At 40.4% G+C, this 122,869-nt stretch overlaps 4 protein-coding genes and 1 long non-coding RNA gene across 8 annotated transcripts; 1 reads left to right on the top strand and 4 right to left on the bottom strand.

The window, feature by feature from the left end:
- Nucleotides 1-10,945: 10,945 nt before the first annotated feature.
- On the bottom strand, nucleotides 10,946-52,341 carry PPEF2 (protein phosphatase with EF-hand domain 2). Of its 2 annotated transcripts, XM_006176321.3 has the most exons (19): nucleotides 52,206-52,341; nucleotides 44,891-45,013; nucleotides 42,624-42,888; nucleotides 41,179-41,316; nucleotides 36,953-37,080; nucleotides 36,741-36,798; nucleotides 35,717-35,892; nucleotides 34,287-34,401; nucleotides 33,065-33,111; nucleotides 32,095-32,261; nucleotides 31,603-31,639; nucleotides 31,360-31,509; nucleotides 22,488-22,862; nucleotides 20,632-20,817; nucleotides 19,378-19,520; nucleotides 16,548-16,654; nucleotides 15,446-15,609; nucleotides 14,608-14,695; nucleotides 10,946-11,554 (listed from the first exon to the last, which is right to left on the bottom strand). In XM_006176321.3, exons 4-19 carry the CDS (start codon nucleotides 41,231-41,233, stop codon nucleotides 11,301-11,303), a joined length of 2,250 nt encoding a protein of 749 aa, XP_006176383.1. In that variant the 5' UTR covers nucleotides 41,234-41,316; nucleotides 42,624-42,888; nucleotides 44,891-45,013; nucleotides 52,206-52,341; the 3' UTR covers nucleotides 10,946-11,300. The 2 variants fall into 2 exon arrangements, with proteins under 2 accessions (XP_006176383.1, XP_032313721.1); XM_032457830.1 differs by lacking the exons at nucleotides 44,891-45,013; nucleotides 52,206-52,341 and having other exon boundaries at nucleotides 42,624-43,574.
- On the bottom strand, nucleotides 50,357-72,445 carry NAAA (N-acylethanolamine acid amidase). Of its 2 annotated transcripts, none has more exons than XM_032457842.1 (11): nucleotides 72,172-72,443; nucleotides 71,378-71,542; nucleotides 68,597-68,723; nucleotides 65,177-65,267; nucleotides 64,451-64,530; nucleotides 58,688-58,860; nucleotides 58,481-58,543; nucleotides 57,635-57,701; nucleotides 56,605-56,633; nucleotides 53,387-53,496; nucleotides 50,357-52,364 (listed from the first exon to the last, which is right to left on the bottom strand). In XM_032457842.1, exons 1-10 carry the CDS (start codon nucleotides 72,372-72,374, stop codon nucleotides 53,421-53,423), a joined length of 1,074 nt encoding a protein of 357 aa, XP_032313733.1. In that variant the 5' UTR covers nucleotides 72,375-72,443; the 3' UTR covers nucleotides 50,357-52,364; nucleotides 53,387-53,420. The 2 variants fall into 2 exon arrangements, with proteins under 2 accessions (XP_032313733.1, XP_006176382.2); XM_006176320.3 differs by having other exon boundaries at nucleotides 52,296-52,364; nucleotides 64,451-64,527; nucleotides 72,172-72,445.
- LOC116656848 lies at nucleotides 57,153-58,474 on the top strand. The gene is made up of 3 exons (XR_004311846.1): nucleotides 57,153-57,512; nucleotides 57,821-57,970; nucleotides 58,171-58,474. It is a non-coding gene; the product is annotated as an uncharacterized LOC116656848 (long non-coding RNA).
- A 6,911-nt stretch (nucleotides 72,446-79,356) lies between the features above and the next one.
- SDAD1 (SDA1 domain containing 1) lies at nucleotides 79,357-106,293 on the bottom strand. Of its 2 annotated transcripts, none has more exons than XM_006176318.3 (22): nucleotides 106,058-106,293; nucleotides 104,504-104,608; nucleotides 103,940-104,038; nucleotides 101,317-101,427; nucleotides 99,350-99,421; nucleotides 99,172-99,272; nucleotides 98,160-98,217; nucleotides 97,539-97,613; nucleotides 96,253-96,354; nucleotides 95,468-95,537; nucleotides 94,364-94,467; nucleotides 92,575-92,632; nucleotides 91,609-91,667; nucleotides 90,910-90,986; nucleotides 89,547-89,644; nucleotides 89,364-89,440; nucleotides 88,661-88,790; nucleotides 87,084-87,178; nucleotides 86,799-86,989; nucleotides 86,607-86,691; nucleotides 85,572-85,733; nucleotides 79,357-82,765 (listed from the first exon to the last, which is right to left on the bottom strand). In XM_006176318.3, exons 1-22 carry the CDS (start codon nucleotides 106,145-106,147, stop codon nucleotides 82,718-82,720), a joined length of 2,067 nt encoding a protein of 688 aa, XP_006176380.1. In that variant the 5' UTR covers nucleotides 106,148-106,293; the 3' UTR covers nucleotides 79,357-82,717. The 2 variants fall into 2 exon arrangements, with proteins under 2 accessions (XP_006176380.1, XP_032313710.1); XM_032457819.1 differs by having other exon boundaries at nucleotides 103,940-104,111; nucleotides 106,058-106,075.
- A 9,761-nt stretch (nucleotides 106,294-116,054) lies between these two features.
- On the bottom strand, nucleotides 116,055-122,091 carry CXCL9 (C-X-C motif chemokine ligand 9). The gene is made up of 4 exons (XM_006176317.3): nucleotides 121,964-122,091; nucleotides 120,743-120,869; nucleotides 119,389-119,473; nucleotides 116,055-118,261 (listed from the first exon to the last, which is right to left on the bottom strand). Exons 1-4 carry the CDS (start codon nucleotides 122,025-122,027, stop codon nucleotides 118,157-118,159), a joined length of 381 nt encoding a protein of 126 aa, XP_006176379.1. The 5' UTR covers nucleotides 122,028-122,091; the 3' UTR covers nucleotides 116,055-118,156.
- Nucleotides 122,092-122,869: the final 778 nt, after the last annotated feature.

Below are 122,869 nucleotides of genomic sequence, written 5' to 3'. Positions count from 1 at the left end.
GATTCAATTGATCCGGAATGGAGCCCAGGCATCAATTTTTTTTTAAAACAAAAAAATGTTTTTGAGGGGGTGCATAGAGGGGGAGGGTATAGCACATGCTTAGCATCCACGAGGTCCTGAGTTCAATCCCCAGTATCTTCATTAAAAGGAAGAAAAAAGTTTTTTTTTTAATTGTAGTAAAATGTACATAACCTAAAATTTGACATTTTAACCACTTCTAAAAGTACAGTTTTGGGGAAGGTATAGCTCAGTGGTAGAGCACATGCTTAGCATGCTTAGGTCCTGGGTTCAATCCTCAGTACCTCCATTAAAAAAACAAATTACAGTTCAGTGGCATTAAGTATATTCACATTGTTATGCAACCTTACCATCCATCTCCAGAACTTTTTCAGCTTCCTAAATGGAAACTCGTACCCTGAATGTGCTTTTGAATACGGTCTCCAGGTGATTCCTAAGTACATAAAGTTTAAGAAGCACTGGTCTGAGGGGTTTCTGGCAGTAGATCTCCTGTGTTAAACTTAATCATCACTTACTAGGCAGTGGGCGCTGTGTTAAGCATTGTATATCTTATTTAATCTCATTTATGGTTTATCTCATGTAATCCTCCCAGAAACCGTATGAAGTAAGTATTATCACGAACCCCTCTTTACAGATAGGGAAGCATTTAAGCATTTTACCCAAGGTTGCACAGCAGGTTAGGGTTGGAGCTGGGGTCACATCTGTGATTCCAGAGCACATGCTCTCCTCCCTCTGGACTTCCTCTGTGCCCAGAAAGATCCCACCCAGCTGCTCAAATCTGAGGACATGTGTTAAGAAAGAAAGATGCCTGGATATGTAGAGGGAAGAAGTTAAAATCTGATCCCACCACAAGTAAATCTTTATTTCTACGGTTTTATACAACTCCTGCATCTAGTAGAGACACTCGGAGAATCTGGGACTCTGCTTTGAGAGTATTATTTTATTTTATTTCTCCAGAAACTTGCCTTTCAACCAAGATTTCCTTTTCTTTCTTAAGCGTTCCAACCGATCCTCTTTCTCTGTTCAGAACCTTCTGGAATAAACAGGAAGTTCACACAGGAAGTGTCTGCGGGGAATTCTGTGCTGAGTAGGATGGTGTGGCCAGGCTCCTGCTCTCCTCTCTCACACCCTGTGGTTTCAGGGCTCACCGTGACTCAGGGGTGGAGCCTCTGGAAGGTCTGACTGGGAATGTGACTCAGGAACCCTGACTAGGCTCCTTTGTTCACTTCTGAGACTGGGATGTTTACAAAACCAAAAACCTTTTCTAATCAGAAAAGATAAATCCCCTGTAAGGAAGAAAAACACAAAGGAAAATTCCATGGGAAATGCCTGAAATTGACTGATTCTTTTGTCAACAACTGGGAAGTCAGGTGTGGCCAGATGGCCACAGTGATGTGCACAGCTGGACCAGTCCTTGTCCTTCCACAGAGTGAACACCTAGAGGGTACCTCTAGTCATTAAAAGTTGCTTGAAAACTTCATAAATCAAGACACAGTCTTCTTAATAGATTGCTCAGAACTACTCATTGATCAAAGATCAGTTAAATGAATGGTCTCAACCCTGGCCTCACAGTGTAATTAATCAATTGTGAAACTTCTTAGAACAAAATGCCTATGCCCAGACCCACACCTAGAGATTCTAACTTAACTGGTCTGGGGTGATGCCTAGGCACTGGTATTTTTAATGTGTATCCAGAGGTGAGAAACACTGAATTAGACAAAGCGAGGCTAATGTCCCATCATTGTTGTATTCACAGTGCCTCACATGGGCATCTGGCACTTTGTAATGTTTATGGCATACATTTGTGAATCAATGAACCAGTGTTACCACATAAACTACTGTTAGCACTCAGGTAGTTAAGTCATGGCTTTCAAAATACTTTTACATTCCTCTCTCATTTAAGTCTCATGAATCCTTTGGAACATACTGATATGTGATACCCATTTACAGATGAGGAAACTGAGGCTTAATGAGATTAGATGATTTCCCTCCCAAATCCCACAAAACTGATAAATGAAAAGTGTTTATTTTACTCTAGTCTACTTGAAGTTTGATGACAGCTATGGTTCTCACCCAACTCCAGTTGTGCCCTGAGAAAGTTTGATTGTTTGCTTTAGCAAATATGTCATTTATTTCTCCCACCTTAATGCTGATATCTAATTTTAAACAATGCTTATAGTAAAACTCAAACAAAAAAGTAAAAGAGAATAGTATAATTACCTCATGTAATCATCACCCAGCTTCAATAATGATCAACTCAGGGCCAGCATGATTCCATCTGCACCCCCACACACTGCCCCTTATTTTGAAACAAATCCCAGGAAATATTTCAGTATGTTTCTCTAAGGACTTAAAATAACCTCAGTGTCATTATAATACCTAAAAATTAACAGTAATTCCTTAATATCATCAAATACCCAGTCAGTATTCACACATCTCTGATTGTCTTTTTTTTGTTTGTTTTAAGTTTCTTTGATTAGGAAATCCAAATAACTTCTACTTTTTAATTTAACTTGATTTTTGGGTAACAATTATATTTATTTTTTAAATTGAAATGTAGTCAGTTTACAATGTTAGATTCTGGTGTACAGCATAGTGGTTCAGTTATACATATAGATACATATTCCTTTTCATATTCTTTTTCATTGTAGGCTATTACAAGGTATTGGATATAGTGCCCTGTGCTATACAGTAGGACCTTGTTGTTTATCTATTTTATATATAGTAGTTAGTATCTGCAAATCCCAAACTCTCAATTTATCCCTCCACCCCACCCTTAATCCCTGGTAACCATAAATTTGTTTTTTATGTCTGTGAGTCTGTTTCGGTTTTGGAAATAAGTTCATTTGTGTCGTTTTGTTTTTTTTGTTTTTTTTTTTTAGATTCCACATGTAAGTGATATTATATGGTATTTTTCTTTCTCTTTCTGGCTTACTTCACTTATTATGATGATCTCCAGGTCCCTCCATGTTGCTGCAAATGGCATTATTTCATTCACTTTTATGGCTGAGTAGTATTCCATTGTATACATATACCACAATTTGTTTACCCAGTCATCTGTTGATGGGCATTTAGGTTGCTTCCGTGTCTTGGCTATTGAAATAATGCTGCTATGAGCATTGGGGTGGATGTATCTTTTTTTTTTTTTTTTTTTTTTTAAGTTTCCTCTGGATATATATCCAGGAGTAGGATTGCTGGATCATATGGTAAGTCTAGTTTTAGTTTTTGCTGAATCTCAATACTGTGTTCCGTAATGGCTGCACCAAACTACATTCCCACCAGCAGTGTAGGTGGGTTCCCTTTTCTCCACAGCCCCTCCAGCATTTATCATTTGTGGAGTTTGGAATGATGGCCATGGTGTAAGGTGATACCTCAATGTAGTTTTGATTTGCATTTCTCTGATAATTAGACATATTGAGCATTTTTTCATGTGCCTATTGGCCATTTGTGTCTCTTCACTGGAGAATTGCTTATTTAGGTCTTCTGCCCATTTTTGGACTGGGTTGTTTGTTTGTTTATTAAGTTGTATTGAGCTGCTTATATATTCTGGAAATTAAGCCCTTGTCAGTCTTATCTCTTGCAAATATTTTCTCCCATTTGGTAGGTTGTCATTTTGTTTTGCTTATGGCTTCCTTTGCTGTGCAAAAGCTTACAAGGTTGATTAGGTCCCATTTATTTATTTGTGCTTTTATTTCCATTACATGGCTAGACTGCCCTAGGAGAACATTGCTAAGATTTATGTCAGAGAATGTTTTGCCTATGTTTTCTTCTAGGAGATTTATAGTGTCTTACGTTTGATCTTACGTTCAAGTCTTTAAGCCGTTCTGAGTTTGTTTTTGTGTGTGGTGAAGGGAGTGTTCCAACTTCATTGATTTGTATGCAGCTGTTCAGCTTTCCCAACACCACTTGCTGGAGAGACTATCCTTTCTCCATTGCATATTTTTGCCTCCCTTGTCAAAAATTAACTGTAGGTGTGTGAGTGTATTTCTGGGCTCTCTATTCTGATCCATTGAGGGATCAAATAATTTCTATATGTTGTAATTTCTTGATATGGCTCTTAAGCCTCTTTTAGTCTGAGGTTTCCTCTTCATCTCTTTTTGTCTCCTTGTATTTATTTGTTGAAGAAACTAGGTCATTTGTCATGTAGAGTCCCGAGTCTGGGTTTTGTTAACTGTAATCTGTTGTCATTTAACACATTCCTCTGAGCTGTGGCACATGTAATTTAGTAGGTAGATCCAGAAGTTTGATCAGATTTGGGTTGGATACCCTCCACCCCCAAAACTCCTTCCTTGGTGCTGGAAAAGTTTCCCTTGATGGTAGATATTTCGGGAGCAAAATCAACTGTCAAAGCCGGACATCCAATACACAAATTCACGGCCCAGGAGTAGGGAGGGACCTGCATGGCTGTGGCCACGGTGTGCCCGGTTGCTGCTGGGAGGCTCCCTCCCCAACTCTGGGTCCAGGGTTAGCCGTGCCTCCCTCAGACGTCCTGGCTGCACCTCCCTGAGTTTGTGCCTCTCCTTTTCTGATTTGTTCCGCTTGGCACAGTGTGCAGGGCCAGCAGGGGTTCTGCGGGGACTCTTCCCCAGAAGTCCGCTTTTCCCTGGGACCAGACTCACATCTCTTGCTAGCTGGTAGGTAATGAGGAATCAGCATTTTCTAGCACCTACAGTTATGGCACAGCATTTGCTCAGAGTGACATCTAGTGGCTTTAAAAATGGATAGGGCCCCTTTTTTAAAGGAATGCCAAACTGTAGTTTGGTTTTTAAATTTGTATTTTTGAATTACAAAAGTATCTCATGATTGTAAGAAAACCTTACAGGAAACTGAATGATAATAGCCTTGGCAACTAGGTTTGTTTCCAGAATTTCACTCAGAATTTTCCTGGTGCACCATGTGAGTAGACAGTGAAAGTCCCCCGTAAACTCACGCCCCAGGAGTGACCACAGCTAATGGTGGACAGTTCTCTTTAATGGCTGCTTAGTGTTTCATAGAAATGGGAAGGGCACTTTTTTTAAACTCCATCCTTCATTAATGGGCTTTAGGACAGGATCTAATTTTTTGGCTATTACAAACAGTGCTGCCAAGAACATCTCTATACATGTGGTTTTCGTACTCTTGAGAATGTTTCTGAAAATAGTCATGTGGAAGAGGAGTTATTGGGTCAAAGAAGATGAGCATTTTTGGTACCAATTTACACCTCTACCAACAATGGATGAGGGTACCTGTTTCCCCACGTGTTCACAACACAAGCATATTATCATTTAAATAAAAATCTGTGCAACTTGTTTTTTTTCTTTCTGTTTATTAAAAGAAATGACCTTTTTGGTTTGTTTCCATGACTAGGTTGGGTCCTGTGTGGTAGTTTTTTCTGACTGTTAATCTTCCTAGAGATATTTGATGCTGACTTTATAAACTAGTGGATTCTAACCTAGAAACAAGGAAAAATGTTTGACCTTTATGAATATTCATTAACTCAAATTACATTTGTGGAGTGCCTGTTGTGTGCCTGGCCGGTTGCTTGAGTCACAATGGTGAAGAGGACATAAAACCTGCCTGTGTTATTAGGGAGCCCATGGGGCTGGCATGTAAGCCAGTCACCATGAGTGTGTGAGTCAGGCTCCAGTGGAAAGAACCCAAGGCAGATTGGTGGCCCAAAGAAGGGGTTGAGGAGGGGATGGGTCGCTGGAAGGCTGCACAGAGAAGGCACTTGAGCTTGATCTTGAAGAATGAGGCTAGGCCAAAGGTGGAGAGGGGTAGGTGGTGTGTGTGCAATTCAAGATCAGGAAACTATGTGAAAGTGTTGCTGGAGAATAGGTTCTTGTCTCGCACAGGAAGGAATTCAAGATCGAGCCATAGTAAAATGAAAGCAAATTTATTCAGGGAGATACACACTCCGTAGGCAGAGTATGGGCTGTCTCAGAGGGCAAGAGGGGTGGCCCCAGAGCATAGGGTTACATCTTTGAAAGTGAGGCTGGCCACGAGGTGTGGGGGTGGTTAGTTTTCAAGGGTGGGTAATTTCATATCTAATAAGTAGGAAGACTATTCCAACTGTGTTGGGGAAAGAGTGGGGATTTCCAGGAATTGGGCCACCACCCACTTTTTGGCCTTTTATGGCCAGCCTTTGAACTGTCTCAGTGCCTGAGGGTGTGCTGTGAGGCTCAAGGTCCATTGGAAGTCAAATCCTCTCCCATCTTTGGCTGAGTTGGTTCTAACCAGTGTATGTCATATCTTCAATTGCTGTGTCTTTCTTTTAATGGTTGTGCCCTGCCCTCTTCCCTTTTGTCTCAAAAGGTAGGGTATATCTGGGGGACCACAGGAAGATCCAAGTAGCTAGAGAGAGTTTGAGAAGAAGCTCAGATTTGAGACTGCAGAGGTGGGTACAGATTGGACTGTCTGTGAGGCCAATGTTTCTCAAACTCTGGATGCTTTTATTTTAAAAGAAAACATTACCTCAATGCTGTAATTGGAAAATCAATATCCTTTGCCATAAATACATATCATAAAAACAATTTTAGTAAAAAAGAAAAAACCCAATTGAGTACACTTTAAACAGTTTAAAATTAAAAAAAATAATAATAACAAATCGAATCTGTTTACCAAAAATGCACTCCTAAAATTATCTTCATCTGGGATAAAAATTACATGGTTTGTAATCTGTCAGTAATAGAGAGACTTGGCTCTGCTTCCTTTAGTTTCAGACTAAGATGAGGATTCTGTCAAGAAAATACTGTGTTTCTGTTTTTTGGGTTAATTAGCCCCAGATTCTCAACACACCTACAAGGGAAAACTTTCTAACATGTATTTCTCTCTGAAAATGAACCAGGCTGCCTCCAGGAACAGTGACCCCCAGCCTGGAGCATTCTAGCAGATGCCTGCCTGTGAAGCGGCTTTGAGGTTTACTTAGTGTCTAATGTCTGTGATTGGGAAATATTTCAAAACACTAACCCGGAGATTAAGAAATGTATGCCTTTATTTTAATCATTAAAATACAGATAAAAGGTTTTGAGTTCTACAGAAATAATTTAAAGCAATAATTGTTAGAGATTTATGGAGTCCTAATTACACCTGCACATGAGTTCTATGTCCAGCAGCAGTAGTAATTGTTTTAAAAAAACAAACAACTTCCCCCACAAAATACTTGTATATATCTTGAAGACATGTCAAAAATCCCCAAACAGAAAAGGACTGTTAGTATATTCTTAGAAAACAGTGCTCCTGGGAAGCGTGAGCCCTTCCTGAAACTATCCTTTGTTAATTAACACAGCTAAACTCGAACTCCTCGGATTGTCAGTGTCTTGGGTTATCTATTGCTGGATAACCAATTATCCCAAAAGTTAATGTTTTAAAACAACAATACTTACTATATTTTGCAATTCTGTGGGTTAACTGGGCTCAGCTGAGTGATTCTTCTGTTCCATGTGTTATCAGGCGCAGTTGCCATTGGCTGGGCTGGAACATTCAGCAAACCTAGCTTTGTTCAGTTATAGGTGTGTTCCTCGTGGTCTTTGTCAGTATGGTATTGAGAGCATGAAAAGTTTATTGATTTGGTTTCAATTTCCCTATTTCTACTAACCTTTAAGAATTACCATTTATCAAGTTTGGGTATACTATATCAAAGAAGAATATCCACAATTATCTGAAAAGGCTATTAAAATACATTCTTTTCCAACTACATGAGGCTGGACTTTTTTATATACTTTAGCCAACAAACCATCATAGCAGATTGACTGCAGAAGCAGATATGAGAATTCAGCTGTCTTTTATTGAGTCAGAAATTAAAGAGATTTGCAAATATGTAAAACAATGCCACTCTTCACTAATTTTTGTTTGGGGATATATAGTTAATCTTTAAAATATGTCATTATCATTTTGGTTTTGATGACGTACTGTGGTTAAGTAAGATGTCACCACTGGGGACGCTGGATGATGGAAACATGGGGTCTCTCTGGATTATTTTCAACTTCTTGTGAGTCTACAATTATTGCAAAATAAAAAGTTTAAAAATATTTGTTAACATAATAAGTATAGTTTTTATTTTAAAGTGATTAATAAATATCTGAAATATATCCCAGTTTCAATTTCTAATACAGTAAACATCAATGGAGATAGCCCACATAAGCAAAAGCTCTTTGAGATCTTCAGTAATTTTTAACAGTGTAAAAGAGTCCTGTGATTGAAAACTTTGAGAATCACTGCAATATAAGTAAAGGTGAGAAATAACATGGCTTAGACTAGGGAGGTAGCAATGCAGGAGTAAGAAGGGGTCCAATTCTGGATGTGTTTTGAAGGTAGAGTCAAGATATGTTGAAGAATCGGATGTAGAAAACAAGAAAAAGAAGTTTGTTTTGTTTTGTTTTGTGTTTTGCATAAGGAAACTGGTAGGATGAAACTGATATGTAATCAGATAGGAAGGCTCACAAGAGGACTAGATTCGGGGTGGGGGGAATATAAGGAGTTTATCTTGGAAATGTTAAGTTTTGAGATGCCCATTAAATATCCAAGTGGAGAAGTATGTGTGTTTAATCTGATTACATCAGGCTTTCTTGTGTCTGTTAACACTAAAATTTGGGGGTATTTGGCAATGTCCTCATCTAAATCTAAAAGTGTGAGGTTTCTGAATTGGCCTCTCATATTTACAGTTATCCCAGTGCAAATAGCAGTTAATGTCTTACCAAATAACCCCCCTTCGCTATTGCAGGGTAAACCAACTAGATAAGCAGTCCTGGAGCCTGGCTGCACTTTAGAATCACCTGGGGCACACTTAAAACGCTCCAATAGCATGGCCTCTTACTCAGAGATTTTGATTTAATTGGTCTGGAATGGGGCCACAGACATCCTGTTTTCAAATATCCCAGATGATTTTAATGAGCAGTTAAGGCTAAATCACTGGATTAGACGCATGATTTTGCTGTTTCTTTCTAGACCAATTAAAAAACTCTTTTTAAATTAAAACCCCCTTGAAGCCAATCCCTATGGTAATTGATAAAGGAAATTTTCTCAAAGTCTTGAGTGTATACATAGGAGTCGCCTACTGCAGGACACAGAGCCTAAAGGGTGTATAACAGCAAACGGCGAGGGCCCAGAAGAAATAAGAGCCAAAGCAACTACTTCCCAGAAAACTGGTTAAAGCAAGCAGAAGAATGGCCTGATGTGAATCTGTGGCTGTGCCATCTAGACTCAAGAAAGGAACTCGGAGTTTAGCCATTGACCCACCAAGCTCCACGACAGCCATCCAATCCTGAATTGACAAGCCAAGGACTTTTGTAGTTTTTGTGTTTCAAGAGTCTGGGCACAGCTTTACAGGAGCCTCAGCTCAGGGTCTCACAAGCCTGCAGTCAAGGTGTTGGCCAGGCTGCATTCTCATCTGGAGGCTCCACTACATCTGGAAGAATCTGCTTCCAAGCTTATTCAGAATGTCGGCAAAATTTATTTCCTCGTATGATTGGAGGCTTTGGATTTTTGTAGCCATCAGTTGGAAGCCATCTGCAGATCCTACAGGCCACCCAAAGTTCCTTGTCATGTGGGTTCCCTCAATGTGGCTGCATGTTTCCACAAGCCAACAAGGAGAATCTCCTGCTCCAGTCTACTAACGTGGAATTTTATATAGCATCATATAGTTACAGGACAAACACCCCATCACCTTTGCCATATTCTGTTGATCAAAAGCAAGTCACAGGTCCTGCCAGCACTTGTGGAGACGGGAATCAGGCAAAGGCGGGAACACCAGGAGGTGAGACATCACTGGGGTAGGGGTCACCTTAGGGTCTGTTTCCCAAACAAATGACGGCATATAAACCAGGGATTGTTTATAATCAAACCAAACAGATAATATTGTCCTGGAAAACTGGAAAGGACACTGGATGGAGCCAGGGATCAGGGGTTCTGGTCTTGGCCATGGCATTAACTAGGTCACATATCCAGCTGGACTTCAATTTCCTGTACAAATAAAATGAGGTAGGGGAGATACCAACCAAAGAAATGCATATAAAATAGCATGGAGGCACTATCATTCACTGTTAGCAAAACTTAGAAATGACTGCACTCTGAGCTCATGAGTTTATGGGGAAACTAGTGTGCTCAGTCCTGAAAAGCAACCTGTCAGACGTTCACATCTGTGGCGATTAATGTTACACATCCACTCGGCCGTGGGGTGCCAAGATATTTGGTAAAACATTATTTCTGGGTGTGTCTGTGAGGGTGTTTGTGGATGAGATTAACACTGCAATCAGCAGACTGAGTAAAGCAGATGGCCCTCCCCAGTGTGGGTGGGCCTCACCCAATTCACTGAAGTCCTGAAAAGAATAAAATGCTGAGTAAGGAAAAGACTCCTTATCTTTGCTTGAGCGCCTTTAAGCTGGGACATCTGTCTTCTCTCACCTTCAGACTCTGACTGACCAGAATCAACCGTCAGCTCTCCTGGGTTTCCAACCTGCTGACTGCAGATCGTGGAACTTCTCAGCCTCTGCAACCACGTGAGCCAATTCCTTACAGTAAACCTTTTTATGGACTAATAAGACTCCCTTTGACAAAGTAATCCCAGTCTTGGGGCTCTAGCCTGTGAAAATGTATAAATTCAAATGATTTTTAGGAAACAGGCTATCTGCACAAAGCTATTAACCACAGTGTTGAATATAATATAATATATATATGATATATATATATATAATAATGAAAAACCGGAAACAAGACACATGTTTAACACTAGGAGAATGGCTGCATAGATTATACTGCATCCATTTGAAATTACGCAGCCTTTAAATGCATAATCATGAAGACTATGTAGCAACACAGATGTGAACTTATAAAATAAAAGCAGAACATTAGATTACATAAGCATTATAGTTACAACAAGAAAAAGTAAATAATGAGAAGAATCCATACGTTTGGGTCATGGGGTTACACAAATAATTTTTCATAACTTTCTTTTGCCAATAAGACATTGCATATCTTTTATTTATTGTTTTTATAATGAAAACAATGAAGGAGTTGAATTATCAGTGGTTCTTAACTGGGATAGACTTGAGAATTTAAAAATACTTACATCTCGGTCCTACCTTGTGAAAATTCTGAAATGGGGCTAGGGCACCTACATATTTAAAATACATACACACACACTCTAACTTCACCCTCCACCCCAAGAATACAGGTGATTCTGATGCATGTTGGTAGGCAAAGCCACAGCATAAAGTTCCACAGTTTCTGGAGAATAAGAGAACTGTTCTAGCAACGAGCTCAGCACTGCTCATGAGGCACCTCGGGCGATGGAGACCAGGCTGGCCTTAGTGTGCGCCTGGGCTGCTGCAGGCACTGCTGTTGGTGTTTGTGGTTCGTGGGCAGTCTGAGGCATCGCCCTCTGAACAGGACTGCTCCACAAGGCGGAAGGCCTCCAGGAACTCATTGATGTCAATGTGGCCATCCTTGTTGAAGTCAATGCTCCGGGCAAGGTCGCAGATGCAGTCATCTGTGATGTCAATGTTCATATGAGAGCTGAACAGCTTCCAAGTCTGCCTGAACTCGTCCAGTGAGATGAACCCTTACCAGAGAGAGCAAGTCACTTAGTCTAGTTTTCAGTGCTCGTTTCCTCTGACATTCTTGCAAGGACACCTGGTTGCAAACAAAGACACCCAGGGCCTAGTATCCACTTTAAACTCCCAAGAGGATCGTGCAAAATCACTACATCACCAGTGGTCCTCAGCTGGGAGCAAGTTTGCTCTTCTAGGGACGTTTGTAAATGTTTCGAGACATTTTTGATTGTCATGGGGGAGGGGGGAGGGTGTTACTGGCATCTAGTAGGTAAAGGGCAGGGATGCTACTAAACATCCTAAAATGTACGGGATGGGCCCCCAAACAAAGAATTGCTCAAGCCAAAATGTCAGCAGTGCCACTGCTGAGAAGCCCTGCATTAAATCATCCCAAACATATGCTAATTTATTCTGCTTATAAAAAGCCTTTGACCTATATGTCTATGGTCAATTGACTTTTCACAAGGGTTCCAAGACCATTCAATGGAAAGAATAATATTTTTCAACAGATGGTAGGGGACAACTGGATATCTACATGCTAAAGAATGATGCTACACCCCTACCTTGCACTACAAATAAAAATTAACTCAAAATGGATTAAAGATCCAACTGTAAGAGCCAAAACTGTAAAACAATTAGAATACATAGGTATAAATCTTTGTGACCTTCAGTTACGTAACATTTTCTTAGATATGACAACAGAAGCACAAACAACAAAAGAAAAAAAATTGGACTTTTTTAAAATTAAGAACTTTTTTGTATCAGACGACACTACCAACAAAGTGAAAAGATGACCCATAAAATCAGAGAAAATATTTGCAAATCATATATCTGATAATGGCTTAATATCTAGAATATATCTTAAAAAACAACTCAACAATAAAAAGACAACCCAATTAAAAGATGGATAAAGGATTTGAATAGACATTTCTCCAAGGAAGATACGCAAAGTTCAATAAGCACAAGAAAAGATGCTCAACATCATTAGTTTCTAAGGAAATGCAAAGCAAAACTATTAAAAGATATTTCACACCCAGTAGAATGGCTATAAAAGTTTTTTTAATGGAAAATAACAAATGTTGGTGAGGATGTGGAGAAGTTGGAACCCTCATACATTGTTAGTAGGAATGTAAAATGATATAGCCACTGTGGAAAACAGTTTGGCAGCCCCCCTAAAAGTTAAACTTAATTTTACCATGTGGTCTAGCAGTTGCACTCCTGGGAATACATCCAAGAGAACTGAAAACATATGTTTACACACAAAGTTGTATATGAATGTTCATAGTGACATTATTCATTATAGCCAAAAAGTGGAAATAATCCAAATGTCTATCAACTGATGAATGGATAAACAAAATGTGATATATCCATATAATGGAATATTATCCAGCTATAAAAAGAAATTTTGAAAACTGACACATGCTGTAACATGGATGAACCTTGAAAACATACTAAATGAAAGAATCTGGATCCCAAAAGCCATGTATCAAACTATTTGTATGAAATGTCCAGAATAGGCAAATTCGTAGAAACAGAAAGCAAATTAATGGTTGCCAGGGATTGACAGAGAAGGAAATGAGAAGGGGGAGTGACTGCTAATGGGTATGGGTTTCTTTTTAGGGTGATGAAAATGTTCTAAAATTAGATGACGATAACAGTTACACAGGCTTGTGAATATACTATAAAAGCACAGAGCAGCACATTTTAAATGGGTAAATTATATGGTATGTGAATTATATCTCAAAAAAAGTAATAATATTTGAAAAGGCCTCTGGACCACTAAAGAAATAGGGTGAGGGTATACAGGACCTCCTTGTACATTTTTTGGTAACTCTTTGTGAATCTATAATTATTTAAAAATTAAAAAAAAATTTATTGAAGTATAGTTGGTTTACAATGTGTTGGTTTCTTGTGTACAGCATAGTGTACAGTTCATTATATATATATACATATATATTTTCTTTCATATTCTTTTTCATTATACATTATTGCAAGATATTGAATATAGTTCCCTGTGCTATACAGTAGGATCTTGTTGTTTATCTATTTTATATATAGCACCTAGTATCAGCAAATTCCAAACTCCTAATTTATTCCTCCCCCTCCTTTCCCCTTTGGTAACCACAAGTTTGTTTTCTATGTCTATGAGTCTGTTTTATAAATAAGTTCATTTGTGTCATTTTTTTTTTTGGATTCCACAAATAAGTGATATCATCTATTTGTCTTTCTCTGACTTACTTTACTTAGGTCCATCCATATTGCTGCAAATGGCATTATTTAATTATTTTTTATGGCTGAGTAGTATTCCATTATATATATATCTCACATCTTCTTCATCCAGTAATTCATCAGTGGACATTTCCATGTCTTGGCTATTGTAAATAGTGCTGCTATGAGCATTGGGGTATATGTATCTTTTTGAATTAGAGTTCCCTCTGTATGTATGCCCAGGACTGGGATTACTGGATCATACAATAACTCTATTTTTCAGTTTAAAAAAAAATCTCCATACTGTTTTCCATAGTGGCTGCACCAATTTATATTCCCACCAACAGTGTAGGAGGGTCCCTTTTTTTCCACATCCTCTCCAGCATTTATTATTTGAGGACTTTTAATGATGGCCATTCTGGTGTGAAGTGATATTTTGACTTACATTTCTCTGATAATTAGCAATCTTTTCTCTGATAACTAAGCATCTTTTCATGTGCCTATAAAATTTTTTAAAATAATACTTTGGGAATGAGAATTGCAAAAGCCTTCCTGTTCTGGACACTCTTCATTACTTTGTGGCTATCTTTGATAGAACTGTAAGGGATAGCACATCTAATAGTTCTTCCTGTAAGAAGTTTATCTTCCTCATTCAGTTGGTCTTCAGTCTTCTCTGCCAACCCCTTTCTATACGAAAAATTCATGTTGCTCAAGTAATTTTCTAGTTTCTGCCATTTATGAGCATTGCCAATAATTTTGCTTGAGTAGAGAGCAAAATAATAAGGGAGGAGACCAAAGGGTGGGAAGTAAAATACTTGCTATGTGTCAGAAGTGACAGGATAAGGAGTGCCTTTACCTGAATGATCACTGTCTATGATCCTAAAAATGGTCTCCAGGTTGGATCGGTTTCGATACAGTGTTTCCAGCAAACTTGACTGTATGTTCTGCAAGAAAAAATTCTTATTCCTTCTTTTATGTTTAGGCTTCTCAATATATAATTAACATAAAATCAACCCTGACAATAAGACTCCTGAAAGAACCTGAAGATGTTTTATGATCCCTCACCCCAACTCCCTCCAGCCTACTAAATAATCTAGCAGTTTAAGAAGCACCTACCCCATGATGAAACGTTCTAAAATTGACCATGGTGGTGGTTACACATATCTGCAAATATACTAAAAACCATCAAACTTTACACTTTAAATGGATGAGTTGCATGATATATATGAATTATATTGCAATAAAGCAGTTTGTTGTTTTTTTTTTTTAAAGTACATAACCCAAGTTCTCACATACATTACACATAAGTATTTTTGAACAAATACCTTTTTGAATGGGGGAAGCAGCACTGCATCAAAGAAGTCAGACAGACCTGGGTTTGAGTCCTAGGTTCTATAATTTAGAAACTCTATTATCCTAGGCAGGTTACTTAACCCCTGTGAGCAGTGTTCTCACAGGTATACTGGTGCTGATTACAACCTACCTCTTTGGGTGGTTTTGTGGGTCAACAGAGGCAACATATGTAAATCACTTAACACAAAATTTGATACGTAGAAATTCAACAAACAGTTGTTCCCTTTTCTCATTTATCTCCCCTTTGGGATTCTCAATATTTGGCTGTTTCTGATTCGAAGTTCTCATAAGGGGCTTGAAGGCCCATAATATGCTCTCGACCACCATTTTCATACCATTACCTCATGGCTCAATTTTTCTTTGGCCAAGTTCTCCAGCCAGGACTTGTACTCCAGCATGTTATCTGTTTGGCTGTTCACCAGCTGCGGCCGCAGCATCCGCCATGGCAGTCCCAGATGCAACACAGACTCCACAGCTGCTGCCCAGTCACTCAAGGTGACTAAACCTGCAGGAAAGAGCTCACTTGTTGACTTGTCATGTATAAATTTGGTTTCGTGCCCAAGAACGCATTCCTTTTTATCCTGACATTCTTCTTACTATCTGTAGGTGACAGAAATAATGGGCACTGTCATTATTTTTGTTGCTCATGGTAGGGTTGTTTGGAAAATTGGATTGCCAGATAAAATACAGGATGCCCAGTAGGTCTGAATTTCAGACAGACCACAAAAGTATAAGTGTGTCCCAAATATTGCATGGGACATACTTATATTTAGAAACTATTTGTTGCCTATCTATAATTCAAATTTAATTAGGCATCCTGTTTTTGTTTGCTAAATCTGGTAATACTATTGGAAGTCACAGAAGACTCTTGTAAACAATATCATAAAACATTATATAATATAGCTCTATATTGATACAGAGATATATAGCATTGGTTGTTTATGTGTATGAAAAGATATTGCTATGACTTTATGACTGTTCCTGCTATTTTTCAATAGGGCTACATTGTAGTCAATGTCCATTAGACATTCCATTGAGTTGAGAAAAGACAAAATTTTCAGCTCAGATAATAGAACGCAGAACAGATAAGTACACGCGTAACAACAAGAAACCAAATCATTGATCTTTTGTTAGTCTTGGATCCACTCTTGTAACTTGTCCCCCCATTGCTTTTTGCTTAGTTCTGGCCTTGTCACCTTTCCCTTGACTCCATTTTTTTCACTATTTTCATTTATATTTAGCCAAGTTCACATTCTGTTAAAAGCTTAGAATTTAAAAATTTAGAAACGACAACTAGGATGTTAAGTTGAATAAAATGGAGGAAGTAGTCAAAGAAGTCTTCTGGTCATTTGGTCCTTAAATATTTATTTGCTAACAAATGCAAGACAGAGATTTTTTGGCCAGCTTCCTTCCTCTATGAATATTTTACTTGATTAGTCTTACCAGTTTTATCTTTGTCATGCTTCTTAAATTCAATGAGAAGATCTGAGGAATGGGCAAATAACTTTTCCCGCAGGGCTCTCAGAGCTGACGCCTCCACTCTGCTAATCCTGGGACAGGAGACAAAAAGGAGCATTTAAAAAAATTAGTGTAAAAGAAAGTCATGGGTTTTCACCAGATTTTGCCTATCTCTTTCTTAATGTCTCAGCTTCCCAAGAGCTCTCAGGTTTTGAGGGAGGAGCTCCATCTCTTACATTCCCCCAGTGCTCGCCTGCATTTCCCTGTTGTGCACAAAGAGGGCCGGTCTGGGGATGCTGCTGTCCTTCCCAGGGCAGGATAGTGGTTAGAGCAGAAGTTCTAGAGAAACACCACTTTTGTGGTCGTTACCTAATTACGCTGTACTTCATTTTCTCTGTCTGCAAAATAGGGATAAACATGGTACCTCACCCATAGGATTATTGTGAAGATTGAATAAGTAAATTCATATAAAGTACTCAGAAGAACACCTGGGACATAAGAAAGCACTCGACAAATGGTATTAGCAAAATCATATGCTTTTCTTGTAATTTATTATTTTGTTAAAAAGTCACAAGGCAGGATTTATGAATAACAAAATAACACTAGTTTAGTTTTCTTATTCTTACTGAGTCAACAGAGTAATGAGGGGCACAGTACTTGACCCCAAATAAGTGTTCAGTAAATATCTGTAGTTGAATGAACAAGAAGATAAAAAGAGATAAAAGGTAAATATATACTTTGTCCGTTCTCATAGAGGAAGCAGCCTTCTATAAATGATAACCAGATAGCCTATCTTTTCCAGTGCTAAGAGTTTTAAAAAAACAACCCAACCAACAAAAACACCCCAGTTCAGTCATGTTTGATGAAAGTTTCCCTTGAAGTTTAAGGTACTTAGCATAATATTCTCCATAGACATCCCCCCTACCCCCCGGAAAAGTGTGAGCTGCACAAAGCTCATCTCAAATTTTATGGGTATGGGAATGTTTCTGATTTTTCTGGAGAGTTTGTTGTTTTATCAGAGGCTAAAAGAAGTATGGGACTCTCCCCCCCCAAAAAAGGTTAAGTCCCACTGGTTTGGCAAAGCATTTAAACCATTTCTGGTAAATTGTAGTCACTGATGTTTATCACGCAGGGATGTAGTACAGCAGTGCCCTTGGGAGCCATCTGGACGCACAGGGCTCTCTGTGCCTACGTCAGGCAGCACGTGTTGAGCACTTACTGGAATTGCAGAGCTCTGCATGGATCATCTGACTAATCCTCCAACACCACCGAGGTAGGTATGACTGCTGTGCCTCGTACAGGGTAACTGACTAGCCCAATGTCACATAGCTAATAAGGGGTGAGGCCAGGAATCAATCTTGACAGGTAGACTCCAGGATGGCTACACTGTTATCCTGAGATGTGGATTTAAACCATAAGTAAATGGATTCTGAATGAGGGTTCCTCTAGGAAAAACATGTGATCTTGAGTTTGTGGCCATTGAGACCTCAGTTGTTGTTGGTCAGAGACATTTCCCCGCTTGTTTCTAAGTTCTCTGTTGTGGTCCAGATAGTTGAAGCTGTTGGACAAGTGAGTTCTGGGTAAATCAGAAGATGTTGTAGTTGCTTTAAGTGAATTTCAAAAAACTGAGTGCTCTTTAATTATGTTATTTAAACATGTTATTTATAGGATTCTCTAGAGTGACTCCTTTTGTAGTGACAATACCTAAGTCACATGGAATAATGGCATTCCAGGTGCCTGGGGCCCACTCCTGAAGATTTTAACTCTAATTTGCTGGGATGAGGCTCAGATGGCTGATTTTTTTATAAAGTGCCAGAGATGATTCTGCTGCATAGTAGGTTTGACTATCATTTGATGAGTTTAAATTTTCACATAATACTTCTTTTTGAGTGATGCTAGCCTTGATTGTGTATTAACTTGAGTGTTTAATAACTTGAGTGATTTAAAATAATGCACTCTTACAGCACTCACACAAGACAGATGCTAAATACTTTTTCCACTAGATTTATGCTAACTTTGTTTTGATTTCTAATTGCGTTTGATAATTAAAGGAGTTTGTTCAGCAGCACAACAACTGTATCTTTTAGCAGTTTATATACTCTGGGGCCACCTTCTCAGTGGGAGGCAGTACTGCAGAGTTGCTAAGTATGTGAGTTCTGAAATAAGACTGCCTGGGTCAAGGCTCACATTCACAGCTTATTAGCTGTGTGACCAGTGGCCAGTGGATTTAACCTTTGCTCCTTAATGATCTCATCTGTAAAACTTATTTAGTAACACTGTGTATTTCATAAATTCAAGTGAAACAATATATAAATTCTTTATAGTAACACTTTGTGTGTGGTAAACTCTCAAGGAAAGTTAGAGCTCATAATCATCTCAACAGAAGCCATTTAGTAATAGTATATGCTTCCTTCCCAGAAAGAAAGGAGCATTGTTAACAAATGTATGCACTGAAATCCATCTGCCAAGTCCCCAGATAGTGAAAAAAGCCTTGTCTGTCTGATGAGAGAAAACAGAAGAGTGACCCTGAAAAGACTCAGTAGCCTGTTATGTGGACTTTACCCAAGACATACCCTCTGCTAATAATTTCTGTCACTTCCATTGAGGATGGATGGGTAGAGATTTGAGAGCGTACGGAGAAGAAAGAGGAGCCCCTGTTATAATGTCTATTCTAGATCCTACTGCTGACATAGCTAAGTTTTGAATACTGACTTAGAATCTGGATAAATGTAATGACATTTGAGCTTCAAATCTTCCACCAACACTATAATTCTGTTTTTTTTTTTCCTGAAAATCATTCATTGAAAAGTCTTGCCTCTGCCTCATGGTGAGCTTGTGAGTCGCCTTGTTAGCTTGAAACTGCACGATGTGTGGGGTCAAAGCTGGCCCCAGTTTGACATAGGCTCCTCTGTTACTGCCAACTTCATAGTAGTTGGAGGCAGAAAAGATGGTTAACACCTAAACCAAAACAGAAGAGAGACAGGCATTCAGGTTCAGTGAAGAACTCTTCATCCTCAATCCAGTAGGGCCCAACCCAGTTTTGGGGGTGGCTGTTCCTTCTTGACCTCATCTATGTTTGTTTGTTTATTTAGTCATTAATGCTAGTAGGGCAGGAATTGTGACTCAAGTAGTAAAACCTTGAATTAGGACATCCACAACACGTTTTCTTCACATCTTTATCGCCAGGAAAAATAGCAGGGAGTGATAGAAAACTCTTCATTTGGTTCAACTCAGAAGCAAGCTGGGTCTGATACACTGGGATGGTCATTACAACTAGCAGGCAGATCAATTATTAAAGCTGGGGTGAAGCCTCCAGGCAGAGTTCCTACGGAGTGTTGTGCCTCCTCAGATGCTCCATGATAAAGTTTCCATTGTCCATACAATTGGGAAAAGCTGGACACTGTGTCTCTTCTTGGAGATTTACAGTGAATACAGGAAATTAAAGGTTCTCAGAAGCCCTGCAGTAAAGAAACTTATACAACTGTTTAACATTCCTGTTAAACATTTCTTGCACTGGTTGATCTCAAGCTTTTTTCCCTGCATGGAGACCTGTAATTCTCCTGTAGAGTTAGTATTCTTGGGAATACTTTCATCCTAGAGGCATTAGGCTAAACAAACAGTGTAGGGTTTGGAGATGCCCAAAGACTTAGTCAGGATGTTAACTGGGCTCCTGAGAAGACAAGTGATCTGAGTCCCTGCCTGGGGCAGAGTGCAGAGATCCTGTGATCCTGCAGTGTAGTTTGAGACACGTGACAGTAAGCAATGTGACAAAGAATAGACATGTGGCTGGGAAAACACAGGGCTGTGTCCATCCATGAAGCGGGACCCTATCTGCCCCTTACTTTCCTCTCAGGGTATTGGTAAACGGTGGCCTCAATCAAATTTTAAGTTTTAAAGAGGCTACCAAAGTCAAGGATAAATGACTGGAAAGGGTCTAGTTGCTTTGAGCAAGTGGGTTAGGAAACACAAGGCACAGCTGATCGTGAGGAGCCGAGAGCCTTAGCTCATCCGTCCACACCTGGGAGGGGCTGTTGGGACCGCACTTGTGCTGCGGCCGGCATCCACCCACCTTGCGGTTGTGGCAGAATTCGTAGCCTTCGGGTTTGCACTCGTGTGAGCGGATCAGGAATTGCAGACTGTATTTCTGTAGCAGCCGTTCTGTCACGTTAGGCCCAAAATAACAGCCTCCCCCTCGGACAGTGTTGGCTTTGCAGCCCTCCTGAGCCATGGGGTCACTCCACAGTATATCCACCACCTGTAGAGACCAAGACAGGGTTCCTTCCTAGAAACTAGACAGACAGTCAGAGTGACTCTTATGGAAAGAGGAAAAAGAGGAGAAGAGGAAACTATTTGAATAAAAATAAGTGAATAACTTTCCATGCCATCAATATTTGACATACATTTATATTTTGGAACCCTGAGGTTCTAGGCTCTTTTATTACAAAGTGAGTGTCTGTGCACATTGTTTGACAAATATGTGCCACTGCCTTGAAAATAAATCATTTGTGAAGGCTCAACACATAAAACAGACAAAAAGGGAGCAGCTCTGGTAGAAGCTTTGATCACAGCCAGTAACCTTCAGTCAGCCTGTGCTCCAGGCTCCTGGACATTTGCCCCAAAGAGAAGGCAGAAGTCCTGGGGCTGGCAAAACAGTCTCTCATGCAGCATCACAAGGTCCCAGATGTGGTCCTGGGAAAGTGCATCTGAGTATTTTATTTCTTAAAATAATTTCCAAAAATTTTAAAGAATTTGCAGAAGAGCTGAGCCATTTTCCTAGCAAAGCAGATTCTACCCTATTGTTACAACACTGACAGCCAGTCTTGTTCAACACACATAAAATAATTGGATGTATTTGTTTAAGAAAACAACTACATTTGATTTATAAATACCAGCACATTATTATTGAGTCATAGTTTGCAAAAGGAGAGACTTGCATTGTAAAATTTCAATTCTCAGTTGATGTTGAAGTCCAGATGGATAATTCAGGGAGCATGTAACCTAACTCACCATCTCTCTTGACGGAGGTTTCTACCCTCAGTCAGCTGTGACTCGTCCTTCCTCACCACCCTCCCCATCCAATCAGTGAGTTCTGCTAATTTTAGCTCTTAAATAATTCTGAACTCTCTTCTCTTTATTGAATGAAGCTTTAGTTGCCATTTTTATAGGTCAAAGTGGTTGAACACCACCACCAAGTTCACGTAGTTTTGTTAACACTACTACACAAGATCACCGGCATCATCTCCCATCTGGACCACAGCAGTCTCCCTGCCAGTCTTGCCCCAGTGAAATGTGCCCTCCATTTGGCCGCCAGAGTCATCGATTTGGGCCAGTACTGTGCGTGCCTACTGAATATCCATTCTTCTTTCTCTTCCTTGCTAACAGAACACTTACTGGGGTATTTGGCATGGCAGTGTGCCTGGCTAAATACTTGCTTTCCCACTCTCCCTTGCAGCTAGGGGGTGCCATGTGATGCAGCTCCGAAGATTTTGGGAAAGCCTTTAGTTGCCTGAAAACAGAATAGAATCTGCTGAAGCCCTTTTGACCTTGAGCCACAGTGGCCATCTTTCTGACATATATATGTCAAATATATATTATATATATTAGCAGAAATATATATATATTAGCATCCAATAAAGGGTGGCTTACCTTCTTACCCAATAATGCTAGCTCACTAAACCAAGTCTACTCAGGCAATAGAGCCCACCTGCTTCATCTTCCCATCCTTTATAAAACTCTAAAGTCTATGAGTCATTAGGCAAAGACCAGTTTCCTTCTGGGGTGTTCTAACCTGAGGGAAAGAGAGAAAGAGGGGCGGGGAAGAAAACACTGAATTTACATGCAAGGAGGAAATTGTTCGCTTTTGGAAATCCTTGGTCCCTCCCGACGGCGGCCGAATTGCCGGGAGCAGCGCCTGGCCGCACGCACCTGCCTCCACTCCTCCTGCGTGGGCTCCAGCTGCTCCTCCGCTTCCGATGCCGAGGGCACGGGCTCCTCCTTCTCCTCGATCGCTGGGAAGCCCGCTTGCTGCCGGCACCTCTCCAGCTCCAGGTCCACGGAGCGCCGCACCTGCCGGGAGAGCTCCTTGGGGTCCGGGGCGACGCTGCAGGGGACGCTGGAGGAGCGCCCAGCTCTGGCGGCCTTGTGGGCGCTGGGGTGGAGAGGCGAGGAGGGGAGAGAGCGACTTTGGGGGAGAAACCACGGGGAGGGTCTCCCGGCAGAGCTCATCTGGTTGTTTTTCCCCTTCTCCTCCGCCGGTTTCTTATTCTCCTTTCTCGTTTTGCATCTCAAGGTGGAAACGATCTGAAAATGTCCAGAAGAGATACAGATGTTGGAATAAAACCGTTGCTCCTTTCTGAGCAGCATTTTGGCATCAAGTCAGCGCTCCTCACTCTGGGCTCCATGGTTTGTCCGGGCCCATGGCAAGGGCAGCACAGAACTGGGTGTAAGCCTTTGGAAGCTTTTGTAGCAATTTGATATTGCCGACATTCAAGCGCAAGGTCAGTGGGCTTATATTTTTCGTTTGTATTTCATTTTTCTAGTAGCTCACTTTTATTGTATTTTACAAAAGCATTGATCTGTGACAAATTAGAAATTTATGAAACCTGATCTTCTACCACAGATAATTGGAGAAATGCTAACCTAGGTCATTGTTTCTAGGAACCTAGTGATTTTTAGATAAGGGTGAGAAGGGGCACCTGTCTCATCAAGGAGAGCCCGTATTGACTTTCCTGTTGTTCCACAGGTATGAAAGCAAAGCAAAGAAATGCAGCTTGTGGTTGAGAAATGTTGGGATGGGAAAAATTTGATGCTTGCTGGGGGATAGGCAGCACTTAATGGCAGTTTACAGGAGGTGCTATCTTACCTGCGGAGGAAGCCTGGCCCTAACTTGGAAGATACTCTTCTTGCCAAAGGGACTGAATGTGGTCCCTCTCTCTGACTCAGAATCATGGTAGTGGGACTAGACAGAGAATGGAGACACAAATGGAAAGAATTTTGACAGCAGGAGAGGGTCAGGTCACAGAGCAGAGCTGTGGCATCCAGCAAAAGGAGAGAGCAGCCGTCCCAGCGTGCCTGAGGGCCACAGGATCCACAGGGATATCAAGGTAAAGGTCTGATTCACAAAGGGAACTCTGTGCAAGTACGTAATCAAGGGGTGAGAACTTTCTGCAAATAGATCCAAGGACGGTGGTACAAGAAAGCCACGTCCCAGTGTGGACTGCCTACGGGCAGGAACAAAGACGGACACTCAGAGTGGCTCAGCAGTGCCTTACTGATGTTTGAAGAGGGTTCCAGATGGAAGAGAATAGAACAGAGGTTATTCTCTGACGTTGGACAAGTACTAATTACTTCCTAGGCAGTTCAGCTCTGCGCACAGAGTGTGAAAGTCCTCAAGATGTGAACGGACTCAACCACCTCCTTCTCTCCTCGTTGCTAAGTCACAGCAGGGGCCAGTCCATCGGTCTCACCCCACCAGGTAACTTCATTTTAAGGATGTACCTGCCTCAAGAGGCATCCCTGACTTTGGTTCTTTAGGAGAATTGTGTTGATATGTATAGAGAATAATGGTGTTAATATGTATTGAGCCTTTTCCAAAAAGGTGCCGTCTGGGCCCTTTATATGAATTCGTTGATTAGCCCTCACACCCCTGTGAGATGGCATCTTCATTTATAGCTTCACATGAATTAACTGCCCAGCCCTCACACCCCTAGGAGGCAGCATCCTCACCTATAATACAGGTAGGAAAACTGAGGCACAGAGATACTAAGACTGCACCAGGACGGAATCTGGATACCTGACTACGCAGCCCCTGCTTCTCTGAGTTTCTGAAACTGTGGGTGACATTAGTGAAATCCATTTCACCTGTAACCTGCCTTCACTAATCAAGGTCATTTTAATTGTTGCTGCAGACTTGCATGTCCTCCAAGCAGCACGGAGCCTAAACAATATGTTTGCCTGAGCTGTTTTTCAGGAACTTGGAGTCAGCTGCATCTCGTCTGAGCTGAACTAGTTAAGAGTGAATGGGACCACCCACCCTCCAACTGAGTATGTGCGCATCCACTTGGCGACCTTCTGAACGTGCCTGTAGCCTAGTTACGCCTGCGCAAAACCACGATTACTGCACCTTTTTCCAATCACCTTTCCCCACGCTCCCCACGCCTCAGACCGCCCTGCTTCTTTGTTACCCCATAAATACCCTAAGCCCCTTGCCTTCGGGGAGGCTGAGCTGAGATTTGTTCTCTGTCCCTCTCTTTGCTGCAGACCTTGGTGTCTCAGCCTCATAGCTTGCTATGCATCAGGCAAATGGAACCTGGTTCAGTAACAAATCTGCCAGCCAGGAGGGAAGTCCAGGTGAAGCTTTTGCCCCAGGTTCTCGGCCCCTTGCTGGTATTGAGAGCCTGTGGACAAGTCCAAGCAGCTGCCTGGTCCCTCTATCACAGGGACCGTTCCCCTGGACTTCCCTGCAAGATGCCGCCGACTTTCAGTGCTTAGTTTCATTCTGCAGCGAAGAGACAGCTTTGGGGTTGCAATATGTCTTTTGGGTGAGAAACCTTGTTAAAGCAACACCCCTGTGCCTAGACCATTTGGCAGTCCTGAAAGGACTTTCTGTCTACTCCGCCTTAATAGTTAAGAACTGGCAGTTGGGGACTCGGCCTCCCGGCGACTGCAGCAAGGACCCTCGCGAAGGTTCTGTTGCGGTGACCACTGGAAGCAAAGCCCGTTCGAAATGGCAAATGTTAATTCCGTCCCCGTTTGTAGCCCTCTGGCTGCATTTCCAAAACTGAGAAGACTTTCAGTTATGAATCCATGGAGAAGAGATCTTTTTTGGCAGCACTGCATGGCCACAATATCCTTTAGATTTTTGCAGCTATATTTATTTTGTAAATGGGAAGAAAAATGGGATGAAATACCTTACGTACAGTCTTTTATTATTGTATCAGTATAAACCTGTGCAAAGAAAATGTAAGATTATGATCCAATAGGAAGGGAAGGCAAAGAAACCTGTTTTGCTTGATTTTAATGAAAAGGAGGATGCCTTGCTGTTAGTTCGGTCAGACACCCCAACTGCTCCTCCTCCCCCTTACGGGACGGTGTTGCTCTTCCATTGCCAGCACGTGAGCCTCAGGCTTGGGCCCCTCACCTTGATCTCTAAGGATCCAGAAATAGGGATGGTCTCCAACATACCCAGCAGGGTACTCGATTTGGCCAAGGATCTACCCAAACTCATAAGGGGCAATATCTGTTCAGGTAAGTTCCCACTGAGGGTGTGAATTCTGAGTTGGGCAGCCAATGGGATTGACCTGGTTCCACTCTCCTTTTCCTACTTCGCATTTATTTAATTGGAAGAACAAAACACGAACCTACAGAGATGATCCAAAGAGAATGGAAAATCTTTTTTTCATTGACTTTTGCAACCTATAACCCAGCCTGAGCAGATGTTTTTAATCGATGTTTTGCAACCTGGGTAAATGTATTAAACACCCTCCTCACTTCAGAAGAATGTAGAATGATGCTGGATGAAGCTGGGGAGGAGATAGATCGGCTTCATACAGAAACCCCTCCCTGGCCACCCAGTGTGGGCTGCAGCAAGCATAGCTGGACTAACAGCAGATACTAACTGGGATGTGGATGCTGAGGATAGGTCAAAACTTGAACATTATCGAGATTGCCTTCTTGCTAGATTGAAAAGAAGGGGACAAAACAAGCCTTTAATAAAGTACAGGAGGTAAAACAGAAACTGAATGAGGATCCTTCAGAATTTCTAGAAAGGTCTTTAAAGCCTAAAGGCAGTATACAGTTACAGAGCCTGAGGCCCCAGAGAATTTAAACATGGTTAATATGTCACTTACTGGTCAGCGCACCCCCCGCCCCCATACACAGAAGAAACTGAAAAAGGTGGAAAGGGCTGTAAGGATGCCTATGTCTCAACTGGATGAAATGCCATTAAAGTTTTTAATGGCAGAGACCAGGTTCAGGAGAAAAGGGAACAGTGAAGAAGGAAACAGGCCACTCTGCTTGTGGCTGCCTTAACACAGGGAGGAGCCCCATGAGGGACTCAGCAAAAGTTAGGAAGCCCCAAGCTTCCACTCAAGTGTGGCACCTGATAGTGAGACCCACCAGTGTGTATACTGTAAACAGGAGCGACAGCAGAAAAGAGAGTCCCATCCTAAACAGAACTCTCAGAAAAGGTAAACAACAGGTGGCATGCCAGGTGCCCAAGCTGAGAATGGCAGTGATCAAGAATGACGGGTCCCAGGGGTTCCTTTCAATCCCAGCGAGCCCATCAGCATCTCCCCTGCAGACCCCTGGGTAACTACGACAGTGGGAAGTCAACTTTTGGATTTTCTGATCCATATGGGGCCACTTAGTTTTAAATACCTGGCTTTCTGAACTTTCTTCTGAGACTATGTTAGTAACTGGGGTATCTGGGAAACCTTGAAAAAGACTTCTGCTGCTAGACCATCCGTTGGGAAAAACCCATTTGAAGGGTAGCTTTTCCCATTCCCCTTCTGGGACGAGATTTACTAAGTAAATTTAATGCCAAGGTTACCTTTGTACCTGGATGAATAGACGTTAAAGTACCACCAGAGAAGGCATGCACATTGCAGGCTCTATTGAGCCAACCCAAAGAGAACACCGGCAACCATTCTGGATGAAATACTGCAGAAGGTGAGTCTGGAGGTTTGGGCGTATGGGAGGCTGGGGAGAGCCAAGATGGCTAAACCCATACAGGTTAGGATTTGCCCTGGGGCAAAAATCCAAATTTAAAGCAGTACCTGTTGAAGGAATAGGCAAAGCATGGAGTTCAACCGCTGCTAAACACCTTCCTCAAATATGATTTAATACGCCCCTGCCAGTCACCTTACAATGCTCCAGTTTTACGAGTCCAGAAACCAGGCACAGATGATTATCAGTTTGTTCATGACTTAAGAAATTGTAAGATATCAAATTGTAGAAGATATTGATTGAGTAGTCCCTAACCCATCCACTCTGCTCACTGCTTGTCCTGAGACTTTTGTTGGTTTACCATGCTGGAGTTAAAGGATGCCTGTTTTGGTATCTGCTTGGGTTTTGAATCCCAAGAATTGTTTGCTTTCAAATGGGAATATCTAGATACAAAAGTGAAAGCACTGCTGGGCAGTACTTCCTTGGGGATTTAAAAATTTCCCCACAATATTTGGAGAAATTCTGGCAAAAGCTTTGAGGGACACTTAACTAAATGAGGGAGCCCTGATCCAGTATGTGGATGATATTCTGATTGTTTGTAAGACCAAAGACACTGCCGACCAAAATATGGTTTTGACTTTGAACTCTTTTGGTTGAATGAGGCTGTAAGGTGTCCAAGAAGAAGGCACAAGTTTCTTAGTCCTCTGTTAAGTGTTTGAGTTTTGAACTCTCACAAGGACAGAGAGACTTGCTCCCTGCCAGAGAGAATCTCTAGCCAGGGCCACAGTTCCCACTGCTAAGTGGCAACTGCAGGGATTCCTGGGAAAAACTGGATTCTGCTGCATTTGGATCCCCAACTTTGGACTCATAGCAAAACCCTTTTAGGAAGCTCTTAAAGGAAGAGACAGTAAACCTTTAGATTGGACTGGGGAATGCCATAAGGCACTCCTGGCTATCAAAGAAAAACTGCTAACTGCCTCTGCTGTAGGTCTTCAAATACCACAAAGCCCCTGGACTTACTTGTTCATGAGAGATAACGAATCAGCCTTGGAGTCCTGATGGAACCTGGGCAGCATAAGGATGCCTGCTGCATATTTCTCAAAGCAATTAGATACTGTCACTAAGGAATGGGCAGTTTGCCTTCGAGCGATGGCAGCTACCTGTGATATTTTACAAGCAGAGAAATTTACACTAGGACAGCCTACCACACTGTCTACCTCTCCTCGTAGAACAGAAGGGAGGACACTGGTTAGCTTCAGGAAGATTAAGAAAATATCAGACTATTATTATTGGATAATCCTACTGTTACTCTGAAAGCAGTCTCCACCATGAATCCTGCCACTTTGCTCTGAATACTGAAGACTCTGTGCATAACGGATGTTCAGCTAATTGAACAGGTCTGTTCCAGTGGTCTCAACCTGCTGGACCAGCCATTGGAGAGCCAACACGTTGAGATGTTCACAGATGGGAGGAGCTTCACAGACCAGGAACAATGCAGAGCCAGGTGTGGGTTGACTCATGAAAAGATACTGGAAGCAGAAGCCCTTCTCTCAGGTACCTCCGCGCAAAAGGCAGAACCTACACCCCTGATGAGAGCCCTCCATCTCTCTCGGTAAGGATAAGAGAGTAACTATTTTCACTGATTATAAAATATGCTTTCTTGGTGTCCATGCCCATGAGGCCATTTGGAGACAGACAGGACTGTTACTACAGGGAAGAAGGGAATTAAACATGCCAAGGAAGTTTTAACCTTATTAGAAGCTGTCATGGAGTCAAAAGAATTAGCTCTTGTCTACTGTCCAGGACATCAGAGATCAGACTGTCTGACTGCTCAAGGGAATAATCTAGTGGGTCAAGTAGCAAAGCTAGCAGCCAGGACTAAAACACCTAGATTCGCAATATTGGCCCCGATCCCCAATGTGGATCTGACAATATGCTATCCAATGTATTCTCCTGCAGGCTTGGAAAGGGCCAATGAGTGGGGATCTGACTGGGGTCCTGGCCATTCTCAGGATGCTGAGTATAAGAATGGTGGGTTTATAATAGACAAGGCAAGGTCCTTGGATCTGAACACCTGATGGAAGAGGTTATAAGTTATATACACCAGAGTACCCATGATGGGAGAGACGCCACCCTCCAGTGGATTCAGACATTCATTATAGGATCAAACATGCAAAGGACAATTCAAATGGTGACACAGAAATGCACGATCTGTGCTAAAAGTAATCCTAAAACTGGGCCACTGCCGTTAACCAGCAGAGCCACTGGAAACCTTAGGTACTTGGTAGTACTTGTGGACACTTCTACCAGTTGGGTAGAAGCATTTCCTTGCCAGTGAAAATGCTTCTGACATTGTTTGAGTCCTACTAAAAGAAATAATTCCTAAGTGTGGGCTACCTATGTCCATTTGGAGTGTCAGTGGAGGGGACTTTATAGCAGGAATAACTGAAGAAGTATCTGGAGCCTTAAACCTTCCTTGGAAATGACAAGCTTCTTGGCGACCCCAATCTACTGGCAAGATGGAAAAGATGAATTTTACTCTCAAAAAGACTCTAGCTAAAATTTGTCAGGAGATTAACTTAACCTGGGATGAAGCCTCATCAGTTGCCTGGCTTTAAGTGAAGGTAGCCCCTAAAAGCAAACTCCAATTGCGCCCCTATGAAACATTGTGTGAGAGAGACTTCCTATGTTCCAGACATGGTTTGAGATCCAGAAGGAACTCAAATTAAGGAACTTAGATACTGTCAGGTATGTAGAATCACTAGAAGCCACTCTGCTATACATCAGTTTGCTTCTAGCAAGTTAATGTTTCCCACAGATGTTCCCTGCACCACTTCTGTCCTAGAGACCAAGTCCTGTGGAAATCTTGGAAGAATAAACATCTAGAAGACCAGCTGCATCCTCACTGAGCCAGACCTCATGAGATGCTACACATGACTCATTCCTTGGTGAAGCTGAAGGGAATTAAGCCATGGATCCATCACACGTGAGTTAAGAACCACCACGTCCTGTCTACAGGAATGGACTACAGTCTGACCAGCGGGACGAGAGCAGAAGAGAAGCATGCAGCTTCTTCATTGTGTCTTTAAAGGGCAGGAATAGTCTCCCTTCCCTTCCTCTGTCATATTGCTTGAAACACAGATGTGGTGGCAAGCCACTTTGAGCTGTGCAGATGAGGGCATGGGAATGACAGGCACCCTAAGGATGGCAGAGTAACAAGACTTAAGGAGCCTTGGCCCTGGACAACATGTTCCAAGAAGTACATGTTCCAAGATTCAAACCCAGGTCTGTTAGACTCTAAAGCCATACTCTCATTTATGTCTCAGATAGCTTAGAATTTTATGTCAATTAGAGTTGCCCAAAGTAGCCTGGCTTGTGTAATGAGTTCTGTCTTTGGAATTGCTCAGGCTAACTGCTGGGATTCCTGTGCGGATGGGCAGTTAGAGGAGAGAGGCTGTAAGATACCATTCAAGTGTGAGAGCCTGTGATGAAAAGAAAATAGAAATCTTTGCTTTCTAGTTTCCCACCTCCAAAATGAGACAGAAAATAGAGACCTCTTAGTAGAGACCTATCAGTATGGGGCTACCACATATTCTGGCTTTCACTCTCCCCTGCCCCTTGCTGGTTATTGCACGTTTGTTTAGGGCAAGCACCATCTCTGGGTATTTTTGTATCTTGGCTAGCACTTCCCTTGCACCTGGTAAGCACTTAAAACATAGTTGTTGAGTTTAACTGCAGGTGATCTCATCTTTGTATCTGCCAATAGCATCCTCCATGCATGAGGCAGATAAACTCAATACACATTTGAGTTTAATTGAAGATGTGAATTATTTAGGAACTGGAGGCACGTCAGGTGGCAGTGATCAGAACTGCCCATATCAAGGATGGCCAACAGATGGCACTAGCTGCCACTCCCCACTGTCATGTCCATGGCAAACACTAACTGATCACAGCGCACTTGCTCCAGCTGTAGAGTCCCAAGCTTTCTCCTTTCAATGATTTAACGGATTCTCTTAACATCCCTTATTGGTCAACTGGAGTCACCATGGAGTCAGGATGACATTTATTTTATATTGGCAGTGATGCTGGGCATTATGGTGAAATCTGCACTATTTCAGCACTCAGTCAGTACCTTGTGCCTGTCTAGTTTGGCCAAGAGCTCCAAGTCAGTAGTGTCTGACACGCCACCATGAAGAATCAGGACTTTCTCATCAACCAGAGTGGCCAGCGGAAGCAAACAGAACACATCTTGTAGTATTTTAAGTATTTTCTTGCCATGTATCTGAAAAATGATATCAACAAGGTATTATTAAGTGTCAAATAATTCACTCAACTTATCTGAACTAAGAAACTTTTGCTTTTAAAGGCAATGTACCTTATATTTTTGCATCACTTCCTTGGTGAAGCCGTATCTACAGTTAGAAGGAAAAATAGATATTTTGTGACAATAGTTACAGCACAATTGCACTTTTATAAAAAATGTATGTTCAATATGCATCTACTCACACATATAGAAAAGAGACTGAGAAATAGTTGCCAAAATGTTTACAGCTGTAACATTATCTCTGTGTAGAGAAGTTATGGGATATTTTAATTTTCTTTTGCTTATCTGTATTTTCTACTTTTTCCATAGTGTTCTATATTATTGTTTACATGATAAAGTATATGGATATGTGAAAACAAATTTAATCATTAAAATAGTAGGATAAAGTGTAAATTAAAAAAATCTTTCAAAATGGTATATATTGTGCATTCCACTTTATAAAATTGGAAGACTGCTTTAAAAAGGCATCTACCAAATAAGCTCTGGTAAAATACCTATTCACAATCACAAAAAGTAAATCCCCAAGCCTGTTTGGCTTTGTACCGTAAGTTCACCATATGGTCCTCATGGTTTCCTCGGTTAAGATGGAATTCTTTTGGGTAAACCAACATGAAGGCAAAGAGAATCATCAGGATCTCTATGGAATCCTTCCCTCGATCCACAAAGTCGCCGTTGAACACATAGGCCCGCTCTGGTGATGGGAGACCATTCTTCCCAACAAGGAGACAGGTCCAAGAAGAGGCAGCAGAAGAAAGGGAACAGGAAATCAAGTCAAGCCAATGAGCATCTGACAGTCACATCAGGTCTAAAAGCCAGTTCTGTGCTGTCTCTCTTCCAAACATGAAATGTCAGTTAAGAGATGGAAATATTTTCTATTGGTCTCGTAATTACTTTCTAGCCAGGCTGAGGTTATGACATGCTCACCAAAATAGCTGCTTTATCCAAAGCCGTGGTGTTGTCATTTGGTGTGTGCAAAGGACACTGATCTTGTAATTCCAATGCCAGTTTTAAGTTCTGGCCACTCTCTCTTTAGCACTAAAAACAATAGTGGCCATAGATTTCTCAGGATTAAACAAGACAATAGGTCAGAAGTGCAGTGTGTGTGTGAGTGTGTGTGTGTGTGTGTGTGTGTGTGTGTATAGATACAAAGTAATACTACATTTATAGAATATATGCCTTGTTATATACTCTGTACTTGATAATTAAAAATAAACATGAAAATAATTCTCAGTTGCTTTGGTAATAAAGGAAATTGTTTACTTAGTTATGAATTTTCTTTTTTCCAAATAATGATTCTCTTTAACTTGAGATTTTGTATTTTTAAAACAGTTTACAAAAATACACTAGAATATAATGCAATGATGGATTTTACATTATGCATTTCTACATAGTAGCAAATATTAAAATATTTTGAAACCCCAATAATACTTAAGCATTTGTTTACTAGCTACTATACTTGAACTTCTGAAGTAAGCCTCAGAGCAAGACAGGAACTTAATTTGAGCATTCATACCTTATAAAATATAAATATTAAGTCATCCAACTGGCCGTGTAAATCTCCTAACAAAGACAGAAAAAAATGTCAGTTTTGGTTGGTCCTCACCAGTTTCTGGTTTTTACTATAAAAAGGAAAATACCCAGTGTGTGTCAAAAACTATTACAAGGTTATGGTAATTATATCTCAATTTAAATTAGAAGGAAAATATTCAGGAAAACCTGACAAACTTACGGTTACTCGTTTTCCCACATGTAAGATGGGGATAAATAGTAACTTCCCTTACTGATGGGACAGTTAATGTTGAAAGCAGAAAGCACAATATTTCTTCTGTGTGACTATCATAAACAGTAAATGACCTTTATGGGGGGTGGCGACAATTTTTTAAATGAAGGTACTGGGGATTGAACCCAGGACCTCCTGCATGCTAAGCATTCACTGTACTACTGAGCTATACCCTCCCCCCAACAATGACCTATATTTTGACTGAAGCAAAATGGGACCAAATAGTGCAGGGCTGCAAACCAGGATGAGAACTGGAGAGAGTCTTGCCTCATCTAAAGTAGGAAGCTGCTACTCACCTAAGGGCCAGAGTTACAAGATTTTTCAAGAATTTGGAAATCTGGATTTTAGTATGACATCTCCAATTTTCCAATGTTGGAAGTTAACTTTAGAAACTTAAGAACATTTTCAGGCAGATAAGACATATTTCCAGGCTGCATGTGGCCTTAGAAGTGCTGGTTTACAGTCCCTGGTGCATTACAGTCTCCCCTGAGTTCCACTGTGGGGTGTCGGCCTATAACGGGTATTCAAATGTCACTGAAAACACAAGGAGATAGAGAAGACTGACATTCACAGGATTTCTTTCTGGAAGAAAAATACACGTGGATGGAAGGAATAATGCTAGGCATTCAGGCCTGTTCGAATACAATAAATAAATTGTCTTCTAACAAGGGATGGTCTGGTTATTTGCTGAGATTTTGTTCTGAATGGAGAGCATGAGTTTGGGGTCAAATCTGCATCTCTTTGGAAAGTAAGGAGGAGGCTGGGCCATCTCACCCCACAGGTCTGGTCCCACAGGCCACCTCTCCTTTCAATAACTGTGGAGTAAATATGTAAATGTAATCGATGTGGAGATATGAACCTGGCCTGCCCACGTGGCCGTCAGGCCCTCTCCCCCATCACAGGCAGTTTTCTGGTTCGTGTCCAGCACGGAGAGCCGTCTCTGACTGGCTCTTACCACACACTGTGATCTCCTCGCTGTAGCAGGTGGAGAGCCGGCTGATGTTCGGCAGTTGTACCAGATGTCTCCTGGCTTCGTGCAAAAGATTCAGGACGTAGCGAGCATGCAGCCTCTACAAGGAGGATGAGGAAGGAGGGTACAAAGTAACATGCATCGTGAGGGAAGACGGGCCTCAACTTTACTGCTCAATGACCCTGGACCCCAAAAGTGAGCCTAGTCAACTGCTCCTGGGACCCTATGCATAGATCCTTTTTCACCATCTTCTGCCTTGTTTGTGCTTTTCATCATCCCCCAAATACCGAACCGATATCCTTGATCCCGTCTGTGCTGTGTGACCCTTCCATGCCTTCAGCTCTGGAGAAACACATGACTGTCTCAGCCAAGTGTGTATAAGTGTGTGTATGCTGACGGCATGAGTCACCCTGACGTTACTGGGAAAGCCATCCCAACTCCTCCCGCAGTGAGTTATCTTCACATGAACATGGGGAAGGACTGAAATCTGGCATAAAGCCAGAGTCTGACCACTTCTCACCGCCTCCACCCCTGTCACCAGGGTTTTAAGCCACTACCATTTTTTGCCTGGACTATGGCAGTAGTCCCTTAACTGGCCTCCCTGCCTCATTCAGCCTCTGTTCCCTACACTCTATTCAGCAAACAGAATGATTATTTTAAAAAGCAAGCTGGATTATATCATTCCTGTGCTCAATGTCTCCCCATCACTTTCAGAAGAATGGAAGTCCACGCAACCCACCTCTCTGCCTCCAGCTCCTAAGAGCTGTCCCCTGGGTCCCTCCTCTCCAGCCACAAGGACCTTTCTGCCGTTTCTGAGTGGTCCAGGCAAGGTCCTTCCTGCCTCAGGATCTTTCCATTTGTTCCCTCTGCCTGGAAGGCTTTCCCCAGACGCCCACACAGCACACGCTCTCACCACCTTCGACCTCTGCTCAGAAATCACCTTTTCAGTGACGCCTTCCACTTGTAAAACTGGCATCTATCTCTGCCACCTAGAACTGAGCTTATGCTCTGACATAGTTCTTATCACCTAATATATTATGTAATTTACTTATTTGTTACTATTTATGGCCCTTCTCCACCCTAGAATGTCAGCCCCATGAGGGCAGAGATTGTGTCTGTCTTGGTCACCGCTATATCCCCAGTGCCTAGAGCAGTGCCTGCACACAGCCGCACTCAGTAATCACCTGCGGGATAAATGAACAAAGTGATTACATGTTAGGAGGATGGGCTTTCAACACATAAAAACTGGCTGATCAACCACAAGTTCCCGGCTAAGAAAAGGGCAAGTGGAATCTCTCTAATGGACCCGTGACACAAACATCCTACCCTCAGGGCCATTTCTTCGGCATCGAGTCTGCTCTCCTCCTGTGTTACGTGGAATTGGTGGGGATCCGGGTCCCCCGGGGGGAGCTTACTTGTTTCAGTCTGAAAGCTTCCACCAGGGCAGTTGCATGGTCGGGAAGGAGCGGGAAGGACAGGCGAGGCCCCGTGTAACTGTCTGGTACCTCGATGGACTCATAGTCACTGCTCTTCTCCATCTCAGAGTCCTGCGGAGATCTCTCCTCAGTGAACATGCGGTTCAGGAAGTCCCCTAGTCAGGATGGAAAGGGTGGGCCGGCTTATGATCAGACCTGCAGTCACGGGCAATACAGAATCCGTTCCCTGGACTGTGCTTGAAGTGGGACCTGGCCAGTCTGGCATCGGCTCCAACACAGGAGAGGAGAAAGGAAGCGGCGAAGTGATGACAAAGTAGGATGGGTGGGAAAGTGGTTATCTTATGATGTCAGTTCTATTCATTGACTTAGAAAGTTCAGAAATTTAGGGGCCTAGGTTTGTAAGCAGGAGGAAAGGGAAAACCGTGGTGGAAAAAGGGTTCACAGGCAAGTGCAGGTGTCGTGGCAGATGCCTCAGACTTTCAGTGCTGTTCAGGCAGTTAATTTCCAAATGCCTGCCCCTGCATCTCCGCCTGAGGGATTTTTTCCTGGCTCTGAAGAGAGCCCTGCTTGGAGGGCCAGGAAAGTGCGGAGTTAACAACCCTCCCCATTTGCCACTCCCAGCAGCCTCCTACTCTGACTCTCAGGAGCTGACATATAAAGACCCCAGTTCCCTCTGCCTTCAGGTGGGACACCTCCTAGGCCGTGTTCTGCACTATTTCCCAGGCACAGTGGGTTGCAGGTTTAGTAACCTACCCTTTATTGACTGCCTCCCTTTTCTTGAACCCCTTCCCTTCTCCCTCCTCATCCCACCAGTGTTTCTTGTATTTAACAAGTAAACTCCTTGCACTCCAACTCTCGTCTGCAGGTGTCCTTCTGGGAGAACCATTTGTTTGTCAGCCTCCTCGCTCATTCCCTGGCTCAGTCGCTGGATTCACATTGTCACATCGTGTGCATCCGCCTTTGACCGAGACAGGATGACGTGCCGGGGGTGGTTCCTACTCACTCTCGTTGTGACTGCTGGGGGTGAAGTGGTCCACTAGGTAGCTGAAGAAATTGTGGAGCTGCAGAAGAACCCAAGAAGACATGGCTTTACAGACGAATGAAAAGAGAACCCAACAGTGGTCCAGATCAGCTGCACCTCCTGGGCATCTAGGCCTTGCTGCCCGGGGGATGGAAGGCAGAGCTGGAGGTGGCCCATCCCGTATTGCACCATACCTTGACCTGGTCTTGCTGCCCAGCATACTCTATGGACTGGAAGATGCTCCAGGTGCAGTGCCGCCTCATCTCCAGGCGGGCCATGTAGCGCCGGTACCATCTCTGGATCAGGGCCGCTGCCTTGAAGGCTGTGACACAGATGGAGAAGGAAGCCTGTGAGCTGGGGCTCCCTGGGCCTGGCGGGGAGGCTGGGGATGCCTCTCCCACTGTAACGTGGGGACAAGATGGTGGGGAAAGCACTACCCGTTGCCACTAGTAGGAAGTTTGCCCTACTGCTGGTCAGGGTGCTTTTTTCATTCCTGCCCTCACCCCAGCTCCATTCTTACCTATTAGTTACGCTAATGTCACTGGAGGATTATTGGAATTCCCACTTTTTGATGCAAACATTTATATGTGTAGAGATAGAAAAGGTTGGATTCTGAGGAGATGGAAACTGGAGAGGTTGCAAGGATGCAGCATCCTTGAAGAGTGGGATGATGCAGATACCACTCAGCCAAAAAAGAGTGAAAATTTGCCATTTGCAGCAGCATGGATGGATTTCGAAGGCCTCATGCTAAGTGCAATAAGTCAGACAGAGAAAGATAAATATGTGTGACATCACTTACATGTGGAATCTAAAAAATACAACAAACTAGTGAATATAACAAAAGAGAAGCAGGCTCACAGATACAGAGAACAAACTAGTGGTTACCAGTGGGGAGAGGGGTGGGAGGGGCAGTACAGGAGTGGGGGAAGGGGAGGCACAAACTTTTGGGTGTAAGATGGGCTCAAGGATGTATTGTACAACACGGGGAATATAGCCACTATTTTGTAGTGACTGAAAATGGAAAGTAAGCTTTAAAATTGTATAAAAATTAAATAAACATATTCAAACACACACAAAAAAGAGTGGATGATGCAAGGGTGAGAGGGTGGGGAGGACATTTTGATGTTGTATCAGTAGTCTGGTTCTGGGCCTGGAAGTGCCCTGACCAGCTATGTGGCCTCAGCCAAGTCACCTTCCTGGGCTGTAGGTGTCCTTGTCTGAAAAGGAGATGAATGAGATGATGACTGGGCAGAACACACACACGCACACACAAGTTCCCCAAACTATGACGTCAGGTGGTGGTGAGTGCCTGCCGTCCCCGTACCCCTGCAGCTTTCAGTGTCCCCACCACAATACGGCCCTGACTGCACTGACTGTCCAATCGGTGGGCTGTCTTCGGGCGTCTCCTTTTGCCAGGACCTATGCCGGGTGACCCTGTACCACAGGATGGTGTCCTGCAGTCAATTTAGGCCCTGGGCCCCGCCCAGAGAAGAGGGCAGCTGTCCACATGGGTCATTAGATCCTCCTTAAGCTCCTGGCCATGAATGTGCTGCTGGTGATGAATGGAGCCTTTGTGGATAAAGCCGGAATCCAAAGGAAATCCTGCACGCTCACTCAGGTCAACCTCGTGAACAGGAGACAGACTGATTTAATATACTTAGCTTGCATTAGAGAGCTAATGGCATTCTTACTGATTGCCCTAAGAGGGGGCACAATAGCAGAGGGGGAAAGAGAACTTGAGAGGAATGTAATCCAATCAAGGATTTGATTTTCTGTGAGGAAGAAATGTCACCCTATTAAGTAGGTCCCAAAGGCACTCAAAATACAGCAAGGGCTGAGGACGGAATTCTGTGAACTCCCGTTCAGAGTAGGTGCTATTTACCTCAAGTGAGACCCTCTGGGGGCATGGGAAACACACAGACATCTGCCCCTCACCCTAGACCTGCGGCGTCAGAATCCCTACACGGAGCCCAGGAGTCTGCAGGTGTACCGAGCTCCACGCGGGATTCTCACTTGCGCCGAGTATAAGCAACGTGGAGGAACATCACCACCTCAAGTCTCGGCGGAAATGCTGTTTGCTAACCCTTTGCCTCAAGCATTATAAAGCAAGTGCTACCAGCTAGACAGACTTACATCCTCAGTACCGCTTCAGCTACTCAGGGCAGGGAGAATGGGCAGCACCTCTGTTTCTCCCTTTGTCTCTCCCTCCCAGTCCTCTATCTAGAGCCTGTATTACCTTTCACTGAGATGGGCGCTGTGAGGTGTAGGATAGTTTAAGATCCTCTACCGAGCTTCTTTTCTCAACAGTGCAACACAACATGCTCGGGCCACTCTTACGCAGCCTTGTGCAGACTAAATCCCATGGTGAACGTTACAAATACACCTGGCTATTAAAACTCCATGTTAAGGACAAAGAAACCACATGGGGAGACAGAGGTCAAGGGGCACCGAGGCACCAGATGCTGGGTGGAGAGCTGACTTGAAAGCAGAACTTCCCGCCTCAGCTGCCGTGAGGACCACAAGCAAACCATCCAGCTGGGCCCTTTGCAAATTCTGACCCACAAAATCATGAGCAGAATAAAATGGTTGTCTTAAACCATTTAGTTTTGGGACAGTTTGCTGCACAGCACTAGATCATTGGAATGGGAATTGTATAAATGTTTTACAAAATTATAAACCAAATTTAAATCAAAATGGAAAATATCAATCTCTAAAAAATCAAAAGCAAAACAAGTGAATTTAACCCTGCATAAGTAGGTGGCATAACCACACACAAAGGAGTTATTTCAAATGACTTGAAATTTCAGTACTTTGTATATCCCTAGCAGATATACCCAAAGGACAAAAAGAACTACAAAGAAATCTTAAAGAGTTTTCAGTAATCATATTGTTACAAGAGTATTGTTATAACTATTCTGAAATTATTTATGTATTGTAGGACAAAGGAAATAATACCACATAAATATCACTACAGAAAAACATTTTAATAAAGAGAAAGGAGATATGAATATATGAATATCAAGGTTGTTAAGTAAAAATATTGCAATCCTAAATATAAATTGGTTATGAAAATAATACATATTTTCGAGATCTGTTCACTGAAAAGGTGTAGGAAATAATGACCAACCTGGTAGTGAAAATCCCAAACCCTGGAGAAATAGCTATTCTTGGTCTGGAGCCCAAAATATGCAAGGTGAGCCTGGGACTAATTGCCAGACTAGAAAGCAAGGAAGCCAGGAGCTTATTATAAAGATGCTTAGGTTCATATAAACGAGGTCCTGTCACTATTTCCTCTGCTTCCTCCTGCATCTCTGGTTGCCTCTCCTCCGCCTTCCTTACTGGCTCATCCTTTTCCACCTGATGCTTAAGTCCCTGTGGCTGTGTCCTAGGCCCTGGTCTCTGACCTGTCCCCTCTCGCTCTAGGCTACTTCAGTGACCTCTGGCTTCAACAATCACCCATACTCTGATGCCTTCCAAATGTGTGTATCTCCAGCCAACATCTCTTCCAAAATCCTGATCTGAATATGTAACTGCCTACTCAGCACTTCCACCTCCATGTTTCATGGGCACCTCAAACCCAGCGTGTATAAACTCATCATCTCCCTTCTACTCAAACTTGGTTCTTCTCCATTATCTTTAGTCAGTCATTGGCATTATCATCTGCCCAGTTTTGCTACCTAGAAACCTGGAGGTCATTCTTGATGCATCTTTCTCCCCTTACCCCCTTACATGTCATCAGGTGGATCCTGTCAATTCCACTTCCTGAATATTATTGGAATTCACCCTCTTCTCTCCATCTCTACTGCCACCAACTCGGGACCAGGGCATCATCGCCTCTTGCTTAGATGACCCCTTCCCCTAATCTTTTCTTCATGGAAGCCAGGAGGGTCTTTTTCTATGCAAATCTTAAGTCTTTTATATGGGACTACCTATTTTGAATTCTTCCATGATTCTTCATGCCTTTAGGATAAAGTTAAAAATCCTACAAGCTCCTGAGTGGCCTGGGCTCTGCAAACCTCAGCGGCCCCGTGTTATGGCATCCTCCAGCTCATTCACTTCAGACCATTCAGCCCCTTGAATACACCTCTCTTCATGACCTTTGTGGCCTCTACCTGGAGAGCTCTTTCATCCCCTTTTTGCCAATCCTATTTCATTCATTTGTATATGTGTACTTTGGGATAAATCCCAATGGACAACACTGACTCCTTCAGTAAATTTTAATTCTGTTAAATATAGTTCACTCAGTCCTAAGATATTCAGCTGAGCTTTCTGGTGGTCATGTCACAAGGAGGAGAAGCTGATATTCAAGAGTCAGCCTCAGGAGAAATGTAATGATTTCCTGCCTACCCTGAGATGCCCCTCCCTATGCAATGTGGACTTTGGGGTACCCACAGTTAGTCTGGAGGTGGGAAGCACATACCTTTCTCTGCATTCTGGAAAGCAAAATGATGTTGGGTGGAGCTGCCACTTCCCATAGCGTAAGGACGATATTTCTGCAGGACACAGATAGTAGGTCCAAAGGAGAGTGAACTGTTTGCTGACAAAAGGAAGTGGGAGTCTGCAATAGGAGATTTGGGCAGAACATTAGTGCAGGTAGACCAAATTATCTAAGAACCTTGCCTCCCACGTCATTTAAAAAAAATGTAAAGCTGTCATGTGACTGCATCCTCCCCGTCCCTCCCCAGTCTCAGTGCATGAGATGCTCCTCCCTTGAAAAATCCCCTCAAAGTGTCATCTCGTATCTCTCCTGTTTTCAACCTTTCTACTAGCTTTTCCTTTTCAGGCTAAAAACATACTGAAGTCTATTCTCAAAGAAATTCATCATCATCATCATCCTTTGACCTCAAACTATAACCTAACCTCTCTTTTCTTCCCATCCAGATTTCTCTTGAGTAGATCACTTATTTTTCCTTAATTCCTCTTACAATCATGTTTTTCATTCTCACTATTGATCAAAACTTTTCATGCTGATGTCTCCCATGGCTTCAAATTTTCAGTCTTTAAGTTGTCAGATTAGCAAGGCCACCATCTCATAAGTCACACCTTGATTTAAATTCTACTGTTTGGGCTTCCATGATGCGACTCTCTTGTATTTGCTCTTACCTCTTTATTTATTGTCTTTTTCTTAAGCTCATTTTTCTCTATCCATCCCTTAAATGTCGAATTTATTTGTATTCTAGTCTCAAATGTCTGCCCTCCTCACTCCAAATATACTTCCTAGATGACTTAATCAACTCTCACATTTTCAACGATCACTTCCTACCTCTTAAATCTACATCTCCATCCTAGACTATCCCTAAACTTCAGCCCCATATACCCAGCTTCCCATTAAACTTTCAGTGGAGCACCTCAGTCTCCACATAACACAAATAGAACTCAACTTCCCTAAAGCTTACACCTCCAGCCTCATCTCTCTTGCCTCCTTTCTTCAACTCTGAGGCCATATCAAGCTTGAATCAGCACCTCTTGGTAATGACTAACTGCTTCTCTGGCTGGTGATGCCCCAGCTGAGCCATCTTCCCAGGTTAACTGGCATATCTCCACCACATGGAAGAGAGTCCTTGTCCTTCCAGGATTTGACTTAGTATTAGCTGTACCTGACATTATCTTTTTTTTTTTTAATGTAGGTAATTATGTGCCCACTAAGTGAATCCAAGAAATGGAAGATTCATCATCCAGGACTTGAAGACTTCAAAACATACACAGCAAAGACCCTCCCTGGGTGAGTGGATGAGCTAACAAAGAGGCTTTCTGTGACCTCTGTCCTCAAGCCAAACCTGTATCTATTTCCCATGTGAAACATGAATTTGTTGTCCTCATGGTCTGACTCAATTCTGTATGCTAGGCTGTAAAGAAAGCTCTTACCTTCTTTGGAATTTTTCACTATGAGCCACAACGAGGCAGAAACGTCTTTAACACACAGGTGTGATCCTCATCGTGTCTTCAGAGTTGGCTGAGCAATCCCAGGATGATCTGATTTCTTCCAGGTCTGGAGTCTGATAGATAAGGTGCAGGCCTAGTCCTGCACACCTCCTCACAGCAGCGGTGGTGATATCCCCAGCCCTGGCCAAGCCTTCAGGGCTCCCCGCCTCCTGGCAGTAGGCAGCCCTTGACCTCAGTCAGATCAGGCCTGGGATGAGGATTTGAAGGGGGAGATTGCTCAGTTGGGTGTCTCCCTCACGCCCACGCCCAAGCCCTAAAGACTGTCTCTCTGCTGCTCACTCCTGCCCCATCCCCACTTCTAAGTCTTCTTACTCTCCTGGATTATGACATTAGGAGGCTGTGTTTCTCAAGCCACATCTGAGAAGGCTGAGCTCTTTAACCCAGAAACAGAAGAGTGCTGACAAGACAGATGGGCCTGGGGGCCCCAGAGCTCGAGGGGCCCCGCCTGAGCCATGCAGGGGCCGAGGCGTTCTCCCTTGTGGCTGGCTTTTCTCTGTTTGCAACACTTGATTGAAACATCCTGCCTTTTCTTGCTTATTCCAAATATGGACACTTTTTCCTGAGGTTATAACCTAAACCATTAATATTTTAATATATTCCCAGAAAACGTACTTTTTCAATAAATCTAAGATGTTCATGTGTGTGCTGGTAAGTACTAAATATTCTGTGGGGACTTACAAAGAAACTTATAATCTGTTTCCTTACATGTAGTTAGTAGGTCAAGCTTGTTAATTATGTTATTCAAATCCTCTTTATCCTTATTTATTCTTTCTGATCTGCCCATCTATGGAAAAAAAGTATTTTTCAGATTTCTATGATAAGTACAGGTTTGGCAATTTATCCTTGTATTTCTGAATCTTTGCATTATATGTTTTAAAGCTAGGTAACTGAATATTAGATTGAACCATATGACATTGACATTGGTAATATAATTCATGAAGGTTCATGGCTATTTTCTTGGACTTACCAAAGTAAAATACCCCCCTGCTGTTTTAAATCCTTTTTGCCTTGAATTCTCTTTTGTCTGATATTTTCATATTGGCTCACTTTTTGTTAGTGGTTGATACCTAACATTTTCCCCCAAATTGACCAAAAGTTAAAAGACATAAAATCCTGTCTTATTGAGAGTATGAGAAAAAAGGCTCTCTCCATACACTACTGGTGGGAATGTAAATGTTGTTTCACTTTTGTGGAATTAAACTAGATTAAATTTTAACTGAGATTAAATTATGTAATTAATCTATTAAATTACAAATTTGTGATACGTAAACCCTTTGGTCCAGAAATTCCACTTTAAACTATCTTATAAAACTATACACCCACATAAAAAGTGCCAAGGATTTTCACTACCATATTGTTCATGATCATGAAAACCTGGAAAAAACTTAAAAGTTCATAAATTATAGAATGGTTAAATAAGTTGTCATACATTTATACAGAATACTGTGTAGTCACTTTTTAAAATGTAGATCAATAGCCTCTGTCATGAAAAGATGTTCATATCTATGTGAAAAAGGCAACCTGCTGAAATATATATAATCTGAACTCAATTTGGAAGAAAACATTGTATGAGTCACATTTTCTAGTCTCTGTATTGAAGCTTTGGCATCTTGGGGCCTTGCTGGTAAAGAGAAGGATGCCCCTCCCAAGATTCGCTGATTCCTAGAGACAGCATGAGGCTTGTTTGTTTGTTTATTTATTGAAATATAGCTGATTTACAATATTGTGTTAGTTGCAGGTGCACACCAAAGTGATTCAGATTATATATATATATACATATGCACACACAGATTATATATATATGTATATACACACACATATATGAATATACATATATATACACTTTTTTCAGATTCTTTTGCATTATAGTTTATTACAAGATATTGAATATATTTCCCTGTGAGATAGCAAAGGACTCTGAAAACAACTTTCATATGCAAACCAACCAATCCAGAGCCCATACCCCCAACCACCTTCGTTACTGGCTTTTACAGCTCAGGGCCACTATACCCACAGCCCTAATCATGAAGGGCCAGTATCAGACAACTAGGGGCAATGAAATTATTCAAACTAGCCAATCTTAGATCTATTTAGCCTATTTACCCTGTGTCAGCAGATATTCCTTCCCTCAAAGACCACAAAAAGGCTCTTTCACACTTCCCCCATCTCTCTCTCTCCTTGAGACCAACCTCGGTGTTCTCTCCTGTGACTTTGCAGAGTGGCCACAGTGTGCCTCTCGCCTTTTGGGAACTGGAAGTAATAAGCTATCTTTTCAATGGCAATCTTCTCCGGATCTGTTCGCCTCACCATACCTGAATAAAAATAAAATCTACGTGTTAAGACATAAATGCATTAAAGAAGTTGTGGTGAATACAGAGAGCAGTCATCTCTAGGCAGTGCTGCTGGAGAGACTGCTACCTCTGAGTGGGGAGGAGAGGCCACGGATTACACTATGAACTGTTTGGTTTATTTTTATAATAGGCATATGTTACTTGCATGCTTTAAAAGATAGAATATTTTAAAAATCAACTCTCTCCGTCTCCTATACAACCACCGTAGGCCAAGCCGCCATATTTTTTAAAAAACAATTCATTTTTGCTTTTTGTGTGATAAGAACACAGTATGAGCTCTATCCTCTTAAAAAAATTAAGTGTACAATTCAGTATTGTTAACTGTGGCACAAAATTGTACAGCACATCTCTAGAATGTACTCATCTTGCATAACTGAAAGTTTATACCTGTTGGCTAGTGACTTTCCATTTCTCCTTCTCCCTAGTCCCTGGCTGCTATGACTCTGACTATTTTAAATGCCTTATACTAGAGGAAAAAGTTTTCCTCAGCCTTTTTAATGTCCCTGTTTGGGTCTGAAAATTAAACTGAAAGGGATGGAGTAACAGGAGAAAAGCCCACGAATTTATTTAATGTAAGTTTTACATGACGTGCCTGGTTTTTAACTTCTACCCCTATCCCATTAGGCTGAGATTTTTTGACAAATATCATGCAGAAATGCCTTTCTCCTGGAAAAAGGAAATAATTTTAGAATTTGACAATGATAGCCAAAATAGCCAGTCCAACGGGTCAAATGAATCCTCTTTGATATCATTTATTTGCTCTGTCTCTGACAACACAAAAGCAGATGTCAAAGATTCTAACTATTCACCCCTCTTGGGCCAAATGCCATCATCTCTATGGATGAACTCATCAGATATTGACAGAACCCACAGTGCTCCTCCTGTCAAAATCCAGATTGATCAAAGACAAATACTGTATGATATCACTTATATGTGGAATCTAAAAAATAAAACATATTAGAGAACATAACAAAAAAGAAACAGACTCACTGATATAGAGAACAAATAGTGGTTGCCAGTGAGAAGAGGGAAGGGAGGAGGGGCAAGGTAGGGGTAAGGGATTAAGAGGTACAAACTACTATGTATAAAATAAATACACTACAAGGATATACTACACAGCACAGGGAATATAGCCAATATTTTATAATAACTATAAATGGAGTATAAACTTTAAAAATTGTGAATCACTATGTTGTACACCTAAAATTTATATAATATTGTAAGTTAACTATATCTTAATTAAAAAATAAAACAAAGCGATGGCTAAAAAAATCCAAATTGAACCCTCAAAGACTCTCCCCAGAATTAATCAATACCCTATAAAGAGAGCTTACAGGGAATCAGACCAATCACAGAGGATTATAGAGCCCAGGGGTTTACAATCCCTTGTATCAGTCTCTGCAATACTGTCACGCCTTATCAGCTCCCATCTCTACTGAAAGGAAGTTTTTCACTGTGATTGATTTGTGTAGTGCCTTCTTTAGCTTCCCCGGAGACAAGGTCTGTCAATACCTCTTTGCCTTTAGTTGGGAAGGATAACAATACACCTGAACAGTAATGCCCCAGGTTTAGCTAAAAGCCCTTTTTACTTCTCACAAACCCTAGAAGCTTATTTAGATGATGTAAAGTTTCCTGTTACAATATGCAGATGACTTGCTTCTCTGCTCCCCTTCCTAGGCCTCCCCACAGGAAGATGGCATCCCCCTGTTAAAGCTTTTAACCTCCAAGGAAAAGCTACAGTTCCAACTCGCACTTGCCGTTTAGGACACCTGATTTCAGAACAAGGACTACACGTAGATCTAGACAGGCTTCACAGCATCCTGAACTAAATGCCCCAAACTAAATGCCAACTATGCGGCTTTCTTGGCTTAGTTGACTATTGTCATAACTGAGTTCCAAATTTTCCTCTTATGGCTCAGACCCTATATATATCTTGTTGAAAAACATAAGCCTGATCCTATTATTTGGGAAGATCAGGATGATCTAGCTTTTAAAACCCTGAAGGAAAGCTTAATGAATCCCTCTGCCCTTGGACACCCTAATTACCAACTTCCTCATTTCCTCTAAGTCTATGAAAAGCAGTGAAATGCCCTCAGGGTGCTTATTCAAAAGCACAGAGACTGCCATCACCCAAAGGGTACCCCAGCTAGACCCTGCGGCACAAGGATACCCCCTTGCCTCTGAGCCATTCCTGACTCTGCTCTTTTGGTCAAGGCCACCAAAAAACAGTCATGGATTCCTCTCTGACCATCTTTGTTCCTCATGCTGTTGAAAGCCCTTCTGGATTCCTATCATACCCAACACCTTTCAGCAAGACTCCTTACTCCCCATGAAATTCTCTTGTTGACTGCACCCTGCATCACTCTTGCTTGCTGTAATAACCCTAACCTTGCCACCCTTCTTCCTTCTTCTACTGACAAAACTCCTCATGACAGTTTAACTGTGGCTCTTGACTCCCCATTATGATTTGTAAGGAACCCCTTTATCAAATGGTGATATTTCATGGTTTACTGATGGTTCTTTTTTAAAAGATGAAAATGGTAACTACTGTCTTGGGTGTGTAATTGCAACTTCTTTTGAAGTCACCAAGGCAGCAGTATTGCCTTTGGCTGTGTTGGCACAACAAACTGAATTATATGCTCATACTCGAGTCTATATTTCAGCCAAGAGCAAAACAACAAACATGTATACAGATAGTGGATACACCTTCAGAGGAGCCCGTGAGTTTGGAATATTGCAGAAGCAGCGAGGTTTCCTTACATCTAATGGGGATAAAGTTTAAAATGGCCCAGAGAGTCAAGACTTGTTACACGCCATACATCAACTAGCCACTCTGGCTATCATTAAAGTTCTGGGCATCCCAAACTTGACTCCCGGGAAGCTAAAGGGGACCACCCTGCTGATATCGCCATTAAAAATGCTGCTCTCACAGCAACCAACAACCAAACCTCCAATAAGGTGTTCCCCTAAATGATAATCTAGAAAAATTGACTAGAGGTGCCCAACAATTGGCCCTAGAAAAGGAAAAACAATATTGGAAAAAGCTAACCACTATTGGTTCAGTAAAAAGAGAGGGCTCTGGTTTGCACCAAATGATGACCAGTCCTGCCAGTCTCTAAAATTCCCGTTACTGACTACAGTTGACTCTTGAACAACACAGGTTTGAACTGCAGGGGTCCACTTATACATACAGGGTTTTTCTGGATAAATACGTACTACAGCACTACACAATCTGCGGCTGGCGGATGCAGAACCTCAGATACAGAGGGCCGACTAGAAAGTTATATGAAGATTTTCAACGGCACAGAGGGGTTGGTGCCCCTAACCCTCATCACGTTGTTCAACTGTACTGCATGTGCATTGGATCATTGGTCTACTGATAAAAACATAAGCCTTATAAATCAATATTGGTGGGAAAATATTAATAAAGTCATTTAAAGTACCTACTTTGTTTGCCACACCCACTTAAAATACAATCCTGGGAAACCTATCCTCACTAGCTCAGGACACTTTAAATTACCCAATAGACCACTTGAGGTTGGCAAATGGATTTCCTACAGCTTCCCCATCTCACAGATATAAATGTTTTGGTGGTGGTTTGTCTGTTTTCTCACTGAACTGAAGTTTCCCCTCATAGACAGGCGACTGCCTCTTCTGTGGCTAAAATTCTATTAGAAAAGACTATCTCCACCCAGTGAACCCCACCTCGAACTTCATAGTCACTGGGGAACTCACTTCACCAGTTTGGGTGCTTTAACAAGTCTGTGCTGTCTGGCCAGTTTTACAGCACTTTCACTGTACTTACCAGCCAAAATCCTCAGGGCTAGTTGAACTCATGAATAGCAGCATCAAGACTCTACTGGCAACATTTGTAGAGACTCTTCAGATACCCTGGCCAAAGACACTGCCATTGGTCCTTCTCAATCTTAGGTCTATCTACCCTTTTGGCAACTGATAAATTCTCACCCTTTGAGACAGTCACAGGATGCCCAATACACCTAGCTCCTGCTTCTTGTGATCTAGGGCTAATAAAAGGGTATATACTTCAATATTGTAAAGACCTAATTGTTTCTATTGAACATAATTATGATTTAGTACAACAATCTTTTCACAGCATGCTCCCGGGAGACAAAGGCCTTAAGCATCATCCTTTACAACTGAGATATTTTGTCTTTTGGAAGAGACATCTTCAAAAAGATTCTCTCCAACCTTGCTGGAAGGGCCCTTACCAACTGTTGCTAACCAACCAGTGTGCTGCCAAGATCCAGGGAATAGATTCTTGGATCCATGAATCACATCTAAAGAGAGCACCAAACCCTGACTGGATCTGCACACCAACTGGTGACTTAAAAGCAAAGGTTTCCAGGAATTGAAATAGATGACAGCTGAAGGAGACAGCTTTCCCAGGGTGACATTTTCCCCATGTTCCTCACCTTATCTTCTCCTGTCCTTTCTTAGAAAGACAACGCTCTTATGGTTGGGTTTGCCACCAGAAACTCCAATCTGCACACTACAGCGGTGGCTCTCTAGTCCGTACTGTGATGAAAGTTTCATTTGACACTGATGCCACTGCTAACTTCACTCCACTTCACCTCAGCATTAGCTACAGAGTGCAACTTCTGTCAACATCCCTCCCCATGTCCTGTTTCTTCCTGAACACCCCCACCAACTATAGCAACGATAGTCCAGTCCAGATAGACTTAAAATTATGACCCCACTGCAACCACTCCACTCACACCCTTACTTTTATCACCTTTGTCCAAAAAGCAACTTGAGCGCGAGTGCCCTATCACATCAGAGAATGGTCTTTTCTTAGAGGAATCCTCCCAGAATGCTCTCAAACATCACTGACACCTGGTTGACTAATGCCAATAGTTCCATCCCCACAAATACACTAATAAACAGTGACCCTTCAGCTGGAGTCCTTCATGCTCACCTGGCTTCATCTTCGCTTGTGGAGGACGGCATCCTCCCTGGGCTCACAGATGTCTAGATAGCAGGTGAGTGGGAGGACAACACTCATTAGGGTATCCAGTTGTTCCACTGTCCATTCATAACCCATCTGAAACCAACCCTTAAGCCCACATCGAAGAACCTAATGTTAACGACCTGATGGGGCCCATGACTCTGGGTTTGCCTCCTTGGGCAGATCTTGCCCCCTTCCCTGGCTTGGGGTACACACCAGGGAGCACAAGATCAGAAATCCATCTGTTATCCTAGGCAACACAGCTGACTGCGCCACTAAAGCAACAGCTGCCCAATAACAGTCTTAGATTCTGTCAACTTTAGTAACATAACAGTCAGTTACTTTGCCAGCAAAAAAATTTTATTTGAGAATGGCCACAGGAATTACAATTCAGGATATGCGAACTATGGTGGATCATAGGCAAATCCAGAGAACAAGGAAGGTGAGTTTGCTTTTATAGGGAAGAGGTGGCAGGGGGAGTTGGGAGGGATTGTAATAATGAGAGTTCATTGGAGGAAGGTGGGAATCCAAAGTACGGAGGCTTCTCATTGGTCAGGCAGCTACAGTCTGATTGGCTGTGCTGTCATCAGACAGAGAGTTTTCTTCTCCCTGTTGGATAGTAGAGCAGGCAACACCTTCCTGTCTGAGATGTCCGTGTCTGCCGCTTGCTGTTTGGAGTAATTGATGATTGGTGGGGTGGGGGGGTGGGAGCTCCCTTTACAGGCCTGTCTTAGCTCCAATTTTAGCTGAGGTTTCTTTAATTTCATAATTCCTTAGCTAAAGTGGTAATAAATAACCAAATTGCCCTTGGCTAACTCCTAGCAGAACAAGGTAGTATATGCTGGCAGGAAACACTGCTTGTTGCACATGGATAAATTCCCCTGGGGAGGAAGAAACTCAATTACATAAAATCAGGGAACGAGTAGACTGGTTACAAGTTTCATGCAATTGCCCATGGTCCTTCAATCTGTTCAGCTGGCCGTCTTCAAGCCTAGATTCATAGTTCAGGACAGTTACCCAAACTGGATTTGTCATATTACTTTTAATTTTGCTTTGCAAAATCATTTTTAAACTTTGTATCTGTTGCCTGTCAAATATCTCCAGAAATGATGCACCAAACAGAATGATGTGATGTTAGCTCAACGCTTTGAGATGATCTCCAAGGCTTACAACCTTGAGAAGACATGAACCTAAGATTGGGAGATGCCTGAGCCCCCCTCCTATTACCTTCCTTGCTCAAATGTGGCCCCTGTGGTTTCCAAATGCTACTTGCCCTTTCCCCCTCAGCATAACTCTCAGGAAAGCTCCTTCCCAGCCCTGAGGGACACACACAGGCAAAAACATTTCAACCAAAATAAACAACCTGATGCTGCATCAGAGATGTTTTTCGAGAAAGATCTTGAGCAAAACAGAGAAGTGTGAAAATGGATAAAGCAAATCTGATTTTAAATGGAGTTGTGGGGGGAGGGTGTAGGTCAGTGGTAGAGTGTGTACTTAGCGTGCATGATGTCCTGGGTTCCATCCCCAGCACCTCCATTAAAAATAAATAAATAAAAACCTAATTACCCTCCCTCCCCCTGCCAAAAAACAAACAAACAAAAAATGGAGTAGGGAAGCCAAGAAGGGAGTGTTCTTACCCCTGGCCTCAGCTTGTACAGCCAGCAGGAAGAAAGGCTTCCACATTTCCCAGTAACAGCAAACTGACCATCACTTGTAACCGATGTGAAACTGCAACAACCCTGAACTCTTGTTCTCCTCTGATGACCTTTTGTTCAAAACAACGCTCCCCAGTTTCCTCCCAGAGCCTAATAAAAGCCACCCTTCCCTTTGCTCCTCACACTTGCCTACAGCTTGCCACAGTTTGCTTGTCCAGCATTGCAGTTCCTCTGCTATTCCCAAATACACTCATCCTTGCTTAATAATAACTGTTGTTAATTTTGTTTAGGTTGGCAGACTCTTCCAGAAGCACTTCATAATGAACAAAGAGGTCTCACCCGCTCATCTTTCTCAGGTGAGATATGACAACATAGCTACCAGTAACAGCGAGAAGCTGGGAATAAAGCCCGAGGATATGGCTTGCCCCCCGGGACCAGTGATCTTGGAGTTGTTCAAGCCAGGAGAGAAGAAGCTAAGAGAAGTTCAAGGTAAGCCATGAAGGAAAGCAAATGCAAAACGCCTATTACCCACTTCACCAAAACAAGCTCCATCGTGATCCTCCTGCTCCCACTTTACAAGGTTGAAAAGTTTAATGAGAAAGGAGGCAGTTTTGATCACATAATAAAATATAATCTTTTCACTTTATTTTTTTTAAGTGCAGCTCTTCAGAAATTTCAGTTAAAAAATCATCTGTAAGAGAAAAAAAATACACTTAATTCAAACACTGATTTTTAATATTCCCACGATAAATGAATGGCCAAACAGGTTCTAGGTTTAAAAACTCCAGGAAATCCTTGTAATAGGAAAAGGTGATCATACTAAGTGAAGTCAGTCAGACAGAGAAAGACAAATATATGCCATCACTTACGTGGAATCTAGAAAAATGACACAGATGAACTTATTTACAAACCAGAAATAGACTCACAATCATAGAAAACAAACTTATGGTTACCAAAGAGGAAAGGGAGGGGGATAAATTTGGAATTTGGGATTAACAGATACACACTGCTATATATAAAATAAACAACAAGGACCTACTGCAGAGCACAAGGAACTATATCCAATATCTTGTAATAACCTATAATGGAAAAGAATCTGTAAAAAAATACATATATGTATATGTATAATTGAATCACTGCTGTACATCTGAAACACTGTGTGTCAACTATACTTCAATAAAAAATTTAAAAACTTTTTAAAGTTAAAAAAAGAAAAGGTGAACTGTTGGTAGGTGGCTGCTGAGAAGGTTCGATTTGAGGGAGAGCAGAAAGGACTCCTGCTTTTATCCTCACGTCTTCCCTCTCACCTATGGACTCCCTGATGCCTGAAATAAATTCTGTGAGTGTCCTCAGTTCTCCAGTGTCTGTCTGATGCTGCAAAGGAGCCAGGCCTGCCTCCCTGTTACTTTGGAGACACGTAAGTCTCACCAGATATTTGCCCTCTGTGTAAGCAAAGAAGTAATAGCTTGCCTGGAGGGCAGGTTTTAATAAGGGGCCAAGGGCACTGGGCACCAGACTAGCTTTCATACAAACAATTCATACAAAGAAACAGCGACATTAACCTGACACAAATGACAGCTATACACCAGATGCCTGCCAGAAAATATGTACGTATAAATGTTAAGGATGCTACTATCTTCTAGGAGAAATACCAGCACACATCCACTTCTCCCCATCGCCCCCTCCCCTCCGCCAAAATAAACTTTAGCAAACCTTCACAGTACAGGTGAATTTCACTCTCCTGCTTTTAACCCGGGTTTCTGATCCTGGTCATGTACTTCTCTGGGTTGGCAGCACTCATTACCGTAGTATAAATTGTGTAGCTGAAAATAATAAGAGGAATTTGAATATGCACATCATTTTCTCTAATATTCCAAAAAGGGAAAAAAATCCCAAGCCTTTCCCTAAAACTTGGGACCTAGGACAAGAATACAAGTAGAGACCCACATATGTATCAGAATATTGAAAAGTTATAATTCAAGCAATCACATAAGGTGTGTTCCTTCCTCCTATTTTGACTACACTGTAAGGCCAAGTTCAAATTTAAAATTCTCAGACTCCTCAGCGTTCCACATTGTGGCAGTGAGGGAGAGCCGGCCTTGGCCTTCAGCCTTGCTCTGCGTACTCTACACGTGGCATGTGCATGGACACCTCAGCCTTTGCATCTAGGCTTCACGCACAACCCCCAGCAAACAGCATCCCTTGTCCACCCACGACAGCATCAGGAGAACACTACCCAGGGAGGCGGGCCACACAGGCCCTGGAAGTGGCTTTGGCGCTGTTCAGGCTGAGAATTCCAGGGTCCCGGGCACTTGGGCCAGACTCTGAGTCTATTACTTATATCATGGGAGAGTCCAAGGAAGCCCAGAGCTTTAGAGGTTAAAGCTCAGGGATCAAGACAGGGGATCCGCCTACCCAGATTTAAGGATGAAAAGTACAATGTCACTTATTCAACATTCTGCAGAGCAAGAGGCCCGAATAACTTGAGCACGTGCACACACACACAAGGGCCCCTTCCCTTCCCTCTTTCATCTACCTCTTGCCCTGGACACCAGCTGGGATGCATGCTCAAAGCATCGAGAGTGGGCTTGTTTAGGAATAGGCGCTGGCACCCCACAGCTGAATCATACACCAGGCTGAAGACAGCACTATAAGCACGTGCAGAGCTCGTCCAAGGGTCACAAAGGTTCCCTGAAAAGGACCTCACGTGCTCATCTACCTTATTCATAATTCTGTTCTCCATCACTGTTTTATTATTCTCTCTGCTTATTGCCACTGCATAGGATGGAGTTCGACTACCGGTGAGTGTAATTTTGTAGCACAGCACAAGGGGGCAGCATAGAGCTTAACTGCTTCTGTGCAGACATTTCAACTAACCTCAGGCACTGAACAGCTTAGTTGATGGTAATCATTAGCCTAAAGGGTCTGAGAGTCAGGGATCTGTGTTAATTCAGGCTCATGTGGTGATTACCATTTCAATGCATTTCCTCTTGAGTTTTCAATTATACAATAGGGAAAAATGCTACTTGGTAAACTGTTCATAATTTTTAACAATTCTATTTCAACAAAACATGTCAGATGTTACTTAAACACTCACAGCCTTTAACTCAGTAATCCTACTTCTGGAATTCAGCCAAGGAAAGCAATCCAAAAGCAGGGTTAGGGTGGGTGGGGTGGGAACGTACAAATGTGTTTATCCAGAGTTTTAACAGAGGAAAAACTAATGACTGGTGAAATTGTAAGGGCTGTTCACAGCATGGAAAAAGCTTTATTAAAACAAATAACTATTTGATTATACTACTCATATTTAAAAGATATATTCATCATTTATAGAACTATTTTAAAACCTGAAAGAACACAAAATAGGTTTTTAGCTCCTATTTTTTAAATGACTATTAAAAGGGCAAAATTGTGCCCTACTGGCAGGGCTCAATGGTGGGCTGGGACTGAATCCTACAGGCTGGTGAGAGTCAATGATTAAAATGTAGGAAGTTTATGAGCCACCTGTAAGCTTGAAATAGGCCAGGTGGGAGCATTTAACCTTGGACATCCATAGATGCTACAAATCAGGAGTCTTGTTCTTGCTCTCTCTGCCCTCAAAAAGCTAGTTCCCTAGCACACCACTGGGTACCATCTGCAGCCCACGCAGCTCATTTGTTACAGTAGGAAAACTCTGACTAATTTGTTCCCTGTATTGTGCTGTTAGAATATGGTTTATGGAATTAATCTTTTAGCAATAACTTTTTTTTTAAAATCACGACCTACTTACAGAAAAAAATTTCAAAGGGATGTACTCCTATTATGGTGCAAAGTGCAAAGGGTAACACCAGTTTTGAAAATGTCGTTGTACCTGAGGAATCTTCAAGCACCCATATACAAAAGTTAGTCTAGAGGCCGTCAGGAAAACTGCTATTTTATATTTGAGTAAAAGAGGATCATTTCAAAGAAAAAAAAAATCAGTTGGGTATTTGAGACTAGAAGTCACTTTACAAGTTTCATCTGTGTGAGGCTATTTCTTGAAGAATACCACTTTGATACTCTTGTCTTTGGAGAAAGGAGTGAGGCTGATGAGAAAGTAGGAAATGCTGGGTTTGGGGATTTATTGGAGAAAAAGAAGGATATAAGACTGTCTTGACTTGCTTCCTCTTTTATTTTAGCCCTACCTCACTAAGTAAAAGAAGGTTCCTAATGAGCTGGTCTTGGGGGAAGATGAGGCACTCAGGCAACACCTCGAGGGGGACGGGACGTGAAGAGGGGGCTGTTGGCCTATTCAGCCTCGCTGTGATGGTGACGGGGACCCTCAGGGCCTCCTGCACAGGTTTAGGGGTGGCTGTAACTAAGCTTCCTGTGGCAGTGGTAGCCACAGCCCCGTGGTTCACCTCAGAAATGTAGAGGGAGAAATCCCAGCTTATGGACCCGGGAAGCCATTGCTCCCAGAATGCTACTATCAAAAGCACAGGCTAAAAGAGAACCATTAACTTAGGTACTGAACCATCTGCGAAATGGGCACAGAGGTAGCAGAAAACTCCCTGGGAAGATAAAGGAAAGCCTAAAGTTTAGTTCTAACAGCGCAGTTAAGGCACCCACAACCTGAGAAGGCAGTCTCCTAATTAGCAGCAGGATTTAGGATGAACACGCCATGCCCTCCTCCTTCTCCATCACTCTGTCCTCCTTACCTTTGTTTTTCTCCATGTACTTCCCACCTGACTCAGGATACATTTGTCTATCTGCCCCTCCCTGCCTCCTTCCCACTCCCTGCCAGTAGAACACTAGTTCCAGGAGAGAAGAGACTTTGTTTTGTCACTGCTGTAGCCACAGCACCTAGAAAGCCTGCTCTGTGGGCGCATCAGATCCCTGCTGAGCTGGAGTGTGTGAGAAAGTCTACTGTGCTGGGGTGATGTATGAACAGATGTGCTTAACATGTCACTTACTTGTTATAAACCGGAAACACTGACAAAACCTGCATAGGAAAAATTGTATCAAAAGACTATTAAAAATTCAAAAAGATACACACACCCCACTGTTCACAACAGCATTATTTACAGTTGTCAAGATATGGAAGTAACCTAAGTGTCCATCAACAGATGAATGGATAAAGAAAATATATACACACAATGCAATATTACTCAGCCATAAAAAAGAACAAAATTGTGCCATTTGCAACAACACGGATGGACTTGGAGTGCCATACACTAAGTGAAGTAAGTCAGACAGAGAAAGACAAATACTGTAATGATATTACTTATATATGAAATCTAACAAATAAAATGAATTAGTGAATATAACAAAAGAGAAAGAGACTCAGAAATACAGAGAAAAAACTAATGGTTACCAGTGGGGAGAGAGAATCGGGGAGAGGCAAGATAGGGGTAGAGGACTAAGAGGTACAAACTACTATGTATAAAATAAATAAGCTGCAAGGATATATTTACAACACAGGGAATGGAGCCAATATTTTATAATAACTATAAATGGAATATAATCTTTAAAAACTGTGAATCACTATGTTGTACACCTGAAACTTGTATATCAATTATACCTTAATAAAATAATAATAATAATAATAATAAATAAAAAACTATTGAAAGGTAGGAGAAATCCATGCAGAGTATCTATAGGAAGAAAATAACCACTTAACATTTTGGTGTATCTTGGGGTGACAGAGTTACAGACTTTTGAATCTTTTCTCTTTTTTCTTTTAAATAAATAAACATATGTTCCAATGAAACCATTTTTTTTTAATATGCAGAAACACCCAGGTGAAGATGGACACTTTAACCCACACAGTGACAAGCTCAGAAAAGGTCATTGGGCTTTTCTTTTACATGTTTTCAACCAGGTAAAACTTTAACATTTTTATCTACCACATCTGATTTCAGAGGAGAATTTTTTTTTTTAAATCACTATTGACAAAGACACCCAACATCCTGGGTAAAAGCTAGACGTGGTGACACAAGTTACCTGGAAGAGCGCCTCCAGGCTGAGGTTTGCCTGGCCAGTGGCATTAAGGGCTTTGATGGCAGGTGTTCTGCAAGGACAATGGTCAGAGGTCACCTGGTGCGTCAAGAAACCCTAAATCCCATCGGCTCTCATTTTGGGAGGCTCCATGCAATGCCTAGCCTCATTGTCTCCCTCTTCCCCAAACAGATTCTGGCCCCCATGCATGTTTCCTGCCTAGTCCCAGACCTCCACGGTGGAGTTAATTCAACAGCCTGGCCCAGTGGCCCCAACTGCTCAAGGAATCCAGGATGATGAAAATGTTTGCTGTGAACTGAAGAGTTGTTACCAAACACATGGGTCAGTAAAGCCAAGGAAAAAGATAAAAGTACTTGCTCTTTGGAGACACACTGACTTATAATGATAGGATTTTCAAAATTAGAAAGGAAATTAAAGCCCCCAGCTGGTTTGTTTATTTATTTAAGTATGGGAAATGTTTTCTTTCTAAAAAAACTCTACATAGAAAACTACAAATCTAGTTCTAGCCTTTCCTTTTACAGGTGGGTGAGAGACCCAAGCGGCCACCCCGTGAGTCATCAGCAGAGCTAGTGGTGGAAGCTAGTGGCTCCTGACCCTGAGGCCAGAACCAACCTCATCCTCCCAACACCGACCAGCTGCCAAGAAGCTCCCTGCCATGCTCTCCACCACACACTACACTCTTCCATCCTCGCTAAGGCACTGGCCAGGGGGCCCAGGTATATTTTCTGGGAGGGGACAGCACCTGTAGTCCTCTCCAGTCCCTGCAGCAGGAGGGGCACATTCTCCCGACCACAAGAAAACACTGCAAACCAGAAAGTGTTCAGAGCCTACCTCCGGTCGTCTCCTTTAGGCACTGGCTTCCAGTGGTCATAATTTGTCTCCACTAGGAACCACCTGCAACAGAACACATCCTCCTGTCTTATTCAAGGTCATTTGAGACATAAAGAAAAAGTATAAAAATTTAAAATGCCTCTAATTTCACCAATTAAAAAAAAAAGTTACCGAAACGAAATGACCAGAGCCTACTGGTCTACTTACGCTCCATTTAAAGGATCTAGAGGCCAAATATCTGCTGGGCCACCTCTGTTCCTTGTTATGACCACTCCCTCCTTGGGGGTCGTGCCACCAACAATGTAGTAAACATCAGCAATGAGGGGAGTCTTGGCCAGTTTGTAAACAGCTGCTTCAAAGTTTTCTGATTCACTCAGGGTCTGAACAAAAAGACAGACCTGCATTAGCACCATCGTACATGGCAGTTACCCACACCAACTGATGGACAGATGGCCCAAAGCACATTCTGCTATATTAAGTCATGGCTACAGCCTTGAACTGCTCTGACCTCATCCTCTTATCATCAGGGCTGCTGAGATGGAGGAAGCCTCAACGGAAAGTCAAAAGCAGCAGGATTTTTCTCACAAAAGAAGAGAACTTTGACAAGTTCTAGGCCCGGCTCACCAAACACGGGCCGCACGCTTTCGAGGCAGGTCACCCTCGCAAAGGACTCCCCATTTTCTCTGTTCATTTGTTCTTTCAGCAGGTATTTCTTGAATGCCAACAATGTGCTAGACACTGTGCTGGTGTGGGGACAGAGCCATGAATATGATGGATCCAGTCCTGATTCTCTCCAAACTTCCAGGGATGGAAGTAGAGTCAACAGCTAATGGTGACACAGTGTAATGAGTGTCAACACAGGGGAAGGAGCTGCTGTGGGAAGTGCAGCAGGCGAACCCATCCTCACCAGGCCATTGAGGAGGCATCCCCAGGGAGGAGTCGCATGAGCTGAGGTCAGAGAGACAAACAGAAGTTAGACCAGTGAAAGCGGTGGGGTGGGGTGGGGTGGGGGTGGGGGAGGGAGCTGCAGCTTGGTAGAACAGATCGGCAAAGGGTTGGAGATGAAAGACAGCATGCTACAGGAGAGCAGCGAGCTTAGCTGGGCTTCGTGAACACTTCCACTGGTCTGCAGCAGGGATAGTTAAGAGCACCATTTTCCAAATCCTCAGCTTCCACGTGTCACCTTCCTCAGGCTGATCTGCTCAAGAACGTCCTGGGTAGAGGGCCTGTCCCACCTGCACCTTCACCATCGCTCTTCTACCACTTTTTGAAAGTACAGGATGGGTGAGCAGGATGGCTGAATACTGCCAAGACTCAATGTCCAGGGTGGGGGTGGGGAGAGGGTCAGACAAAAGAATGATTTAAAAGACCGGTGTCTGCAAAGGTACCATTTCAACACCACACACTATTAACCACCGCAAACTTTGTGGACTTTTCCTCACCTTACACATACTGCTGTTAGGATGGGGTGTTTAGACTTCAGTTGGTTTGTTGTGAACTCAGCAAAATTGTAAGTGAGGCAACAGGAGTGATGAAACTTTTTTTATGAATTATATTCCCTATAGCATCCCCCAACTATCATCAAAGAATTCATTGCCTCTAACAGAATTCTATCGAGAACAAAGCAAATGAACATTGGTAAGAAATACCAAAGGCAGTGGTGACTGATTTCATTCACCCAAGTGGCAGACTCAGGGCAAGACAGGTACCTCATCTGTCTCAGGGATCAGAGGAAAGGGGCATTGACTGCTAATGGATACAGGGTTTCTCTTTAGGGGAATGAAAATGTTCTAAAACTGATTGTAGTGATGGGTGTACAATTCTGTGAATATACTAAAAACCAGTGAGCTGTATCCTTTAAATAGATGAACTGTATTGTATGTGAGTTGTATGGCGTTACTGAAATTAAATATACATCTACCTATGACCCAGCAATTCCACTCTTAAATACTTACCCAACTGAAATGGATACATGTTTACAAAAAGACTTGTAAAAGAATTTCTACAGAAGTTTTATTCATAACAGCTCCAAACTGGAGACAATCCAATGTCTACCAACAGGAAAATGAATAAATTGTGGCATATTCATATAATTCAATCTTCTTTAGTAACGAAAAGGAATGAGCAAGTGATACAAACAACTGGATGAATCTGAAAAACACTGCACTGAGTGAAAGAAAAAGCGTCCATGTACTATGATTTCATTTATATGAATTCTAGAATAGACAAAACTTTCTGTAGTGACAGAAGTCAAAGAGTGGTTCCTGGTAGGGAGGCTGGGTGTCAGAGGAGGCTGGAAATTGACTAGAAAGGAGCACTAGGGAGATTCCATGGAAATGTGGAAATGCTCTGTATCTTGTTTTGTTGGTGGTTACATGGATGGATAAATGAGTGTGTACAATTGTCAAAACACATTGAACTAAACCCTTAATATCTCGCATTTCATTGTATAAATTATATCTAAATTTTTTTTAAAATCATTTTGGGAAAAGGCAAGGGGGAGGGGCAATAGAAGGGTAGGAGAGTAAGAGGTGCAAAGTATTAGGTATAAAGTAAGCTACAAGGCAGCATTATTTACAACAGCCAAGACTTAGAAGCAATCTAAATGTCTACCAACAGATGAATGGATAAAGAAGACGTGGTAAGTATGTATGTATGTACGTACACACACACACACACACAGTGGAATACTACTCAGCCATAAAAATGAAATAATGCCATTTGCAGCAACATGGAATGACTTAAAGATTACCATACTAAGTCAGACAGAGAAGGACAAATAAGTGATATCACTTAAATGAGGAATCTAAAAAAATGACAAAAACAAAGTTACAAAACAGAAAGAGACTTACAGACATAGAAAACAAACCTATGGTTACCAAAGAGGAAAGGGGGGTGGGAGAATTGGGAGTCTGGGATTAGCAGATACAAATTACTATGTAACAACAAGGTCCTACTGTGTAACAAAGGGAACTATATTCAGTAACTTTTAATAACCTATAATGAAAAAGAATATGAGATATACATATGTATAGTGAATCACTATGCTGTACACTATAAACTAACAACATTGCAAATCAACTATACTTTAATTAAAAAATAAATAAAATAAGCTATAAGGATATACTGTACAACATGGGAATATAATCAATATTTAATAACTAAATGGAGTATAACCTTTAAAAATTGTGACTCATTATATTGTACAACTGTAACTTATATAATGCTGTCCAACAACTATACTTCAACTTTTTTTTAATTGATAGTTTAACCTAAAAAACAATTGCAATATTTCATTTAGGTGTCCTCTTGAGAAATCTCTGCACAACCTGCCAAATGCATTTTCTTGGCTGAATTTATCTTTTTTCCAATAGAAAATTGACAATCACATGCTAATAGCTAAATATATGAAACTTCTCAGTCTTATTCATGTCATTCTCCTTTAAAAAAATCATTTTCATGTTTAGATTCCACTGGATAGATTTAAGTTATAGTTTTATTTTTAAATGTCAACATATTACAATACACTGGATTTTTTGCAGGTTTTTAATCTTATGATGAAACATTTTAGAAATCATCTTAAAAATGTGTGAAGACCCAATCCAAAAATGGGCATAAGACTTAAACAAGCAATTCTCCAATGCAGACATACAAATGGCCAATAGGCACGTGAACAAATGCTCAATATCACAAATTATCAGATAAATGCAAATCAAAACTACAGTGAGGTATCACCTCACACCAGTCAGAATGGCCATCATTCAAAAGTCCACAAACAGTAAATGCTGGAGAGGCTGTGGAGAAAAGGGAACCCTCCTACACTGATGGTGGGAATGCAGTTTGATGTGGTCATTATGGAAAACAGTATGGAGATTCCTCAAAAAGTTAAAAATAGATTTACCATATGATTCAGTAATCCCATTCCTGGGCATATATCCAGAGGAGACTCTAATTTGAAAAGATACATGCACTTCAATGTTCACAGCAGCACTATATACAATAGCCAAGACATGGAAACAACCTAAATGTCCATCAATAGATGATTGGATAAAGAAGCTGTGGTATACTTATATAATGGAATACTACTCAGCCATAAAAAAGAATAAAATAATGCCGTTTGCAGCAACATGAATGGATCTGAAGATCGTTATCCTAAGTGAAGTAAGCTAGAAAGAGAAATACCATATGATATCACTCATATGTGGAATCTAAGATTTTTTAAAAAGCCACAAATGATCTTATCTACAAAGTAGAAACAGACTCATAGACATAGAAAACAAACTTATGGTTACCAGGGGGAAGAGGGGAGGGAAGGGACAAATTGGGAGCTCGAGATTTGCAGATATTAAGTAGTATATATAAAATAGATAAACAACAATTTCTTCTGTATAGTACAGGGAATTATATTCAATATCTTGTAGTAACCACTAATGAAAAGGAATATGAAAATGAATATATGTATGTGTATGACTGAAGCATTATGCTATACACCAGAAATTGACACAACATTGCAAACTGATTATACTTCGATTAAAAAAAATTTTGTGAAGGATGCATAGTTTGTCAGCATTTTTAGGGACCATTCAAGTAAAAAGGTTAGGAGAACTCCAAGTCCAGAGGGGCCTCATCATTTAGAGCAGGACAAGGGATGGCCCAAAAGGCCAAAGCTGGGCAGGGCCAGATTCCTGTACCAGAGATGTGCTCCTGCTTTCTATGGTCAGATTACAATTTATATGTGGCCTGGAACTGTGCTAACGGGCATGGATAGCAGGTGTTCCTTTTGTTATGTGTAGAGCTACCTTCTAATGCATTTGTTTTGCTAATGCAGATACTTGCAAAATGAGATTAAGATTTTGCAACTGGAGATTCTAAAAGAAGGGCACATCTATATAGAAAAGCATACTATCTCTTATCTCAATCAGCAATTTTTTTGTTTTTTTTTAATTTATTTTTACCTCTTTTTTTCTTAAGTATCACTGAATTATAGTGTTAGTTCCTGGTGTACAATGAAGTGACTCAGTTATGTATTTCTTATTCATATTCTTTTTCATCATGTTTTATTACAAGGTATTGAATATAGTATGCTGTGCTATATGGTAGGACATTGTTATTTACCTATTATATATATATTTATTTGTATCTGCTAATCCCAAACTCTGAATTTATCCCTCCCCCCTTCCCCTTTGGTAACAGTAAGTTTGTTTCCTATGTCTGTGAATCTGTTTCTGTTTTGTAAATAAGTTTATTTGTACTATATTTTAGATTCCACATGTAAGTGGTATATGTTTGTCTTTATCTTACTTTAACAATCAGCTATTGAGATAAGAAAACTCCAGCCTATGACAAAAATCCTCTCCTTGGCCAAATTCAAGCCAGGCTACTCAGAGCCCTCTTCTCAACTATGCCTTAATCGTAACATGTAAAGACTTGGACAAAGACTATCATAGCTTCTAAGAGCTCAAGGCCGCATCCCTAAGATGACCCTACCTGCCTTATAGTGTCTGCCGGAAAAAACTCAAGGCTTCCCAAAGAATTCAGCCCATACCTGGAGATATGTGTCCCAGCAGTCTCTGCTGGAGGGCAGGAGACTGACTTTCTTCATATGGACAAACCCTCCTTTCCACTTTTCCACTTCTGACTCTACTGTGCTCCCCTCACTGTCCCTTTAAAACACCCAGTCCCCTCTGTACAAATTGAAGTTTGAGTTCCGTTCACACTGGACATTTTTCCCTATTGCAATATTATCCTACTGATAAAAATCTGTTCTTACCACTTGAACTAGTGTCCTGCTTTTTCTTTGATCCTTATTAAGAGAGGTGATATGCATTTTGCAAACCTTTATTTGTTTATTTTTATCAGGAGCTTCTTACATTGAAAATAACACTGTTAAATGACACCGAGCATCACAACATGAACACGGTTTGGGAGATGACACCAGGGTGAGGCGAGCTCGACAGCAAATATACTCACAGTGCGGATAAGCCAGCTGATCAGGGAGTGTCTCTGAAACAGGGCAGCGATCACGTTCTCCCACCACCAGCCTTTATCTGCTGAGATGAGGAAGGAACAATAGGTACAGACTCAAATTGCTGCCCCAGAGCCACTTTCTAAGTTCCTTAAATCTTGTTTCTTTCCCATCATACAAGCTGATGGGGGAGACAGGTTGGTGGGCGAAGAATGATTTTACTGGCATCTAGTTTTCAACGATGAAGTGCAAATTTCATGGCAGTATATAAACCTGTGTGTGTGTGTGTGTGTGTGTGTGTGTACAATCATACAACCTTTACCCGGAAACAATGGTAATTATGTTAAAGGAAATCATTCTATTTATTACTTCACACAAAATAAAACTAGGTAGCTATCAAGAGAAGTAGGAATGGTCTTCCCCCAGCTTCTGCAGACCTGGCTCCTGGATCATGTGAGTCAGGCCCTAGGCAGGGCCCCATACCTGTAATACCAGCTCCACCCCCTCCTTCGTTCTCTATCACATCTTCTGGTTTTACTTTCTTGGCAGCACCTATCACTACCTGAAATCATCTTCATCACTTACCTGCCCACTGCCCATCTTCCCCCACGAGGACGGAGGCATGTAGTGAGGTAGGTGTTCTATAACTTCTGTTGGGTGAGTGAATGAAGCACTTGGATAAAATCGAACAGGGACATGGCTAAAAATGCTTGGGAGTTTGTTTTGATTACCTCGTTCGTTGCCAGAAACTGTAAACTTGTGTGGACTCTGACCAGTCCATAATCCTACATAGCCAACGAAGGTGGTTCCTGTGAACGCAACCTGAAATCAAGAGATAAGGCATCATCTAAGCACTCCAGCCAAAGGCACACTGAAATCACCTGTTTTGCCCCACAATTTCATGGATTTTTCTTCTACGTTCCAACCCACTAGAATGAGAACTTTGAAATAGCCTTCTAGAAGATTTAACTTTGGGGGGCCAAGGATAGAAGTCTGTGGATCTGTGACTTTGGATGAGAAAAAAGGTACATCTTTATTTTCACTAACCTCTAACTGAAATGAGTGCACGCAAGGACGCGTGGAGTTACTGCACTGCCTGGGGTTCAGTCACCAGGAGAAACCGTTGGGATTTTCAGACCTAATGGCTTTAGACATGATGTACACACACATCTTGAAATAGCATTCATACTTATTACTACTCTGAATTTATGGTAGTCATTAGACTCATTGCTAAAGTTTACCAGCTAATGTGTTAAGAAAAAGTGTAATATTAAAAGGATATGTATATTTCAACATAACTGGCTTTCTTTGTGATCTCATGCATTTTATGTATTTATAAAACATTATTTTGAGAAGGGATCAATAACCTTTATCAAAGGGGTCCATGCACAAAAAAGTTAAGAGGCTTCACGCTGGAAGTAGCAAATGGACTCCAATTAAAAACCTTGTGTTGACTCAATTATAAGAGATAAATATCATGCATCTTACAAACTCTGTGAAGGGGAAACAAGTGAGACTTTATCAGTAATAATCACATTTAAATTTTAAATAGGAAAAAATTCCTTTACATACATCTTTCATTTAATCCTTACGATTATTCCATGAGTTATTGAGATCACTCCCACTTTTTTTTTGTTTTTTAAATTTAAAATTTTTTTTTCTTTTTTTTTGGCTTTTTCCTTCTTTATTTTTTTCTTTTTCTTTTTTCACTCCCACTTAAAGAAATGAGCTCCTATCATTGTAAGACACCACTATATACCCCAGAGGAGAAAAATCAAACACTATCAATTATTTCAGATACCAGATGTCATTTTTCAAAGAGGTACTTAGATAAGTGTCCAGCTTATACTGTTCAATAAAGATGAACTATTTTATATTTTGAGAAATGAATGGACCTAGGTTAGTTTTTTCCTAGAAAATTGAATTTTAAGTCAGTACCTTTTCACTTGTTTATTTCTACCTTGTCTGGTTGTAAAATAAAGTGGCTAAATTACAAGGGAAAAATGCAGTGGCCTTAATTTTACAAACGACCTCTTCCTCTAGACTCATTGAGGGCCTTCCCCGAATCCTCCTCATTTCCATTCACAGCAGTAAAATGGGAGTAAGTGCCTCGCTAGTAAAGCCTTCACAAAATGTAACTCCAGGGGAGAAAAAGTAATCATTTTGGTCACTTCATTTGCATGGTGCACTGACCCGCACATTAGTGTCACTCTTGAAGAGCTCAGCAAATTAAAGTTACGAAAAATCAAAATCACGTTGTAGTTTCTAAGATATTTTATATTACATAATCATAAATTAGAAGATAGAATTTGTAAGATATTGTATCTTTTAGCTTTGAAAAACTGTCTTTATTTCTAAATATCTATGCTTTCCAGGTGTCTGTGCCAGGTCATTTAATATAAACAAACCCTTAGTTGCAGCAGGAGACTCTAATTTACAGCCTAAGGCTGGGATTTGGGGAGAAAGCTCCTCGGAGGCTAAAGACCTGGGTTTGGTCCCACCTCTGCCACATTTCCCCAGGTGATTTGGAGCAAGCTCGTCTCTGTAAGGCCCGGTGCTTTCATCCAGAAAATGAGGATGGAGATGTTGACTGGAGCCTGCCTCACAGGGCTGACATGAAGATCAAAGGGGGTCCTGTATCTGAAAATGCCTTCAGAATTATGAACACTAGACAAGTATAAGAGCTTAATCATTGGGTTTTCAATTTAGCAAAACAATTTATTGGCTAGGAGCCCTCAGCAGAAAGACGATACCCAAGTGTAAACTACTGAATTTGAAAATAGTAATGTGAGCGCTGAGAAAAGCCACACCAATAGGTTATTCCCCATGGGAGCCTCAGGGTAAACAGAAATAAACAGAGCAACAACTCTGGGTGATGGTGAATCTGGAGGGAATAGCTGAAATTATTTATTTTTATTGCATTTAATCCTTTTGTCGATTTTTAAGAATTTCTGCTCCCTATAGAATAATGGAGAAAGGCCTAAAGCAGTAAATGAAAATAATTGCTGTCCCCTCATTCAGTAATAATTACTAACATTTTAATCATTTCCTTTCAGAATTTATTTTGCTTAGTATGTCATTGCTGCCACTTAAAACCATTTTAGAAGTAAATCTTTGGCTAACAAATCAAATTGGTAATAGTGGGTGAAATAAAGGAATGAAACCGGGAAAGGAGAAATTTTCACCTTAAATATTTTTGCACTGTATGAGTGTTTAATAAGAAACAGTTTTTGTCTGTAAAAGCAGGTAACTAAATGAGTACTTAGTAAATGAGTTTCTAATATTTGTGACTCAACCCCTAAATGCAAAGAACAAACGAAATAAAGTCCTATCCTTCAACAGTGTCCCCCAAAGCCAAAGCCTGACTTTTGCATGCTCTGTTCTGTCTCATGGCAATGACATTCATTGTGTACTCAGTGAACATAGATCAATGCTGTCCTCGAGATACTTACACAGAAATGTGCCAGTAGTAAACAGTAGATTGTACTTTTAAAGAAACTATGATGAAGATGAAATGATCTGAGTAAAATTGTTTTTAAAGATCAAAATAAGACAGTGGTATGTGTCAATCATACTTTTAGAGTGAAGGACCACTTATGATCTGGCCACTATTTATCAAGCATTGATCACATGCTTTGCGTAGATTACTTCATGTAACCTCTATAACTATCTCCATAAAGTAATTATTAACCTCTCTGAGCTGGTCTGAAAAATGAGTTTAAGTAATACCCCAAGTTCACAAAGGAAGTGACAGTAGCAGGATTCAAACCCAATTAGATCCCAAAACTGAGTGTTCCTAGCCATTACTTTACCCAGCCACTCCTTATTCTAGAAGAGACCTGACACAGGAAAGCAGAGGAAAGAGCTGACTTACCATTATAAGTGGACAATTGATCATACCCCCCATTCCCCGAGATTTCCCTACGGAAAACTGGTTGACCTCTCTGTAAGCAGATACTCAATAATAATAAATGACTCTTCTTTCTATAAGCATACTTATGTAAACCTCTCTTGTGGTTTTGTTTTTCCAGGAGTTTGATATTTTTTGTATCTTAAATTAATACACTTCAGCTGCAGACGATCCAAGTGACAGCTAACTTGAGTTAGCAAGTTTCTCTGATTTCTTGAATCTTACACTGTACAGACTATACCTGCCCATTCTTTAAGAACTGCACATCCATTGTCAAGTTGCGTAAGAGATTTCCAAAAGCATAATCCAGATTCCGGCCATGGTAAATGTGGCCTCTGGAGTCTTGAGCCACAATACTGGTGCAGAATCTGGGGAAAGGGAAAAATCCAATGTGAATGAATAAGAAAAACAAGAAAAAGGACATGAGTTTTTCATTTTTAAAATAAGTCCTCAGAGTAAAACAGTTTTTCTTCCTTATAATGAACACACATGCACAATTCAAGATGAAAAAGACAACTGTACACAACTCAATAGTGTTCATCCAGTGTTACTGGACTTTTGCCCTCTGTACACGTGACATTGAAAACATACTGGAAGAGAATTTCATCTTAAATCTAAATCTGAAACGGACCCATTCTGGGCTCACCTAGACCACTGAACTTCGTTCATTCCTCTGCTTGGCAGTTTGTAGTCTCTTTAACACACCCTTCAAAGCTGGCTCAAGTCCAACCCTCTCTGCCCTGAATTTCTCAGAACAAGTACAATGGCACCAAACCATTCTGTTCCACAAACTGCTTCATCTTGTCTCCTTGGGAAAAAGGTGAACTATTTAGCGTCTTGGCACTTTTCCTGTCCCCCCTTGAGCTCCCTGCCCAGAGCTATTAAGAGAAATGGACCTTTTAAGAACTCCTAGCCAGAGAGATGCATTTTAAGGGAAACAAGAAGTTTGTTAAGATGTTTAAATGTGCATATTCTCTGAGACTATGTAATGCTTGGTGAAAAAAATATTTAAATAAATCATGTTCAATTCAGGGACAGGGGAAAAATATGTACACATACACACACACAGAGGAAATATCGTGAAGGATGGATGGTCATTTCTGAGTAACAGGACTGTGCTTAATTTTCTTTATACTTTTCTGTACTTACTAATTTTCTATAATGATTACATATTACTTTTATAATTAAGAGAAAATAAATGTTACTTAATTTTTTGTGTGTGTTTAAAAATGGAAACTTGGTCAGGTTTTAATTTTTTTCCAATTTTTTCCATGATCTTCAAAGAGTTCTTGTCAAGAAGGGAACTGATCAAACACTGGAAGTAGCTAAAGCTCGGGGGAAGGGTATAGCTCAGTGGCAGAGCACATGCTTAGCATGCACTAGGTCCTGGGCTTAATCCCCAGTACCTCTGTTAAGAAAAAATAAATGAATAAATCTAATTACCAACCCCACCTCCACAAAAAAAAAAATAAATAAATAAATAAAAATGAAGTTGGTAGACTCTCTTGCAAAGGTGATTTTTCAAAATCAGCAAGACAGCAATTCTTCTGTGTTATGCCCAAAAGTTTTGGTGTGAGGTAGCCAACAAGCACAGGGGATAAATGGGGGAACCAGGCTCCGCTTTGGGAGAGGCACTGCAGTGCGCGGGGGACATGTGCTTTTAGCAGCAGCTCTGACAACTCACCATGCACCTAACTTTCAGCAAGTTGTCCCCTTTGAGGTTTGGTTTCCACATCACAAAAGGTAATACCATCTCCAGTACCTCATACCCAGTAGACTCAATAAAGGGTAGCTAGTTTTAATCAGATTCAAAAAGCCTTATACCAGCAATAAAGACAAAACATTTCCTTTGTTAATGCTAGTGGAGTCTGAGGGTGCTTTTTCTTAGCAGGCAATTCAATATACATCTTAGTATCACACCCCAAAGTTAGAATGTTTTTACTAGAATTTTTGCTTTAGTCAGTTGAATACAGTGACTAACAAAAGAAGGTGTAAATGAAAATGTTGATTTTTTTCCATTGAGAAAGGCACATGTCAGAAGAGGAAACAAGATGGTGGTAGGAGATGAGGAATGGCAAAATTAACTGAGGTCATTTGAAAAGCACTTTAACACATGTGTGTCTTATTTGTGTCTTAAAACATTTTCCTGAAAAGGAAGGCAGCAACAGTGCTTCTTAACTTTCTTTGCCTAAGTGTTCTGGGAAGATGCCAGGAGGCAGTAAAGCTTCATTATCCAAAGAAAAATAAATTTATACCATCTTTTGGCAGCCAGAAGCCATAGGTATCTACAAGGTGTTAACTAGATGAGACTGGTCTGGTGGCAAAACAGTAATTCCTTCAGACTGAAACCAAGTCAAATCTCTTCATTCCAGGACCTGCTACCAAGCCAACAGACTTGAGGCCCCCCCTGGACTTGGCCTGGGATCAGCCACACAGTGCGTATTGCTTTCACCTGGGTGCGCCACAGTTCATGCCACCCCGCGTACTAAATACAGTCTGGCCCTATCAGCCAGAACAGTGTTGCCTGTGACCCCAGCCCTGGAGGCAACAGACTCGGAAAAACGACTCCTGATCGCTAGCCGTGAGGAACACGGGGAGGGGGGGTGATAAAAGCAGGGGGGTCAAATGAGTGCTGAGACTACCCCCTGCATTAGAGGGCTGGAGGGCCATTGGTTTAACTCGAGGGTCCAGCCAAGAGTGGGATCAGTTCTCAAAACTTCCTAGAAAAGTACATGTTGGGCAGCGTTTAGAAAGTGGGATGCTACCCAGATTGGTGGAGGGAGAAAAGGGGACTTCACACAGAGGAAGTTCAGTGTTGAGGTCAGAGAAGCTGCTTTCCTTCTCGAAGCTCATAATCTTCTGCTCGGATATATCTAGACAAGCAGAGGAAGCACTGGAGGTTTCTGGGGAGCCCGGTCACCACCCCGTTTTTGTCACACTGAAAACACGTCTCCTCCCACTCAGATGTAGCAGGAATCCCTGCCAAGTCTCAAATTAATCCGCGCAAGCACGGGGCACTCACGCGGTGGACTCATAGACTAGGTTGAGGAGGATGCAGTCCGCCAGCTGGAAGTTCAGGGCATCGCACATGCCGCGGATCTCGCCTATGAAGGGTTTCGGCAGGAAGAGTTCCAGCATCCTGACTGTCTTTCGGATCAATTCGAGGACCCACTTGGGGACATTATCCCTAGAAACAAAAAACCACGAGGATGTCTGATCTGCTCAGAGTTTGGAGGGGTGCGAGCGTGTCTGTATTTGGAGGGGGGGGGCCTAAATTTCTCATCCTTGGGGGTGACTGTTAGTTGCCTCCTTTTCCCGGAGAGCTGACAGCCCAGGCCTCTCCGGCATCATCCCAAACGCCAGCGTCCAGGAGAGAAAAGAACACTCGGAGAGAGGGAAGTAGGGGGACGGAGAGTGGTCCAAAGGGGTGGGTTTCGGGGCCGTGAGGCCTGCTGGGAGCGCGTAGGCTGCGTCCCCCACTCGGTAGCTGAGCAGCTGGGGCTAGAACCCATGTCCTACCCTGATCCAGAATGGCTGGTGGACGGGCGTGCCACTGGTGACACCGAACCTGAAAGTCAAGCCAGCTGCGTCGGTTCATTCCCAGCCCCGACGTTGCCTAGAGCAGTAGCACCTGCAAGTTCTGGTTCCCACCTCGCCTGCACACTCCAGACGCCGGGGGTCGAGGCGGCCCTTGCGAAGGGCAAGGCAGTCGCAGAGGGAAGGAAGTCACGAGTCTCAGTTTGAAGCACACTGGGCTTTCCCGCACTCCGAACCCCGCCGCCAGTGTCCCTGCAGCACCCCCTCGCCTGCGCTCACCCGACGATGTGCGCCATCGCGGCATGCAAGAAGTCCGGGTCGAAGTGCTGCAGCACCGGCAGCCAGCGCAGCTCCGGGGCCATGTCCAGGCTCACGTTGAAGAGCGGCGGGGCTTGGGGCGAGGCGGCGGCGGAAGCCCCGGCCCCGGCCAGCAGCAGCAGCAGCGCCAGCGCCGGGCGTGCACTCGGACCCGCGCTTCTCATAACTCCTGCAGCCACTGCCGGCTCCTGGGGGAAGCGCTGGAGGAGGAGAAGGAGGAGCCCTGGCGAAGCCAGGCGGGCTGTAGGCGGAGCCCGCGTGCGGCTGGGTCCGCCTAGTCACCCGGGACCCGGCATGACGAGACCGGGCACCTCCCCTGTCAAGCATCTGCGCTTCCTTCCTCCTCCACCAGTGCCCCCATTCACCCCTCCCCGGCAGCAGTCTCGAGTCCGGCCTGGCTCTGGGTCCTAAGGAGGCGCTAAATGCTAAATGCGTCCACCGCTTCTCACTCCCACTCCCCACCCCATTCACCCACGTGGGTCTAGAGAGTGTAAACTGTGGCCTGGAGAAAATGATTTTCAGCCGCGAAGAGGAAGCCTGGCCAGTCCTACCGTGGTAGAAAGGGACGCTCCACCCCCATCCCACTCCCCCAACCCCCACACTCCCATTTGCTCTTATTTAAATTCTTCTGAATTTTACAAGGGAAAGGAGAGCTTTTTCAGTTCAACACTCCCTCTTCTTTTCAGTTTTTTTTTTTTTAAAGCTAAAAAGGTAGTGAATTTTACGTGCCAGATGTTTTTGCCCACTCTGTCTCACAGAACCATCAAAACAAGCTAAAAGATAGGTTCTACTAACTCATCCCTGTTTTCCTGATGGGGAATGTTATGTAATTTGCCCGAAGTCACAGGGCTGGTGAGCACTGCGCTAGCCTCAAAGCCAGGCTATCAGAATCCAAGCTCCACCTTCACAATCATTAAGCTGAAGCATCCTCACCTTTTGGGGATCCCAACTTGGGAGACAAAACGTATTAAGTATTAGGAAAATCACCAGACTTAGTAAGACTGGGACGTTCTTTAATGATTAACACGGTCGTTTGTGGGTAAAATAGTGTGGAGGAAACTTGGAAAGTTCATTTTTTAAAAGTACCCCCTCTCCCCAACTGGAATACGCCATCACTACCTTTGACTTTTCCCCCATTTTAATGGGCTACGTAAAATGGGCTACAATTTTAAGGTTCCCATTTCTTCCTGGTCGTTCTATAAAATTTAAGTCAAGACCCAGATCTTAATTAGCTCATTTGCAAAGCCTGAGTAACAGCAATTGCCCGATTAAGGCACAGGTGGATTGAGAGAATCACCAAGGGGAGAGATCAGCTGGGTTCAGAGAGATGCGCTTCCATTAAAAAAAAAAAGTGACTTCCCTCACTTTAAGAATGATATTAAAAAGATTAAAATTAAAAACAAATAAGGGATTTTAAAAACAACCATGATAAAGTGTATTGAATGAGCAAATCTACAGTGGTAAAAATCGGTGTTATACACAAGCTTAGCTAAATATAATTTCATGTAATTTATTCATCTACTGTTAAAAGGTTATACATACGCTATAGGACAGTGTGAAATGAAGATTTCAAGGGAGATTTGGAATTTCAAGACTATGAGCTCTCTCTTTTCTGCTGCTTCTGTGCTATGTGGATTTCAGGGATGCTATATGCTGATTCGAGGAACTGAGACTTTCTACCAAGCGGCAGAGAGGAACTGAGGCTTCTTGCTAACAGCCATATGAATAAGCCGTCTGGGGAGTGGATCCTCTAGCCCCAGCTAAGCCACTCAAAGTTCCTCACCCACAGAAACTGTGAAATAATGTTTATTTCTTTAAGCCACTTAATTTTATGGTAATTTGTTATGCAGTAATAGATAACTAATACAGATCTAGGTATTTCAAGTGGAGTGGTATCAAACAAATACCTAAAAATGTGGGTGTGACTTTGGAATTGGAAGTCTAGATGGATAGTAGTTTGGTGGTTTCTTACAAAACTAAACATACTCTTATTGTAGGATCCAACAATCACTCTCCTTGATATTTATCCAAAGGAGATGAAGACATGTTCACATAAAAACCAGCACATAGATATTTATAGCAGCTTTATTCACGATTGTCAAACCTTGGAAGCAACCAAAATGTCCTTTAGTAGGTGAATGGATAAACTGTGGTACATCTAAATGATGGAATATTATTTACCAGTAAAAAGAAATAAACTTTCAAACCATGAAAAGACATGGAGGAAATTTAAATGCATATTACCAAGTGAAAGAAGGTAATCTGAAAAAGCCACATACTGTTATGATTCGAATTCTACAATATTCTTGAAAAGGAAAAACTCTGGTGAAAAGATCAGTGGTTGTCAAGGGTTAAGGGGAAGCAAGAGATGAATAGTCAGAACAGGGGTGCTTTTTAGGGCAGTGAAACTACCCTGTATGATACTGTAATGGTCGATACATGTTATTATACATTTGTCCAAACCCACAGAGTATACAACACCATGAGGGAGCCCTTTGTAAACTAGGGACTTTTGATAATGTGTCAGTGTAGATTCATCAGTTGTAACCAATGCACCACTCTGACATAGGATGATGATAATGCGGGATCCTACGCCTAGGGGGAAGAGCAGAAGTATTTGTGATATCTCTGTACATTCTGCTCAGTTTTGCTGTGAACTTAAAACTGCTCTAAAAAACAGTCTATTAAAAATTTAAAAAAATTTTTTAAAGAAACCCAGGACTGTTTTTTAAAATTCCCAGATCCAAAGTATATATGGGAACTTAGTTTATCACAGAGATGGTATTGCCTATCTGTGGAGATACTTGCAACATAAGTAATTGACAAATAATTGGTATCCAGAATATATAAAGACCCCCTGCAAGTCAATAAGAAAAAAACAAACCAAAAAGCTATTAAAGAGGAAAATCAAATGGCAAAAAATCCATGTGAAACAACTCAAACTCACTAGTAACCACTGAAATGCAAATTAAAACAATGATACCATTTCACCAACAACAGATTATCTAAAGTTCTAGAGTCTAATAACACCAAGTGTTGACATGGATGCGCTAAAATCGGAATTCATATAAGTTATTAGGAATGTGCAACTCAGCATTGCCTAGTAAACCTGAAGACTCATGGACCCTATAACCCAGGAATTCCATTTCTAAGCTTCTATGTAAACTTTGGATAAAGAAAAGACTCTAAGACATATACCAAGGAGACATATACAAAACTTCATTGGGGCAAGATTTTTAAATAGCGAAAATGCAAAAAACCTAACTGCTCTTCAGGAGGGTAATGATAAATTGTGGATTTATGAATAAACAATGGGAAACTATTATAACAGTTAAAATGAAAGAATCTTCATTTATCCAGAATCTAATGTTGTTATACAGTCAGCAAAAGAATATATACAATGACACCATTTATGTAAAATTTTAAGATACTAAATGATACATTCTACTACACACACACATACACACACATGTACATGCACAAAAGTATTAAGAGAAAAAAATACATAAAGGAATAATAGGCATCAACTTCAAGACCGTGGTTATCCCTGAGAAAAAGGAGGAAATGGCTGGGTAGGGCTTAAGTTGCAATCTTAATGTTCTATTTCTTTAAAATAAAAAAGAATATGGTAAAAACTAACACTCAACAAATCTAGGAAATGTATATGTTTCATTTTTTGATGTTTCTAAAAATCACAATTAAAATAGTAAAATGTTTCTAAAATTTTTAAAAAGAGAAAGATTTAAGTATCCTTAAAACAAGAAGTTGTGAAATATCATAATTTATTCTTTAGTTTCTGTGTAATTCTTTTATATTTCCCCTTCTGTAACATTTTCCAGAGTTAAGTTCCTATGTCATCTTTAACTTTCCTTTACCCTTTGGCCAAATTCCCTTTTAAAGCACCCCTGGATCTGATGTTAATATTTAAATTACAGAAGTAGTAGGTACACTAAAATTGGATCTTGCTAATAAGAATGGGACTAGCAGTATTTTATATTAAAAAAAAAACTAGACCATTGGCATTCTTGATTCAAAGGTCTTCAGATTTGGATTGAATCACACCACTGGCTTTTCTGGTTCTCCAGCTTGAGGACAGCAGATCATGGGTCTTCTTGGCCTCCATAATCTCCTGAGTCAATCCCTGTCATAAATCTCCCTATATAGATATTATCTATCTATCTATCTATCTATCTATCTATCTATCTATCTACCTATCTATCTACCTATCTATCTAGTCTGTCTACCTACCTACCTACCTATACCTCCGATTGGTTCTGTTTCATTGGCAAACCCTAAAACATGTTTATTATGTAGAGGAAAAAGAAAACCCAATCAGCTATATTCTCACCACACTATTTTCATATGCATATTATATTTATAAAATTTAAGTTGTAAGAAGCACTATTATTTTATGTATCTTAAAGAGATGCTTGCTGACATTTAAATTACAACACAATGCTTTCTTATTAGAATTTAAAAATGTCTATGTATTGCTAAGTCTTTTGTCACAGGTATTTAAAAATCACATACCTCCTCTTGTACATATTTTAAAAAGTGAAACAAATTGGTTAAAATATTGCATAAGCTTCTTTACATTCAGAATCAGATTCTTGTGAATCTTTGTGTGACTTGGCATCCTAGATGCCCAGGTTTTTCCACACATGGAAAACTGGTGTGATTGAAGAACCTTGGTGATGCAGCATTTCTTGAGTTCTCTACTCAGAAAGGGGGCTTACCAGGTGTTGGTAATGTTCTGTTTCTTGATCTGGGTGCTGATAACGAGGGATGTATTCAACTTGTAAAAATTCATTGAGCTTAAGTACACTAAATGATATTTGTGCTTTTCTTTATGTATATATATACACCAATAAAAAGTTAAAAATTTTAGAAAAATGTTCCACTGTTTTCTGGAATTTTTTTTTACTAGGTATTGACTGTTTTGCAAGTTTTTTTTTAATTCAAAAAAATTTTTTATTGAAGTGTACTCAGTTTACAATGCTGTGTCAATTTCTTGTGTACAGCATAATAGTTCAGCCATATATATACATACATATATTCATTTTCATATTCTTTATTATAGGTTACTGTAAGATAGTGAATATAGTTCCCTGTGCTATTCAGAAGAGACTTGTTTATTTTATATATAATACTTAGTATCTGCAAATCTTGAACTCCCAATTTATCCCTTTCCACCCTTTTCCCCTCCAGTAACCATGTTTGTTTTCTATGTCTGTGAGTCTGTTTCTGTTTTGGAAATAAGTTCATTTATGTCCTTTTTTAAGATTCCACATGGAAGTGATATCACAAGGTATATTTCTTTCTCTTTCTGGCTTACTTCACTTAGAATGACGATCTCCAGGTCCATCCATGTTGCTGCAAATGGCATTATTTTATTTTTTTTTATGGCTGGGTAGAATTCCATTGTATAAATATACCACAACGTCTTTATCCAGTCAGCTGTTGATGGACATTTAGGTTGCTTCCATGTCTTGGCTATTGTAAACAGTGCTGTGAACATTGGGGTGCATGTGTCTTTTTGAATTAAGGTTCCCTCCAGATATATGCCCAGGAGTGGGATTGCTGGATCACATGGTAAGCCTATTTTTAGATTTCTGAGGAATCTCTATACTGTTTCCATAATGGCTGCACCAAACTACATTCCCACCAACAGTGTAGGAGGGTTCCCTGTTCTCCACACCTTCTCCAGCATTTATCATTTGATTTTTTAATGATGGCCATTCTGACTTCTGCAAGTTTTGATACTGGTTCTTGCTTGTTCTTAGCAGATGTCAACTTAAGATTTTCAGACCAAGTTCATGAACGTGCATGAACGTGCAACTGTGTAAAGATAGTCATTTGGCTGGAAAAATTTTAAGACACATTCCAATTTCATCAAACATACGAAAAATATTTGTCCTAAAACACGTTACATTTTGCTTTTGAAAATAATGGCACATTTTCCACATTGCTATAGTGTTTATACATTATCTTTAAACCAACTTTTTATCAAGGTGATTAATAGTTGACTATTCTAACTCAGGTTGCTTAACTATTCCCATATTTTGAGATATTTTCTCACACCCATTTTTGCCACTATAAATTATGCTGCAACGAGTACTTCCCTACAGTTAGTTGGTGGTAGACACTGCCTAACCAAAATCTATTTCCCTCTCTACTCTGCTAACAGAAGCCCCGTTCTGTTGGGAATATTACAGTCCATTTAAGCTGAGTGGTCAACAATCTTACTTCCTGCTTTCTTGGCTTCCAGTTTTGATAGCGTGGCCATAACCCAGTTTTGGCTAATGAGACCTAAAGGAAGGCTGTTACAGGGATCCTGCAAAAGCTTTTTGCTTTCCTAGTAAAAGGGATGGATGTGGCAATGCCCTTCTTGTTGCCTTAAACTTACAAGAAATGTCTGTGAAGGTGGACTATCACGTCCATTTTACAGACAGGAGACCTCCACACAGAAATGTTGAGTAACTTGCCTGAGGTCATAAAGCTGCCAGTCAGTATTCAAATCCACACTAAAAATGACAAAGCAGAAACAGAGCCCAAGATCCTGAAGGCATCATTGAGTAGCTGACCTCAGGCCAGCAACTGTCCACCTCCAGACTTCTTATGTGAAACTCTAATTTGGCTAGACTAGTTTTAGATATATACTCTGTTACTTGCAGCAGAAACATCCTCAAACACATCTTTGCCACATTTTGGACCATTTTCTTTGACTAGACTCTCAGAAGTGGGCTGAGTCAAACATTATGACTGTTTTTTAAGGCTCTTGATACAAAGCACTAATTATTTTCCCTAAGAATTATACTAATTCAACCCTTTGCTAACATTGGGTATTGCGGGCTAGAGTCAAAGGGTCCCAAACTAAGCATGACTAGCACCCCATCAGCAAATCAGTGGAAGAGAGTCATCAATAAGGAGAGACTACAACTCCTCTGGGAGTATTTTCAAACTAATCCTTGCCTTGGTTTAAGGTGCAATCCTCTTGTGATAAAAAAACTAATTCATAAGAACGAGTCTTTATTCCCCTGCCTCAAATAAGTTACTGTGCTTCTGATACAATAACACAGTTGCAGCATAGCATACACACTGTAAAAGACAGAGAGCAAAGTTGAAATAAAAACCTCACACATGATCCTGATACCAAAGAAAATCACTTTAATATTTGGTGGCTTTCTTCTTGGGCTTCTATTATTCCCCATTTTCTTACATGTGTAATTTTAATAGTATAAATATATTTTGTTCTCATTCACAGTAAGTAATTCCTGTTATAAACATTTTAATGGCTGCACAGTATTCCATCATGTGGATAAATCACATTTATTTAACCACTTCCAGACCGACAAAACATCAAAAGCAGAATCTGTAGAAAGAAGTAAAATTACCACATAAGGAATGCCCTATACAAATATACAGTATTTAAACAGTACAGAATTAGCTATGCTCTCTGTTCTTGCTTCCATATCAAATGCTCTGTAACAGGAGGGAAAATGTCATTTTCTTATAAAAGATAAAAAGCTCCATCTCAGTGTCTTACCTTCCTATTCAAGATTTTAAAAAAATCTCATAAAATATTCTCAAAATATGTAAGCAGTAGTTAACTTTTAGTTTCACTTTTATACAATAAAGGATGTCACTTGGAAGAACTGTATTGTCACTTGGTAGAATAGTTTCAAAATGTGTTTATCTAAAATAGTCTGAACATAAACCTGCTGGTCAATACTGAGTTGCCATGTAACACTCTATACAGATCATAAATTTTCAAAGAATTAGGATATGAGATAATGAAAACAAAATTTATATTAATCGTAACCTTTAAAAATTATACCAACTTTTTATTTTTTAATGGAGGTACTGGGACTGAACCCAGGACCTCGTGCATGCTGAGCACACGCTCTGCCACTGAGCTATACCACCAACCTCCATACCAACTTTTAAACCCTAACTTTTCTCTTGTTATTCAGGAATTTATCTCCTACTGCAGCCCTGTTCATCATACGTATCAGTGTGTTAGTGAGTGGGCATTTCACCCTTCTGCCAGCTAAACTGCCCCTTCCTCAGGATGCCCCTAGCCCTGTACTGTGCCTTTTTTGATAGTTCTGTAAGTGGATTTTTAAAAAAATAGTCATTTTGTACGTCTGTTTCCTTCACTGGATTACAAATTTCTATACAGCATGATCACTGTGTTTGCAACATGGTAAGCATTCAATATACATTTTCATATTTCAAACTAGTACCCCCAAAATGTATAAGGGGTAAAACAAATATCTGTAGTAACTGCAATTGTTGTTTCAAGTAAATTAAGCAAAATATAAAATAAAAACTTAATAGACATTCAATCTTTGATGAGAAATTTGCTACTCTGTGGCAAACACCACGCTAAGTGCTTATAAACACTGGTTCACACCCAATCGATGAGGTAGGCGGTATGTCATTTACAGAGAAAAGACTGACAGTTAGGAGTTATATGAGGTGTTCAAATACCTGTTGAGGAGCTACATACTGGGCACTGGACTAGTACTGGGGACAGAGCACAGAACAGACTCTGTCTTCTCTGGAGCACATTTTCTGGAGGAACTTGCTGAGAACATATAAATAATGTATCAGCATTCTAGATATATACATTACTTTATATACATTATAAGCTTGGACAATGTGAGTTCATCCCTGAAATGGCCCCATTCTCAGTGTTGATAAAAATTTAAGACTAAAAAGCTGAAGCTCAAACCCTGTGACTTCGTCAAGGTAAAAGTCACCCTGAAAGGTCACTGTGCCTTTGCTGGCAGTATCTAACCTTGTGAGGCTCTGACTCCAAATTCAGAGTAAACAGAAGATATTCTCAAGAGAAGATTTATAAAACAATAAAAGGAATCAGATGGGAATAAGATACTATGGGATTAAAGAAATAAAAGTTAAGACTATAGCTTTTCAAGCCAGATATTTAGCTTGCATATAAACTTCAGTTATGAGTCGGGTGAAACCACAGTAGAAAAACAGAAGTCAGAACAAAGAATGGACTCTGGCCTCTTGGCAGCTAAGGGGTGGGAAAGTCTAGGGGAAGGACAAAAGTTCCACGCACTATCACAATTCACACAGCAAAGTTACGGACCCTAGCTGCTAGGCCATTTTGAATTTAATTACCTCTGTCTGAACCTATACATGTAAGGAGATACCCAGTTCAAAAATGACCAAAAAAAAAAAAAAACCAGTTGCTAGTCTGAGATTCACATCTGCACCTGACACTTCCTGTGAAACGCTGAAGTTGCTGGGGACTGAGGCCTCCTCTCCCTAGGTAGGGCAGTGCAATTTAATCATTAAACCTCAAGGTCTTCACAACTAATTCCCAGTGGTACGGGGTGTCTTAGGGAAAGCTACAAAGTTTCATTCAAATAAAACTGAAGTTGAACTCAGAAAGTGAGAAGATGCTAGAAAAGGAACAAGAAAAGTCATTTTAGAAGATGCTGAGTAGACAGAAAATTGCCTTTTACTCTCATTTGAAGCAGTTTTCCCAACTACCACAATATATTATCCAAGAAATCTGAGACAAGGCACCAAACTATTTCCAAATGCAACAACTTACAAACAGACTGACCACAGCTCTCACGTCCCCTGAAATCTCCTCAAGCATGCCAGGGGAAGGGAGACAACACACACCACTCAGCACACAGAGCACCTATTTGACATAAGAAACCTTTTATTGAGACAAGGGAAATAGTGGGCTGAACATTTTACAGGGTGAAGAAAGGCAGAGGAAACCAATCTGATTTCTTTTTCCTCTATGGAAGAGTGGGCAGCCCAAATGATGAACTTAAGTCACCCCAACATTACTACTTATACGTAAGGCAATTTAAAAAGCAAGGTCTTAACCAAAAAGCCTGTAGCTAGAATTAAAAAAATATGTCTTTTGGATAAGACTAAAAATGCTAAATTGTCTATCCAAAATCTGTACAGCAGGGACCTGTTTTCAGCAGGAAAGCCTATTTACAAGTAAGATCCTCTTACTCTTGTAACATTGTCCTGTTTTAAGAGAATACATAACCCCCATCCCCTGCAGAGTTAGTCCATAAGGTGTCTGTGACCCCACAGAAACATGGCCCTATCTCTACTAGAGAGCTATTTATACTGCACTGTAAATACACATATACACACCTGCCTCGCGCCTCATCCCACAAATAGGCTATAAATGCCTTGAGTGAGGAATTCTGGTTCATTATATCTTCAGTGACAATTAATAGGCACTCTCTCTCTCTCTCTATATATATATCCTTTTTGGGGCATGAATACTAAATGAAAATCACTTTACACCACCATTTACTATTTCACTTCAAACCATTAGCCATCTCTAAAATAAGAACACCAAAAGCTACCAAGTTTACTGTGGTTTTCACAATACAGTGTTTCTGGATTTTTAATGTAAACAAACATTCTTAGTTTACTAATTTTCAGAGTAATGACACAAATTTAGCATCCTCCGTGGAATGGAAAATTTGCTTGGAAGTTACTTCATTCTTTTTCTCTTTTTCAAGAGTGCATCTCGTAGCGCCAGCTGGAAGATAAAGAAAAAAATACCTAAGCATGATCTAGAGAAAAAGACCACAGGACCAATGTTCAAAGTGAATCTATGAACATCCTTACAAAGTTTTACAGTTCCCCCCAAAAAGAGAATATTAAATAAAAGTTTATGAAGAATAAACCCACATTAGAAAAAGAAGATAACCAAGGCCAATGTACACATCTTAGGTGTGTGATGGATATTAATTATTCTATTAATTCCCAAGCATCCACCACTCTCTGAGCCCTAGAAACTTCAAAGCATTTTGGGGGTGGAGGGTGGAAGCTGCCTGGCTCTTCATCTAAATATTCAAACTTTTTTTTAGTTACTGAGTCCTTGCCTTCAGCTCAGATCTGGGACTTTGTATGTTTTTGTAGACAGGCAGAATAACTGCAACACTTATGGTAGAGAAAAATTAACAAGTTCATCTTAACCTAATTTGTGTGGCCTAGAAGGTATTTCTCAGACTCATCTATCTATGTCTTATTTTCTCATCTGTAAAGTCAGTTTAATCACAGTATCTGCTCATACTGTTATATACTGATCAAATGAATTAAAAGATGGAAAGCTGTAGAACATTTAAACCATGTGGTAAGAATCATATATTAGCTAATACTGTTTTATAACCCGGGTTACATGGATTTAATTCTACTTATTTGTGACAAAGCACAGGCTACTCTCCCCCATCCATCAGTTCCCTTTCCCCTTCACAGTCTACCACCCGAACATAAGGAAGATATATACTCCCTCCTCTTCCTTTATCTTCTAAAAATCTTCACTGCAAAGTCCTCCTCTCTTTTTCTCCTATTGTGTGCTTTACTTTCCTCCTCTAGTCTTTTTGGAGACACTCTATAGTTGCACCATCCAATACAGTAGCCCTAGCTACACGTGGCTGCTGAGCACTGAAATGTGGCCAGTGCAAGCTGAGATGTGCCACAAGGGTAAGACACGCTGGATTTCAAGTAGCTTAAAAACAGGAATGTAAGATATCTCATTTAATAATTTTGATACTGATTAGACATTGAATCGATACTACTTTGGACATACTGGGTTAATAAAATATTTTACTGAAATTAATTTCACCTCTTTTTGCTTTTTAATTTTATTTATTTTTAGAATATTAATAAATTTATATATTTATTTTTGGTGGAGGGAGGCAATTAGGTTTATTTATATTTATTTATTTATTCATTCATTTAACGGAGGTGCTACAGATTGAACCCAGGACCTCGTGCATGCTAAGCACGCACTCTACCACTGAGCTATGCCCTCCCCATTCTTTTTACCTTTTTACTTAAAAATTATATATGTGGTTCTCATTATATTTCTACTGGACAGTGTTGGTCTACAGTGAAGAAGAGAACAGAGAAAATTAGGAACCTAAAGTCAAGTTTTACAGTGAAGAGAACTTGAAGAAGATATAGGGCAAGGAAACATACATAGACATTCTGATAAATGGCAAGAAAACTGGAGAAGGAAAAAGCACTCTTGAACCAACAAGTGCACATAACCAATGAACTCTTAACTTCCTATTAAATAAAAAATTCTTTTATCTTTTAGAGAAGTGTAACTCAAGAAGTGCTGACAGGAACAAAGCAAAGCTTCTCTACCAAGCCAACAAAAGCATGCCTAAAATTAGAGGAAGTAGTGGGTGAAGGAACACCTCTAGCTAAAATGTAGTGAAGTCACTAAAAACTCAAAATGAAGCAAGGCCTACCGACTGTGTGAGTACTATTTCCTCAATTGTCAAAATCTTACAAAGGACAGGGGAAGGATAAATTAACGAATTTAATCAGTTCTACTAGGAATTTAAATTGAATTGGCAAAATTCAGACTATTTAAAATCTTAAATGGCACCTCTCCTTTCACCTCAACTTTCAACAACTTCTATGCAAAATGCTTTATTACTTACATAATGTTGTTCAACAGTTGAGAACTAGAAAGATTAAACAGAGAGGTAGACTTTAAGCGGCACCTTCATTCAGCTCACACTGACTTGGTTCCCACACAGACAGAACATCACCCTGGAGAGCTGGCTGTTACACTTAGGCCTGGCAGGCTCGTCCTTGGCTAGCCATTTAGGAACACTGGTTCAGAAAGTGGCACTACTTTACCCTTGACCTGATTTCCTAGAGAGTCTTCAGAATACGTTTAGACTTAAACGCTGGTACGTTCCCAGTAGAGGAAGATATAAAAGCACAAATTTGTTTCGCTACAATGAATTATGAAATAAGCAAACCAACAGAGCAGCCCAGGAATACCCATCAAAGACTAAAAATGGATAAAATAAAATCTCAAAGGCCTGCAAACAAAATGGCTTTGCAAAAGGGCACATATAGGAAGGATCATGCCAACAACAGAACTGTTTGGTTTGTACCCCTTTCCTGAAACTGTTTCTGAGATATTACCACTTATTATTATTGCTTTTTGGAAAAAAGTACCAGGCAGATAATAGGCACGCAAAAATTATTCTTCAGTTAGTTTTCCTATTATATTTCATAGATGCAACGTCAAGAGAATTTTAGCATAGGAATGGACCTTAGAGACCATCTAGCTTACACTCCTTTATTTACAGAGGAGGAAAAATGGGCTCCCTTTGGTCAAACAGCTCAGTCTCAACCAAGTCAGGTCTAGGATTTACCTGACTGTTTTCCATCTCTCCATGCTCTCCAATTATGCTCCCCATTAACCATAAGACTCACATAATACAAGGTCTTAGAAGGCACAACTCCACTCAAATGCAGGGAAACATTAGAATGACAATGCTACTCTACCCAGACAAGCTTCAAGTTGAACTCACCTGCTTTTCTCGGAAGGAACGCTTAGTTTTTGACCGGACGCTATGACTGTACCGCATCATCATAAAATTCTTCTGTTTTTTCTTCTCCTTATTTGTGGAACTGGAAAATGGATTCATTTTGGTCTTCTTCCTCACAAATTCTTTTCGGTCTGTTCTGCCAGCCTATCAGCATACACACAAATACCACTTCAGGAGTTATCTCATCAACATACACATCTCCTCTGTGCCAGGAGCTCTACTGGATGCTAAGGGCACTAAAGGGGGTGGAACAAAGTCCTTGCTCCCGAGCAACTCAGTTCAGTCCAGGGGAGAAATGACCATGATGTATCATAATAGGGCAAGGAGAGCTCAGTGGAAGAAAGGGTTTTAGTTCAGCCTGGTGAGGTCGGAGGAGCCTCCGAGAAAGGGAGACCCAGGAGCTGTTTTTTTTTTTGCAGGATGCAGGCCTTCCTGGTTGGGGGAAGGAGGGCAAAGGTAGAGCACTTCAGGAAGTAGGAATAGTATATGCAAAAGTGCGGTGAAGAAAGGACATGGGTTTTCAAACTTATCTAAAGTTTAAGCTTCAGTACAAACGGAAAACAGAGGGTGATGTGGAGCCCGTTTGGAATGGTGCCTGAAACAAGTGAAGGTAGAGAAAATGAAGCTGGAAATGTAGCCAGGTTAAAAATCATGAACAGCAACAGTAATTGCCACAGGCAGACTCCAGCTGTCTCTGGCTTTTCTTGAATGAGTGTAAATACCCTTGGGCTTGTCTAACAGCTCTGATAATTGTCCTGAGTCCCCGGTACCAAGCACACATAGCAGTGTCTTCTGCACGCTACAGCTTGTCCTGGACGGTGGTTACATGGCTATCAAGTTGTTACAACTCACCTAACTGAACCCCTCACATCTCTGCCTTTGATGCTACATTAATTACACCTTTATCTAAAATGTAAGCATAAAATCCTGCAGTTCTGGGCCTAGGTGAGTTATGGGTCATACTTCACTTTATTTGCTTTCTGTTTGAAGATCTAGGGAACGACAGGCCTCACTCACCATTGCGGTTGCCAGCCTCGTCTCCTTGTCGGACTTTGGCTTCTTGTGAAGGCGTTCAATGTCCCGAAGAGAAAGTAACTCACCCCTGGGGTGAAGAAAACAACACAGTATGAAGCAAGGGCGGAAGTTCCTTCCCTAATACTCTCACTATCGTGTGAGCTGACTAAAGAGCTGGGGTTCGTGCTGTTTTACCTGGACTCCTCGTCACTGTCTATTTCAATATACTTCCTCTTTTGTGCCTTCCCGGGGGCAGCATCGAGTTCTTTCCTCATTTGGGCCATTCGGATTTTCTGGAAGTCTTCCTGACTTAAAACTCGGCTAGTGCTGACGGCTGCGGCTTTGGCTTTCCGCTCCTCCAGGGGCAAGCTGTTCAGCTTCTCGGACTTAAAGCGCACGACATTGGCTTAAACGGCTTGTGGCTCCAGTGAGAGCGAAGCCCCCCCCCCAACACTTGGAACAGGAAACATCAGGACTTACGATTTCTTTCTGTTCTTCATCCGAGGAATGGTGCACATCAACCCACTCGCCATCGGCATCTTCCTCCTCACTGAGACTGGCACTTTCCCACCCATCTGTGTGAAAAGAGCTCACCATTAGCACCCCACTTTATGTCACGTGCTCACCGTGCACTGAAGAAATCAAGTGAAAAAAAATTTAGGTAATGAACCTCAAACAGATGCTCTATTCACCAAGGACTGAGCGATATTATTGTTAACTAAGCCACATCAATTTTACTTACTCAAGGCATGGAGAATAAGCACTGACCAAATACCTACCATGAGCTATAACTTTACAATCTTTTTCTAACCGTCAGGACTCAAGAGGAACAGCCTCTGGAGTTCAGTAACCAGCCTGAGACTGCACTGCCAGAAATGCAGCCCATACGGAAATGACAAGAATCATGTCTGACTCTACAGCCCACGCTCCTTCCACCAAACCGCGACCATCAAAACTGCACCTGTTTATTCATACTGGCCACACAGCAAGCATCTAACTTGTCTAAGTATATTTACACATTTGAGAAATTGGTGAGAAACAAGTCATTTAGAGAACCAAGATAGAAGATTTTGGTTGTGCAAGAACCCTGCAGACACCTCAATAAGGAGGTATTAGAGCCTTCCTAATGGAGCCACCACAGTAAGCTTTAAAAACCAAGGATACCTGCAGTCTCTCAGAGGATGCCCACATTCTGGAAGACAGTGTTCCAGCTCTTAGGTATGGCGTACACAACCACTCATGACAAGGCCCCAAATCTAGTCTCATAGCTTGCTACGCATCACCTTGTATCCCACATGCTAACAGTTTCCTAAACTCCTCAGGACTTTGCTCACAGTTTGCATGGGAAGTTTCCACTACTCTACCATTGTTCGCCATTCATTCTAAATACAGCCCATGGGTCACCATTTCCTTGAAGCCTTTTTTGAACCTCTGAGGTGGACCTGACACCTCTCCAGCCCTTATGACCCACTTTGCGTAAATCCTGTTAATGCTTTATTAGCTACTTATGAAAGACCCTCAAGGGCAGGAACCATATCATTCATCTTTGCTTTGACAATGGTTGACACATAGCTAATGCTAACGAAAGCTCTGTTGAAATAATGAATCAACAAACAGGAAGATAGGACCCTAGCAACCAATGCAACAAAAGCGAACCCTGGAAATCGGAATGGAGTTCCTCAAGCATTCTTCAACAAGTTCCCAAGTATTCTCCTTCAACAGGAGAGTTCTGAAGGATTGCCAAGGATTAATCTTCATGACTTTTTTCTAGTCAACAAACAAAAACCCATTATCTTTCCCAAGTGTCATACAGCATGTCCTTGATAACAGGCAGTCGCCATGTAGGACCTGAAAAGGCATGTCCTACATGAGAACATAAGTTCCCTCAGAGCAGGAACCATGCCCATTTGACTCAATGCTGGCAACAGTGTCTGGCACGCAGTCATTACTCAGTAAATATCTGCTGAATGAGTGTTCAAACAGCATAAACACTTCAAGACCAATACAGAACTAGTAGGGGTGATTTTGTCCAGGATAATGTTGAAATAAAAATGAACCTTCATTGTCTTCAGCATTTTCTTCTTCTTTTTCAACTTCCAGAATTTCTGCTCCTGGAATGTAATCTTTAGTGTCTAGTTCTCCATATTCTTGCACTCTTGCTTCTACAGAGGCCTCTGTAGGCTTACCCTAAAGGAAAGGAATTAGTTTTCAGTAAGGTGCTTAGTTTGCAAAACACTGTTCATGAAAAGGATTCTGTAGGATTATGAATTTAGAGGGAGAATCACAAAAAATGGGAGCAAGCAAATGACAAAAATAATCCACTATGTCTTGAGTCAAAGTAAATCCCCCAGCCACAACTCTGCCCACTGTTTTCTTCTGATCCAGATAAGGAAACTTCGATATTTTAAGTCTCAAGATCACCATCTCTCTTTCCGCTACATACATACATCTCTCTTCCTGCCCAACTTGAAAGAGGTAGTAACTGGGTAGGGAATAGCCTGTTTAGTTCCGGCATCGGCTACTGACTTGAAAGAGCCTGACAGGTCTCTGAGATTCAGCCATCATCAAAGAGCATATACCAACTACAAAATACTTAAGCAACAGCATTCAACCAATTTTATTCTGAGCTTGAAGAAGAAAACTACACGTATCACCAATACTCCTAATGGAAGCAACAGAAATAGTAAAATGCAAATTGTAGGAAATTACTCTCACTGTCTGAGACCAAACCCTTGATCAACATATGTATGCTTCACCTACCCGGAGTTTCTTCTGCAACATCTGAGGGTTTAGTGTTCGGAAGAGCTGAATCAAAGTTCTAGCGGACATCGTCACATCTGGGAAATAACACCTTTAATTAGAAATGTCAAAGCAAAGAATCTATTGAGGTAAAAATGAGTTATTCTATACTATTTTACCCACTAAGAACAACACACCACTTACTCTTATCTTTGTGTGATTTATACTGAGTCAGGTCTTGGAGAAGTTCTTCACTCATGGCTAGAGGACATCGAGCTGTTATCTCTTTTATAGCATTGATTCTAGAAAAGGAAACAATGAATTAAAAAAACCAAAACAGTAGTTTCATGTGGTTCAGCCCAAGAAGGTTTCCTAAAAAGACTAAATCAAAAGGAATGTACATTGGTTTTATAGGGCTTAGGTCTCTAAAATTACAGCATGGTAGAGAGTGTGAGGGTGGGGAGCCTCAGAGGGCTTTGATTCCAGACAGTTCACTGCTACTTCCTCTACTAGTTGAATAAGGAACAGTGTCATCCCAGTACAGTGCAGGCCTCCCTCAGAGGCATTGCAGGTTCAGTTCCAGACCATTGCAATAAAGTGAGTCACACAAATTTTTAGTTTCCCAGTGTGTACAGAAGTTATATTTAAACTATACGGTAGTGTATTAAGTGTGCAATAGCATTATGTCTTAAAAAAGTACATATCTTAATTAAAAGATACTTTATTGCTAAAAAATGCTAACCTTCATCTTGAGTAAGTCAGAATCTTTTTGCTGGTGGAGAGTTTGAAATAATGTGAGAATTACCAAAATGTTACACAAAGACATGAAGTAAGCAAATTCGCTTACAGACTTGTTGCACACAAGGTTGCCACGAATCTTTTATTTGTTAAAAAATAAAAACAAACAAACAAATGAAAAAATGCAGTATCTGTGAAGAGCAATAAAACAAAGTGCAATAAAATGAGGTATGCCTGTAAATGATAGCAGCATTAATTCACCAGCTCTACGGGAGACGGTACTAGGTCAAATAAGGAAAAGCTAAAAGTCTTTAGAGCTGTTATCCCAGCAATACTTTCCTAGGGAGATAAAAAGCGGCTGTTAAGCATTCTACTTAGTTATTAGGACAGATTAGATAATCCTTAAACCAGTTCTCACACTCATTAAGTGTTTCTGAATTAATCCAAAGGGCTACTGAACTGCCTTTGGGATTAAAGAGTGATTCAATAACAAATCATTTGTTCCAGGGAAAAATGGATTCAGGGTAGGAGACAGGAGAAAAAAACATTGAGACTGCCACACAAGCATTCATTTAAAGAGTAAAGTTAGTATTAAAAAAAAAACCCCAAAAACCCAAAACATTGATTAGAAGGACAAATATCTTTTCTCTGGTTCCCCCATCAAAATTGTGACCAATAAATTAAAAACACATCTTCTGAGGAAGATTGAAGTATATTTTAAACTGCTTTTCCAGAGAGCACATTATAGCTGAAATTTTACATCTTGGTAATGTAAGGCAAACCCAGTATATTAAAGCCACATCCACTGCCTCCAGGCACACTTACATACCCTACTGTCATGACTTCCCCGGAGTTCTTGTCGGTAACAAAATTGTTGGCCACAGTCATGAGTACTGACTGGATGATCTGAATGGGAGTAAAAGAAGAAATGAGCACAGGTATACTGTCCACACCGACTCAAAACACTTGAGGACAAAGGCACAATAGACTACTATGGTAGAAAAACAGCCCTCCATCTTCAGTGGAAGGATCAAGACTGAGGAAGACAGACAGAAAACTACTCCTCTTTGAGTTTCAGCCTTCTTCTTGGCTATCTTTAGATTAAATTCAACTCTCTTTTAATATGAGCTTTCAATCTGGATTTTAAAATTTCTTTGACCTAGGAAAATCCAATGCTGTTTTAATCAAAGGGATTATCAGCTTTGAAAAATGATCACTACATATTTACCAATATTCTTGCCTTCCCCACCATAAAATTTGGCAATAAAACCAGAATTCCCAACAATTTGTCCAAAACAAACTTCACTTTTTGTAGTAAATTTTTTTTGCTTCTAAAACTAAATGTCTACGTGTATCTTCTTAAGAGTTAGTGTCTGTTTTACTCAGTTTAAAAAAGGCAGGGAGAAAAGTAACCTCAGTGGAACCCAGTGGAACCCAGTAACTCAGTGGAAAAGCCACTATGATACAGTTAGTGGCACTGCTAATCATGCACCAGATCCAAACAGAAGTAAGGTTTACAAGTTCTCACCTCCGGAGGGACTAAGTGATGAGATGCTTGCGCAGCAAACAGAAGGATCTTTGTTACTTCTAAACATGTAAGAGATCAGAAGGGTCATAGTCAGTCTATTGCCCTGCTTCTCAGGACTACAGCAAACACGGCAAGCACACGCTACTGCTGCTTACTCTGCCTGGAACACCCAGCCCTCAGATGCCTGCACAGCTCACTCCCTCGCTGCCTTCAGTCCCTGCTCAGTTGCTGCCTTATCAAAGTGTCTTTCCTTACCACATAATCTAAAATAGAACCCACCCCAGCACTCCCTATTGCCCTTACTTTGCTTCCTTTTTCCTCAAAATACTTATCTTCACCTGAACATATTATATACAGCACTCTCTGTACCTCCCTCTAGAATGTAAGCTCTATGAAGGTAAGGACGTTACTTTGTGTTCACTGGTGTCTAATGCAGTGCCCATACTAGAAATCACTGAATAAATACAAACACAGAAACATACCCTCCCTTCAAAGGGGCAGTAGATATAAAGAACAAGGCCTCTGGCAAAATAAAGAAGTGAGGTGAAGCCTAACTTGTCGTTAATTTGCTTAGTGACTTGGGTCTTTCTTTTATGCTGTTTTTAATTAAGAATACAAATGAGAGCAGTAAGATGAAATCTTGCTATCCATTACAAAGATACAGTAAAAGGACAAAATTCCTTTTTAGAATTTTCCACATGAGTATTTGTGGTATCACAAAAAGACTTGCTTTGAGAAACTGGTTTTTTATTTTGTGCCACTCCCTACCCCTCAATAACTTTCTCAAGTTGATGAGCAGAACAACTACCTCATGGCAGACTATGGAAAGAAAACACACAGATTTGTTGTCTTGGAAATAGAACACACTTCCTCCTAACTCCTGTCTTTAATAATTCTAGAACAAGACTCCGGGAGGTTGTTATTACCCCAAAGCCATGAAAGGAACATGGCAAGTGGGAGGCTTACCTCTTTGGTGGGGCTGCAGGAACCTCTGCACAAAGGGGTAGAAGTTGAAGAGAAAAAGCTGTGGCAAGAAGAATGCACTGACTTTAATATTCATGTAGCTAGGCTGTAGAGTTTAATTTCCCCCTAATGCAATTATATCACCACATTCAACTGAGTAGGAATAGTTTTTTTACTTTTTTTTTCTCCAACAAGCATTCATGCCCCAGGGTGAATCTATGTTCTGATTAACCAAGGAAAGGAAGGCTATGTTGCTATTATTATGTCAAGAAAGAAGGAGTGTATGCAGAATAAACAAGGTGGGAAAAAAGGCAACCAAAATGCAACATCCTTCCACTTTTAAAATTGGTATGGCTGCAAAATCAACTTTTTACTCTTCAAAGATAAAGAGGACTACAGGAAGGAACAGCATTGCTATTAAAGCTCAAAGGAAGGGACAAAAGAGTAATTCAAATCTGAATAGCATCTAGTATAATCTGATCACCAAAAAACCCAGACATCTGGTTTTATTATTGGATACCAGTCCAACTACATTGGAGGAATTACTCTGAGCAATTATCCTGAGCTCCATATGTTAGACACAAAGCACTCACATTCTGGAACCTACCTAAATAAAGGTGACAAGGACCTAGTTATTAAAGCCTTCAAGAAGAGGTACTTTGAAGATGGCCTGGTCTTTTTCAAAGTTCATCACGTGAGAATGAATTTTTTATTTTTCTACTTTAGCCACAGAGCAAAACCAGGGCTAAAGAAGTAAAAGGGAAGATGTGGGGTCAATATAAAGGTGGATGTTCAATTGTGGTCAGCTGTGAAACTGTGGTATCATTTCCATCAAGACACACTTAAATTACAAATCAAACATAAATTTTAAAAAATACAAATTTTGTTTTCCTATGGAGCTCAAATTCAGGTATGACTTGAAATTGCTACACAAATGTAACAAGAATTGACCTGGTAATCCTGCTTTAAAACTGCAGCTCATGGAGAAAAAGCAATTTAATCACTAAAATGTTAAGTTTTTCTTAGAGAAAAGGAACAAATGCTTTCACTCGTGTCTACTTTCATTTTTACCTTGATATATGTCTACATTATTTTATTTTCAGTAAAGAAGCCTGTTTTCTTGTTTTATTTTTTTATTTAAGAAAAACTTTTTGAAGAAAGCAACACATTCAGTGATGCTCAGAACAGCACTAGACACAAGAGCAGAATGATAGTGATTAACCCTAAGAGTCATTTCTTTACGGCCTGAATTCTTGGAATCTCTCCTTTTCAACTATGGCAGTTAGTCTAAGAGTATGTGTGAAGTTTCCATATGTATACACCATATATTTATATATAATACCACCAAGGAGCTCTGGCAATCTAACTGAACATAAAATGAATGACCAGAGAATACAGCTTTGCTAACACGACAATCGCCTGCTAGAGTAGTGTGGAAGTCAGGAAAACCATGATGGGGTGAATTGAGAATGTAGTAATAGTCAATAAAAATATCTGGGTTATGATGGCTCAGAAAAATGTGTATGTCAAACACAGTTACATAAAAAGTAGAACACAAAATAGTCTGACCATAAACTGAACACACGTAGAATTTAACATCCGTACTTACTGATAAGAAAACAAAGTGATTAAAAAAAATAGCTATTTTCAGAGTGAAAGATTTTATCCTTCTGTAAATTGTATAGGTTTAAATGGTTTAGAGGGATACTTCTGCTCTCTTAGTGGCTTTTCTTTTAACCAAGAATAATTTTATTTCTAATATTCACCAAGAGAAACATAATGTAATCCAAACCTCGTGAATTCCCACCAATCTGGAGATGAGGTTCATGAGCATCATCTTCACTTCAAACCTCTCCTTAGAGGTCTCGAGCTGCTTCAGTAGCTTCTCTGCAAAATCTGGAAAAGAGGGTATCGCATAAGTACACTGTGGGCCCATGGTCTGTACAACATCATCTAACAGGTGTAGAGAAAGGCAGTAGTTTGATCACTGACTCTGGTATGGCTGTACCTGAAATCACTCTGCGGAACCAGGCTGGTAAAAAATAGCATGACAGAAGGTGAAAAGATTCACACACAGGTGAATAACCTTCAGTGATGCCCAAAGTTAAGTCTTACGGATGCTGAATATTTTTAGCATCCACATCCTGATTGATTCTTTGACAAATGTTCCACTTAACAGTTCTCTAGGGCCTTGCTTCCCAAAGTGTGGTCTGCAGAACACCAGTAGTTCTCCACCTGTTAACGTGTTAGAAATACTGAACCTCAGGACCCAGTCCCAGACCTACTGAATCAGAATATGTACTTTACCAAGATCCAAAGGTGATCTGTACGTTCCTCAAAGTTTGAAAAACACTGACCTAGAGGAGGGGTCAACAAACTTGCTGTACACTGGAGTACAGAGAGCATTTAAAAGCCCCAGTGCCCAGCCATACCTCATACTGACTAATCAGCCTCTGGGGATAACAGGACCCAAGTACCAGTATAGTTTTATAAATTCCCTAAGTGATTCCAATGTGCACTCTAGTTTGAGAACTAGTGTTCTAGAATAGGGTTCCCGAACTTTTGGTTTACAAAGACCAATTAAAAAAAAAAAAAAAAAAAAGAACAACAAAAGACTGTCAATTTTTTACTTGGTTAAGTACAATTGACCACTATTGTGTTATTAAAGACAAGAATTGCAAAGAGAGTTGTTCCTCTACATTTTTCTTATTTTACTGTGGACTGGGAATCACTGCTTCAGAACATAATTCTCTAGGCTACAACCAACTAGTAACAACCAAGCATTTGTTGACTGTTAAAGTGCCAAGGATTTTATATTCCCTGGTAACCTTGAAGGAAGGAAACTATTTAGGTAGACAAAGCCAACAAGGAACTTGGAAAGTCATAATTATAGTACCTTGGGGATCATGAATCAAGTGAATAGCTGAAAAGTTGAACACCTCTGGCTTTCTCTTCTTCTTTTGTTTCTGAAAGAAAGGGAGAGCAAACATTTACATTCTGAATTACAGTGATGAGGCCCTTGGGACTAAATGTGCTAATGTGCTCAAGGTTGTTATCAAGTCCACTACACTATTTAAAAAGAAAAAAAAAAAATCTTTGTTCCAAAAACCTTTCTTTCAACTGGAAGAACTAAAGGAAGTTTTTGTCTTTTAAGATTAAACCTTAGGAATTTAGCATCTGTGAGACTTAAAGGAATTTGGAAATAGAAACATTAAAAAACACACAAGGGCCAAATTAATGATTTTCAAATAATCATTACAAAACACAAATGTACTTCATTTGCACACTCTTCTGAAAAGACATGTCTAGCAAAGATACCCTAATACAGGCTATTGTGACCAAAACAAATGAAAGATGAATTTAATCAAAATAATTCATTCAAGTCAGATTTTGCTACAGCTGAAAACAACTATCTAAAAAATTAGTGCTGGGGGTGGGGGTTTAGCTCAGTGGTATAGCATGTGCTCTTAGCATGTACAAGGTCCTGGGTTCAATCCCTAGCACCACCATAAAAATTTAAAAATATTAAAATAAAAGATTAGTACTTAAAAATTCACCACACGTTTCTAAATCTTTCAAAAATGCTATTTTCTTTTTTTTAAATTCTTAAAGGCATTGGCTAAAACCCACATATTCTGTGTTCTAATGATTCCTACCTCATTTCCCAGGTACAAATCTCACCTTGAGCACTTTCATAGCCTTTTCCAACTTTTTCTTGTTTTTGGAGCTTTTCTTCCCTGTGGCGTACTGCACTAGCAGGTCTCTTGCTGTTGGTCCTTCATCCTAAAGAAGAAATAACTTTGTAAAACTGTAAACAAGGAAAATCTACACAGAAAAAAGAGAGTAATCCTTTCAATCACTTCTTTGTATTATACTCTTTGTATGCAACTATTAAAAATAAACGCAGCTTTAAAAATTCAAAAAAAATTTGCCCAATGTGCATGAATAGGTGCATACAAAGATTTTCACTGCAGCACTGATTCTTGTTTTTATATTTTGCTTTTAGCTTATTGAAGTACAACACCCAGACAGAATGTAACTTTGTTTTTATTTGAAAAAAGAAACTGGAAATAATTATTTATCAAGAGGAAAATGCTTAAACTATAGTACACTTGTATTTTATGGAACCTAAAGAAATGAGGTAGATCTATACGTACTAATAGAAGAATATCTAAATGCATTGGTACATCTATATATGTCATCACAAAGAAAGCAGGTTGCAAAATAATACATATATTATTTATATATATTTCAAAGACCCACATAAGGCAATATGTGCACACATCCATATATAAATGCATGGGAAACGAAATGGTTATCTATGAAGGAACTGGGAAGTGGAAATAAGAAAAGATCAAGAAAACTTTTATTGCATCTATAGTATCTGAAATTTTTTATAATAACGTATTATTCATACATTATTTAATAAAGTAATAACATAACAAATTAAAAGATGTTATTCCATACTCCAGTATCTTGTTACCAAAATGCTAAAATGGAAAGGGTTTTTTTCAAATTTCTTTTTAATCTTAATAAAAATATTTTTAATAAAGAAAATTTCATGACATCATAAATCCTGATTTTTCCTTTTAAAGATGCTTTACTACTCTTCTTCCTTCCTCTACTCTCAACTTCCATGACGTTGACACTCTACCACAAAAACATGGCAGCAGTAATTAGTAAGTTTATATAGTAAGATACAGGTATAGCTTTAGCACTAGGAACAAGGCTGAATTAATCTAAGTTTTATTAGTTATCTAACCAATCTTACTGAACTTACGTGATAAATTCTGAGTAGAATAAAATCTCAGCATGGCAGAACTCAATAAAGGATAAAGGTAGCATCTAAGATAGCAGGTAAGTTGCTTTCTAACTTGAACAGTCATGGCTTTTACAATCTGTACTGAGAACACAAAAATAAAACCTGATAAACTGCAAAGTTCAGAAGTATCTTTGGTTAAACTAACCTCAGATTCTGAGTCACTGTCCTGTTTCTCCTCTTCATCTTTCCCAAGAAAGAATGTCAAAGCAGCAACTAGTATCTAAAGGCCGATTCAAACAAAGTCAATTACTCATCCCAGCTGACAACAAAGAATACTTCTGTCTACATTTTACACATGCATATGAACTAGGATTGAAGGGGAAGAAAAAAAAAAACAAGAGTGGTGGGATTTGAGCTCACTTTTCTTAGCCAGGCTCTACATAGTTATTCTTCAAGTAGGCAGTTAAGGAACTTCTACATCTCTCACAAGAATAATGGTACTATAGCCCTTCTAAAAGTCAAACATGCTCTTAAATTTCTTTCAGCTGTGTCTGAACCTGATAAAAGAATAGTTAAAAATCACAGGAAAAAACAAACAGTAAGGCTATCGTTTAATACAAAGAATTTTTAAAAACTCATAATTTGTTTGACTCCTCTAAAACACAGGTAAACCAGGGAAGCAGTCTGAGTGCACAGAGAGCATGACTAAAGGCAAACAGTATGTCTGCACACCACCTCCTCCTCGCACAGCCATCTCCTTCACCTGCTAGTGGGAGAAGCAGACCACTCACAGACCGCGCCACCGCCCAGCCCCACAGGCGCTCACCTTGGTGACCTTAGAGAAACAAGCTGTTGTGATCACATTGACAGTTTTGGCATCATTCCTGGGGAAAGACAGTTGAGTGTTTCAAAGTAAATTTTTGTTCTACTGTATTTGATAGCATAGACAATGGCATAAAATAAACAGTATAGTAAATATTGCTGACATGTTAAAATTCATAGCTCGTAATATTTCAAAAAACCATGGGTTGCTAAATAGTCAGCCACAGGTGAACATTTTAGTTCAATTTTAGCCCAGTCTTGCATCAGAAAATCATGCAGCCATTAAGATGGATTTCTTTTGAATAATTTTTAATGTCCTACAAACCTACTCAAGATAACTGGAAAAAAAACCAAAATGAAAACCTACAATATAGCAAAATTCCAACCACATTTTAAAATTCACTTTAAAGAAAAGACAGGAGGAGATATAAAATATTAACTGTGCATGTATCTAGGTGGTAGGACTATCAATAACTAAAAAAACTTTTTCTCCAAATTTTCTGTTGCAAAGAATACTACTTTTATATTAAAAAAATTAGTGAGTAAGAAAAGCAAGAGACATCAGTTGGGAGCACTGTACCAACAAACCAAATTTTATGAAACATGATAATTTACATACATAGAAAAAATTGACTTGAAAATCTCCAAAAAAGCAGAGAAGAGCCCAGATTTCAGAGTCAGACAGATCTGGGTTTGAATTTCAACTGTGACTTTTATTGGCTACTAAACATAAGCTCATGAACCTATAGGTTTCATTACCTATAAGATGGAAATAATCCCAAATAGCTGCATTACACTGTTCTGAAGGTTGAGCGAGGTAAGGCAAAGTGCAAGTGCTCAAGAAATGGTAGCCAATGTTGTTAGCCACTTGGATTGCCTCTGTATTTTTTACTTCCAACTTAATTCAGACAGGGATGTTAAAGAGCTCAGGATCAAGAAAAATCATTGTGTATGTGCTCTGCAGTAATTACAAATGAATAAAGGACTATTTCTTGAGACAAGTACATATATATTACCAGATGTTTCTTCTGTAGAGCTCAATCATCACATCCAGAGATATCTTGGCTGCAGTCGCATTGCTGTCTCTTAACATGGTGTACATGAAATTCTGTAACACCTGGAAAAAAAAGAGAATGAAGACTTAATACATTGATGGCACAATGCTGCAAACATGAAAAACAAAAGGGTACTTACTATATTCACTTTATTGTTCTTGTGTTTTGCATTTATATTCTTGATATCAGTCACAATATGAGTATATAAAGTCTGAGGAAAAGAAACAGAAACATACACGTGTTTACCAACATTTCTAACCTTGCTCAACTTGGCGAAAAGTACAAATGTACAGGAGGATTTAATTTTACCCACTTTTCATTCTATCACAAAAGAGACCAAAAACGAATAAAACAAGTAAAACAGAAAGAAGCAGCTAAAGCAAAAAGAAAGTTACCCTCAAAAGGTTATAAACATGGAGTTACCATATGATCCAACAATTTCACTCCCAGTTATATACCCAGGAGAAATGAAAATATATTTCTAACCAATGTTCATACAAATATTTGTAACAGTATTACTCATAATAGCCAAAAAATGAAAACCCCAAAAGCCATTAACTTATGCATGAATAAACAAAATGTAGTATAACCAATGAAATATTTTTTAAAAATTTATTTTTTATTGAAGTATAGTTGATTTACAATGTTTCAGGTGTACAGTGAAGTGATAGTCATATATATATTTTTTTCAGATTCTTTTCCATTATAGGTCATTACAAGACATTGAATATAGTTTCTGTGCTATACAGTAGGTCATTATTGTTTATCTATCTTATATATAGTAGTGTATATCTGTTAATTCCAAATTCCTAATTTATCTCTTCTCCCCTTTCCCCTGTGGTAACCATAAATGTTTTCTATGTCTGTGAGTCTATTTCTGTTTTGTAAATAAGTTCATTTGTATCATCTTTTTGATTCCACATGTTAGTGATATAAGATATACAGACGATGAAATATTATTTGACAACAAAAAGTAATGAAGTACTGACACGTGCTACAATATGGATGAAACGTGAAAACATTACACTACGTGAAGGAAGCCAGTCACCAAAAAATCACATATTATATGATTCCCTTTACATGAAATATCCCAAGTAGGCAAATCTAGAGAGATCAAAAGTACAGTGGTGGTGGCCCAGGGCTGGGATAGATGAAAGGATGGAAATTAACTGCTAATGGGAATGGGGTTTTTTTCAAGGTGCTATAAACGTTCGAAAACTGACTGTGGTGATGGTTGCAAAACTCTGTGAATATACTAAAAACCACTGAATTGTACACTTTAAATGGATGAATTATATGTGAATTATAACTCAATAAAACTTAAAAAAAAAAAAAAAGAAGAAAGAAAGAAAGTCGCTCCATTTACCAAGCCCCTAACTGCAGGCGAGACAATACTGGAATTTATACAAATATCACTGTACCCAGAATATGCTCCTCTGGATCACTTTTATTCCACAAGTCAGACCAAGAAGTACAACTGCTAAAATCAAATAGTTATAGTCTCTTAATACTTTGGGGAAAAAAATTAAGTTAATGAATGTATACTTAAGTTTCTCTTTCTTAAATTTCTTTCATAAACCTTTAGCTTCTGGTCTTATCTATATAAGCAAACACAGTCATAGGGAAATATTATAACAAAAAAAGTCAGTTTTTGGAGGGAGACAATGGGAGTGATTATAGCCATGCTCTGATTTAGCTTTAGCTAGTCAGTACATGCAGTGGAAAAGGGCAGCCAGGCTTCCTGGGCATATGTTCCTGCCTCACCACTCAGAAGCTGAGCGATCCTGGGCACATTATTCTCTCTGTGCCCCAGCCTTTTCATCTACAAAATAATAATAATAAACCCTACCTCACAGCGCTTTGTGGGTAAACAAATAAATCCATAAAATGCTCTGAGAATGGTAACCTGGCAAAAAGTAAGCACTCAATAAATGTTAGCTATTGCCACCATACTGCATGCACATAATGGTCAATTTTTTTCCTATTTCTATGTATCCAATAATATGAAGCAACAAGAAGTTAAGAGACTCCAAACTCTACAAGTTTTATGTCACTGCAAGGAAGACTGAGATACAGGGGAGGAAAAAAAGCAATTTTGTTTTTTACCTTTCGCAGAAGCTTATCGTGACAACGCAGAAGTTCAAAGAAGAGTTCCAGCAAACTTGATGGATCGATGAGATTCTTATTTCTCAGCAAAATCAAAGCTTTGCAAAATGTCTCAGGAAGGAAAAGAAAACATACCATAAGATAATAATAAAGGTAAGATGAGAAAATGGAGCAAGTATATCCTGGAAGTGCTTAATCACTTCCACTGATGAGGCACTACTCTAGGCACTGGAACAGAACAGCCTTTGCCCTCATGGACCTTACACGGGGGTGGAGCAAACAAGGGGACAGACAAGCAGGTAAGCATATGTCTCACATTCAAATCTGTCACTAGGTAACATAATTGATACCTGGTGACTGAGGGAGGGCTCCTTTACACAGGGAGGTCAAGGAAGGGTCAACATATGATAAAATTCTAGTGATCAATGAATCCACAGAGATAAGAAAGGTGGGTAACAATAATATAACACACTAATTTGGAATAATCAATCTGAATCGGTGACCTCACAAGGCATTCTTCTGAAGTACTGTTGGTAGTAAGAATGGCCCAACAGCAGCCAGAGCGCTCTTGCTTACCATTAATTTTCCTAAGTACCCTTAGCCCCCAAAATGTTGACCTCTAATAGTATTCTCTATTAGATGGAACAAGTAATCCTTGGAGAATAGTTGATTTCAACTCTTGGGGCAGAAAGTGAGAAAGGATTTGGAACTACTTCTGCCAGGATGCAAGGATGCTTTCAAGATGCGAGGTTGCTTTCAAACACAACAGGGGCCTTGCTAAAAGGACTGGCCAAGTAGTGACAATTTGCACATAAAACATAAAAATAAAAATAGTAATGCTTAAAAAAGAAATGGATAAAAAGTGCATAAAAAGGTAGTTACATCAAAGAAAGAGAAGTAAGAAAATTTCATGTTATTGACTTTGTTAAGTAAATGTTAACATAATTGGGCATTTTGTTTCTTCTGGAGAAATATAGCCTGTGTATATCTACGTAAGCAAGAAAGAGTGAACAAAATTTGGGAATGATTCAACAAGTCCTGGAAAAATAGCAAATATGCTAGGAAGAAAGAAAGTCCAGCAGTTGATAAGGATTGGTGGTTATCACAATAGCTAATTAAAAAGTGGATCCACCACTGTGTTCTAAATGATTCCTCTAAAGAGGAATGCTAATGACACAGACTCAATCCCTTGTTTCCTAGCAATTTAAGTATTTTTAAAAACCTACTAATCATCATAAAACACTACAAAGAAATATATACATATTTATTTAATAATGCCAGCAGATTATAATTTGGTTGGGTACTCTTAGCACACAAAACTTAAAAAAAAAAACAAACCTAATTATTACTTGGAAAGACACTAAGTCTCTACACTAAAAATCTCAAGTCCATATGATCCCCAAAGACTGGAAAATTTCCATGTCATAAGTGAAATTCTTCTGTAACAGTTCAAGTTTGAAGTCTCTTAGGCTGTGCTGCCAGGTCCTGTGTCCCAACTGAGTCAATCAGAGACTCCAACCTCGGCTCTTATGAGATGGTATTCTTTTTCTTTTGGGCCTAATCAAATTAATAAAATCCTAGAGAAGTACAAAAGTAGAAGAATTACAGAAAGCCTGGGAAAATATAAGAATAAGAAACAAAGTTGAATCTATATACTCAGCATTTTTACAAGTTTTGGTGTAGGATATTAGTATGTTTTGTGTTCTTAATATTTGTGTAGTTCTACCAGCTGTAAAGGTGTTTGAAAAGCTAATGTATGAAAATTTGAAAATGCCTTAGGTTGGGTGCACTAGAAGCAGAGCCCATTTCATTACAGTGGTTTGTTCAGGGTGCGTCCTCTTCTCAAAGGGAAGTGAAGGAAGCAGGATAGGGAAGAGAAAAGCTGAGCATCGATGCATCCTTGGCTGGAGACTAGCTTTAGTCTGATCACAGAGAAGCCCTGGGGAATAAACTGCAACACAAAGTTGGACCCACCCTGGGAGAAGGGGCTGGGCTTTTGAAACTCTTGGTCAGTCAGATACCACGTATGGGCAGGAGGGCCACTTCCCAGGTGCTAGGGCTCCCATTTAGCTGAACATGGTGCTTCAGAGAAAGGGCAGCTGGGGGCCGTTAGCAGCCAACATCCCCCGCAAGTAGGAGAAATGCAAGCACTGGCCAGGACCCAGTATCAACCACTATGGTAACTGTTTAAATGCTCAAACTGGCTACTTAATGGATAAGTGTATAAATTAAACATTATAAAACCTGTAACTTGTAATTAGGGTTCTTCATGCATGTGAGATCTGAAGGATGACAAGGAATCACCTATTGTAAAGAGGGAAAGGCGCATCCTGGCAGGGTGAGCATGCCTGCAGAATAGAGAGATGAGAGAGAGGAGTGGAGCAGAAAAGGAGATAAGGTTAAAAACACAGGCAGGAAGAAGATCATGTAGGGACTTACATGCCAAGTTAACAAGTCTGACTTTTATTCTAAGTGTAAAGAAGAAGCCACAGAAGGATTTTAAGGAAGGGGTGACACATTCTGATTTATTTTTTTAAAAAGATATTTAGCCAAGAGACTGTTCTCATGTAAACACATACTACATGAACACAGAGTAATTTATCAATCCAAGTATTGGTCCTACCATTCGAAGATCTGGATCCAAGACAGTGTGGTTGTAGGAGAGAAGATCTTTCAGCTCTTGAGGAAAGTTGCTTAAATGTTCTGGATAACAGTGACCAATCTGTAACAAAGCAAAGGCTCTTCTGAAGTTTTTCTTTCTCTCCTATAATTCATATGCACATATTTAGGATGTTCTGCAAAAGGAGAGTAAAAGGCTGTTTCAAAGAAGTAGATGGTTCCAAATCATCTTTCTCTTTTACATGCTAATTTCTCTGGCCCCTTTCATATTTCCACTAGTCTTAGCAAATTATGTGTGACATGATTTAGAATCTGCTTTTAGGATGAATTTGAAGAAAACAAATAGCTTGAAAGCTTTGTTCTGGTTGGCTCTGTGAAAAGCTCTAGTGACATCCTCTAACTCAACATAAGGAAAAAATAAAATTTGCAAAAAGGGAAAGTTACTTTTTTTTTTTTTAAATTAAGCTTCCACTCCCAAATGGAATGAGGTTGGGAATAAGTGGGAAAATATTCTGCAAGCTGTGTGTAACAACTGCTCTTTGTTCTACTCAAAGATTATTTTTCTTACCTGTGCCATAAACATCACCAGCTCTGCCAGTTCTTTACTGGGTTTGTTTGGTTGTAGTTTGAAAATCTCCACATTGGATCTGTAGTGATTATACTGCTGTAGAAACTGTAGAAAAATAAAATTTAAATTGATTACCTTCTATTATATGGCTTTCTCAGCACAGAATGAAAAATTACTCAGAAGCTTTTGATAGTGGCGCAGAGAAAAAACGGTGGCAAAGTCATGTAGAAATAGTTTCCCTTACCTGTGTTCTTCAAAACGAATTTTGAAAAGTATGAGTACATCATGGGTAATCTACAGACCCTTTCACTTAGAAATTTAGGTAGTATCATACAAAGAATAGAGAAACAAGAGTCAAAAACTCAGATCTGGCCCTATTCTGCCATTTACTATCTAAATGACCCCTCTTACATTGTCTATGTATCTAGAGCACCCACAGCTGCAGAAAAATACTGGGTTAGAAAATGTAAGTTATATCTCAAGTACACAAAGCTCTCCAGTCAAAATTCCCCTGTTCTTTTTAATAAGTAAATATTTTATTCTGGAGCTCCAGATGTGTTAACAGCCAAAAGCAACAGACATACAGAAATAATAATAGCTTCCACTTATCAGCACTTGCTATGTGTCAAACCCATCATGTACATTATCTCATTTAATTATGTTTAATCCTAACAACAATCCAGCAATTTAATGTTGGAACTCACCAGGCCTCAGTTCTATGCCCCACATGTACTCTCCACGCCTAGCCCAGTTTTAAACTCTGTGTGTGTGCGTGTGACAGAGAGAGAGAAACAGACAGACCCTCACTGTGAGAATGAGTAATTCTTTATGTTACCAGACCTAATTGGTTCACTGAACTCCAAATTCATATATTCAATTGCCTGTCTGACATGTCTATTTAGGTGTCTAAAGACATCTTAAAGTTAGCCTGGTCAAATATAACCCTTGATTTTCTCAACAAAACTGCTAGGCCTACCGCTTTCTCCAGGAGTAGGAGTCAAGAGAGAGACCTGGAGCCCCAACATGTTTCAGGCAACACCCTACCTCTCTTGGCTCCACAATACCGTCAATAAGTGAAGAGAGAGCCCCATAACTCAGTGTGCTCCCGGCAAGATCCTCACCCCGTCGGTTGAGAGGAATTCTAACATAAGATTCATTAAGTGTTACCGACTAGTTCAATAACTTAGGGGTTTCAGAAAAGGCTGAGAAACTTGTCTGGAAGTTGGAGAGTGGGGGCAGGCCATCTGTTTCTCTGCCTCTATGAGGTCGGGAGATAAACTCCAAAGCAAAATGAGATCTTCTAAAGGATGTTTCCATGGCAGCGGGGTCTACAGAGCAGCTAGAAAATCCAAAGGGGCAGATTTCCAAGAGGTGGGGAACGAACTCTGAAGCATGCCTCTTCCTTAATCCCTTTTCTCCTCTCGAGGAACCCCTAAACCTAACAGTTGAACACGCGGCAAGCCAGGATCCCAGCTCCACTCCACGCCTCCCTCCAGCCAGTGTCTCAACCTGCCGCGCCCCAGCCTCTATAGAGTTTCCGCGCCGCATTCCCACCTCCTCGATGTAGGCCGGCGGGTCCCGCTTGATCAGATTCTGTAACTGCGGCAGGTTGCTGGGAAGCTTGTTATTGTTTCTGCTAGACATGTTGGCTGCAAACTGGCTCCACGGCGAGCAGTTTTAAGAAAACCCACACCGCTGGCAACCCCCAGCCGTCTCAGCGTGGAATCGTGCTTCCGAGTATGGCCGGAAACTACGCATGGGTAACTCGGCGGGCGGCGCCATCTTAGTTCGTAAAGCGAGCTTGACTACGGGAGCCTCAAAGTGTCAAACTTACTCTCACTGCCGAAATGTTCTGGAACTCTTTAAACCAAATTCCCCCTCCGCCCCCCTCCCCCCCGCGGCTAAACAATGCTACTGCCTAGCGTTTCTGAAATAATCTGAACTGCAAAAACTTTTTTTCACACACATTAGTTTTTCAACCCGACACTCCTATGAAACGGATAAATGAGAACTAATAGTTATTTTATCTATTTATTTTTTAAATCCCACAGTTAGAAGCTAAAAATACCCGTGCCAAGTAGATAGCACTATCCCATTTTAGAGAGGGGAAAAGAGATCAATGACGAGTGTAAATTAGTTTTCCTGTGTAATTTTAAATACTTGTTTCTGTTTTGTTTTTAAGTGTTTCAATCCAGCGTGACCCAGATAAGGGAAAAGGGTGCAAACTGGATAAAATGTGGTCATGTTGATTGGCTTAAATTGCAAATAAATTTGTATTTAAAAGCCAACTACTGTTACAATCTTTGTCAGTACTCTTCATCCAGAGTTTTAAGTTCGGATCCTGGTGAAAATACATTTCCACAATTTCACAGTGTGCAAAAATAAGTATGTGGTGAATGAACTAATGAAATAGGGTGTCGTTAATATAGAAAGACATTTAATCACTCACCCTGTGTCAGGCACTGTTTCAAGCACTTCACTTGTATTCAATCCTGAGAACAGTCCTCTAAAATAGAAATTATCTGTACTTCGCAGATGAGGAAACAGGCTCAGACAAGTTGACTGCCTAAGTTCACAGCAGGTGAGGAAGCTGGTATTTCAGTCTAGGCAGTCTTGACTGTAACTAGATGAGAAAGGGATAAGTAGCCAGATAGTTGTCAGCTGGTAAGCTTGTCTGGCATCGGTAGACGGACAGTGGTATTCCCCTGCTTGACACGAGCAATTTCACAGAACACCAACTTCAGTCCAGTTCATCTGTAGCCATGTTGGAATGAACCAAAACAAGACAACTCTGTAGTCACATCTAGGCACAAACAAAATCAAGAACGCTGTTCAAACCACGATTAGTTATTCAGTCACATTTGGAAAATGACTATTCTATTTATTAATCATTGGATCAGGTACTTGTGACATTATTAAGAGGTAAATGTAATCAGTAAATCTGTTTTAAAAAAACCCATTCACAGATTTAAATTAAAAACATTTTTGGCTGGTTGGATTAGTGAAGGGAAAAATGCTTTCTCAAAACAAAATATATTGAAATTATTTAAAATAATTCCTATCAAAAGCATAAACTTACGCACTAGGAATATTTATCTTAAGTCACTAAATGTGACTTATGAATGAAACACTCAGGCCATGTCACAAGCTTTTATTCACAATCTGTATGTCAGGCCCTACGGTAAGCGTTTTGAGTACAAAAATAATAAGCTATGGGTATTTGCCCTTAGGAAACTCACAGACTAATAAGGGAGAGAAATAGACAAACACTCTTAAAATGAATAAACGTGTTCTTAACATAGAGCCACGGAAGCAATAGAGAGGATAGCCTAGCCCAGAGGAATCAGAATGTTTCACAGTTGTGGTACTATTTGATTGAAATTCTGAAAGATGAAGAGTTTTTCTGGAGGAGGGAAAGAAATTTCTGCAGATAGATGCAGAAGCACTATATTGTTTGGGACTTTTGAAGGGCTAATTCTGCTAAGTGGTGCACCCTTTTGCCCTTTTCCATCTTCCTCCTTCCTATTAAGGTGCTTGTAATAGAGACTTAATGGCTCAAGACTGGTGCTCAAGCTGCTGTCTGAACTATTTTACTTCTTTTCCCCACCCAAAAGACATGGCAAATAAAGATATAAGTCCAAACAGTGTGCTGCTTATACAAACAAAATTTAAAATAGCCCTGTAATCTAGGCCCCTTTAATGAAGAAAATTTTAAGCCATCTGAATCCAGGTATTATGATCTATTTTATAATTTTAACAGGGTCTCTTTTGCAAAGGTATAAAGGATATTTTCTTTTCTAGAACGATTCATTTTAGGTTAAAAATCACAGTGGGCTCAGACAAAGATGGAAAACTCTTTTGCCAATTCAAGACTAAATACGGAAATGAATATGGAGTTTTCTTGATGTTGATCTGGCTAACATACATTAAACATATGTACATTTAACATTCTAAGAAATGCCTATTAGTTTTTTGCTTCCACCATTCCATTGAAACTATTCTTATCAAGATCATCAATCACCTTGAGGTTTGCTAAGTCCAACGGTCAGTTTCCACTCTTTATCTTACCTGCAGCATTCAATACACTTGGCCTCTCCCTCCTTCTAGAAATATAGTTGGTAATTAGCCTTTAAATAGTTTCTCTTGCCCCACTATTGTGTATATTCTTGTAGTAGTGGTCAGAGGGGTCTTTAAATGGAACAGGTCACTCCTCCAGCTCCCTTTCTCACTCAGATTTGAAGCGAAAGCCCTTCAGGGATATAGAAGACCCCACGTTACCTCTCTGGGCTCCTCTCCCATTACGTTCCCCTTTACTCACTCTGCCCAGGAAAAATGGCCTGTTAGCTGCCTGTTAGCTGTCAGCATGTCAAGCTTCAGGACCTTCACACTTTATTTCCTCTGACCCAAACACATGTCTTGCTCCCTCACTTTCTTCGTTTCTCTGCTCAAGTGACATCTTATTAGGAAGTCTTCCCCTGATCTCCCAGCCTACCTCCCACCCCACACTCCTTTCTCCTGCTTTATTTTTCTCCATAGCCCCTAGAAGCCTCTGGCATAATATGTATTCAATAGTTTAACTGTTTATTGCCTGCCTTTCTGCATCAGAATATGAGTTTAATAAGGACCTTGCTTTGTTCACTGCTCTATCCTCACACTTGGAGCAATGCATGGCACATAGTAGGTAATCAGTTAATATGTGCTGAAGGAGTGCATAGATAATTTCTAGTCTTCCAATTGTTCAATTGTGTGCTTTATTAAAGTAAGAACTTAAAATATCTTAGATATCCACACACAAAATTTGCCTTAAAATCAGTGAGTGACTAACACGTGAATTCTAAATATTGTGTCTCTCATTAGAAACCAGTGATAGTGACTATGTTCAGAAAAGCCAGGCATGTGTCAGCCTTTTTCTAATTAAAAAAATTTTTAGATTTGCCACTGGAGGGAGCTCATGCTTTTCTTTTTAACAAGAAAATTACACCATTTGACAAAATGACTGTATCCAAACTTAACAGGGAACCAGTATCGGAAGAAATTTTAGTTCTTTTCATATTTTCATTAGTTCTTTCCATTTTTTAAATTCTCCCCCCCCCCATATCTTTCCAACTTTATTATGGATTAACCCAAAATTCCATCTATCCCTTCCTCCTTGGGGACAGTGAGGACTGTTGTGTTGGACTTTCGACAAATCTATCAACCCCAGGCTCAACAGGGACTAGGTTCTACCACCTTTCTTAGATTTTTTCCCTCTTAAACCATCATAGCCAAGTTTCTGAAGTCAAAATATTCCTCAAGAACCAGCTAATAGTTTTTCTCTCCTATGTGGTTACACTAAAACCTCAAAGCATGGTAACATTTCAGTTCTCTTTGGAAGAATGACTTTGTGAATAGAGAGGAGATAACCAGCTCCTTTGTAGATAGACCACGGCATGTCGTATCACTATTATCTCATAATGGGTAACAGAAGCAAAGGCTTGCTCTTTTCCTTTTGCCAGATTTCTTGGGTATGCCAGCTGAACCTGATTCTGTTCATTGCCTTCTTCTGTAAAATCTACTGTTCCTGCTGGATTAATTTAGACTACGATAAGGCTATTAATGTGATTGAGTTAAGGTGTTCCTAATTTTCACTGTTATAGAAACCCGTCAAGAAAATTTCCATCCTGGGCTCCAAGATTTCCTAATACTGCTACATCATTTTTCCATTTCATGGGAAATAGAATAGACTGTGGATAGTATTTTTAAAAATTTTAAACAAGGTATACAAGCATTTTGGAATCTCTTTTCAGAAGAAGTTACAATAAGGGGAGAGAAAATGTAATGTGTATATATTCCCTGTTTGTTTCTTTGCTTGTAAATCATGCTTGCTTGCTTTTTAAAATTTTTCTATGAATTATTAGAAAGAAAATTCTTCCTCTGTTAACTCCTATGATATGAAAGTTGAGATGGGTTGTCTTCCAGGATCCACAACCTCAAGGATCCTGTTTATTTCAAGAAATAAGCATTGAGAACACCTGTCTCCCCTCCCCTGGAATGTTCTGGTTATATCCTCAATTATAAAAGGTATCACATCACCTCTTGGGTCTGTCCCCAACCTGAGGGACCCACAGGGGTAACTGGACAATTGGCAAATCCCACTTTCAGGGAGAAGGATGGAGCAATGTGAGAACTACTTGGACATCACCTGGCATTGTACTCGGTAGGGAATAAAGAAAGAATGAAAGCTTTCTGGAGTCTTCTAATTTCCATCTCATGTTATCAAAATAATCTAAGACCAGAGAAGTGAGCTTCTCACATTGTGTCAGTCTTAAACCAGTTCCCCATGGCAGTTTATCTTAAAATATAAATATATTCAAAGGAGTACAGGGAGCATCATTGTAAAAGGTGGCCGATGTAAGCCATCAGGTATCCATTAAGCAAAAACTACGGTGCACTGGACAGAACACTGAAAAGAGGTAATGTTTGGGGAGAGCCCTTAGAGAACCTCAGAAATCAGTCTCTCATGCTTCAGTTTGCAGGTGAGGAAACTGCTACTCAAAGAGGCCATGAGACTTGTCAAGACTACACAACCAATGAGTGGTGGAACCAGAAAGATCTTCCAGTCTCTTGATTTCGAGGCTTTTGGTTGTCCTTCATCTGCAAGTTTTCCCCTAGTGTTAAAAGTCTGTGTCTGGGGATGTAGTAGATAATAACAAAGATAATAGCAGCTAATACTTATTGATTGGAATGAAAAGTATATTATATGTGACCTGTGTCATTTGGGTTCTCTGGGAATCAGGCAGTGAGACAGATTCAGATGTACAAGAGGTTTATTGGTGGTAACCTTTATACAAATAAAGAGAGGAGCAGAATTGGGCAGAGACTGCCTCAGACTGGGACGCAGATCTGTCAGGGTTTTCATTAACTCACTGGGACACTCCCGATGAAAGACTACACATTGGGGGGGGGGGTCCCACACTGGGTGGAAATGACTAAGTCTGAGAATTCCTTCTATACTCAGTCATTGACTAGAGGCTGCCCAGTAATGAATTAGAATCTGAGGTGAGTCCAAGGGGCTGCAGCTGGAGGCGGTCAGCTAACCAATCACCCTCCTTGCAGCTGAACAACAAGTTTTTTGTTGAAGGCTGATGGCTTCTATGGCTACTGTATAACCCAGGTGGCCCCAAAGTTTTCTATTTTTCTGGAGTTACCTTCAGTATCCAAATAAAGTGACAAGGCCCTATTCCACCAGTTATGAGAAATCTAAAATCTTTCCCAATATTTTCCGAGTCCCAGGCAGGCTTGCATTTAAAACTGAATGTCACACAGTAGTGTTTTAAAGCTGGTCATCCCCCCATAGGAAGTCTCTCACTGGTTTTCTGTACCTTTACTCCAACCTGCTGTCATTTTTACAGTCCCCTCCAGTCTTCTGCCTCTCTTTTTGCTGTTCCAGGATTCCCAACACCCTCCCTAGCTACTAAAGGTAATTTCTGTTTCCTTATTATTTGGGGAAAATTTAGCTTGCTTTTGCTTTAACTTCCAATCCATAAGAACTCCCAGCCAGTCTGGACCTAATCAAAGGCTCCAAACAAGAGAAATGTTGCTTGAGGCATGTCCTGCTGCTTTTAATGTTGTAGAAGTGATTGCTGGCATTTCTCTTGTTATGTTACAGCACTGTTTCCCCCTCTCTGTTCTATGGGTTTACTTTGACATTTTTCCTCTCACACTTACAGATTTTCATGTTAGTTCCTCCTTCTGGAGGAAGTTCAGATTGGGTACTCAGATGGTTAAGGAAAGCTGATGGCAGGTGGACGGGCCTTCTTGGTCCTACACTCTACACAGAAGGCAGAGGCCAAGGCCTCATTCCCTGGAGTTGGAGATACCAGCAACTTTTTCCTTTTTTTTTTTTTATTAAGCAAAACAAATTCTTTATGAAAACAATAGACTTGAAACAGTAAAGTGAAATATTATATTTAAAGAATGAGATTTTTAAAACTGTATAGCAAACTTTAAAAGGAACCAAATAGTTATATATAACTTGACATCTTTCCAGCTAATCTTTTACCAGTTTTCCCCAGTTCACAGTCTCATTCTCAGACTTAGATTTGATTGCTCATTTGTGATTTGCTTACTTCCTTAAAATGTAGGGTCAGAAATCCTCCGGGGAACTTTAACTTGGTATCAAAATGCCTCAGTGATCTTTTGGCCCGGTGACTACCTAGGAGCTAATTAACTCCTTATCTGTAAGGAAGGTTGTTTGTTTTCTGTTTTCACCTAATTTCATCCTTTCTATACTGGCCAGAAAACAAAGGGACAGTATTCTAAAGCATCTGTGATTGCAATTTCTCTCCTTATCTTCCTTTTTAATTAGAAAACAACTTTCTGTTTTCTCAGGAGGGATAAAGAAACCTCAGATAGCTTTCTCCTAATTAACTGATTGAGAAATCACTGGCATTTCAATTTAAAAGTTTACAGATTAAATATTTTTTACTGATTACCAATTGCTGTAATGTATAAACTTTGTTCTGCAGATACTGACTGCTTTCTGGTATAGCAAAATAATTAAAATTTTAAATCAGAGAACAACTCCTAATAGTTAAAGTCACTTTATGACAGGGCAGTCACGGGGGAGGACTTCAGTATGACCGGGAGCATGCTGGGATGGAGTTACGGAAAAGCGAGACTTGAATCACGTGTAGGTGGGAGTCAGATAGATGAGGGGAGTGGGGGGAGCAGGTGAATAACAGAGCATGAGCCAAGCTGAAGGCAGAAGTCAGCATGGTAAATTTAGATGACCGTGATAAGAGTAGTTCAAATTGACTTGTAAAAGGCACGGAAGAAAATTTAAGATAAAGTATGTGTCTGTCAATGAAAGACATATTAAGTGCTTCCTAAGTGCCAAGCACTGCTCAAGGTACTATAAAAGCAGTGGTGAAGAGGACAGAGTTTTCTGCAGTCAAGAAATTTAAATTAATGTTTGTGGTAGGGTGGGGGACAGGAAATAACTATGTAAATGTTTTTAAAAGATAATTTCAGATTATGATAAAATTTGATGGATTTATCTGATTATGATTAAAGAGAATAAAACAGGCTGTGTCTACCAGATTTTTTAAATTGTGTGCCTTCTAGGTAAGATCACAACAGGCATCCCCTGTATGAATGTTTTATTCTTTTGTTAGTTTATGTTTGCACTATTAGCATTACTTCCCTCATGAATTTCTTAGTAGGAATCCTTTAAAGCCACTTGCCCATTTTGTGAAGATGGGCTTAGTTAGCAGTCTACCTTACAATCCTTACAATCCTCACAATCCTGGTTCTGGTTTAGAGTTAGCCGTAGAGGACTGTGCCCTAATAAGGGGCAGCCCATTGTTGCAAAGCGCAGAAAGTGACTGAGTGAATGAGGGCACGAGTCAGTCCCTCCAGCTGCGGAGGTCTCGCTTCTTCCCCAGGAAGTCAGTATGTGACACAGGGTCACCCTACAAATGCACTGAGTGAAGCTGCCAGTACCAATCGCTGGTTTCCGATTTATAGTACATCTTCATTTCTTTATTTTTCAGACAAAAATGTTATAAATATTCTCATTTCATCCACTCCATAAGGTGCACACATTCCACTTTGAAAAGCGCTAGAACATAGAAGGTCTGGGGAGGGGATGGTTATTTTACTAAGAGTCATAAGGGAAGGAAACCAGGAAATGACATTTAAGCTGAAACTTTAATGAGGCGAGACAGCCATGCAAAGAAGAGTGTTTCGGACCCAGGTGTATCAGTTAGGGAAGCTGAGTTACTCTATTACAAGAATAAAGGATTTACTGTAGGAATCAGATCTTACACAGATGAGGGAAGATCTGGGGAGATGAAAGTCGGGGAGGATAGTCAGAGGGCTGGAGAAAGATTCACTGATCAAACCTTGAGAAGCACTGGTACAATTGTACACATAAGAGCTTGTGAGAAAAAATCCAAGACACCAAGACTGTCCAGCTGACAAACTGGGACTGCCAGGGGCCTTGGGGAAGCTGTTGCTTCTGTGTAACTACTGCCTCTCTGGGTCTACTTCCAAGCTTCTGGTGGAGAACCTGGGACCTTTGTTGGTCACGAGGCCCACAGCTGTGAAGACATGGTGAACTCGGAGGCGAGCAAGGGCAAGTTGCCATCCAATGGATCCACTGTCTGTCATTACATATAATCAGGAGTAATGGCCAGTCCTTTACTTCTATTTCCAAATCTCACATCTGTGCCTCTTTGACTAACTCCAACCTAAAATCACACAGGCAAGGGGATTCTGGGAAACAGCTCCCAGCTTCATCAAGCTGATGTAGTACAACCCAGCACAGCAGGCAACAGTGGATATGAAGGCCCTGAGAAGGAAATTAAGTCAGTGTGCTTGAGGGTTAGAAAGAAGGTGAGGCCGAGGCTCTGTAAGTGATGGGGAGGGTGGAGGGTGTGTGGTCAGGGAAGCAGACGAAGCCTAACTCATGAAGGGCTTGGTAGGCCTTGCTATGTTTGACTTAATTCTAAATTACAGGATTTTAAGCAAGGTGGTGGTATTCTGTGAGTTATGCTTTGAAAGGATCATCCTGGCTGTCATGAATGGTAAGGATGCAAGAGAAAAGTTGAGAAAAAGAAGCAGCACAGAAAAGAGGAAGCTATTGAAGTAGTCTAGGAAAGAGATAATGATGGCCTGGACTATGGGTATAAAAATACAGATACAGAGAACTGGTCAGGTGGGCTTTTGGTCTCATTTCTCCAACCTGTATTTTCAGTCCTAGGAACATCTCTCTGTTTACGAGGTGTGAAACTCCATCTGCCGTGAAGAAAGTGCAGCAGAGGTAAATGGTCAGAGGAGGTTGGGACTGACACTTAGTACTCCCTATGCACCAAAGTCTGCTTTGGGCCTGTTCTTCATGACAATCCTGGATGAGGAACCTGATGCACAGGGAGGTTACAAGTATTCTTGAACCAAGGCCACACAGCTAATGAGTGGTCGGCTTCTGGTCTTAACCTAGATCTCTCCGAACCCAGAATCTTAGCTCTTTACACAGCATCCTGCTATATTTCAGGCTAAGGCCCTTGTGGGCGTTGTCCATCCACCATCAGCTGCTGCCACCTGCCCCAACATCACACCTGTCTGGCCTCTCAAGCGTACCTCGAGTGTATAAGGCTGATAGTCTCTGTCTGCTCCCAACCTTCTGAGAGACTGTACACTGTATAACACCTCCAGCCCAAGTTTTCCTGGACTCTTAAATAACATATCCTACTTTTGGGTCTCCATAACTACTTGAGGCTTTTAAACATTTATAATTTTTGGTCTCCTGGGTATATATCTTATTGGAATAGCATTACTCTTGAGGATTAGGAAATAAATTGCATTTCATGTAACTCTGATAAGTCAATGTTGTTATAAGGCATTGTTATCAATGAAGTTTTTTCCTTTCTTCAAAGAGCCTTTTGAAGGGCTTTCAATTACACCTTATATGAGATGAAAACGAATGAATAAGGACACATGAGAATTACTGTTAAATGTGCAATAGTTGAGTGCATATTCAAGACATTAAAAAATCAAGACTTGTTTTCTGATATGGTCCTTTTATTGATAGCATTGTCTTTCAACAAAGGAAATATTTCAAAGTACAGGATATATATGCCAATATTGCTTTGAACATGATTATTTGCTTAGAGAGTATACATGCATATATAAATGGTAAATGATTGTCATGTATATATATGTCATAGCTACTTGGTCAAAACACGTGGTCTTTGGGTATACACTGTCCACTTTGCCTGTGAGATGCAAGGTAAGTAGATCACAGACTCCCAAATTATGAAACATTTAGATTTTTCAGGGGAGTTACACGGAAGAAGCTAAAGAGTTTCATGACTAGATAAGACACTGGGATCACCACTGGGCAGCACTGAAAATCTCTGCAATGTAAGGAGTGACAAAGTTTGAGAAATAGGCATAAATTTAAATTCTGGCCAAAGACATCCTCTCTTACACAGTTCATGGAACATCATCTTTAAGAGGGTTTCCAATCCCTGCAGAGGCTAACTGGGTACCAACCACGCTTCCACTAACAGGATCTACTGCTCCCTCTAGTTCTTGGTAACTTAATACCTGCTTTCTTCATGAGAGCTGGTGTGGTAATCAATAATCACAGTACTTTACAAACTTTGAAACAAGCTAAACAGACAATGAAATTCGTATTTACCTAAAATGAGTTTTCAGAAGGGATTTGGTGGCTTTCTTGTCAGATCATAGAAGACTGAGGCTTGTCAGGAATGGTATTAAAGGAATATTTGTATTGGGGGTGCTGAACACTAGGTGATCTCTAAAGCCCCTTCTCATTGTCAGATTCTATGATTCTAGGTATGTTGTATATTTAATGAAAACAGTTCAGAATATCCACAAGTGATTTAAACATTTCCTTCTTATCTGTTGGAGAGGCCAAGTTAACATCCTGTCATAATGAGACAAGGATGTTGCATCACCCTCAGTCCCTGAAGTTTTAATGGCCTGAAGATAATGACTATAAAAGATGTTACCAGGGAGTATATGGAGTAGCTAATAAATAGCCAGATCCTGCTCTGAGGAGATGATCTGATTGCCCTCCTACCTGCAGAAACTGCAATTAAGAAATTATTCAAAACCTAGTTTCACAGTACATTAGGCACGGGTGGTAGATTCAGGGAAATACACTGTGGCCCCTGCCCTCAAGGAACTGAAAATTTTGTTGGAGGGAGAAACATACAAAAAATAATTAGAAAACAATTAAGTGCTCACCTGTATGGTACTGAACACAAGTGAAATAGCAGTTTTAAGGTAATCCATGTATTCAGAAGGCTTTAAGAGGCAGGATTAAATTGAGCCTTGAAGACTGGATCAAGTGAGGATGAGTGAAGAGAAGGAGGCATTTCTGGGGAGTGCTGGGGAAAGAGTGAGAAAGCAGTAGACTCAGGTGAATGAGAGCATGACCTGTGTTGTAGAGGGGGCAGGCACTGAGTTGTGGTAGGATGAGTGAGGAACTGGTTTGGCTGAAGCAAAGTGGAATGATAAGGAATAAAGGGGTCAGCCTGGGCAGGCAAGATGAAGTCATACGGCCTCAAAATCAGACAGAAGGTTCTGAAAGCCAAGTGCTATTCACTAGAAACAACCAGCACGAATCTCTCAGATATGCTGTTTGTGAGGCCCACAGGCTGATTCAAATACAGATGCTGATGGCTATGGCAGCGTGGTGAGGTCCAGCTCCATTCCAAGCTGCTTGGCATACCAACATGTTGCCAGGCTGTGGCTTGCTGACATGTGCCTCAGAATACTCTCTGGAGGCTGCAGTGTGTGGCCTGGGAAGCCTACGGCTAATCTCCAAGGCAGCTGTTGTGTGTGGGATGTCGCTGTGTGAATCCAGATGTGGGCGTTACTAAGACTGTGGTCTTAAGCATGATGCAATTCATTTGGTCCGAGGTGGAAGAACAAGGACAAACTATAGCTTCTAACAATTCTTAACATGTAGATTTTTAAAAGCAACTTTCTAGCTTTAATTACAATTTCATAATAATGCTTTACATTTTCTAGTCAAATCAACGAGCTTGTGTATTAAGGTGCAATCCTCTTTTGGAATTATTTCAGCATAATTAAAAAAGCATCTTTTTAACACAAAACACTTGCTGGTAAAGTAGTCGCTCAGGTAGTCTTCTTTTGTTGACGACGTTGAGCTTTTTTAACTTTCATAAATTTCTTGTTTTTTTGATATTTTTTCCCTTTCTTTTGCTTTTTCTTTTGGCTGACCTGGAGAAGAGGAGGGGAAAGTGTAGTGTTTCTCTATTTTACCATTTTTCCTTCCTTATATTATACCTGGACTCTCCAGAGCAGACTGTGGTCTTTCTTTATCCTCAAAACCAGTTTAAAGTTACTTCACTCTCTAAGGGGATCCTTTTGATGCTCTCTACTTCACTTGCTCTGATGAGGAGGAAATAGCCCTCTGACTGGTCTTCTCTTATCCATTCTCTGGGCTCCAACCTTGCTTACAACCAACCTCTCGCAACTACAGCCTTCTGAGGTTGGTACTATTATTACCCACTCTTTACAGACGAGGAGGCAGGCTTGCGGAGGGTGACTTGCCCAGAGTTGCACAGCTAGAGTGCGGCAGAGCTGTTAGCCCATCAGACTCCAGAAGCCAAGCACCCAACTACATATACTGTGGCCCTCTTCAAACTTACCTCCTTAGCAGATCATATAGGATTCTTCCCCCTTTGTCCTGGTCTGCTTTTCTACCTCAGTCCCTTCTGACTCTCTCCACATAAACTCGAGCCATGTACTTGAGGCTCCCTGAGCACAGCAAGCTCTCACATGATTCTAATCTTCTTTTTCATGCTGCCCTCACCCTCCTAATGAACTAATTATCCTTCAAAACCCAAATCAAATGTCACCTGATATGAAAAGTCTTCCTTAACACTTTCTCTCTGTCCCCATCTCTGGCAAAAAGTCAATTACTCCCCCTTCTATTATCTTCAAGATTCCTGTACATTGCTTTATTTTATTTATTTATTTATTTATTTTATATTTCTCACATTGTACTATAATTGTTAGCATATTTGCTACAGCAGGAAGAGGCTTTATTTTATTACCTTTCCATTCTCAGTGTCTACCATTCAATTCAATACACCATTTACTGTATCGGGTAAGAAAGACAAGCTCCCTGCCCTTGTGGAACATATCTTCCAGGGACAGAGACAGACGTGTGACACTGTAAGCCGGAATACAATTGTACCTCAAGGTGATGACATCATTTTAGGAACAAAATAGGAGGACAATCACATGAATGAAAAATGTATCCCTAAAGGAATTATATAATTCTTTGTGTTCCAAAGTTACTTTCTAAAGGAGAGAAAATTTTGTTCCTCTTTTTCACCAACCTGTTTCTCCCACACTTTGATCAGTTCTTTCACATCTGCTGAATCTGGGTTTAGACATGTTTGATCTCCATTCTTCATTGTAGCACTGCCAAGGAAATAGCGACAAGATTTTTTTTTTTTTTTTTACTTTTAATAATTTAAATGCTTCATCGTACTCACAGAATTCAATTCCCCATTTAAAATGTGTTTGTGTCATCACTATAAGCATCTGAGACTTCCAGGTTTTTCCCCTGCCTTTCCATTTCCTAAGTGATTTAGGGGACTTAGATACATTTGTAGGATAGCACATAACCCTAAATTTTAAAAATCCAGCAGGTATATGCAATGAGAGAAACTTATATCTAAAGATAATATAGGTTCTGTTGTGCTGGAAATAGCTATTTACGTTTAAGGGAAAACACAAAATAAAACAGTTGTCAATATATCTACTTTTTTTTCCCAGAAACAATGAAAACCAGCATGAAATTTCCTAAATTTTCTAATGAAACTACTTAAAACATAATAAAATGTTTTCCTAAGACAAGATTAACAGACTGGTTGAAGTTTTTAAATTACTTATATCAGACTCTCCAGGAATAATTTAAAGACTTTTTTCTTTAGTTTTTCTGTTTAATCTAAGAGTAGCCATTCTATACACCACCCTTGATTTAGATCTCAAAAGGTTTTAAAATATGCATATTCTTTAACCTAGCAATTTGAATCTCTAGAAAGGTATTACTAATAGGAAAGAATTAAAGACAATATTGCCACAATAATAGTTTGATTTCAATAGCAAAAAAAAATGTAAATAACCTACATTTAGGCATTGGTCATATAGATTATGGTACATCCATATGATAGAATACAATTTGGCCATTAAAAATGACATTAGAAGAAATGCTATTATTGCAGAGGATTTATTGCCATGAGGAAACATTCATGATATGATGTTAATGAAAAAGAAGATTAAAAAACAGTATGTAGTGTATGATTTTATTTTTGTGTGCATATATATATGTGTGTGTCTATATTTGTATACACAAAGCAAATGAAGGTTTAGAAAACTGTATACCATGGGATTAACAGTATTTATCACTGGATAGCAGGATTACAAATGATTTTTATTTTCTTCTTTTGGGTTAGCTGCATTAAACATTTCTACAGTGAACATCTAATACTTTCATAATATATCATCCTTGGTTCCTAATTTCTACCAGAAATTCTTTGTTTTTTAGAAGAAAAGAAAGAAGTAGACCAGATTTATGAAGGGGCAAATCATCTGCATTTTAAGTGTCTGACTGGGCAAGCATTCCAAGGGTAAAATTCACACTAAATTTAACGCTGGAGATTGCGTGTTGGATGAGTTTTTACTTACATGATTTCAGTTTTCTCACAAGAAGGACTTGGGGCAAACTGTTTAAGGTCCTTTAAGTATTTTGAATGGATCACCCCTTGGCTGGTGTTGATGCAGGAACAGCGTCTACTCCTCATTACTAGGGCTCCTAAAGGAAAAAGTAAGAGTAGAAAACATTGGTTTACACCAATGTCTCAATTTAGGTGATCCATCAAAATGAAACATTTGTCTTAGTCATGATTATACTATCATTTACTGACTTCTGTTAATCATCACCACAAAATTTTGATGTAGGTGTTATCTCCATTTTATAGATAATGAAGCTAAGGTTCAGAGAAGTTAAATAAAGAACAAAGCCTTTCAACCTTTAGGGGACAGGTGCAGGATCTCAGTTCAGGTCTCTTTTGAGTCCAAAGGCACTACTCTTCACTACCATATCTTACAAACTTAGGAAAAGACATCTTCATAATAGTCGATAAATGCCTAACACAGGTCAGACACAGATAGCTAATTCATCTGTGTCATGCAGACCATAGTTTCTCAAGCAACTTCCCAAATCATTTTTTCTTTCTGACAGTGAAATGGACTTAGTGTTGGTTTCGACAGGAAGCGCCACTTGTAAAAGCTAATTACCACCACCATCCTGATCTTCCCCACTGCCTTGTTTTTCAGTAGTGCTTTTAACTTTTGAAAACTCTTTAAAATACACTATATTCATTCCTTAATTCTTTTATTTATTCAACATGTATTTACTCAGAGCTTACTACATGCCACACATTGTATAGTAGGTAGAAAAAGCATAACTATAAAATCTACATTTTACAGCTGAGGAAATGGAAGTCTAGAAAAGTTCACTAATTTGCCCAAAATAACAAAGGCAGTTAGGAAGCAGATTAGGGACAAGCTCTCTGATTATTGGATGCTTAATTGGTTAACCACAGATATACTTATCAAGAAACACTATCAGTGTGACAAAAATAACTTAGGAGACAAAGTCTTCCAACTCATTATCAGCCAGTTCAGCAAACATTTATTGAAGCCTTACTACATGCTAGGAATTCACACACCTCGACTTGTGTTTGATTTGGTAGGTCCAAAATATGAACTGGGTAATCAACCACAGGTGATTTACATACTTCCTGATGCATGCAAAGCAACCACCTTTATTGGGCAAATCAAGAGGCTTTTACAGGAACTCACATCTCTAACTTTACTAACCTAAAATAACTCAGAATCCCTTACCTTGAACTCCAATCAGAGTCAGGAAGATGATACTCAAAAGGAGAGGAACACCACTTTTCTTCATAGTGGTAGAATGGAATCACTCCTGTATTGGATTTCAAGCCTGAGAAATCCTTTGGAGAACATGCTCTTAGAAATCATATTTATTTAGGAAATCTGTTTTCCTCCTAAACTCTGATTGGCTGATATTCTTAGCTGATCCAGCTAAACTAACCACAAACTTAATTGTGCTGGGGGAAACCCCTACTCTCAGATCCAAGGGAATTTCTGCATGCATTATCTCTTTCCATTTCACATAAATGGGTAATTTAAAATAAGGGATGTGAAATCACTATCACTGGCAGCCGTTAGCACACTCACAGCTGCTCACCTGGATGAAGAATAAGTTATACAATGACAAGAGTTGGAGATGTATATTGTATGTCATTGTCATTGTATACATTGTATACATTGTGTACATTTTATACATCTCCAACTCTTGTTGGAGATGTGGTTTCCAGATGGGAGATACCAAAGTTCAGATAAATAATACACTCTTTAATTTGTTTTTACTATACTTGGATTATCCTATATATACTATATAGCTACATTTATTTATTTTTTCTTATATTGTCTACACAACAATCTTAAACAATCAAAATACATTAAAAGGGACTTAACTCAGGGACTAGATCATTTTCTACTGTGGTAAACTCATTTTGTTTTTTATGTCATTGCTACTACAGCTTATTTTTCATATGATTAGATTAGTTAGAATAAGAGAAATTATTAGTTGAAATTAGTTGAAAATAGACAATTAGTGCTACATCAAACTTAAAAACTTCTATGTATCAAAGACAACAATCAACAGAGTGAAAAAGCAACCTAAGGAATGGGAGAAAAATAACTGCAAATCACAGATCTGAA

Source organism: Camelus ferus, chromosome 2 (assembly GCF_009834535.1).
Source record: "Camelus ferus isolate YT-003-E chromosome 2, BCGSAC_Cfer_1.0, whole genome shotgun sequence".
NCBI lineage: Eukaryota > Metazoa > Chordata > Mammalia > Artiodactyla > Camelidae > Camelus > Camelus ferus.
This window is presented reverse-complemented; position numbering and strand designations above follow the sequence as displayed.

What these genes read in the sequence shown, in the direction of transcription:
- CXCL9 (XM_006176317.3), bottom strand. Translation starts at nt 122,027, where the DNA reads ATGAAGAAAAGTGGTGTTCCTCTCCTTTTGAGTATCATCTTCCTGACT. An exon ending in TGTGAGAAAACTGAAATCAT is followed by an intron (nt 119,474 to 120,742) that starts GTAAGTAAAAAC and finishes TTTCCTTGGCAG; the next exon opens with TGCTACAATGAAGAATGGAG. An exon ending in TCAAAGTGTGGGAGAAACAG is followed by an intron (nt 118,262 to 119,388) that starts GTTGGTGAAAAA and finishes CCTCTTCTCCAG; the next exon opens with GTCAGCCAAAAGAAAAAGCA.
- SDAD1 (XM_006176318.3), bottom strand. Translation starts at nt 106,147, where the DNA reads ATGTCTAGCAGAAACAATAACAAGCTTCCCAGCAACCTGCCGCAGTTA. An exon ending in AAATGCTGAAGACAATGAAG is followed by an intron (nt 87,179 to 88,660) that starts GTTCATTTTTAT and finishes CTTTTCACACAG; the next exon opens with ATGGGTGGGAAAGTGCCAGT. An exon ending in GACAGTGACGAGGAGTCCAG is followed by an intron (nt 86,692 to 86,798) that starts GTAAAACAGCAC and finishes TCTTCACCCCAG; the next exon opens with GGGTGAGTTACTTTCTCTTC.
- PPEF2 (XM_006176321.3), bottom strand. Translation starts at nt 41,233, where the DNA reads ATGGGAAGTGGCAGCTCCACCCAACATCATTTTGCTTTCCAGAATGCA. An exon ending in TTTCCAGAATGCAGAGAAAG is followed by an intron (nt 37,081 to 41,178) that starts GTATGTGCTTCC and finishes TCTGTGTCACAG; the next exon opens with CCTTCAAGGCAGCGGCCCTG. An exon ending in AAGTGATGCAAAAATATAAG is followed by an intron (nt 31,510 to 31,602) that starts GTACATTGCCTT and finishes ATCATTTTTCAG; the next exon opens with ATACATGGCAAGAAAATACT.
- NAAA (XM_032457842.1), bottom strand. Translation starts at nt 72,374, where the DNA reads ATGAGAAGCGCGGGTCCGAGTGCACGCCCGGCGCTGGCGCTGCTGCTG. An exon ending in CCTAAAGGAGACGACCGGAG is followed by an intron (nt 57,702 to 58,480) that starts GTAGGCTCTGAA and finishes TTGTCCTTGCAG; the next exon opens with AACACCTGCCATCAAAGCCC. An exon ending in GTGTTTCCGGTTTATAACAA is followed by an intron (nt 53,497 to 56,604) that starts GTAAGTGACATG and finishes TATTATTTTCAG; the next exon opens with CTACACAATTTATACTACGG.